This window comes from Oncorhynchus kisutch, linkage group LG17, assembly GCF_002021735.2.
Source record: "Oncorhynchus kisutch isolate 150728-3 linkage group LG17, Okis_V2, whole genome shotgun sequence".
In the NCBI taxonomy this organism is placed as follows: domain Eukaryota; kingdom Metazoa; phylum Chordata; class Actinopteri; order Salmoniformes; family Salmonidae; genus Oncorhynchus; species Oncorhynchus kisutch.
The window spans coordinates 54,664,222-54,808,400 of record NC_034190.2 but is presented as its reverse complement, the minus strand read 5'-3'; the positions used below and the strand labels follow the sequence as shown (position 1 = coordinate 54,808,400).

Sequence of the window (144,179 nt, the reverse complement as noted above, 5' to 3'; positions counted from 1 at the left end):
CTCCTGCTTGCACTCTTCATTTGCTTCCTGTTTCTCTGCTTTCCTCTTTTCTCATACGTTTCTCCAGTTCTTTCCTGAGCTCTTCTAGTTCCTCTTCTTCACTCTCACTCTCCTGTGTTCCTCTCTGCTCATTCGCTTTGGTAATTGTTTTTGCCATTGGCATACAGCTTGATCACCTTCAGCCCCTCCAACAGCACCTAATCCCATGGCTCCTCCACCTGGCACAGGGCTAAACCCCTATTCAGTTAATTAGTCATCACTCTCATCCACACACTGTAAAGTACAAGGAGAACAATAGCACCTCCTCCCAGCTGCCCAATGCACTGAGGGTAGGTAACCCGGTCACCACCGATGAATCCATGATAATCAAAAATTTCAATAAGCATTTCTCAACGGCTGGCCATGCCTTCCTCCTGGCTACTCCAACCCCGGCCAACAGCCCCGCCCCCGCAGCAACTCGCCCAAGCCCCCCCAGCTTCTCCTTCACCCAAATCCAGATAGCAGATGTTCTGAAAGAGCTGCAAAACCTGGACCCGTACAAATCAGCTGGGCTAGACAATCTGGACCCTCTCTTTCTAAAACTATGTTGCAACCCCTATTACCAACCTGTTCAATCTCTCTTTCGTATCGTCCGAGATCCCTAAAGATTGGAAAGTTGCCGCGGTCACCCCCCTGTTCAAAGTGGGTGACACCATAGACCCAAACTGTTACAGACCTATATCCATCCTGCCCTGCCTATCTAAAGTCTTCGAATGCCAAGTTAATAAACAGATCACTGACCATTTCGAATCCCACCGTACCTTCTCTGCTGTGCAATCCGGTTTCCGAGCCGGTCACGGGTGCACCTCAGCCACGCCCAAGGTACTGAACGATATCATAACCTTCATCGATAAAAGACAGTACTGTGCAGCCGTCTTCATCGACCTGGCCAAGGCTTTCAACTCTGTCAATCACCGTATTCTTATCGGCAGACTCAATAGCCTTGGTTTTTCTAATGACTGCCTCGCCTGGTTCACCAACTACTTTGCAGACAGAGTTCAGTGTGTCAAATCGGAGGGCATGTTGTCCGGACCTCTGGCAGTCTCTATGGGGGTACCACAGGTTTCAATTCTCGGGCCGGCTCTTTTCTCTGTATATATCAATGATGTTGCTCTTGCTGCGGGCGATTCCCTGATCCACCTCTACGCAGACGACACCATTCTGTATACTTCTGGCCCTTCCTTGGACACTGTGCTAACTAACCTCCAAACGAGCTTCAATGCCATACAACACTCCTTCCGTGGCCTCTAACTGCTCTTAAACGCTAGTAAAACCAGATGCATGCTTTTCAACCATTTGCTGCCCGCACCCGCCCGCCTTACTAGCATCACCACCCTGGACGGTTCCGACCTAGAATATGTGGACAACTATAAATACCTAGGTGTCTGGTTAGACTGTAAACTCTCCTTCCAGACTCATATTAGACATCTCCAATCCAAAATCAAATCTAGAATCGGCACTCTATTTCGCAACAAAGCCTCCTTCACTCACGTTGCCAAACTTACCCTCGTAAAACTGACTATCCTACCAATCCTCGACTTCGGCAATGTCATCTACAAAATAGCTTCCAATACTCTATTCAGCAAATTGGATGCAGTCTATCACAGTGCCATCCGTTTTGTTACCAAATCACCTTATACCACCCACCACTGCGACCTGTATGCTCTAGTTGGCTGGCCCTCGCTACATATTTGTCGCCAGACCCACTGGCTCCAGGCCATCTATAAGTCTATGCTAGGTAAAGCTCCGCCTTATCTCAGTTCACTGGTCATGATAACAACACCCACCCGTAGCGCACGTTCCAGCAGGAATATCTCACAGATCATCCATACAGCCAACACCTCATTGGCCGCCTTTCTTTCCAGTTCTCTGCTGCCAGTGACTGGAACGAATTGCAAAAATCACTGAATTTGGAGACTTTTATTTCCCTCACCAACTTTAAACATCAGCAATCTGAGCAGTTAACCGATCGCTGCAGCTGTACATAGTCCATCTGTAAATAGCCCACCCAATCGACCTACCTCATCCCCATACTGTTTTTATTTACTTTTCTGCTCTTTTGCACACCAGTATCTCTACTTGCACATCATCATCTGCTCATTTATCACTCCAGTGTTAATCTGCTAAATTGTAATTATTCGCTCCTATGGTATATTTATTACCTAACTCCTCATGCCTTTGCACACACTGTATATAGACTTTCTTTTTTTCTACTCTGTTATTGACTTGTTTATTGTGTTATTGCATGTTTATTGTTTATTCCATGTGTAACTCTGTGTTGTTGTCTGTGTCACACTGCTTTGCTTTATCTTGGCCAGGTCACAGTTGTAAATGAGAACTTGATCTCAACTAGCCTACCTGGTTAAATAAAGGTGAAATAATAAATAAATAAATAAACTTAGTACTATTCCCAAACACACTCAGTAATCTCCCGTATCACTCATTGTTACCTCCTAATCATGCATATGTATCTTCTGCGGTTCCTCTATAGTCTCCATAGTTGTCATACTCTCTACAATGGTCCCTAGCATCAATAGTCCCTGAACATCTATGGTCCCAATAAAATCCATAGTCCCTATAGATATAGCATCTATGGTCCCTACAGCATCTATAGTCCCTCAGCATCTGAAGTCAGAAAGTGGGATACCTAGTCAGTTGTACAACTGAATGCCTTCAACATGTAGTCATAAATGCTATGGTCTCTATAGACTCTATAGTTTTGCCGCTTCCCCATACATATAGAATAGCACCTTGTGCACCTTATGCTATTCTCAGTGGTTCCCCCGACCACATAGACACTTCTCATAAATGCCTAAAATAATACTTTGTGCTATTACCAGTGGTTCAGCTCCTGCTTGGCTCTGCCCACCTCATTGTTTGGCCTGCCCACCGTGACTCATTTGTTCCCATTGGAGACAACAGGCTGTGATCTACCTTGGTTTAGTTGTAAAAAATCTTTGCTTGTACTCTTACTTATGTCATTTCTGAAGGAAGTAACTTACTTTATACTCTGTTGCATTCTATAATAATTTCACTTACATAGATTTATATTATTATATTGTCGCTGTCAGATGAAAACCTAGTAACTCTAAAGATGGTGATTTTATTTTTTTTACATGAAGCAATCTCTATGTCTGTATGAACATTTCATGACCCCTTGACCAATGAAATGTATTCATAATAACTTGTCATCAAAACTCTTTAGTCCATTAGCTCTCAAATGTGTCCATCAAACCTCATATCACCACCACAGCTCTTGAGGTGAATCCCAAGTCTTCACTCCTGAGGATATTTTTGTTTGTAGGTTCTTAGTCAGACACAATCTGAGGTAAATTGCACTTTAATTACCTCCTGCCTTTGTAATATTATGTATTTCTGGAGTAAGATAAGAATTTCTCAGAAATTATTCTGTACTGGAAATTGTGTGTGCAAATCAAATGGCTAGGTAGCTATCATTCTGTTTTTATGACAAGGCCTATAGGCACATCTGTCATATAGTCAGTGTATCATCTCGGTAAGCTTTTTGTGCCATATACTAGAAATCAAGTTTTTCTGTGTGTATCTTTATTTACAACTTGTAGATGCACTTCCGAGGGGAAGGAGAATAGGCCAACCAAGAAAAGAAAATACCCTTCAAAGTGGAAAGGAGAGGTTTGGAAGAGGAGGATGGAGGGTAAATTCATTTTTTTCTAGAAGGGATGCAGCTTTTGGCAGAGCCCCACCTGTTTTAAGCCCTACTTGTTTAGCTAAAAAAAAACACCCTTCTGTCTGGCCTTGGTGGTGCTTGTCACGCCTATGTAACAGTATAGCTTCCGTCCCTCTCCTCGAACCAGGGACCCTCTGCACACATCAACAACTGCCTCCCACGAAGCATCGTTAACCATCGCTCCACAAAAGCCGCGGCCCTTGCAAAGCAAGGGGAACAACTACTTCAAGGTCTCAGAGCGAGTGACGTCACCGATTGAAACGCTATTAGCGCGCATCCCACTAACTAGCTAGCCATTTCACATTGGTTACACCTACTCCCTCCCTCCGGCTCTCGATGTCGCCCTTCTACTAACCACCTGTCTCTGGCCCACACTAGAGTGTGGGCCAGAGACAGGTAGAAACTAAATCCTACCTGCCAGCCCCGTTGCTCTTAAAAAAAAGCTAACAAAATATTTCAGACTATATCTACTGACGTTCTACTCAATATACTCTTTAAACTAATTTCCTGTAACCCCTTCTCCCGCATATTAGATCTCAGCCTCTCTCTTTCCCTCTCATACTGCCCACACTGTAGCAATACATGCTCCATGGTCTCTGTTTCCTGTCAATAATCACACTTTCCTGTTGGATGCTTTTCTATCACATGTAATGTCTTATTCAACCGGCTGTGTCCCACCCTTAATCTTGTAAAAATAGCCTCCTCTCTTCTGTCCCTTCCTGTCGTCCTCCCCTCCCCGACTTTCCTCTGTACTCTTTCCCCTCCACCCCCACATGGGCTGGGACCCAAGGAAATCTTATCTGTATACCCATCTGTCTAATCCTGCCATGGGTTTGTAGCACATCATACATTAGGTCTCGTCTGGTACATAATCTAAAGGACCGGAAACTCATCAACACTGCACATAAATCAGAGCAAATAACTACTCTGTCTTGCTTGACTTCACACACTGCAAGGGCAACAGTATGGCCATAAGCTCCGCTGTATATACAGCCAGATGATCTGTAATACGTTTACCGACTGCCACCCCACATTCCTGCACTACAATGCTGACCCAGTACGTCCTGTCCTTGGATTTTTTAAATAATCTGTGTAAACCTTTATTTAACTAGGCAAGTCAGTTAGGAACAAATTCTTATTTACAATGACTACCCCGGTCAAACCCGGACGACGCTGGGTCAATTCTGCGCCTCTCTATGGGGCTCCCAATCACAATCAGATGTGATACAGCCTGATACACAGATCGGATCAATGCAACGTACATGGTCCTCAATGAGGAACGCCCAGCCCCCACTCCTGCCCTGTCAGACAGCGCATCACATTTAGCACCTTCTTGCATTTTCTGACCACTCTCTCATTGTGTTCTGCCCAGGTCAGTCTAGTGTCAAAGTATACCCCAAGGAACCTGAAAATCTTATCTGTCGGAAAGATATCAGTTTGTCTCTGTGGATGGTTTGTCCTCTGAAAAATCAACTGTAAATTTCAGTGTTCCTCAAGGCTCCGTTTAAGGACCACTATTATTTTCACTATATATTTTACCTCTTGGTGATGTCATTCGGAAACATAATGTTAACTTTCACTGCTATGCGGATGACACACAGCTGTACATTTTGCTCAAACGTGGTGAAGCCCCAAAATTTCTCTCCCTGGAAGCCTGTGTTTCAGACATAAGAAAGTGGATGGATGCAAATGTTCTAATTTTAAACTCGGACAAAACAGAGATGCTTGTTCTAGGTCCCAAGAAACAAAGAGATCTTCTGTTGAATCTGACAATGAATCTTGATAGTTGTACAGTCGTCTCAAATATAACTGTGAAGGACCTCGGTATTACTCTGGACCCTGATCTGTCTTTTGACGAACATATCAAGACTGTTTCAAGGACAGCTTTTTTCCATCTACGTAACATTGCAAAAATCAGAAACTTTCTGTCCAAAAATTATGCCGAAAAAAATAATCCATGCTTTTGTCACTTCTAGGTTAGACTACTGCAATGCTTTACTTTCCGGCTACCCGGATAAAGCACTAAATAAACTTCAGTTAGTGCTAAACACGGCTGCTCGAAATTTGACTAGAACCAAACAATTTGATCATATTACTCCAGTGCTAGCCTCTCTACACTATCTTCCTGTTAAGGCAAGGGCTGATTTTCAAGGTTTCACTGCTAACCTACAAAGCATTACATGGGCTTTCTCCTACCTATCTTTCAGATTTAGTCCTGCCGTTCATACCTACACATACGCTACGGTCACAAGACGCAGGCCTCCTTACGGTCCATAGAATTTCGAAGCAAACAGCTGGAGGCAGGGCTTTCTCCTATAGAGCTCCATTTTTATGTAATGGTCTGCCTACCCATGTGAGAGACGCAGACTCGGTCTCAATCTTTAAGTCTTTATTGAACTTATCTCTTCAGTAGGTCCTATGATTGAGTGTAGTCTGGCCCAGGAGTGTGAAGGTGAACGTAAAGGCACTGGAGCAACGAACCGCCCTTGCTGTTTCTGCTTGGCTGGTTCCTCTCTCTCCACTGGGATTCTCTGCCTCTAACCCTATTGCAGGGGCTGGCTTACTGGTGCTCTTCCATGCTGTCCCTATAGGAGGGGTGAGTCACTTGAGTGGGTTGAGTCACTGACGTGATTTTCCTGTCCGGGTTGGCGCCCCCCACCCCCCCCCCCCCTGGTTTGTGCCGTGGGGGCTATACTCGGCCTTGTCTCAGGATGGTAAGTTGGTGGTTGAAAATATCCCTCTAATGGTGTGGGGGCTGTGCTTTGACAAAGTGGGTGGGGTTATATCCTGCCTGTTTGGCCCTGTCCGAGGGTATCGTTGGGACTGGGCCACAATGTCTCCCGACCCCTCCTGTCTAAACCTCCAGTATTTATGCTACAGTAGTTTATGTGTCGGGGGGCTAGGGTCGGTCTGTTATATCTGGAGTATTTCTCCTGTCTTATCCGGTGTCCAGTGTGAATTTAAGTATGCTCTCTCTAATTCTCTCTCTCTCGGAGGAGGACCTGAGCCCCTGGACCATACCCCAGTACCACCTGGCCTAATGACTCCTTGCTGTCCCCAGTCCACCTGGCTGTGCTGCTGCTCCAGTTTCAACTGTTCTGGCTGCGGCTATGGAACCCTGATCTGTTCACCGGACGTGCTACCTGTCCCAGACCTGCTGTTTTCAACTCTCTAGAGACAGCAGGAGCAGTAGAGATACTCTGAATGATCGGCTATGAAAAGCCAACTGACATTTACTCCTGGGGTGCTGACCTGTTGCACCCTCGACAACCACTGTGATTATTATTATTTGACCATGATGGTCATCTATGAACATGTGAACATCTTGGCCGTGTTCTGTTATAATCTCCACCAGGCATAGCCAGAAGAGAACTGGCCATCCCTCATAGCCTGGTTCCTCTCTCGGTTTCTTCCTAGATTCCGGCCTTTCTAGGGAGTTTTTTTATAGCCACCGTGCTACACCTGCATTGCTTGCTGTTTGGGGTTTTTGCTGGTTTTCTGTACATACCTTTGTGACATGAGGATCAGTGTGGCGGATGTGATGTTACCTACCCTTACCAGCTGGGGGCGGCCCGTCAGGAAGTCCAGGATCCAGGTGCAGAGGGAGGTCTTTAGTCCCAGAGTCCTTAGCTTATTGCTGAGCTTTGAGGGCACTATGGTTTTGAACACTAAGCTGTAGACAATAAATAGCATTCACACATAGGTGTTCCTTTTGTCCAGGTGGGAAAGGGCAGTGTCGAGTGCAATAGAGATTGCATCATCTGTGGATCTGTTGGGGCGGTATGCAAATTGGAGTGGGTCTAGGGTTTCTGGGATAATGGTGATGATGTGAGCCATGACCAGCCTTTCAAACCACTTCATGGCTACAGACGTGAGTGCTACTGGTCGGTAGTAATTTAGGCAGGTTACCTTAGTGTTCTTGGGCACAAGGACTATGGTGGTCTGCTTTGTATTACAGACTCGGACAGGAAGAGGTTGAAAATGTCAGTGAAGACACTTGCCAGTTGGTCAGCGCATACTCGTAGTACATGTCCTGGTAAGACTGGTAAATGTTGACCTGTCTAAAGGTCTTACTCACATCGGCTGCGGAGAGCATGATCACACAGTCATCCGGAACAGCTGATGCACTCATGCATGTTTCAGTGTTACTTGCCTAAAAACGAGCATAGAAGTTATTTAGCTCGTCTGGTAGGCTTGTGTCACTGGGCAGCTCTCGGCTTTGCTTCCCTTTGTAGTCTGTAATAGTTTGCAATCCCTGCCACATCAGACGAGAGTCGGAGCCGGTGTAGTACGATGTGATCTTAGTCCTGTATTGACACTTTGCCTGTTTGATGGTTCGTTGGACGGCATACCGGGATTTCTTATAAGCTTCCGGGTTTGAGTCCCGCTCCTTGAAAGCGGCAGCTCTACCCTTTAGCTCAGTGCAAATGTTGCCTGTAATCCACGGCTTCTGATTGGGGTATGTACGTACAGTCACTGTGGGGACGACGTCCTCAATGCACTTATTGATAATAGGCCAGTGACTGATGTCATTGCCAACAAAGGGTATATAACAAGATATTGAGATAAACTTTTGTTATTGACCAAATACTTATTTTCCACCATAATTTGCAAATAAATTCATAAAAAATCCTACAATGTGATTTTCCGGATTTTTTTTCTAATTTTGTCTGTCAGAGTTGAAGTGTACCTATGATGAAAATTACAGGCCTCTCTCATCTTTTTAAGTGGGAGAACTTGCACAATTGGTGGCTGACTAAATACTTTTTTGCCCCACTGTACATGTTATGTTAAAGCTATTGGCCGATAGCTTGTTGGCCTCGCCGGGTCCTTCCCTGGCTTCCGGATTGGTACCACTACGGCCTCCTTCCAGCCGCCTGGTAGTTTACCATCCTCCCACACTCTGTTGTACAACACCAATACCTTATCCAGTGCCTCATCACTAAGATGGGCCATAGCACACCTCATCTTTCCAAGGTGAAGTAACCCAGCCTTGCCTATTGCCCTTTTCATCTCTGCCATGGTAAATGGTGCATTCAACGCATAATTTACATCCTCCCTCTTATCCAGCACTCCAGGACGCTCCTCTGTCATTTTCTCTCTCCCCCTCTGACCCTCCTCTGTCGTTCTCTCTCTCCCCCTCTGCCCCTCCTCTGACAAATTTGCAGAGCTATGCACTTGGACAAACACTTTGGCCATCGTCTCTGCCTTCTCCTCATCTGTTACTGCCACATCCTTATCACTTGTCAACACTGGATAGTCCCACTCCCTTCTGACCTCACTTATCCTCTTAATAATCCCCCATATTTCTCCCACAGGTGTCGCCCTTCCAATGGGGTCACAGCACTGACGCCAACATAACCTCTTTGCCTGACGGATAGTTCTCCTCACCTTTGCCTGCTTATGCTGAATCAGATGTTGGAAGTTGTGTGTTCTTTTCAGTACTCTAAATGCCTTGTTCCTACTTCTCACCATTGCCCCACACTCCTCCGTCCACCATTGGACTGCTTTTCTCACCCAGTTATTCATACTATCCACATCCCTTCTCATATCCACCCGAGCTATCACCTGCTCACTCAGCTCCTGAAACTGATCCCATTTTGCCCTTCCAATCAGCCACCTGCCTACTCCATTCACTGACACCTCCTCCTTCTGGCCTACTGTGCATACTATGGGGTAATGATCACTCCCTACTGTCAACTCCTCCCATACCTCCCACTCACAGATTCCTGCCATCGTACTACAGTAGTTACTAGTGAGGTCCAAGGCAGACTCTTTCCCTGTGGCTACATCAATCCTGGTCCCTCGGCCATCATTCAGGCCAACCATCTTTAATTTCCATCAGATTTTCCATCACTTGGCCATTTCCATCCATTAGTTTCCCCCTCCCCCCCAAGAGCGTGTTGTGGGCTTTAAAATCTCCACACCACATTACCTTATTTCTATCCTGGCCCTCCATCCTCTTTAGCACTTCCAGGTCCAATATCTGACACGGATTATAGTAGTTCACTACAACTAGTACCACTCCCTTCAACCACACCTCCACTACCACATATTCCTGTTCAATATCTTTTCCTAGCATCCTGTAAGGAAGTCATTGCTTTATGAAGGTGGCACAACCCCTGCACCCCCTCCCCCTCCCCCTACATGTTGGTCCCTAAGAACCACTACATATCCCTGTATGATAAACTCTACAGACGGTTTGAGCCATGTTTCCTACACAAAAATCACAGGCTTAGCTGGCATATCCACAATGAACTGCTTGAACTCCTGCCCATTAGCCAACAGGCTTCGAGCATTCCACTGTAGTGCTACCACCATAAATAAGATCCAGTAATATGTGACTCCACACTCAGCTGATTGAGGGGCGGCAGGGTAGCCTAGTGGTTAGAGCATTGGACTAGTACCAAAAGGTTCCAAGTTCAAATCCCTTAGCTGACAAGGTAAACATCTGTTGTTCTGCCCCTGAATACTGTTCATAGGCTGCCATTGAAAATAAGAATTTGTTCCTAACTGATTTACCTTTTAAATAAATTGAGGTTATCTCAAACCTCTTCCCATGTGAACACTCACATACACAGATGTCTCACTATTAGCAGATTCCTCTCTGTTTTAGACTCTACTTTAGCAGTGTTATTGATAGTTCCTGCTATGAACATCACCAGCTTTCTCTTATCTATGTATAACATATCGCTGCCCACCTGCCCCATGTTCCCCGGTTTAGATGCGCCTACCCATACCTCCCCTGGACCACCCTCACTGCCTCATATGCATATGACACTCCTCTCTCCACTCGCACATGTTGCACCTCCACTGCCTGCTTCATCGCCTCACACTCACTATATACCACACTATAAGCACCCCCACAGCTGCAGCACTTTGGTTGTACATCATTGTCTGCTTATATGCCCCCTTTTATTTATCCTATGGTTCTGACTTGGTGTACAGGGAGAATACTGTAAGAACGACCCATGTTCGGAATTCTGTCGCTGTACATTTCAAAAGTGCTAAACAAATAGTTATATTGATTGCGTCCGTCCTAGCTCGCTCATGAATGTCTTCATGGAAATTACAGATTGCCTCTTTTCGGTTCATCATTCCCTATCATTCTTATCTGATAACCTTCCTTGATGTTTAATTCCAAGCTTAAATGTTTCTGATTTGTACATGATTGATAGTGATACTTCTATATTTATTGTTGTTTGACTGTAACACTTACCTAATCTTCCTTGATATTTCATTCTGAGTGAACATCACACTTGGTGTAAATCTTAATACGCATTCAACATGGCATGTACTTGAAATTACATTGTGAAATACATTTTCATTAATGCTATTGAAAATGTAAGATTATTCCAATGTCTCGATTACCATTTACCTTTTTATGAAATTGAGCACCTTGATAGATATTAAGTCAACTTTGAATAAGAGCGTAATTTAAACTGTACAGCCTGTCAGTCTTCATTGGAGACTACCTGTGCTGGAGGACATCTGCATTTTCTATGGGATTGAGGTCAGGGCTTTGTGATGGCAACTCCAATACCTTGACTTTGTTGTCCTTAAGCCATTTTGCCACAACTTTCGAAGTATGCTTGGGGTCATTGTCCATTTGGAAGACCCATTTGCAACCAAGCTTTAACTTCCTGACGGATGTCTTGAGATGTTGCTTCCATATATCCACATAATTTTCCTGTCTCATGATGCCATCTATTTTGTGAAGTGCACCAGTCCCTCCTGCAGCAAAGCACCCCTACAACATGATGCTGCCGCCCCTGTGCTTCATGGTCGGGATGGTGTTCTTCGGCTTGCAAGCATCCCCCTTTATCCTCCAAACATAATGATGATCATTATGGCCAAACAATTCTATTTTTGTTTCATCAGACCAGAGGGCATTTCTCCAAAAAGTACGATCTTTGTCCCCATGTGCAGCTGCAAACCGTGTCTGGCTTTTTCATGGCGGTTTTGGAGCAGTGGCTTCTTCCTTGCTGAGCGGCCTTTCAAGTTATGTCAATATAGGACTCATTTTACTGTGGATACAGATACTATTGTACCTGTTTGATCCAGCATCTTCACACGGTCCTTTGCTGTTGTTCTGGGATTGGTTTGCACTTTTCGCACCAAAGTACATTTATCTCCTTCCTGAGTGGTATGGCAGCTGCGTGGTTCCATGGTGTTTATACTTGCGTACTATTGTTTGTACAGATGAACGTGGTACCTTCAGGCGTTTGGAAATTGCTCCCAAGGATGAGCCAGACTTGTGGAGGTTTACAATTTGTTTTCAAAGGTCTTGGCTGATTTCTTTTGATTTTCTGATGATGTCAAGAAAACAGGCACTGAGTTTGAAGGTAGGCCTTGAAATACATCCACAGGTACACTTCCAATTGACTCAAATGATGGCAATAAGCCTATCAGAAGCTTCTAAAGCCATGACATAATTTTCTAGATTTTTCCAAGCTGTTTAAAGGCACAGTCAACTTAGTGTTGGTAAACTTCTGACTCACTGGAATTGTGATACAGTGAATTATAAGTGAAATAATCTGTCTGTAAACAATTGTTGGAAAAATTACTTGTCATGCACAAAGTAGATGTCCTAACCGACTTGCCAAAACTATAGTTTGTTAACAAGAAATGTGTGGAGTGGTTGAAAAGCAATCTTTAATGACTCCAACCTAAGTTTATATATACTTTTTACTTCAACTGTATGAGTGAGGTCCCTCAGTCGAGCAGTGAATTTCAAACACAGATTCAACCACAAGACCAGGGAGGTTTTCCAATGCCTTGTAAAGAAGGGAACATGTAGGTAGATGGGTAAAAGAAGATAGTAAATATCCCTTTGAGCATTGTGAAGTTGTTAATTACACGTTGATGGTGTATCAATACTCCCAGTGGCCGGAGAGGAAGGAAACCGCTCAGCGATTCCACCATGAGGCCAATGGGGACTTTAAAACAGTTACAGAGTTTAATTGCTGTGATAGGAAAAAACTGAGGATGGATCAACACTATTGTAGTTACTCCACAATACTAACCTAATTGACAAAGTGAAAAGAAGGAAGCCTGTACAGAATACAAATATTCCGGAACATGCATCCTGTTTGCAACACGGCACTAAAGTAATACTGTGGAAAGAAATCCTGAATACAAAGTGATGTGTTTGGATCAAATCCATTACAACACATTACTATGTATCACTCTCCATATTTTCAAGCATAGTTGTTGTGGCTGCATCATGTTATGGTTATGCTTGTAGTCTTTAAGGACGTGGGAGTTTTTCAGGATAATAAAAATATACGTAATGGAGTTAAGCACAATGAATTCTGGTTCAGTCTGCTTTCCACAAGACACTGGGAGATTAATTCACCTTTCAGCAGGACAATAACCTAAAACACAAGGCAAAATCTACACTGGAGTTGCTTACCAATAAGATAGTGAATGTTCAAGCATAGTTGTTGTGGCTGCATCATGTTATGGTTATGCTTGTAGTAGTGGTAAAGTTACAGTTTTGACTTAAATCTACTTAAACATCTGTGGCAGTATCTGAAAATAGTTGTCTACCTATGATCAACAACCAATTTGACAGAGCTTTTTTAAAAGAATAATGGGCAAAAAATATATATATTTTACCTTTATTTAACTAGGCAAGTCAGTTAAGAACAAATTCTTATTTTCAATGACGGCCTAGGAACGGTGGGTTAACTGCCTGTTCAGGGGCAGAACGACAGATTTGTACCTTATCAGCTCAGGGATTTGAACTTGCAACCTTCCGGTTGTTAGTCCACCGCTCTAACCACTAGGCTACCCTGCCTCCCCAAATGTTTCACAATCCAGGTGTGGAAAGCTATTAGAGATTTAACCAGAAAGACTCACAGCTGTAATCACTGCCAGAGGTGCTTCTACAAAGTATTGACTAAAGGGCATTTCTGTATTTCATCTATCAATACATGTGAAGTCATTTCTAAAAACATGTTTTCACCTGTTCATTATGGGGTATTGTGTGTAGATGGGAGAGAAAAAATATATATTTAATCAATTATTAATTCAGGCTGTAACAAAACCAAATGTGGAATAAATCAGGGGTATGAATACTTTCTGAAGGCACTGTATATACAGAGAAATTATTATATTGATAACACAGGATTTTGTAATAATAAAAAGATGTAAAGTAAAAATCTACATGAAGAGGTGGGCCTACACCCCCAACTCACCATTCCCCCCAGCCCAAAATGTCTCCAAATAAAGTATTTAAAAAAAAAATAGGTACACTATATAGAGTGCATTTAAAATGTTCAGATCCCTTGAATTTTTCCACGTTTTGTTACCTTACAGCCTTATTATAAAATGTATTAAATAGTTTCCCCCCTCCTCAATCTACACACAATACTCCATAATGACAAAGCAAAATTGTAGCACATTTATAAAAATGAAAAACATCTAGCCACTCTACCATAAGGCCTGATTGGTGGAGTGCTGCAGAGATGGTTGTCCTTCTGGAAGGCTCTCCCATCTCCACAGAGTAACTCTGGAGCTCAGTCAGAGTGCCCATCGGGTTCTTGGTCACCTCGATGACCCTTCTCACCCGATTGCTCAGTTTGGCCGGGCGGCCAGCTCAAGAAAGTGTCTGGGTAGACCAAACTTCTTCCATTAAAGAATGATGGAGGCCACTATGTTCTTGGGGACCTTCAACGCTGCAGAACTGTTTTGGTACTCTTCCCCAGATCTATGCCTCGACACAATCCTGTCTCAGAGCTCTACAGTCAATTCATTCGAACTCATGGCTTGGTTTTTGCTCTGACATACACATTCAACTTATATCAAATCAAATGTTATTTGTCACGTGCTGAATACAACAGGTGTAGTAGAACTTATTGTGAAATACTTACTTACAAGCCCTTAACCAAGAATGCAGTGTTAAGTTAAAAAAAAGTGTTAAGTAAGTAAAAATAAGTGTTAAGTAAAAAATAGATCATTTTGTTAAGTATAAGTAACAAGTAATTAAAGAGCAGCAGTAAAATAATAATAGCTGGCTATATACAGGGGGTACCGGTACAGAGTCAATGTGCAGGGGCACCGGTTAGTCGAGGTAATATGTACATGTAGGTAGAGTTCAAGTGACTATGCAATAGATAATAAACAGAGAGTAGCAGCAGCTTAAAAGAGGGGGGGCAATGCAAATAGTATGGGTAGCCATTTGATTAGCTTGATTCCGGAGTCTTATGGCTTAGGGGTAGAAGCTGGACTATAATAGTTTGTTGGTGATGTGGACACCAAGGAACTTGAAGACAGGTGTGTGCCTTTCCAAATCATGTCCAATCAATTGAATTTACCACAGGTGGACCCCAATCAAGTTATAGAGACATCAATGATGGTCAATGGAAACAGGATGCACCTGAGCTCAATTTCAAGCCTCATAGCAAAGGGTCTGAATACTTATGTAAATAAAGTATTTCACTTTTTTACTTTTAATAAATTTGCACAAAAAAAAACGTTTTCACTCTGTCTTTACGCGGTATGGTGTGTAGATTGATGAGGAAAACAATTGATTTAATCCATTTTAAAATAAGGTTGTAACGTAACAAAATGTGTGAAATGTCAAGGGGTCGGAATACTTTCCGAATGCGCTGTATATATATGTACACAGTATTATACTCTAACCACTTGACAAGTCTACAGGGGTGCCAAATTCAACCTGCGAGTGTCTGTCATTACTTTTGTCATGTTTTTACATTTGCTAAATCGACTACCTATACATTATCACTCTCAACACCCAGTCATAACCAAGATTAGGCATACCTGCCACATTGGTGTAGTCTTACAGTTGCCTAGGCTACATGTATTTCATTATGTAATTTCACCCTTTTATACTCTGTAAAAGCAGAGTGACCACATTATTACTGTAGGCTTACTTTGTATTGCTGGCAATCGTGGATTATATTCAACACAAAAATATATTTTTTTGAACCAAGGGGTATGAGAATATGTTAATTGTGTAAATAATCATCTCAGAAAACCAGAGCTAAATACAACATAAAAAACTATCTAACTCTATGCATTTTTGTCAAGCAGGACCATACAGTACTGAATCGGAGCAAATTTGAATTGGAAAGTTGTGTATTGAACAGCTACCAAAAAGTGAAGTTTAAATTCATCATAAATACCATATTCATAGTTTACACTTCTGACTATTGTATCTGTGTTTACAGGCCTACATTTCCAAAATGCATGAAGATATCCTAATGCTGTTTGCGTATGTAGGGCAGAAAACTGACTACTTCTTTTCCAAAGTTTTGCCATATCAAAGCTTGCAATTTTAGGTTACATGAGCATAGGTGTGGGAAGGTTGTATGGGAAAGTCTAAGAAACATGGTTCTCAGAATGTTATGTGATAGCTGGGCTACCAATGACTTATTATACACACTTATTATACCATTTCTATGTCCCTGGATCTTTCCTGATGTCTTTCTTTCAGTAGAAATTGATTTGAAAGAATAGAATAATAAATAATCCAACAGATACTTTATTAATCTATTTAGTTTCAACAGATATTCATTTTTTTGCCTTTTTCTCAACTCCCCCAGACAGACGTTGAGAGACACAGGGTCAGCCGCGTTCCAGTGCCTTTGGATTGTGTACAATTTGGGGTTGATTGCCTTGCTCAAGGCCACATTGGTAGTGGTTTGTACCTTGGATCAGAGACCAGCTTGCTGAGCTGAGCTGCCAGCTCAGTTCCCACATGTTCCAGCATACATAGTGCTGTTACCCTAGGTCTTGGATTTTCGAGACTAGCTCTCTAACCTCCAAGCTACCTGCCACCCCTGCATCAACAGGTTAAGGTTAATCTGCAGAGCCCTCACACCCCTCTCAATGTAAAGAACTGAAAATCAAAGTGATTTCAATTACCTGTGAATTGGTTTGTGGCACCACCGGAAGGGAACATAACTTCACTGGCTGATGGTGAGGGTGGTTGGTGGTCGATACTCTAAGAACAGATCAGCGTGGAGTACAATCCCTCCAAGGGGACACAAGTTGGGAGCGGGGGCACATACTACCCATCGAGCATACCTTGGTTGAATCAACGTTGATTCAATGTCACTTGTCAACCTATTGTGATGTGGAATCTATGTGGAAAACACATTCGGATTTGCAAAAAGTCATCCATCAGTATTGTTTTCATCTCATTTTAAACAGCATTGTAAACATTTAAATGAGGGTAAAACGTAAAATTAAATACAATGACTTAACTTGACTAACAGGTTGTTACATCAACATAATCATCAGAACTATGTATACATTGAAATTGCGTTAATTTGGAGTCACGTGGGACCGCCGAAAAAGATGCCAGAGCTCTTAACACCCACATGTTAAACACTGAAATTCAACGACATACACTTTTGTTTTTGTCTTAATATATTGACTTGAAGCACAGTTTCATATAAAGATCATTTACATTTTGAAACATCTCGCTAAAGTGGCGTTATTGGAATGTCGACACACGCTAGAAACTTATTCAAGCCTAACACGCGGTACAGAAGGTCACAGCTAGCAAACAAACAGCAAGTCCTCCCTAATCCTCCCCACCAAGACAAACAAACATGTAAACCCAAAGAAATCTGAAAATCTGAAGGATCTATTTGAGCAAATGGGAAAGATGAACACGATTTTGCTGATGTTGCATCCGATATAGCCACGATAAAAACAACAACTACCGAGCTAAAGGAAAAAGTTGATGCCATACAAGAGAGGATGGATGACAGCGATAATGATAAGAACAGATCCAGAAAGTAGGGGTGTACATGGAGGAGGAAAAGAACAAATGCTGCTTATGTATACAGGCAATATTCTACTGCTGGTCTCTGATCCTCTTCAGTCTGTACCACGATTACTTAGATGTATTGAATCATATTCTAGTATGTCAGGCTACAAAATGAATTGGAATAAGTCGTAAGCATTACCAATTAATGCCATATGTTACTCTGGAACCACTACCTCATTTAATTTCAAATGGGTTTCTACTGGGATGAAATATTTGGGTATTAAGTTGAGCTCAAATTTGGAGGAAGTGATGGGACTAAAATTTGAGCCACTACTAGTCAAGATTTAGACCAATATAGAAAAATGGGAAAAGATCAAATGTTCTTTATGGGGAAAGATCAACGTGAAATAAAATGGTTGTGGTCCCACAATTTAATTATATCTCTGCAATGTTACCTATGAATATTCCAGACCAGTATTTTAAACAATATGACAAATTAACTAAATACTTTTTGTGGGATATGAAAAAAACCCAGGATTAATTTGAAGAAATGTGCTCACCAAGGATGTAGGAGGCTTGGCTTTACCAGATGTTAAGTTGTACAATTTATCATTTGAAATGGCTAAATTGGTGACGCATTGGGGAAAAAGGGATGCTGGCTTGGATTGGATAAAAATAGAACTGGAACTAAGTTATCATTTCACTCCTGTTAATACTCTGTCACATAGTCTTAGAGGGGAGAGGTCTGTTAATACTCTGTCACATAGTCTTAGAGGGGAGAGGTCTGTTGAAACTCCCAAACCAATTGTGTTACACTCAAAAGAGGTGTGGAGAACAGTACACAAGATATGTGGAATTTCACATCTTAAACAAGGATACTCATCATTGTGGCACAATCCTAGATTACGGATAAGAAAGAAGTCTGTGTACTGGAAACAGTGGCTGACTAAATTAATTCATACTATAGGTGATCTGTACAACGAATATGTTTTAATTTCATACCCAGATTTGGTACAAAAAGATGATGTGGGAGACAGGGGACATTTCTGGAAATATTTACAATTGAGAGAATTTTTGTTAACCGGCTATCAACGAAATCCAGGAAAGAACCCAATAGCTGAGTATTTGGAATGACCTAAACATAAAGTATACAGTTTTTCCTCAACATTTACTAATCTATAGAGTAAAGACTGTAAAAACCTCAGACCAATATGACAAATTGACCTAAAGTGTGAAATTTAACCTGGTTGAAGATCTTGTCCAGCTCAGGGAAGAACATAAGGGAAGCCAGGGGGAAACTTACTCCGTATAAGATACTACATAGGTTTTATTGGACCCCAACAAGGCTTCATAAGATGAGGCTGATCAACCATTCTCTGTTGGAAATTCCAAAAAGACACTGGGACATTGTAACACGCAATATGGGAACCTTTCTGGAAGGATGTTTCGAAATATCTGGAGGAATGGTTGGGGTTAACAATTCCAGTGTCACCAAGAATATGCCTCTTGGGCAATAGAACAGAGTTACCTAATGTAACAATTGAGGAATTTTCACTGATCACTGTTGGTATTATTAGAGCAGCTAGAGTAATCCTTAGAATTTGGAAGGGTCATGCCACTCCTACTCTGAAACGGTGGATAGAATCAATGTCGGAGGTAGCATCTTATGAACAAATGTTTGCTAGGATCACTGGTAGAAACGGCAATTCTAGAAGCTGGACAAGATTTATTTGTCATGTTTCTAAGACTGAGTGGTGATGACTTATGCTTGTGAACCCATTTAGTTCTGTATTGTGACTATTGTGAGATATTATTTGACTGTGTACATGTGAAACGATGTACACTGAGAGTCGTGAAGCAAGTTCAGGGGGGTGAATACGTTCAAAAAATAAATGAGCAAAAAGAAACATGAGCAACAAGAAACACAAACAGCGCACCGACATGAAACAGCCACAATGACAACTGGGGAAGAAACCAAAGGGAGTGACATATAAAGGGCAGGTAATCAAGGAGGTGATGGAGTCCATGCGTGTCATTATGCGCGTGACGCTGGTGACAGGTGTGCGCCCTATCGAGCAGCCTGGTGATCTAGAGGCTGGAGAGGGAGCACACGTGACAGTACCCCCTCCCGGATGCGCGGCTTCAGCCGCACGCTGATCAGGAGCAGACCGGTCACCTCTGCTAAGGCGTGGGAACCTGTCGATCTGGCTGAGCCGGGAGCATGACGACCTAGAGCGCCAGAGAGAGAGCATATGTGACAGTACTCCCCCTCCCTGGTGCGTTCGGCTCCAGCCACAGGACGCAAACCACAGGGACGATCCCAGGGATCCGGAGCGGGCCGGTCACCTCCGCTGAGGTACCTGACTAACTGGCTGAGGAGTGAGAGCCTGATGAGCCGGCTGAGACCTCCCCGGTTGCCTCGGTTGAGGCCCGGGAACCTGTTCACCCAGCTTAGGCATGGAAGCCTACAAACCGGCTGAGGCCTCCCAGGTAGCTCTGGCTCCAACTCCCAAAAAAACACTCCCTGATGCTTCCCTTTGTCGAGTCATCATTCTGCGCGTAACCCTGGTGACAGGTGTGCACCCTAACAAGCTGCCTGGTGACCTAGAGGCCAGAGAGGGAGCACATGACAATATGTGATATGTTGGAGGATATGTCTTGATGTCTTGTTCTTGATGTCATGCTCAATGTTTTTATGCTGTATAATGTTATTTTATATACAACTTTAACAACATAATTAAACGTTAACAATCTTTGTCATCCTATATTCAATATACACTGAGTATACCAAACATTAGGAACACCTTTCTAATATTGAGTTGCTCTAACTCCTCTAACTTATTTTACACAAGCTGTGGTTGAAAGTCATTTTGGAGTGACGTTGGGTTGATATATGGTATATTGACATCTGATTTGCACAACCAAATATCAACATTTGAAGGAGATGTATCTTCTTCTTGGATATTGTAGACAAGTGCATTCTGAAAGTATTCAGAGCCCTTGACTTTTTCCAAATGTTCTTATGTTACAGCCTTATTCTAAAATTGATTATTAAAAATAGTTTTTTCCCTCATCAATCTACACACAATACCCCATAATGACAAAGAAAAAACAAGTTTTTAGACATTTTTGCTAATAAAAAAAAACATTTTTAAATGATCACATTTACATAAGAATTCAGACCCTTTACTTTGCTGAAGCACCTTTGGCAGTGATTACAGCCTTGAGTCTTCTTGGGTATGATGCTACAAGCTTGGCTCACCTATATTTGTGGAGTTTCACCCATTCTTCTCTGCATATCCTCTCAAGCTCTGTCAGGTTGGATGGGGTGCGTCGTTGCACAGCGATTTTCAAGTCTCCCCAGAGATGTTCGATTAGGTTCAAGTCTGGGCTCTGGCTGGGCTACTCAAGGACATTCAGAGATTTGTCTGGAAACCACTCCTGCGTTGTCTTGGCTGTCTGCTTAGGGTCGTTGTCCTGTTGAAAGATGAACCTTCACCCCAGACTGAGGTCCTGAGCACTCTGGAGCAGGTTTTCATCAAGGATCTCTCTGTACTTTGCTCCGCTCATCTTTGCCTCGATCCTGTCTAGTCTCCCAGTCCCTGTCGCTGAAAAACATCACCACCTCATGTTACTGCCACCACCTCCAGACGTGACGTTTGGCATTCAGGCCAAAGAGTTCAATCTTGGTTTCATCAGACCAGATAATCTTTAGCTTTTTAGCAAACTCCAAGCTGCCTGTCATGTGCCTTTTACTGAGGATTGGGTTCCATCTGGCCACTCTACCATAAAGGTCTGATTGGTGGCGTGCTACAGAGATGGTTGTCCTTCTGGGAGGTTATCCCATCTCCACAAAGGAACTCTGGAGCTCTGGCAGAGTGACCATCAGGTTCTTGGTCATCTCCCACAGCGCTAGTTATGCCACTCTCAAGGATAATTAATGGAAACAGGATGCACCTGAGCTCAATTTAGAGTCTCATAGCAAGGGTATGAATACATGTTTAATTCATTTTTAATATATACATAGTTCTGATGACTATGTTGAAGTTAGATTTAAGTAACAACCTGTTAGTCAGGTTAAGTCATTGTTGAAGTGTTACCCTAATTTCAACGTTTACAACCGGTTGAAATTAGATGAAAACAGTACTGGTCGATGACTTTTTGCAAATCCAAATGTGTTTTCCACATAGATTGCACGTCACAACAGGTTGACAGATCACGTTGAAACAATGTTGGTTCAAGCAGTGTGTGCCCAGTGGGTTTGTGCCTCCCACTCCCACTCCAAGCCTTGCGCTTTGTGCCTCCTTGAGCCTCCTTTGCTTTGGGACTGGATCACTCTGATGGTGAAGCGGCTAGTTTCAATAGACTTGGGCTTTTATTCTGGCCTGTTCTGCTCCTGGCTAAATATCTTTCACAAGTTTCAGGGGCACTTACTAGTCTCTGACTCACAAGAAAATCGCAGAACTCGCCGTCTTTGTCTCTCTCCCCCTCTTTCTGTCTCTCTTGTTGTACAAAACATGATGTCATTTGCGTTTCCATGACAACCGAAGGACATCATCCTTTTAAAGAAAGTGAAAGGAAATACCATAGATAACAAGCTTTTAATAAATGCTTTTGTGTTACACTGAGTGAGTTCATTACAAGGTGGTATGTATGTGCTAGTCAGATATTTGATAGGAACACATTAGACACCTTGAAATAGGATCCACAATGATACATTGTCACATAAAAATGCAAAGACCGATGCATGAATACGAAAAGGGAGTGTGTTTATTATGTAAATTGCTGTGTCAGTTAAATCTGTAAATTAAATTCATTTTCAATAGAATGTTAACATGTTACATTAGTTATTCTGACTCACAGTGTATTTTATGTTATGGTAATTGATGCATCAGGAGTATGTGTGCTGATAAAGGCTCAGTTTGGGTTTTTAAATCATAATAAGATTATATGGACAGGGGGAGATGATTCAAGATTAGCACTCCCACTCTGAGACAGTTTGTGAACACAAGCCCAGGGATATAAAATGATAGCCTGGTCCCAGATCTGTTGGTGCTGTAAGTTGAGTGAGCTTTTGTATGTTTTGCTACTGTCTATGCTTCTGTGTATGGTGTTTTTATCTAAACTTGTATGTGATGTGTATGTTTTTATTGTTTCTATGGAACCCAGGACTTTGTGGAAAACAGTGGAGTTGTTATTGCTCTCCTGCCAGCTCCTATGGACATTGTTTGTCTGGCGTGACAAAGTGATGGCATTATTCACGAAAGCATGCAATATATTTGTTGCACCTTTATTTAACTAGGCAAGTCAGTTAAGAACAAAATCTTTACAATGACGGCCTACCCCAGCCAAACCCTAACGACGCTGGGCCAATTGTGCACCACCCTATGGGACTCCCAATCACGGCCGGTTGTGATACAGTCTGGAATTCAACCAGGGTCTGTAGCAACAGCTCTAGCACAGAGATGCAGTGCCTTAGACCGCTGCGCCACTCGGGAGGCCAAAAATATACGCATTTTCACATGTAGAAATATGTCCCTGAAAAATATAATCACTATTTTCGAAGTGGTCTTTTCAGGCATTCTAACACTGTAGCCTATTGTCCCCAGCTCTGCAGAGGCGAATCTGTCAACAACAAGCGCCCCCTGCTGTTTCCCTGAGTGAACATCAATCTAAAATTGAATAACATATGATGTTGAAGTGTGGGCAATGATAGTTTCTTAAGAATTTCCATATGCAGAGACCAGGAGCCGTATCAAGGGTATTAGATTAAGAGTGCAGTCTCATAGTAGTGCTGATGTAGGATACAAGTTCTGACTTTTAGATCAAATTTTACATTTAGTTCAGACGCTCTTATCCAGCATCCAGAGTCCCTTACAGTCACTTTAAAATCAAGTACAACAGTAAGATCATATACAGTATATATAAATATATAATAAAATAACAAAGTGAGTGGGGGTAACAAAAGAGTTTGACTATAAATTGAATTTAGATTATTAACCATATCAGTCATTGAATTCACTATTGCCAAAGCTCTATCTCACACGGATCCAGGAACTGCTCTCTCTGCTTTATTTTTGGAGTCTAAGAGACTAACCCAGAGACAGTACTTACAACTCTTGGGCTTGGATCAAGCATCTCGGAGTAGGAGTGCTGATGTAGGATCAGGTCCACCATGTCCACACAATGTTATTCATTATGATTGATTGATTGATTGATTAATTCATTCATTATGATGAGTATTTCACAGGTGTCTCATAATACTGAATACATGGAGAATTTAAAAAAAAACTATGCTGGGCCAAAAAAGGCATTTCGTGAGATCGTTAAAGAAAATGGTTAATGAGCTCACTAAGCTCTCAACTAGCCTACCTGGTTAAATAAAGGTGAAATAAAATAAAATAAAAATAAAATGCCTTTTTTAGCCCGCCATATTTTTTAGAAATGTTTTAAGCGACTTCATAAAAACAGTTTAAATGCATACAATGCTGAACATGCATCATAGGCAAGTCTACTGTATTCCAAAGTAGATCCTGTTGGAATTTGAATCACACAAAGGATTTTGTTCCGTTGTATGAAGTATATATTTTAGCTCATTCATTCAAAATGAAGTATATTTCACAAACTCAATAAAATACTCTGGCAATTCACATCAATCTTTTCCTTTCAGTCATAATTTCTGGGTGTTTTAACCCTGAATGTAGGACAGTGAAATGTTTTGATAATTAGTTTTACTGTCCTTGGTTATGCAGTTATAAAGCAAACATATTTAATAATTTGGGGAAAATTGGTCCTTGGTCCGGGCCATGTATGTTTTTACCTGAACATGAAGATCTACTTTAAGATGCTGACGTCAATGACGAGAACAACAATGATTGTTCAGCTATTGTAAAGTGGCCGTTATGTTAGTCAGCCTGCGACCTTGGTCACGAAGGGTCAACAACACATCTATATTTGCCAGCCCAATTATAATACAATAGATTTAGGTACAGGTAAAATATCCTGCTGCTTTGCTTCCTGTGCCAAATCTAATTTTGATCCCGTTCCAACTCTGGGACAGAAAAAGAGCCCGTGTCGAGGGTTATAAAACGACAAAATGCTTTTAAGCAGCTCCCAGGAAGTCCAAACACCACGCTGGGTTTGGAGCCACAAAGAGGAAACGTGGGAAGTCAAGCAGGTGACTCCATGATGCATCATTTATCATTAGTCTCCCGAACAACGGCGTCCGCTGTTATCTTCTTCAAATATACATATAGCAGGCCAAGCCCGAGGACTGGATGCCAAACAGAAGGGGGGTTTAGAGTGGATCCAAGCGAGCACTTCCCCATGGTTTGAAAAACAACGTCATTAATATTACCACCGGTGCCTTCAGAAAGTATTCATACCCCTTGATTTATTCCAAAATTTATTTTAAAAAAAAATCCTCACCCATCTACACGCAATACCACATAATGACAAAGTGAAAACATGTTTTTAGAAATGTTAGCAAATTTCTTGAAAATTAAATACAGAAATATCTCATTTACATATGTATTCAGACCCCTGAGTCAATACTTTGTAGAAGCACCTTTGGCAGCAATTACAGCTGTGAGCCTCTCTGGTTAATTCTCTAAGAGCTTTCTATTCCTTGATTGTGCAATATTTGCCCATTATTATTTTCAAAAGTATTCAAGCTGTCAAATTGGATGTTGATCATTGCTAGACAACCATTTTCAGGTCTTACCATAGATTTTTAAGTAGATTTAAGTCAAAACTGCAACTTGGCCACTCTGGAACATTCACTGTCTTCATGATAAGCAACTCCAGTGTAGATTTGGCCTTGTGTTTAGGTTATTGTCCTGCTGAAAGGAGAATTATTCTCCCAGTGACTGGTGGAAAGCAGACTAAACCCGATTTAATGATTACAAGCATACACATAACATGATGCAGACACCGCTATGCTTAAAAGTATGGAGAGTGGTCCTTAGTAATGTGTTGTATCGGATTTGCCTCAAACATAACACTTTGTAATCAGGATAATACTTTAGTGCTTTGTTGCACTATGATGTTTGTTTTGGAATAGTGCTTTGTTGCACTATGATGTTTGTTTTGGAATAGTGCTTTGTTGCAAAAGATGAATGTTTTGGAATATTTTAATTATAGACAGGCTTCCTTCTTTTCACTCTGTTAATTAGGTTAGTAATTTCTTTTTGATACTGTCGCAAAGCTAACTAAAAAGCAGCATTCCCCAAGAGAGGATGGCTAAATTTAGGAACTTCTTTGAGGAAAAGATCATGATCATTAGAAAGCAAATTATGGACTCCTCTTTAAATCTGCGTATTCCTCCAAAGCTCAGTTGTCCTGAGTCTGCACAACTCTGTCAGGACCTAGGATCAAGGGAGACACTCAGGTTTTTAAGTACTGTGTCTCTTGACACAATTATAAAAATAATCATGGCCTCTAAACCTTCAAGCTGCATACCGGACCCTATTCTAACTAAACTACTGAAAGAGCTGCTTTCAGTGCTTGGCCCTCCTATGTTGAACATAATAAACGACTCTCTGTGCCCTGGATGTGTACCAAACTCACTAAAAGTGTCAGTAACAAAGCCTCTCTTGAAAAAGCCAGTCCTTGACCGAGAAAATATAAAAACATTATCAGCCTATATCGAATCTCCCATTCATCTCAAATTGTTTTGAAAAAGCTGTTGCACAGCAACTCACTGCCTTCCTGAAGACAAACAATGTATACGAAATGCTTCAGTCTAGTTTTAGACCCCATCATAGCACTGAGACTGCACTTGTGAAGGTGGTAAATTACCTTTTAATGGCGTCAGACCGAGGCTCTGCATCTGTGCTCGTGCTCCTAGACCTTAGTGCTGCTTTTGATACCATCGATCACCACATTCGTTTGGAGAGATTGGAAACCCAAATTGGTCTACACGGACAAGTTCCGGCCTGGTTTAGATCTTATCTGTCGGAAATATATCAATTTGTCTCTGTGAATGGTTTGTCCTCTGACAAATCAACTGTAAATTTCGGTGTTCATCAAGGTTCCGTTTTAGGACCACTATTGTTTTCACTATATATTTTAACTCTCGGGGATGTCATTCGAAAACATAATGTTAACTTTCACTGCTATGCGGATGACACACAGCTGTACATTTCAATGAAACATGGGGAAGCCTCCAAATTGTACTCACTAGAAGCCTGTGTTTCAGACATAAGGAAGTGGATGGATGCCAACCTTCTAGTTTTAAACTCGGACAAAACAGAGATGCTTATTCTAGGTCCCAAGAAACAAAGAGATATTCTGTTGAATCTGACAATTAATCTTGATGGTTGTACAGTCATCTCAAATATAACTGTGAAGGACCTCGGCGTTACTCTGGACCCTGATCTCTCTTTTGACGAACATATCAAGACTGTTTCAAGGACAGCTTTTTACCATCTACATAACATTGCAAAATTCAAAAACTTTCTGTCCAAAAATTATGCAGAAAAATTAATCCATGCTTTTGTTACTTCTAGGTTAGACTACTGCAATGCTCTACTTTCTGGCTATCCAGATAAAGCATGAAATAAACGTCAGTTAGTGCTAAATACGGCTGCTAGAATCCTGACTAGAACCAGTAAATGTGATAATATTACTCCAGTGCTAGCCTACACTGGCTTCCTGTTACGGCAAGGGCTGATTTCAAGGTTTCACTGCTAACCTACAAAGCATTACATTGGCTTGCTCCTACCTATCTTTCCGATTTGGTCCTGCCGTACATGCCTACACGTACGCTATGGTCACAAGACGCAGGCCTCCTAATTGTCCATAGAATTTCTAAGCAAACAGCTGGAGGTCCCTTGGGTTGTGCCCAAGGATGGTAAGTTGGTGGTTGAAGATATCCCTCTAGTGGTGTGGGGGCTGTGCTTTGGAAAAGTGGGTGGGGTTATATCCTGCCTTTTTGGCCCTGTCTGGGGGTATTATCGGATGGGGCCACAGTGTCTCCTGACCCCTCCTGTCTCAGCCTCCAGTAGTTTATGTGTTGGGGGCTAGGGTCAGTCTGTTATATCTTATCCGGTGTCCTGTGTGAACTTAAGTATGCTCTCTCTAATTCTCTCTTTCTCTCTTTCTTTCTTTCTCTTTCTTGGAGGACCTGAGCCCTAGGGTCATGCCTCAGGACTACATGGCATGATGACACCTTGCTGTCCCCAGTCAACCTGGCCGTGCTGCTGCTCCAGTTTCAACTGTTCTGCCTGCAGCTATGGAACCCTGACCTGTTCACCGGGCGTGCTACCTGTCCCAGACCTGCTGTTTTCAACTCTCTAGAGACAGCAGGAGCGGTAGAGATACTCTCAATGATCGGCTATGAAAAGCCAACTGACATTTACTTCTTGGGTGCTGACTTGCTGCACCCTCGACAACTACTGTGATTATTATTATTTGACCATGCTGATCATTTATGAACATTTGAACATCTCGGCCATGTTCTGTTATAATCTCCACCCGGCACAGCCAGAAGAGGACTGGCCACCCCTCATAGCCTGGTTCCTTTCTAGGTTTCTTCCTAGGTTTTGGCTTTTCTAGGGAGGTTTTCCCAGCCACCATGCTTCTACACCTGCATTGCTTGCTGTTTGGGGTTTTAGGTTGGGTTTCTGTACAGCACTTTGATACATCAGCTGATGTAAGAAGGGCTATATAAATACATTTGATTTGATTTGATTCGTATTCTGGAGTAACTACAACATTGTTGTTGATCCATTCTCAGTTTTCTCATGTCACAGCCATACAACTCTGTAGCTGTTTTAAAGTCACCATTGGTGAGTTAGGAAGGATGTTTGTATCTTTGTAGTGACTGTGTATTGATATACCATCCAAAGTATAATTACCATGCTCAAAGGAATATACCTATCTACCAATAGGTGCCCTTTTTTGCGAGGCATTGGAAGACCTCCCTGGTCATTGTGGTTGAATCTGTGTTTGAAATGCACTGCTTGACTGAGAGACCATACAGATAATTGTGCTGTATGCGTGGGTACAGAGATGAGGTAGAAATTCCAAAATCATGTTAAACACTATTTTTGCAACTTATGTGACTCATTAAGCACATTTATAAACTGCGTGGTTCAAGCCCTGAATGCTGATTGGCTGACAGCCGTGGTATATCAGACCACATACCACAGGTATGACAAAACATGTATTTTTACTGCTATAATTACATTGGTAACCAGTTTTTGATAGCAATTTTTTTATTTTATTTTACCTTTATTTAACCAGGCAAGTCAGTTAAGAACAAATTCTTATTTTCAATGACGGCCTAGGAACAGTGGGTTAACTGCCTGTTCAGGGGCAGAACGACAGATTTAGTCGTCGTAATGTCTCAGTAGAATTATGTATTTAAACATTTTGACAAATGAATGAAAAGTGGAAAGGTCTTGAGTCTCTCTCTATTCAACCCCTTTGTTATGGCAAGCCTAAACTAGTTCACGGGTATAATTAAGCAATAAGGCACCTCAGGGGTTTGTGATATATGGCCAATATATGACGGCTAAGGGGTGTGTCCATGCACTTTCGTTGTGCATAAGAACTGCCATAGCCGTGGTATATATGCCATATACCACACCCCCTCGTGCCTTATTGCTTAATTATACCCGTGAACTAGTTTAGGCTTGCCATAACAAAGGGGTTGAATAGAGAGAGACTCAAGACCTTTCCACTTTTCATTCATTTGTCAAAATGTTTAAATACATAATTCTACTGAGACATTATGGGGTATTGTGTGTAGGCAAGTGACATAAAACTCTCAACGTAATCTATTTAAATTTTAACACAACAAAATGTGGAAAACGTTAAGGGGTGTGATAACTTTCTGAAGGCACTGTGTACAGTATATACTGCTTACAGTTGAAGTTGGAAGTTTACATACACTTATGTTGGAGTCATTAAAACTCTTTTTCAACCACTACACAAATTTCTTGTTAACAAACTATAGTTTTGGCAAGTCGGTTAGGACATCTACTTTGTGCATGACACAAGTCATTTTTCCAACAACTGTTTACAGACAGATTATTTTACTTATAATTCACTGTATCACAATTCCAGTGGGTCAGAAGTTAACATACACTAAGTTGACTGTGCCTTTAAACTGCTTGGAAAATAAGTTGGGTAAATTTTGTCCCATTCCTCCTGACAGAGCTGGTGTAACTGACTTAGGTTTGTAGGCCTCCTTTCTCGTACATGCTTTTTCAGTTCTGCCGACAAATATTCTATAGGATTGAGGTCAGGGCTTTGTGATGGCCATTTCAATACCTTGACTTTGTTGTCCTTAAGCCATTTTGCCAGAACGTATACCTCCAGTACTGGTGCACGGAATGAACAACCGTACCGGGGGGATCCGTTACAGTAACCAAAAAAGTGTTGAACAAAACAAAATATATTTTATATTTGAGATTCTTTAAAGTAGTCACCATTTGTCTTGATGTCAGCTTTGCACCTGCTTGGCATTCTCTCAACCAGCTTCGTGAGGTAGTCACCTGGAATGCATTTCAATTAACAGGTGTGCCTTGTTAAAAGTTAATTTGTGGAATTTCTTTCATTCTTAATGTGTTTGAGCAAATCAGTTGTGTTGTGACAAGGTGGGTGGGGGTGTATAGAGAAGATAGCTCTATTTGGTAAAAGACCAAGTCCATATTATGGCAAGAACAGCTCAAATAGGCAAAGAGAAACGACAGTCCATCATTACTTTAAGACCTGAAGGTCAGTCAATCTGGAAAATTTCAAGAACTTTGAAAGTTTCTTCAACTGCAGTCACAAAAACCATCAAGCGCTATGATGAGAGTACCTCAGGACCACCGCAGGAAAGGAAGACGCAGAGTTACCTCTGCTGCAGAGGATAAGTTCATTAGAGTTAACTGCGCCTCAGTAACTGCAGCCCAAATAAATGCTTCACAGAGTTCAAGTAACAGACACATCTCAACATCAACTGTGAATCAGGCCTTCATGGTCAAATTGCTGCAAAGAAACCACTACTAAAGGACACCAATAATAAGAAGAGACTTGCTTGAGCCAAGAAACACGAGCAATGGACATTAGACCGGTGGAAATCTGCCCTCTGTCCTCTGATGAGTCCAAATATGAGATTTTTGGTTCCAACCGTTGTGTCTTTGTGAGAAGCAGAGTAGGTGAACGGATGATCTCCGCATGTGTGGTTCCCACCGTGAAGCATGGAGGAGGTGTGATGGTGTGGGGGTGCTTTGCTGGTGACACTGTCAGTGATTTATTTAGAATTCAAGGCACACTTAACCAGCATGGCTACCACAGCATTCTGCAGTGATACGCCTTCCCATCTGGTTTGCGCTTAGTAGGATCATCATTTGTTTTTCAACAGGACAATGACTCAACACACCTCCAGACTGTGTAAGGGCTATTTGACCAAGGAGAGTGATGGAGTGCTGCATCAGATGACCTGGCCTCCACAATCACCCAACCTCAACCCAATTGAGATGGTTTCAGGGATGAGTTGGACTGCAGAGTGAAGGAAAAGCAGCCAACAAGTGCTCAGCATATGTGGGACCTCCTTCAAGACTGTTGGAAAAGCATTTCAGGTGAAGCTGGTTGATAGAATGCCAAGATTGTGCAAAGCTTTCATCAAGGCAAAAGGTGGCTACTTTGAAGAATCTGAAATATACAATATATTTAGATTTTTTGGTTACTACATGACACTTTTTTGGTTACTACATGATTCTGTATGTGTTATTTCATAGTTATGATGTCTTCACTCTCTACAATGTAGAAAATAGTAAAAATAAAGAAAATCCCTTGAATGAATAGGTGTGTCCAAACTTTTGATATGCAATTTTTTTTATTAATTTACTAATTTGCATGTTCTGCTCTAGAATGCTCTGTTGTCTAGGGACAGAATTGGGCAGATATACAACCACATGACAATATAATATAAGGCATGATCTTATCTTCATAGGCATACAATAAAAATTCACTCCACGTTTTTGTATTAAATTACTGTGTACTAGGATCTCTTCTCCTACTCCTACTTCTCCTACTCTTGGTTCTATGATTCCATGACTGAAAAAAACAGTCTGTCTTATTTCGTTCCTTTCCCAGAGCTCTGATAACGTATCCATTATTCATTTCAAATGGTACAAAGGTTCAATGGCACAGTTGAGTCACTCTGCGCTTGTCCTTGATGGCTCCATACATCATAGTCAATTCACAGCTGTCAGTGAAGGACCTGTGGGGAGATGAAACAGTCCTGTCTTATCGCTCTCTGTGGACCAGGACGCCCGCAATCCTTTGACTATCTAGTCAATTATCTAGTCAGGATCCAGTTGTTGAATACGTCAAAATGTCTTATTTTCTATATCTGTCACAAACTACTTGATTCTTTAAAAAAAGAACATGTAAAACCGACTTACAGGTGGTGTAAACATCTACCCTTTTCACACCATTTTCAACTTCTCTTTATTCATCTATTCACCCCTCTAACCCCTCTTCATCATCCATAAACTAGTTCACTTTCATTCATTCATCCCTACATCCATGTATCTATCCATCCATCCATCTATACCTTCCCTTTATCCTCCCAACAATCATACACTGAACAAAAATATAAACGCAACATGCAACAATTTAAAAGATTTTTACTGACTGGCAGTTCATATAAGGAAATCAGTCAATTGAAATAAATTCATGAGGCCCTCATCAATGGATTTCCCATGAGTGGGACTACAGATATGCATCTGTTGGTCACAGATACCTCCAGCTTCCAGGAATTGTGTACAGGTACTTGCGACATGGGGTTGTGCATTATCATGCTGAAACATGAGGTGACATGGTTATATGTGGTCTGTGGTTGTGAGGCTGTTTGGACATACTGGCAAATTTTCTAAAATGACGGAGGCGGCTTTTAGTAGAGAAATTAACATGAAATACTTTGGAAACAGCTCTGGTGGACATTCCTGCAGTCAGCATGCCAATTCCACACTCCCTCAAAACTTGTGACATGTGGCATTGTGTTGTGTGACAAAACTGCAAATTTTAGAGTGGCCTTTTATTGTCCCCAGCAAAAGGTGCACCTGTGTAATGATCATGCTGTTTAATCAGCTTCTTGATATGCCACACCTGTCAGGTGGATGGATTATCTTGGCAAATGAGAAATGCTCACTAACAGGGATGTAAACAAATATGCATAACATTTTAGAGAAAAAAGCTTTTTGTGTGCATGGACATTTTTGTGATCTTTAATTTCAGCTCATGAAACATGGGACCAACAATTTACATGTTGCTTTTATATTTTTCTTCAGTGTACAATACATCCATCAGGATACAGGTGAAGTCCGAAGTTTACATGCACCTTAGCCAAATACATTTAAACTCAGTTTTTCACAAACCCTGACATTCAATCCTAGTAAAGATTTGCTGTCTTAGGATCACCACTTTATTTTAAGAATGTGAAATGTAAGAATAATCGTTTTTTTAAATGAATTTAAATGGCCTCTAAATTGTTTCTCTTGGGTCAAACGTTTCGGGTAGCCTTCCACAAGCTTCCCATAATAAGTTGGGTAAATTTTGGCCCATTCCTCCTGACAGAGCTGGTGTAACTGAGTCAGGTTTTAGGCCTCCTTGCTCGCACATGCTTTTTCAGTTCTGCCCAAAACATTTCTACAGGATTGAGGTCAGGGCTTTGTGATGGCCACTCCAATACCTTGACTGTGTTGTCCTTAAGCCATTTTGCCACAACTTTGGAAGTATGCTTGGGGTCATTGTTCATTTGGAAGACCCATTTGTGACAAATTTTTAACTTCCTGACTGATGTCTTGAGATGTTGCTTCAATATATCCACATCATTTTCCTTCCTCATGATGCCATCTATTTTGTGAAGTGCACCAGTCCCTCCTCTAGCAAAGCACCCCCACAACATTATGCTGCCACCCCCGTGCTTCATGGTTGGGATGGTGTTCTTTGGCTTGCAAGCCTCCCCCTTTTTCCTCCAAACATAACGATGGTCATTATAGCCAAACAGTTCTATTTTTGTTTCATCAGACCAGAGAACATTTCTCCAAAAAGTACGATCTTTGTCCCCATGTGCAGTTGCAAACCATAGTCTGGCTTTTTTTATGGTGGTTTTGGAGCAGTGGCTTCTTCCTTGCTGATCTGCTTTTCAAGTTATGTCGATATAGGACTAATTTTACTGTGGATATAGATACTCTTGTACCGGTTTCCTCCAGCATCTTGGGATTGATTTGTACTTTTCATACCAAAGTACGTTCATCTCTAGAAGACAGAACGTGTCTCCTTCCTGAGTGTTATGATGGCTGCGTGGTCCAGTGGTGTTTATACTTGCATATTATTGTTTCTACAGATGGACGTGGTACCTTCAGGCGTTTGGAAATTGCTCCCAAGGATGAACCAGACTTGTGGAGGTCTACAAGATGTCTTGGCTGATTTCTTTTGATTATCCCATGATGTCAAGCAAAGAGGCACTGAGTTTGCAGGGAGGCCTTGAAATACATCCACAGGTACACCTCCAATTGACTCAAATGATGTCAATTAGCCTATCAGAAGCTTCAGCCATGACAACATTTTCTGGAATTTTCCAAGCTGTTTAAAGGCACCGTCAATTTAGTGTTGGTAAACTTCTGACCCACTGGAATTGTGATACAGTGAATTATAAGTGAAATAATCTGTCTGTAAACAATTGTTGGAAAAATGACTTGTGTCATGCAGAAAGTAGATGTCCTAACCGACTTGCCAAAACTATAGTTTGTTAACAAGAAATTTGTGGAGTGGTTGAACAAAGAGTTTTAATGACTCCAACCTAAGTGTATGTAAACTTCCGACTTCAACTGCATATTAATCCGACTGTTGAGCTTGAACTCTACAGTACCGTACATCAGCCTCTAACTATTTACACTACCATAAACAATCGGGAACTTTATATTTTCTTGTAGTCACTTCTTTTTTTTTTTTTTTATGGCTAACCTGGCATCCAAACAATTCAAGAAAATACATATTGCTAGATCGATTTGAAAACAACTTGGCTTACATGATGAATAGTTCAAGGTCTGGCATGCGCTTGTCTCTATGAATGTTAAATTGTTTCGTTAAATTGTTTTGTGAGCGTGTACATGTTTGCGAATGTGTACATAGGGTGCACCATCAATCGGTGTGTCTCTTGCGTCTGTAATGTCATCCATGAGCACACGTGTTTGAAGTTTTCAAAAAATATGTATTTGTTTATTTATATTTTGTTTAACCAGAGAAGTCAAATTGAGATGTATATATTTTTCAATTGAGCCCTAGCAAAGAAAGCAGCACGCATATAGTATCACATGCGTGATGAGTCACAATGGCTGTTTGCCTGTATTGTGTGTGTGTGTAGAGGTGTATACAGACCGCATCTGTGTGTTTGTGTGTGTGCGTGTTTGTGCGTGCGTGAACAAGGGAAATGTACACAGCAGTAAAATGACCTTGGTCTCCAAAGATGTGGGAAAAGAAATATGACCGCGCTTGGTAACCAAGGATATGTGTGCTCCACTCATCTTTAGAACAGTGATATCAGAATGTGCTTGAGCTGTGTTCTGTCCTATTCTCTCGTCTTTCGTGGCCGTCATGAAATCCTATCAAATAATTCACTCAAAAGGGATGGTTTCGTTACCCATTACAGCAAAAATGTTGACAGACAACATATTTCTGTTTGCTGCAGATGAAGCAACTTCTCAACTGCCTTACGTCAATAATATTAAATGATGTTGATATGGAAGGTTGCATATAAAAGGCAAAAGTGGGTGTGTTCGTTTTCAAGAGTCAACACCATACGCTTGTCTTTCCAATTTCCAGTATTCCCGCATGCTCGTCTTCCCGCATGCTCGTCTTCCCACTTGTCCAAACAATTTCCGGGAATGCCCATCAGTGGGATAGAAATAAAATAAAAAATGGGGAGGGGTTTCAACTTACTGTTGAGAGTTAGAATAGTAGAATACACAAGGTGGAATGTCAACTTGGTTGTGCATCAGCAGTTTTCTTCTTCTTATATGTCACTCACTAGCTAGGTTTCCATGAACTTGTCCAGTGATTTTTTTTGTAAACATTTTGAAAGTTCCAATAGAAAATAGATGTGGCATATGGTTTTGATATGGTTCGTTTCCATTTAACATTCTTGAGTCGATAAAAACAGCTGGACGCAATGACGTCACACCTATAAAAAAATGTTCTCGCAAAAACCTAAAGTGTTGAATAAAAATGTGGTGGTTGAAGTTTTTCCATTACCCATTTAGGCAAATTGCGCATTAATAAATTGGTGACAGCCGTATGCCCTCCCCAGGCAGGTCACCCGTGATACAAGTGCGTATTTGACGTCACCCTTCCACCTATCTGTTTTATGTCTCAGGTAGCCCACAAAAGCCAGCATGAACAGAATGCAATAATTGACTCACAGTATTTGCCATATTCTAATAATTCTCATGTGCCAACGTATCGCCAACGTTCATGCCATGGTGAAAATTGCACTCCTGTAGAGCTGAAATAATTGGATGGTGAATCGTGCCAGCCAACCAGTAAAGCAAAGCGAAGCAATTCAGGCATTCTTCAAAGTCAGGACAATCTTTGTCCTGCAAAAAAAACATAATTTTTGTAGTTTAACTTTTTTGTTGTTGCAAGCAGTAGGCATTTAGCATTAAATGTGGAGCTTTATAGTTATGTGGTGACATAACGGATAAAAATGTTGTGGATTTTTAGAAAATGTATCCTTTGTCTTTAGTTTCCATTACACGTCACAACGATTTTTTTGCGACATTTGCATTTGACGAATAAACCTTGGTCAACAGAAACATGCCTACTGACACGTGTGACACGTGCCCAGGGGCCCTGACCTCCAGGTGGCCTCAATTGATTTTGTTAATCACTCTCCCTCAGATATCATATCAGTGTGACATAAGTAATGGCAAAATGTGTAGAATTGCAAGAAATTTGCTTTCAAACAACAAACATTTCTTCCCACTCCATGGCAAAATGTGTATAATTGGAGGAAATTAGCTATAAAACTGCAAAAAAGATCTGCTAACATATCCCTCTGTATGTATTAAAATATCGTTTTTAATCCCGGTGCTGAGGTAAATGTGAGTTAGTGTGTAGCGCCTAATTGTATATCTAATAGGCTATACGTTTTTTGATCGACTGAAGTGAATGAAACTACAGCAATCAATGTGTGATAATGGCTGGGGCAATTTTTGCTAGTTTTTGCTCTTCTCAATAACAGCATTTTAAAGTTTTTAAATTGCATGGAAATGCCTTGGTAACGCACTGGCTCTGCAAACCATAGCCAAAGTGTTACGGGTGTGTACTGGAGGCGAAGTCAGGTGCAGGAGAGCAGAGTGTAGTTAACAGGTGCCCTTTTTATTCCGGTCCAAATGAAAGCACATAAGTACATAAATGTGCCCAAAACACGGAACATAAACAAAAGTCTGCCACATGACAAAACTCACATAACATAAAACAATTTCACACAAAGACATGGAGGGGAACAGAGGACTAAATACATGCAGTGTGATTAGGGAATGAAAACTAGGTGTGTATGGAACAAGACAAAACAAATGGAAATATGAAAAATGGAGCGGCGATGGCTAGAAAGCCGGTGACGTCGAACACCAAACGCAGCCCGAACAAGGAGAGGAGGCGACTTCGGTGGAAGTCGTGACACAAAGAACTGCAATGAAAAGGCTTTGTAAAAAAACTAACAAAAAATGTATATTTGATCACTGCTTCTCTGTTTGAGACATAGGCTATTCATTCTCAACAGTATTGTTTTGAATCTATATGGCAATCCCAAGGAAGCCTCCAAAGTGCCATATTGTATGTTTACACCCAACCCAATGTCAGTAGCACACGCCTGAGGAAGACACATGATGATTGCAATCATAACACATTTAACTGAGAATTCCCCCATGACAACCTAACAGCAGACTAAAAACAAGTCACCCTCTCCCCCCAGTTGAAAAAGGACAGAGGAAAAAGAAGAACATCCCCCTCAATATTATTTATGGTAATGGTGGAAGTTCATTCTTAACTGCTGCTATGGTTACCTTCACACATGAATAAAGTTGTTGCTAATGCTTTGCTCTACTTTAAAACGCACAAGTTTCTCCCAACAGACTTAGTTCATTGCTGGAGGTGCTAAATGAGGAGGAGTCAATGAGGGGGCGGGAGAAAGAATGACGTCAAAGAAATCACCATGTAACATAGCATGTCTTGGATGACGCAGTAGTGCTGTGCTGTAACTATTTACTCACGTCAATATCATGGTGTGTTAAAATCTAATGTATGCTACCTTGTTGTTTGCCTTTTCATTACTTCTACAGTAGGATATACTGTGGACCGTGGTCACCCACGCCTCTTTAGAAATACTTTTATACTTAATATTTAGTGAAAAATGCACTTATCAAACTAGCAATTCAGTACATCAACAATATACAGGTAACTGCAAATATAAAGGAAACACTTGAGTAAATGAGGGATATAAAGCATATTGACCAAATTGGATGCATGTGTTCAGACAGCAGTCATTTACTGACATGGCTATGCTAGTTGCCATAGTAACAACAGGTGTGTGCACTGTGGTGTTAGCTGATTGGTGGTGGTGCTCTTGCTTCCTATCACTCCTTGCCTGCCAATGATGTTTCCCAGTTGCTTTGGATGTTCAAAATCATAGTGTAAGAACACTTTCAAAGCCTCAACTTTTTGGCTAGCCACAGCAGTGGTGTGGTCACTTAGCGAGCTAGTGACCACACCACACTGTTTAGCTTTCGGGCACATTCACTAATTTGTTTGTAAATGTAACAGTATAACTTTAGACCGTCCCCTCGCCCATACCCGGGCGCGAACCAGGGACCCTCTGCACACATCAACAACAGTCACCCACGAAGCAGAGCAAGGGGAACTACTACTTCAACCGATTGAAACGCTATTTAGCGCGCACCGCTAACTAAGCTAGCCGTTTCACATCCGTTACATAAACAATTAACAAGCTAGTTAGCTACCACATGTGCTTGTCAAACTGTAAACAGAGTAGCTAGCAAGCAGCAAGATATGCCAAATAACAGTCTAAAAACCACTTGAGGGAAAATACATCAGATTTGGCCATTCAGACAAGTTGCATGGCCAGGAATCAGATTTGTATCTGACTTCAAACCACCTACAAAGGTGGTTTAAAATGTGGCTTGAAATATCTGAATCCATGTGCTTTTTGGCAGTTCAGACTTGGAGTTGTCAGTTCATTGTTCGCCGATAGGGGATCCTGCGTGTTCTGGGCGTTACCGACACTTATGGGAGATTCTGGAGCGCCACCTGAGACAGCGTTTTCCAGTACCATCAACAAAACACCAAATTATGGAATTTCTCTTGAAAGAATGGTGTCACATCCCTCCAATAGAGAGTTCCAGACACTTGTAGAATCTTGCAAAAAAAAATATCTGTAGGAAACAGTACGCGTGTAATGGCAGAGATATGTCTAGCTTGTGGGAAGAGCGGAGTTTCATTTCAAATGCAAGTGTTTCCAAGATACTGGAGAATGTAAATGTAGATCTCAGCCAAAGACACAACCATTCACACACACAGAGCGAGAGAGAGAGAGAGAGAGAGAGAGAGAGAGAGAGAGAGAGAGAGAGAGAGAGAGAGAGAGAGAGAGAGAGAGAGAGAGAGAGTGAGTATATGAGGCAGTATAATAACGTGAGCCAGAGGCACATATATCATCCAGTATCTTGTTTGGAAAGGCCTGAGGAGTGGATTAATAATTTATTTAAAAAGCAGCGTTGACAAACAGAGCCAACCCTACTGGAGAAATAAAATGGTTGTTTGGATACCTAAGCCGGAAGCTAATGTTTCCAGCGGCATGCGTCAAGAATGTTAGTCTATGTGGCAGGGGCACAACTTTGGTTTAAGAAGTGGGGGGGGGGGGGGGGGGGGGGAATAACATTTTATATTATTTCCAAACTGCCTACCCGACCGCTCGGAGGCGTCCACATGTTCCTAAAGCCCACCGTTGCCTTGTTTTGTATCACATTCCAATGATAAAACTGGGGGGGACCAAAATACAATTTCTGAATGTGGGGGGACATGAAAGTTGTGCCACTGCTATGTGGTGTCCATGACTTTAGAGAACCCCACTCTTGTCAATATTTTTGTGGGATCCACTCAACCATCACTCATTGCGTAAGAGGTTTTCACCCCCCAAGTGGAATATGGTAATTATTACATGACATGAGCCTATGAATTTGAAAAACGTGTTGTTTCATGAAGAGTACTTTGAAAGAGATGGGATTAATTGAGGAGTCTGGCGTCGGACAAAAGTGAAGCGGTGCGCACACACTTATCAGTCGCCTCTCGCTCAGACTCTCCCCTGATAACGTCAGTTTGGGAAGTAGAGGCGCGCCGAGGCTTAGGGAAAGAAATGGTACAAATCAAACAGCAGATCAAGACATCAGAGAAAACACGAGAATGCCCACTCAAGGTTGCCTAGGGAACGCTTTGCCAATTTGATTGGAGCTAATTAAAAATGGGACGACGCATCACATTATCTTCATCCAACATTATTGCTCCAATTTATGTTACGGTCATTCTGTAGAAGGGTATCATTTGATGTGTCATAAGCAAAAACACTCAAATGATGTTTGGGTTAAAGCTGCTTAGAGTTCATTCTCATACGTCATACACGAAAAATCAAAGAAGATACAAAGGTTCTGTCTACTAAAAAGCCAATATGGAACAGCGTTAATCGGTGCAAAAGAACATTTCTCACAAATCATTTCTCAGGAATAACTGGGGATTCCATTCACTCACACCTGCCAGATACTCATTCCCACTTTGCATCCTTCTCTGGCAGTCCTTTCTGACAAGACAGAATGTTTCACTCATTTCAAGTATATGTTACTTCTCTGCTTATGACCTACTTTGATCATCAGATATCGAAGTTATCACATTAACTTCTTGCTTGGATTTACACTATTAATTTCGAATTAAATGTAATTAAATGATTATTATTGTTGTTCAATACATGTGTTTTGGATTCATGTATTTAAGCATTTTTATTAGGGCCAAGATGCGTAGGCCAATGTAAGACCAAGCATGTTCGTTAACTTTTTACAAAATATATATTCGGGCATTTTATTTTATCATGTAAATATTTCAACAACAAAAAACTATTTTAAATGTGTTATTGAAATCCTACTACTGAATTTGTCATATTTATTCTGGTATTGGTATATTGGTACAAAAAATATATATAATGAAAAGATAGGCCTATATCAAAACATGACAGTCCAATTCAGTTGATGGTCTTCAGGAGTGGTCAGCTGTGCTCCTGAATGTTTGTTACAACTCCAAGGTTTCTCCCCGATTCAAATAAATAATGTGAGGGGAGACCATTCTGCATCCTTGCTCTTTCAATGAGCTCCAATTACCAGGATGTAATCTTGAAATAAAGCTCATTGTGATTTCTCTATATTGAAGACTTCCTGTTTACACTACTTGACACAAAGAAAACATATGCGGTTATGACCATTCAAGAACCCTATTGAAAGTGCAACTCCTCGCAATTACCTATTGTAACCCAATAACCTCTATGAATGTGCTAGAACGTGTGTGATTATTGAGTTGCCAAGTTTCTGAAGCGAATGTTGAGTGGGCGTCAGAAAATAGAGAGGGGGAGGGAGAGAGGCGGTGACGGGCACGAGTGGGCTTATTTGCGCAATATTTATCTCCCATTGGTCACTTAATAGAAGCTATTCTGATGTTCTTCAGTGACACGACGAAGATTCCGTCAATAAAAAGAAAGACGACAAGCCAGTCAAAAGAAAAATAACTGTTGGGGAAGAACATACACTGACTTGCATCATATGCGCTCCTGTTCCACCTGCACCTCTCCACGCCTGGGTTGAAACAATTATCCAACATTACTGCGGTATTTATATTTGATTTATTATTCTATTTTTGTCAGTCTGGTTATTACCGTGTTGTACTGGCGTTATAATATTTACAAATAATAACATTTGTTAGTCGTGGGATTGCAGCTGTTACTCGCAATTACTGTATTTTACAATCAGTAATGGACTTGCAAATGTCCTGTTTATTAATCGAAATGCTCCCGTGAAGAATTATACTAGCCTATTACAATTTGGTAAACTGTTGGCAGTTAACATCGTAGACTAATTGAATAGCGTGGTGGCCACACCATTACGCATGGTGCTTGATCAATCAAAAGAGAGAAAAGTTGTGCCACTAACATGGAATTGAAACAAAGACTAATCAAAGTTAAAAACAAATACATGCTTATTGTCGAGGGATATTTAAAAACAAATCTGTGATAAGTCTAAATCTCATAGGCAAGTGTTACATTTTCCCTGGCAAGTGAACATGACATTTTCTTCGCGTTTTCTCCTTCATTTCAGGGATTTGGCAAAATGGAGTGGTATGTCCTGGTGTTGATACTTAGCTTGCCATCTTCGACCCAAGCAGACTGCTCTTCCCATTGTCTGCAATGCGCGCAGCAAATCCTCAATACAGACATCCCAGTCAACAGTCTGGTAAGATTTGCTTTACATCATGACAAGATAACTTTGCTTTTATCCAATGGAAACAAACAGAAAGTGTTGTTTTACGTTGATGTGTGTTTATGTATCTATGATGGTCTAATTTTTGTTAATCAAAAATCGTAGAGCGTTGAGCTTGTTGTGGCGGTGCGCAAAGGCTCGTGGCCCATTTCAGCACCATGGAGAGCACCCGTGGATTGTGGAAGCGAGTGAGAATTGTCTTCAGACAAACTTGCCATTTTTCCCAAATGTGTTCTACAGAAGCCTGTGGGCACAAATTAATGACAAACTCAGATTAAATGTTTTCTGTAGTAAACAAACAAAGACATAGAACTGAGTGTAGGTAAATATATTATTCTCGTTCTGCCTACTCTTTTTCTTTTCCAGCCTTCTCATAATGTGGTTAGTAAATTGACCGATTTTTACTCACTGCTCTTTGCATTTTCCTTTCAGACTTGTACCTTGGAATGTGAGGGAACTCTACTGACCACGGCCGAGTTAGACAAATGCGGGAAGACTCAACAATCGCACGCTTTGGGCTCGGAGTTCAGCGATGAAGATGCGGGTCCGCGGTCCACGCCAGAGAGGGAGGACGACCAAGACGCTTCAATTGCAAACGTGGTCAAGCGTTACGGTGGATTCATTAAACGAATTGACAAAAACAAAAACAAATTGTTAACCTCTCCGTGGCGCGAAAATGGCGTTTATAAAGGAGCATACGCGTTCCCTAAGAAATACCAGGACTTGCTTAGAAAATTTGGAGAGAGAGACCTCTCGGAGTTTTCGGAGGACTATCAGGGCGGAGATGTTGATTCTGAAAACGAGATGGGAATGTTCAATGATGATGAAGCTGCAGCAATAAACAAAGTCAAACGTTACGGAGGGTTCTTACGCAAATTTGGTCCAAAGACAAAGTCAAAGAGAAGTGACTCCAGGGAGCAAGGTAGTCGAGAGGAGTTACAAAAGCGATATGGAGGTTTCATGCGAAGGATTCGGCCAAAGTTGAACAACTTGAACACCTTGAAGTGGGACAATCAGAAGAGGTACGGTGGCTTTCTACGTCGCCACTACAAATTGTCCGTTCGTTCAGATGAGGAGCCTAGTTCATATGATGACTTTGGTCTATAGAAAAAACGAACTTCTTTCGCTAATTCACTTGAATTCTCACAATTATCCGTATGTGTGCTACCTATAGCCTACTGCTTACCTGGTTGCACATTGTTGCGGCAGATTTCATATCTGTAAAGCAAAGGCCAATAGGCCTACCTGCTTGTGTCAGTCATGTTTAAACGCCTTCTGTGTTACGGACTTACCCGTGACGAACCAATTAATTTCTGTGTTATTAGTAAAATATTATTTATTACAATATATGATGCTTGTTTAATAAATCATTGAATAAATACTTTATTTGTCAAAGTCGTAAGTAAAACTTGTTTGTGTCGCTTGAATGAAAAAAAAATGTCTAGGCGAATTGATTATCAAACTCCAAAATGACTCATTGAACGCTAGCACACAACCATCCAGCCACCCACACGCACGCCTGATTTATGTACGTAGGCTACCATACAACCTACAAAATTGAAATCGACATCTTGCCATTCACCTTGTAGCGCCAAAGGTGACCTAACGCGTAAAGACGCAGACACATCCTTGGCCACCACCTGTTACCATTCGGAGAGAAAACAAATAGATATACTAATGAGATAACTGTAATATTTCAACAAACATAAAGAATAACAACAGCAAAAACTAGGCCTACAGCATAGCGTACATAGAGGATGATATGGACCTTACATCAGTGGTCTCATTTTTAACATGAAAATACATTTCTTAATTAAAATCAATCACCCTAAATTGAGTCGTGAGGATGAATGGAAGTGTACTAGCACCATCTTGTGGACGAGTAGCCCAAAAGTAGGCCTTCGTTGCCAAGAGGACAGCGCGGAACGTTGAGCATTGGGAGCGCCAATGCTGCAATGGAGTCCGCTCGAATGATTTACATTGAATAAAACATTGAATAAAATGTTGTAGCCTTTGAAGTTCACTGATTGCAATGGCTATTCTAAGAATCCATCAAACATTTTAAGTTGAAGCATAATATTCCCATCAACTTAAATCAATGACATGGATACAAGGACATATCAAACTCGCTGTTGAGCGGTCAGCATTGAGTCCAGCAACTGTTATCCAGGTTTGATGTCATCTGACATCATATGCCGTAGTTCACCTGCCGGCAGTCGCTGGCCAAACATGAATATACGGAGAAACAAAGTTAAGACTTTAGTGCCCCCTATCGGTAAATTCTGATATCAAGGTAAGGGGCTAGTGGAATAGCGACACGTCTGAAAACTTGTTTAGAAAACGTATAGGCAGGCTATTGTAACATACCGGTGAAATAATATAACAGACTTCCAAGCAGGGGCCTGTTGCACAAAACTAGGATAAGGGATTAAGCCAGGATATCTTGGTGATCCTGGCTCAATTGATCCGTAATCCGGTTGCACTAAAGATGGATAGGGGGCAGGAGGATATGTTATGGTATAAATTACCATGGAGATTTATTCTGTGGAGCTAGCCTGCTCCAGACCAGGCTAAATTCCAGGATCTATTTAATCTCATCCCTAATGTCAGTCAGCAGTTACCACAAATGGAAACCAATAGTTATTTCACTGCTCACTATACATTGTTATCACATATAACTAGACCCACTGTTATTATTTAAACGTTTGTGATCATTATTTCAATGATTTTGGATAAAAAATGATTTTTAGATGTTGCTATCATTAGATAATTTACAGTTTCCCATAGACTATAAGGCTATATATAAAATGATAGAATATTAGGGCCACAGAGGGGAAAAAAACACAAGTCATAATATTGTAACCAGTTGTTTTAAAGGAGTTGTTAAAATGACAGATGTGGGGCATTTCGTGAAATTGTACTTCAGTATGGTTTCATAAACAAAGACATGCTGAGGTGCCAGAATATTAAGTATCACATTGTCATAAGTATCAAAACTGTAAAAACAATATGTAGCTTTTCTGCAGAAAGAACCAGCCTCATAAATTTATGACTTTATCCTTTTTCTTCAGTGTGGCCCTAGTACTCTGTCATATAAACAAATACACATTCCATATGAATATAAAAACACAATGTGTAACATTATGTTCCTTTATTGAATAAGGACAAAACAAAGCAGGTAAACCATTAGCTCCTTTCGAAACTGAAGTCACAGTGACTCTACAAGATGGAAAGCACAGAATCCAAGCATATTATACAAAATGATACATACACATTCAAAGGTCTGTATATAACACACCCTGCATGTCTGCACACTAAAATAAATGCAGGACAAATCCATACACATCAACTGAACAGACAAATGAATGGATGCAGTAGCCTCCCTGCAGCCTTGTATTACACACAGTATACCGCACAAACATCATAAGAGGCCAAATTCGTCAAAAAACGAACCCAAAAAAACCCAAATTCCTCTGCCACCGCAGGACATATTTAACCAAAATTGAAAGCACACATACTAACTAAAATAATTCAACACATATTGGTCCCTCAGCAGCCGACCACTGTCGTCATCAGGGAAGATTGCCGGATTGACCCAGTCCATGGCTGGTGGCACTCTGGGGGCCCTCTCCTTCCTCAGGCAGGCCACATTGTGGAGGACAGCACAAGCCACAGTAATATCACATGCCCTAACAGGGCTGACCCTTAATTTGTGAAGGCAGTGAAAGCGTGCCTTCAGGAGGCCAAAGGTCATTTCAACTCTGGCCCTGGTCCTGGCATGGGCATGGTTGTAGGCCTGCTGTGCTTCCTGGGGGTCTGTGAAAGGTGTCAGGAGAAAAGGCTGGCAGCCATACCCCCTGTCTCCCAGCAACACACCAGAGAATTCACCTGTCAACACAAAATCTCATCATTACTACCTCATAAACACAGTGATATTCTTGACACAGCCATGATGGTTATAAATAGGGGTTGTGTGGCTTACCTTGTGATAGGCACTGATAGATTTCAGAGGCCCGAAAGATTCTGGAGTCATGGACTGAGCCAGGCCATTTTGCCACAACATTGCTGATCACACAGTCAGCATTGCAGACCATCTGAAATCATAAGATGAGGAATATTACACCAATCAATGCACATCACTGGCAATTCAGAGTGTTCGTCAATGGACAATATCAAAAAGTTATGTTCACCTGAACATTAATGCTGTGAAAGGATTTCCTATTCACAAAATCGGCCTCATGGGCACCTGAGGGGGCTTTTATCCTTATGTGTGTGCAGTCCACTGCACCAATGACATTGGGGAAACCTGTCACACAAAGTAATGAGTATCCTACTATGTGTTAACAGTTGTCCTGTAATTTGTAGATCCTCTTACCTGCAATCCTATAGAACTCCTCTTTGATGTCACAGAGTCTTCTGTGGCCAGGGAAGGAGATGAAGACATCTGCTAATGCTTTGATAGCCAGACACACACTCCTTATTGTGCGGCAAATTGTGGCCTTGTTCAGCTGTTCTGCATCCCCCACTGAGTACAGGAAGGCTCCACTAGCAAAAAAGCGCAAGGCCACACAAACCATTTGCTCCACACTCAGTGCATGGCTCCGTGCAGTGCGGTGCTTAATCCTGGGACCCAGTAGTCTGCATAGATACCTGATGCCATCTGCAGAAAACCTGTATCTTTCATATAGATGGTCATCAGGGAAGGCCAGTGGGTCCAACCGGTCCCTGAAGACCCTTTCTCGCCTGAAGGCTCTCCTCAGCACAAGTGCTTCTTCATCCACCACATCTCGCACGAATGGGCATGCCATTGTCAGAGCAGAAAGGAACACACAATTTTGGGCCTTCATATAGGCTAGTGGCCACACCTGGTGCTGGGGGGGTGGGCAAAAGAGGGCGATGCCTTATAACGATGACTTGGTTGTACTGATTGCTGGGAAAATAAAAAAAACCTTAGAAAGATGCCACCGTCCTGTGTGCTCACAATAAGAGCTCATATGTCATGGCTCACTTGACTTTACAAGAATATACCAAATTTTTATTTTGAGCTGTGTCATCTTCTTGGAGCTGGGGGAGGAAAGAAAAATAATGATTAATACATTTGTGTTACAGTTAGCATACAGTGTACATTGAAGGCATATCTCACCTCCCTCTCAAGGTTTTTTATTTCAAGGTCCAGTTTCCTAATTGTCCTCTTTTTTATTTCGAACTCCAGTGCAAGATTTTCCATCTTTTTCTTCTTGTACTGAATGTCTATGTCTGCCAGTTCTATTTGGCGCCGGAGGTGGTTGCCATACAACTTTCTGATAGCTTGTGAGCTCTGTGAACACAATACAATTAGCGCAGCTGGAATTTGGCAGGATGTGGTGTCCTTTTATTAATACGCACTATGTTGCCAGGCTGGTTTTCCCACTGTATAGCATCTGGGTCCTGTAAAAGAAATTAGATTTTTTGATTTTGATGGCTCCTCACCATTGTAGAGTAAATAGTACTTTCACAGTCTTAACATGATACCTCATGCCTTCTGGAATCCAGAGAGATGGTCTCCTCCTCATCATCGTCTCCATCATGTGCTGTTGCTGCTGCACTGGGGCCTTCACCCTATCACATTTAATCGGATTCATATTGAAGCTAGTAGACAAGACATGCCAGGCCTACAGTATGCCTTTGATGGAGTACTCACTGGATCTGGTCTGGTGCTTATGCTGGTGGCTCTAACAGGAACACAGTGCTGCCAGACACTGCAAGGCAATAGGTAAACCAAAGTCAGACAGTCCAAATTGATTCAATATGAATGTGGTTGTATCCCATGTAGAGATGGAAGGACATACCTTGAATGAAGCGGGTGGCATCTTGGGAGGAACCTATGCTCGTCTCTTTCCCCCCAGGGATCCCCTCTAAGACGGGCCTGCCTTTATTTAGCTCCAAGGCCATGTCCTCTGCTGGGGTAAGGTCAGCCTTTGGTGACCCACCACCCGTGCCTTGTCTGTGGGTATTCTTTTTCACTGCTAAAACAGTACAGACAATGTGTGAGCAGGCACCTTCTGGGTACAATATATGCTTGTGCTTTGTTAAATATTAGTCAGGGACCATACCATTCTGCAGAATGTTCTTGTATTTGATTTTGACCTGCTGCCATGTCCGTTTTGGCCCGTTCATGTTTAATCTACACACACACACACACACACACACACACACACACACACACTTACTTAATGGAGTCACACTGCAAAAAATTACTTGGTATTTTTGTCTTGTTTTCAGTAAAAATATCAATATCAATATCACACTTTATACAGTGTGATGGAGTTACTTTACACAATTTCACTCATATCTGCAGTGCATTTCAATAAAAAATGTAACCGTTTCATAATTACAGTACAACTGCATTTTTGGAGATGTGAATTAAATATTTGAATTGTAATTGTGATGTTTCAGCGGAGCGGTGAGTGTGTAATTGTGCACTACTTACGCATTCAGGCGGTCTGCAATACTTTGCCACGCTTTTTCTCTTTGCTTTATCACTGTGGCGGTGTTGCCTTTCTTCTTAATTATATCTTTTACCTCCTCGTATGCCTCCATGAGGATTTGTGCTTCCGACGGGGAAAAGTACGCGGCTCTAGTTGCCATGGTAAATCAGTTAATCTGTGATCTGTGGCGGGGTCTATTTGAGTGAGCCGTGAGCGCGCACCTATCCAGGATTGGTTTCACCTGGCTTAATGAATCCGTGTCTGCTCATCCTGGCTTGGTCTTTGTGCAACCAATTAAGCCTGGACGCACATGTTTTGGCTTCATTGAGCTCAGCTGAGTCATTTATCCCGGATGTCTTAATTCTACTTTTGTGCAACAGGCCCCAGGTAACGAAGTTAAAAAATAAATAATATTGACTGTGCTAAAACACGCCATATTTCAACATCAAAACGTCAAGCTTACCTATTTCATTGCAGCACGACTAGCCGGTGACATTTACGAGTCAAGTATACTAGCTTGCTTGAATGCTTGCCAATCAAGCTGGGGCATGATCATTTGGTGAATTAGAGAAGACAAGTGATGAATTCTCGCACAAAACAGCTCTAAACCCTGTTTCTGGTCAGAAGAAAAATACAGTACCAGTCAAAAGTTTGAAAACGCCTACTCATTCAAGGGTTTTTCTTTATTTGAACTATTTTCTACATTGTAGAATAGTGGTGAAGACATTAAAACTATGAAATAACACATGGAATCATGTAGTAACAAAAAAAAGGGTTAAACAAATAGATTCTTCAAAGTAGCCACCCTTTGCCTTGATGACAACTGTGTACTCTTCAAGCACATCATGGCACTGGAAACAATGGATACACTCTACAAAGAGAGCCAAGGAAATGGTTAGGTATGTGAAGGGTCATCAAGTTATAGCAGCAATCTACCACACCAAGCAAAGTGAGAAGAATAAGAGCACCACATTGAAGCTGCCCAGCAACACTCGTTGGGGTGGTGTTGTCATCATGTTTGACCGTCTCCTGGAGGTGAAGGAGTCTCTCCAAGAAATGGCCATATCACAGTCTGCTGATATGGACAGTCCCATCAAGATTATCCTCCTGGATTATGTATTTTGGGAGAGAGTGGTAAGCAGCCTGAAATTCCTGAAACCTATAGCAGTAGCCATTGCACAGATGTAGGAGACAATGCCATCCTGTCTGATGTTTAGACTCTGCTTGCAGATGTAAGAGAAGAAATCCATACTGCCCTGCCCACTTCACTGTTGCTCCAAGCAGGGGAAACTGCAGTTCTGAAATACATCAAAAAGCGTGAAGACTTCTGCCCGAAGCTCATACACGCCCCACCGTACATGTTGGACCCCAAGTATGCTGGCAAGAGCATCCTGTCTGGTGCAGAGATCAACAAGGCCTATGGTGTCATCACTACCGTGTCTCGCCATCTTGGCCTGGATGAGGGCAAGGTTCTTGGGAGTCTGGTGAAGTACACTTCCAAGCAAGTCCTTTGGGATGGAGTTGCAATATGGCAGTCGTGCCAACATATCTCATCAGCCACCTGGTGGAAGGGACTTTGTGGATCTGAGGCTCTTTCCCCTGTTGCCTCCATCATCCTCCAAATCCCACCAACATCAGCCGCCTCAGAGTGCAACTGGTCCTTGTTTGTGAACACACACACACCAAAGCGCGCAACAGGCTGAGCAATAAAAGGGTGGAAAAATTGGTGGCCATCGGGGCAAATTTGAGGCTTTTTGAGCCTGACAATAAACCATCCTCAACAAGGTTGGAAAGTGACAGTGAAGATGAGGACTCTGAGTCTGATGTTCAAAAGGTGGACATTGAGGAGGTCCAGGGAGAAGACATGGAAGCCTGAGAGGAAGACAACCAAAGGTTTGTTTTCTAGACTATCATTATACATACAAATCATTAAAATCCAGAAGGAAAATATTTACACAAGAAGCAACCTAATATCACACAGTCAAACTCTGTAATTTAGTAAATTCACCATTCTGCGATTCTCACTGTTAAACATCGTGTTCAACACAATGCTCTTTATATCACCATTTGATCTGATCAGTCAATGCCAATTTTTTCTAAAGTAATCTGGTATCATTTCATTTCAACCCAATAAGCAAAAAATAAAACTGCACCAATCTTCATGTTAAACTACATTTACAAATAAAAAGCAGGAAGAAAAAACACAATATTTACATGAAACTCCCATATGACTTTGTCGAGAAATCTTCTGAATCGCCACAACAGAATGAATGAACTGTTTATGTTGAATGTTTATGTATGTTGAAAACGTTTTTGGGAGATGCGATGGATCATTGAGGATCATTCAATATTCCCTTTCTTTTGTTGTTCAATGAAATCATCCCATGTGAAGAGTCAACTCATTTAATTAAAGTTCAATTTGTAAATAAATCGTTTTTTTTTCTATTGGAAGGATTTAATCATGTGCAATTATGTCTACTTATGATAAGGTAAAAGGTTTCTGTTTGTTCCATATGATATGGTTAACATATCCAATGCAAAAAACATCTACAGTGGGGCAAAATACTATTTAGTCAGCCACCAATTGTGCAAGTTCTCCCACTTAAAAAGATGAGAGAGGCCTGTAATTTTCATCATAGGTACACTTCAACTATGACAGACAAAATGAGAAAAAAAATCCAGAAAATCACATTGTAGGATTTTTTATGAATTTATTTGCAAATTATGGTGGAAAATAAGTATTTGGTCACCTACAAACAAGCAAGATTTCTGGCTCTCACAGACCTGTAACTTCTTCTTTAAGAGGCTCCTCTGTCCTCCACTCGTTACCTGTATTAATGGCACCTGTTTGAACTTGTTATCAGTATAAAAGACACCTGTCCACAACCTCAAACAGTCACACTCCAAACTCCACTATGGCCAAGACCAAAGAGCTGTCAAAGGACACCAGAAACAAAATTGTAGACCTGCACCAGGCTGGGAAGACTGAATCTGCAATAGGTAAGCAGCTTGGTTTGAATAAATCAACTGTGGGAGCAATTATTAGGAAATGGAAGACATTCAAGACCACTGATAATCTCCCTCGATCTGGGGCTCCACGCAAGACCCCGTGGGGTCAAAATGATCACAAGAACGGTGAGCAAAAATCCCAGAACCACACGGGGGGACCTAAGTAACAAAGCCTACCATCAGTAACACACTACGCCGCCAGGGACTCAAATCCTGCAGTGCCAGACGTGTCCCCCTGCTTAAGCCAGTACATGTCCAGGCCCGTCTGAAGTTTGCTAGAGAGCATTTGGATGATCCAGAAGAAGATTGGGAGAATATCATATGGTCAGATGAAACCAAAATATAATTTTTGGGTAAAAACTCAACTCGTTGTGTTTGGAGGACAAAGAATGCTGAGTTGCATCCAAAGAACACCATACCTACTGTGAAGCATGGTTGTGGAAACATCATGCTTTGGAGCTGTTTTTCTGCAAAGGGACCAGGACGACTGATCCGTGTAAAGTAAAGAATGAATGGGGCCATGTATTGTGAGATTTTGAGTGAAAACCTCCTTCCATCAGCAAGAGCATTGAAGATGAAACGTGGCTGGGTCTTTCAGCATGACAATGGTCCCAAACACACCGCTCAGGCAACGAAGGGGTGGCTTCGTAAGAAGCATTTCAAGGTCCTGGAGTGGCCTAACCAGTCTCCAGATCTCAACCCCATAGAAAATCTTTGGAGGGAGTTGAAAGTCCGTGTTGCCCAGCAACAGCCCCAAAACATCACTGCTCTAGAGGAGATCTGCATGGAGGAATGGGCCAAAATACTAGCAACAGTGTGTGAAAATCTTGTGAAGACTTACAGAAAACGTTTGACCTCTGTCATTGCCAACAACGGGTATATAACAAAGTATTGAGATAAACTTTTATTGACGAAATACTTATTTTCCACCATAATTTACAAATAAATTCATAAAAAAATCATACAATGTGATTTTCTGGATTTCTTTTCTCATTTTGTCTGTCATAGTTGAAGTGTACCTATGATGAAAATTACAGGCCTCTCTCATCTTTTTAAGTGGGAGAACTTGCACAATTGGTGGCTGACTAAATAGTTTTTTGCCCCACTGTACATTTAAATGGTATTAATTTGCATGTTAATTCCCACGGAAAGTTTCCACCTCTGAATATTCATATTCCCCGAAATGTGCAACCCTAGCCCTGAGTGAACCCGATCAAACATCTCTGGAGAGACCTGAAAATAGCTGTGCAGCAGACACTCCCCATCCAACCTGACAGAGCTTGAGAGGATCTGCAGAGGAATGAGAGAAACTCCCCAAATACAGGTGACTCGAGGATGTAATTACTGCCAAAGTTGCTTCAACAAAGTAAAGGGTCTGAATACTTATTCTGATGTTGAGTTCAGTTTTTTTATTTGGAATAAATTAGCAAATATTACTAAACCTGTTATTCTTTGTCATTATTGGGTATTGTGTGTAGATTGAGTAAAAAAAAAACGATTGAATCCATTTTGTAATAAGGCTGTAACGTAACAAAATGTTCTGAATACTTTCCGAATGCACTGTAGACTTCAGTCATTTCAGAGCACACTACAGTGGAAACACGACTAACATTGAACTGTTCTAATCGACAAAAACTCATAGGCCTAACAAATTACAAAGATTGAAGAATTTAGCAAATTTATTTACAAAGTGTACACTCTTACAAGTCCAACAAAACAACCAGTTTGTTCACTTTCAATTTGTTCAAAGCTTTAAAAAGTAGACTCAGCGATATGACATAGATGCATTAAGTAAACAGCATTGTGGGTCAATTTCCGCAACCACTAAGAGCGTTGAAGCACGAGGCTCAACTTCTCCTCTGTTTTGGTTCCCTGGCTGCTACGCTCTAACAGCCTGAGGCGAACCTGCGCACATGCGCTGATACTGTGTGTGAGCAAAGTCTTGCATCTCATTTTCAGAACCCAACATAATTAATATTGTAATATTCAACAAAAAGATATATACAGTTAATTCATCGCTGAAATGAAAAATAATTCTGACATTGAAAGATGAGCATTTGTAGAATCTACATTTTTAGCATAATGTAAAGAAATAATGTGAACATGGCACGTACACCCCTGTGAAAATTGACACCTGAGAAGAGCTAAGATCATGACTTTTGAGCAGGGATGGCATCTACTTGCATGTTGGGGAAAAACATACACACACGTCCTGGTTCTTATGACTAAAACGGGCAGTGCATGTATAGGTTGTTATACATTTTTTATGTCATCTTTATAAAGTTTTACTGAGATGGGTGCTTCATAGTTCAACACCACTAGACCTACACTGGTTCCAGCACTTAAACCAGTGAGGACAAACAGGGCCTCAGTTCCTGCTGTGTGTGTGTAATAATATAGGAGTAGTACATCTCTCTAACTCTCCACCTCCACCGTCTCCTTGGCTTCCTGCACCTGAACGTCCACCTGTGTATCCAATGCCGTTACTGCTGCCATACCCTGCAGCGCGTTGTTACCCATGGGCATTGCCACCATGGTGGGGGTGCCCTGGAGCGTGCCCCCTGCAAAGCCCTGTAGCTGGGTTCCCAGCGCGGCAGGCAGCGTGATTAGCTGGTAGCCCGGGCTGACCATCTTGATGAAGGCCGTGGTGGCGGCGGCGCCCTCCTGAACGGCGGCGGCTGAAGAGAGTACCGTCAGATTGGAGGCATCTGGGCCCAACTCGCCCACGGGGGATGTCAGCACCGTGTAGGTCTGCTGGCCGGCACCAACCGCGCCACCCATCGAGAGAACTTTGCACCCAGCAGGCAGGCCCGTGAGCTGGGTGAGGGGCAGGGTGATCTGGGTGGGGGCGCTGGACATAACGGCGGGGCCTGAGACGGCGCGGGTGAGGCGGGGGCGTTTCGGCGTGGGTGGCGTGGCCACGGGGGTCAGGGTCATGAGGACATTGTTGAGGTGTTGGGATTTGCTTTTCAGCTCCTTGGCACGTTTCCTGTGCTCGTCACACTGCTGCTCCAGAGCTACGGCAAGAGAAAGCGGTCAAACTTAATACACACCTAGGCCAAACAGTAACATTTCCCATTATTTGCTCAAGGAGCTGCTTCTAAGCCAGTTGCAACAAAAATAATGTCTACAAAAAATAATGTAAAGACTGTCTAGAAAACACCATAAAAAACACAAAACAAGGACTCAAAGACACAATAATGAAGAATGTTATTGTGAGCATTTAACTCACCGACAAGACTGCGTGAATACTGCTCCCTATATCGGTCCATCTGGCTCTTGTGACTGGCCAGCACCTTCTTAACCAGGTCAAGCATGCCAAAGTTCTGCACTATGTTGTTCAGCAGCACAGCGTCTGAGAAGTCAAGGTCCAACACAGAGAGTAGGGAGATGAAAAGACAGGATTGAAGTTAGAATGGCATTAGGATCAGCTCCCACTCCCATTAGCATCAGCTCCCCCATGACTATGTTCAATAAATGGGGGAAACATACAAGCTAGTATAGCAATATTACAGAGTGAAATACCGTAATTAATACATGTTATAAAAATATTTGAGTGAAATATCCCTTATGATCATCCAACAATATGAAACTGACCATTAACTTGCAGGGGAGGCTCGGTGATGCGCTCCTGCATGCCCTTTAGCACCTCCTGGATCTCCTTCTGGAAGTCCTCCACCACCTCCTCCAGCAGCCCTGCCTCCTTCAGACCCCTCCAGAACGTCACAGAGTCCTCTGGAAAAATGCAAACACACACCATGAGGTTGCTTCTATACAATCAACTATATAGTCTCAAATAGATATTCAAAGAGTTGGATAAAGCACTGTTTAAACCAGATTGCTAGACTTGTGAATTGCCAGTACAATTATAACAGTCAATGGATCTAAGTGCTTTAGCACCGTCTCAGGTGATTAGACAAATAGTTGGTGCATTACCTGATTGCTTGTCTGATTATTGAACTTTGAGCAGTCACCTAGCCTCATTTCTAAGCATAGTGGTAAGTTGGAAGAAGAAGGCAGGCTAAAAACTTTTGACATTTAAAATGATAACTCAGAGTTCAAACTCACCTCCTATGGCCGTGACCCATTCTGTGGTCTCGTCTGATGATACTTCTGTTGGAAACGTGGCCTGTGATCCGTTCACTAGAACAACAAAATCGTAAGCTTTGAATAACTTACAATTTTACACAAAAAATGCCACACATAAGAGGATTTGAGGGAATCGAGGCGTGTGTGTGTGCTTACTGTTGGCTGAGGAGGGGGTGACAGGGACGTAGTCGGTGGATTGCTGGCTTCTGAGTGACACTCTGGTCCCCACTAGGTCAATCTTGGTACTGCGGCATGTGTTGGAGCACACTTTGGAGTGCTGGTAGAAATCCAGCTCGCCAGAGTCCATTATTTTCCTATGGGGTATTGTATTATACACCATTATTTAGCTGCAAGACAGCATCAGAGAAAGTATTTTTTCTCCAACAAAGTGCAGTGTCATGTTCATTAGGGAAGGGTTTTCCAAAGTCGGTCATGAGGCACCTCTCGGGTACACGTTTAGTTTTTTGCCCCAACACTACAACGCTGATAAAAAATAAAATAAAACTTGATGATGAGTTGGTTATTCAATCAGCTGTGAAGTGCTAGGACAAAAACCAAAACGTGCAGCCAGGGAGGGGCCCAGGACAGATTTTTGAAACCCCTGCATTAGGGCACACAATGTTAAATGTTTTAAAAGGTTTTGCAATGGAAAGTGAAAATAAGCATTTCATATTGGATAAGTCCAGGAAGCCCCTCCTCGTTTTAGTCCAATTTAAATGTATTTCTTCAGTTTGGTGCCCAATGAACACTACCCAGGCCAGCCATACTGAACTAGTGCCCTAGAAATCACCTGATATCATATGTTATGTCATAGTGCCATCTTGTGGCACATTTGAGAATTGCACAATGATTACATGCGCAAAGGATCATGTTTTGGATAACTTGGGCATGAGTACTTTGAATGCTTCAACTTTTTGATCTACATTTCCACTTTGCTTAGCAGTGGGAACTACAAGAATTCTAAATTACTTCCATGGAGGGCCATGTGATTCACATTATAAATGTATTGTGCAAACCCAAATATGCATCCTTTCAAAGCCACAGACCTGATCATTGTGCCGTTCACTCGGATGGCTCTCTTCCAGTCTTTCAGTGTAGATTTCCCAGCCATATAGACAAACTCCTTGGGACTGATGAGATGCTCATTGAACTGGAACACAGATAAACAGACAGATGTCATCAGAGTTGTTTTCATTAGTGCACATCGCAGCAAAACGGTGTGCACTAAAAAAAAAATTAAACAAGCATTTCTTATTGGATAAGTTCAGGTAGTGTCCTCCGTTTTGTCCCAAATGAACAGGAATCAGTGCCTCCACAGGTTCCTTCCTTGGTGTGCATATCAAAGGAATAAGTAACCTCGAAATCATGATCCAATAGGACTGAGTTAAGTTTTTAAAAATTGCTAGAGTTAATCAGACTTACTTGGACACATTTGATGTTGATGCCTGGACAAACAAATTTCTTCCAGACCAGAGTGGCCTTCACGTCCCCACAGGTGACCGGGTAGACCACGTCAGCCTCCACATCCATCTCACCTGACAGCTTCACTGAGAAGACAGACACATAACACTTCAGTCCTTTTATTTGATTGTTTCAAAACACAAATACAGTACGGATGTGCGGGTCAGCTGTTTGTTCACACGCACCCACCAGCAATTGCTAATAACCCGTCCACAACTGCCCAAATGTGATAAATTGAAAATCTGAGACCTGCACCTGACCCTTACCTGCGAATTTAAAAAATGCACTGTACAGTTCCCATTTTCTTCTCTCTTGAACATTTATTGAACAATGAAGTTTTACTTCAACATTTCTTCACTTCTTTTGTTGAAGATTTAGGTGTATTTAACAGTAGCCTAATGTTTTTCTGAAACATAACAATTCTAACAATGACACCATGTGCATGCTTTTGTCTTATTGAACTATACTCCGACATTGTCCTTTTTGCCTCAGTGGATCGACGTTAACTTCCCAAAGCATTTGGTGTGTATTTGGAGTGACTACAGTTAGGACTTAAAGCTTAGGCTTACGGTCTAATGCCAGATAAAGAATAATTCAAGAAAAACTCTACAAAGTCATTGAAAGCTTTCCACAGGGCTGCTGGCCCCATGTTGACTCCACTGCTTCCCACAGTTGTGTCATGTTGGGTGGTCGACCATTCTTGATACACACGGTAAACTTTTGAGCATGAAAAACCCAGCAGCATTGCAGTTCTTGACACAAACCGGTGCACCTGGTACCTACAAAAGGGATTGAGGGATTTAAGTGCTTTGAACAGGGTATGGTAGGCGCAACGGTTTGTGTCAAGAACTGCAACGATGCTGGGTTTTTCACACTCAAGAGTTTCCTGTGTATATCAAGAATGATCCATTATTTACAGTACATTCGTAAACTATTCAGACCCTTACACTTTTTCCTCATTTTGTCACGTTACAAACTTTATTCTAAAATGGATTAAATAAATGTTTTCCTCAATCTACACACAATACCCTGTAGTGACAAAGCGAAAACAGGTTTTTAGAAATGCTAGAAAATGTTTTAAAAAATTAAAAAATCCTTATTTACATAAGCATTCAGACCCTTTGCTATGAGACTCAAAATTAAGCTCAGGTGCATCCTGTTTCCATTGATTATCCTTGAAATGTGTCCACAACTTGATTGGAGTCCACCTGTGGTAAATTCAATTGATTAGACATGATTTGGAAAGGCACACACCTGTCTATATAAGGTCCCACAGTTGACAGTGCATGTCAGGGCAAAATCCAAGCCATGAGGTCGAAGGAATTGGTCTTAGAGCTCAGAGACAGGATTGTGTCAAGGCACAGATCTGGGCAGGGGTACCAAAACATTTCTGCAGCATTGAAGGTCCCCAAGAACACAGTGGTCTCTATCATTCTTAAATGGACAAAAACCACCAAGACTGGCCGCCCGGCCAAACTGAGCAATCGGGAGTGAAGGGCCTTGGTCAGAGAGGTGACCAAGAACCCGATGGTCACTCTAACAGAGCTCCAGAGTTCCTCTGTGGAAATTGGATAATCTTCCAGAAGGACAACCATCTCTGCAGCACTCAACCAATCAGGCCTTTATGGTAGAGTGGCCAGATGGAAGCCACTACTCAGTAAAAGGCAAATGACAACCAACTTGGAGTTTGCCAAAAGGCTCTTAAAGGAGAAACAAGATTCTCTGGTCTGTTGAAACCAAGATTGAACTCTTTGGCCTGAATGCCAAGCGTCACGTCTGGAGAAAACCTGGCACCATCCCTACGGTGAAGCATGGTGGTGGCAGCATCATGCTGTGGGGATGTTTTTCAGCGGCAGAGACAGGCAGACTATTCATGATCAAGGGAAAGATGAAGGGAGCAATGTACAGAGAGATCTTTGATGAAAAACTGCTCCAGAGCACTCAGGACCTCAGACTGGCGCAATGGTTAACCTTCCAACAGGCCAACGAGCCTAAGCACACAGCCAAGACAACGCGGAGTGGCTTTGGGACAAGTCTCTGAATGTCCTTGAGTGGCCCAGCCAGAGTGCGGATTTGAACCCGATCGAACATCTCTGGAGAGACCTGAAAATAGCTGTGCAGTGACACTCCCCATCCAACCAGACAGAGCTTGAGAGTATCTGTAGAGAAGAAATGGGAGAAACTCCCCAAATACATGTGTGACAAGCTTGTAGGGTCATACCCAAGAAGACTTGAGTCTGTAATTGCTTCCAAAGGTGCTTCAACAAAGTACTGAGTAAAGGGTCTGAATATTTATGTAAATTTGGTATTTCAGTTTTTTTATTATACATTTTCAAAAATGTCTAAAAACCTGTTTTTGCTTTGTCATTATGGGGTATTGTGTGTAGATTAATGAGAGAAAAAAAAAAACTATCTAATACATTTTTTTTTTTTTTACCTAAGATTGCCTCCTTTGTCAAAGTGGTAGTGGCATCGGTTTCAGACTCAATGCTTCCATCAGCAAGTTCCTCCCTGAATGGCATAGATAGAGAAACTCCAATGAGTCTACAAACCATAGACAAACTTCCGTGAGTGCTAAACCAACAACAATATGCAGCACCACAGATGAGGGTACAATCAAGCGTACCACTACCAAAGACTAGTCTATAACCGTCTTTGGTAGTGGTACACTTTATTACAAACCTACTACCACTAGTAGGGTTGACCTTTTGAATATATGTAACCTGACTAGGAAAAACTCATCACGAAATAGTGTTATGTAACATAAGGTATCACTAACTCAAATGACTGAGGTGTGGGTATGGTAAACACACAATGAACTAATTCATTGTGTATCAGGCTCTAACACTTCCCTGGCTGGGCTGGAGAAGCGGTCATGGGAATTCACTGATCCTCATACATAGCTCTAGTGTGTCCACCACTCACCCCGGTTGGGTCAGCTCTGTAGCCACCAGCACAGTCTTCACTTCGGCAGCTGAGCCCTCCCCTGCTCCATCCGGCGTTGTCACGACTACCACCTCCTCCACATGAACATTGACCTCAGATGATGCCATGAGGGAGGTTGAGGTCTCACTAAGTGATACGAAGACACAGTTGTGTGCTAATGATAACATTTGTAATTCAAGAGCACATCTCCCTTCAATGTCTTCAAGGCTGGTTTAGCTTGCATGAGATGAGGTGGGCAATTAACAGAAGCTATTGGGAACTTCATTGTGGCTACCACCAACTGGCCTTACAGGGGTGATTATGGCGGTAGGGATCATAAGCTTGGCATTAATAGGCCCGTTTCAATTGGCTACGTAGCTAAACTAGCGCAGTTAGTGATACATGTTGTGGAGAGGGCCTGGCTAACTAATCAATATCACATCAATGCTATTATTGAGCAAGTTAGTTGTTACCTAAACAGTTCTCATTGCAGCTTGTTCTGTGCTGTAGCTAGCAATAGCAATATTTATGGCGTAAGAAGTTTGCTAAGTAGCTAGCTAGCTAAGTGTTTAGCAAGCAAACTAGGCCCAAACAGGGCATGCCGATACAGATAGGGAGACGTATTCAGCTGGATATTTTACAACGTTAGATAAACCATACATTAGAAATCCCATTTCACAGGCTGTAGCTACGTTTTAGCTTAGCAGTTCACGTACAGACAGCCAACGCTACGTCGTGGTGATAAAATAACGTAATCTTTACCGAGCACGGCACGCACGTTACGACGACGGACATATTGAAGCATCCAGTGTTTACGGTCTGCTACTAGCTAGCTTGCATAGTGAGGAGCAGTGGGTTGCTTGTTAACTAGTCACAGAGGCACCTATCTGTCTGTTTTTATAGTAGCTAGCGAACGTGACACTTTTTGAATAGATTCTCGCCTTACCTTTTGTTTTCAGATTTCAGAAATGGCTGCTACTGTTGCAGTGCTCAAGAGTAAGGCTAGTTAGCTGCTTTCGCTAACGTTGACCTAACGAGATGTTTACGGGCGTCGGTTTTGCGCAGTCACGGATGGTGCTATCGCAGAGTTCCATAGTCGTGATAGAGAATTTGGCAATCGATTTGGAGTAATATAATTAATTCGATATTGACATTTCATATTTATTACATTATAATATCACAAGAAACACAATAAATTAAGCAAATATGTTTGTCTTTGCCAGTATTGAATATTAACTGGTCTGTAAAATACCATTCAAGAAAATGCCCGTATTTAAGGAATTAATTCATAACAAACACCGTGTGTTAGTTACCACTTTCATGTTTAACTACATCTTTGACAATATCAATAACTATCTGACAAAGATGGACAGATGGGTCAGTTAGGACAATAGTCAATCATGATTGTTCCTGGTTACAGATTATTGAGCTATTGGCCTAGTTGGTTTATGGGTGCTGCTGGCCTGTCGAGTAACCTAGTCCATAAAATAAATAAAATACAATGCATAATGTGTAGACACATTACTCCTCTGTATTGTTGGCTTACAGTGCATTCGGAAAGTATTCAGACCCCTTGACTTTTTCCACATTTTGTTATGTTACAGTCAGTGGTGTAAAGTGTTTCATTAAAAATACTTTAAAGTACTACTTAATTCGTTTGGGATATCTTTACTTCACTATTTATATTTGACAACTTTTACTTCACTATATTCCTAAAGAAAATAATGTACTTTTTACTCCATACATTTTCCCTGACACCCAAAATTACTGATTGTATTTTGAATTGCTAGCAGGACAGGAAATTGTTAAATTCATGCACTTATCAAGAGAACATCCCTGGTCGCCTCTAATCTGGTGGATTCACTAAACACAAATGCTTAGTTTGTAAATTATGTCCAAGATTGAACTCTTTGGCCTGAATGCCAAGCGTCACGTCTGGAGGAAACCTGGCACCATCCCTACGGTGAAGCATGGTGGTGGCAGCATCATGCTGTGGGGATGTTTTTCAGCGGCAGGGACTGGTAGACTAGTCAGGATCGAACAAAAGATGAACGGAGCAAAGCACAGAGAGATCCTTGATTAAAGCCTTCTTCAGAGCACTCAGGACCTCAGACTGGGGCAAAGATTCACCATCCAACAGGACAACAACCCTAAGCAGACAGCCAAGACAATGAAGATGTGGCTTTGGGACAAGTCTCTGAATGTCCTTGAGGGGCCCGGACTTGAACCCGATCAAACATCTCTGGAGAGACCTGAAAATAGCTGTGCAGCGACGCTCCATATCCATCCTGACAGAGTTTGATAGGATCTGCAGAGAAGAATGGGAGAAACTCCCAAAATACAGGTGATCCAAGCTTGTAGTGTCATACCCAAGAAGACTCAAGGCTGTAATCGCTGCCAGAGGTGCTTCAACAAAGTACAGAGTAAAGGGTCTGAAAACTTGTGATATTTCACTTTTATAATAAATTACCAAAAATGTTTAAAAATCTGTTTTTGCCTTGTCATTATGGGGTGTGTGTAGATTGATTAGGGGGAAAAAACTATTTAATACATTTTAGAATTAGGCTGTAAGATCAAATAATCAAGGGGTCTGACTACTTTCCGAATGCACTGCATGTGAAAGGAACATGAACAATGTATCATTATGGATAGGCTACATAGTTCTCTAAGGAAATTATGGATCCCATGAAATCATCATGGAATTGTTATTCAGTGTGTATTTATTCCTTGTGTCACTATTTCTATTTTAGGTAGGCCTATTTCTATCTTTAATTCTGCATTGTTGGAAAAGGACCCAAAAATAAGCATTTTACTGTTAGTTAATTCCGGTTGTTATTACTCTATGGGATCGGTGTCCCTAAACCGGGACAGTTGTTGCTAACGTGCGCTAATGTGACTAGAATGACGTAAGTAACAGCCAACTTTCCAGGACGTAGACATGTCTTATATGAAGATAAAGCTTAAATTTGTGTTAATCAGTGAAAAAATACCATGCTATTGTTTGAGGAGAGTGCACAGCAACAAAACACATCACGGCAACTGGTTTGATACATTCACCTCTAAAGGTAAATAATGTACTTACATTCAGTAATCTTGCTCTGATTTGTCATCCTGATGGCCCCAGAGATAAAATATAGAGTAGTTTTGTTTGATAAAATCAAATGTTATATTCAAATGTAGGAACTTGGTTCTACAGTTTGAACCCCTGCTGTCTCTGGAAAGAAAGAAAACACATGTTTTTTGGTTTGTATTATCATTTACCAGATCTAATGTGTCATATTATCCGACATTAATTTCACATTTCCACAAACTTCAAATAGTTTCCTTTCAAATGGTATCAAGAATATGCATATCCTTGCTTCAGGTCCTGAGCTACAGGCAGTTAGATTTGGTTATGTAATTGTACATGAAAATTGAAAGAAATGGTCCGATCCTTATTAAGAAGCATGTGACAAATAAAATTTGATTTGATCTGTTTTTCCTCCCACCATTATGGCATGTATTGTGGCATGCCTGACTGCATGTTTATGCCAAATTTAGCACCAAATTGAAAACAAAGACTAAATGTTGAGAATGTGACAGCAAAGATATTGATAACTAACCACAAATTATAACTATAAATAGGTTTCTCCTATTCATCTGGGGGTGACAGAAAAGTGCTCGCCATCACCAACTAGGTTTACATCCAAATGTTTTATGTGAGGAAAGTACATGTTGGATTAAACATGTCCTTACAGGCCTGATAGAAACGGAACTTTCCAAATGTTGATTAAACAAAATATGCTAGACAAAATTAGATTTTTTTTGTGCCAGTAAATGAATTCTAAGAGAAATGCTTATGCGCAAATATTGATATAATAACCATCATATAGAAGTAAAGTCACGCGAATACATTTTGTGTGATCCTCCCACTAAGACTCGTTGGGAAAGCATGCAGTTTATTAAAGTACAGATTGCATAAATCTGGGGGGGAGTACAAGGGGATGAGCTTGATTCTCCTTTCCCACAGGATGTTGAAAGTGCAAGGTGATGAGCTTGGTGCTCCTTTCCATTAAATATCTAGGGTCTTATTCTGGTGACATGATAATCAATGCTTGATTGCCGTTTGAAAAATGTCAGGGACAGATTATAATGTTTATGCATTATAATATGCATAAACATGCATACTATAATCTCATTATAGACTATAGGCTATGTGTGCTCTAGCGGTTAGCCAACAGTGCACAGATAACGCTGTTGACTAGAGCGCACTTGCCAATACCAGAGTGTGGACACTTGCTATATAACGCAATATGGAAACCTAGCTTCTATTTTTTGTGTGTGGCTATAATAGACTTTCAGCTGCATTTAAGTTATTCTACTAGCGGGTCATGTGGATAGAATAGGGTAATAGGGGGAAACTAGCTCCCTAGGTTAACTGCCCTCCCCTGTAATTCACAAAAACATACATTTAACAAAAAGTTGTAGATATATTCCAGTGAAGGTAGATCTATATATATTTTTAAATATACAAGTAGGAAAGCCTTAAGATAAATAATCCACTTTTTTAAAGAGAAACATTTAGATAACTGGTAATATGTTGGATGAGTGTGTTGGGGGAAACCTGCCCCAAGGGGCTAGTTACCCCTTTATGGTTATGAATGTTTTTCTACCTATCATTTAGACAATGACTATCTCAGTTAGCACTCGTTTATGCTACTTTACTAACTAGCAACTTCACAAGCAGTAAATGCTAGCCAGTTAGCTAGTTAGCATAAGCTGCTAGGCATACTAGCTAGCAACCTTAACGTAACTTCATTTCAGTTGTAAATGTTTCAACTAGTGACTGATAACTTTACAGTTAATTTAACTTTATAGCCTTTTAGCTATTTTACACAGCATTTTATGTCAAATAGCTAGATAGCTATCTACATTTTTAAGAGAGAGCTTTTCAATTGGCATCTCTCCCCGTTCTCAGTCACAGGTGGGGGCTGGATTAGGTGTGAGCAGTGCAGAAGGTGGGCTCCAATTTTCCTGGGGATAGCTTTATTTGTGACCTACAGGCACAAATTAGAAGCATAAGAGAGTTGCCACATCAATGTTACACTGAGTTAATTAAGGTGTTGTTATTACATTTTATATTCTAATGTTATTATTTATATTCCATTCCAATATTATATTCCAATGAATTATTGTTTTTATTAATTAAAAACAACTATCGAAACCCTTTTGCTCCTGAATGTAATTTTAAAGACTGCTGTGATTTAAAATATTGCATTATTCCAAACATATTTAGTGCAATTGTACATAATGGATTGTATGGAAAAGTAACATAGAAAATTAATGTGCAGGTGAGTTAAAAAGAGGGACTTTACATCAAATCTCCTCATAGTGCAGATATTAATGGTGACATGTGCAACACCATTTCCCTGCATATTATTTGACAACTAGACTTTCTAAAGAATTTGTAAATAAAACTGATTAAATTGATTTTAACACACTTGTGTGAAACCCCATGCCATAATCTTCTACCGGGGTAACTTCTAAAAACAACATTTCATGAAATAACAAAAAAAAGTGTAAACTGTAGCCATTTATTTCCCTTTATAGTTTATTTGCCTAAGCATGTCCTTCGTCCACATAACAATTTCTTTCCAAACGTAGCTTTTTTTGTGTCAGCAATAAGACATTGTTCTTAGGGGAGAGGGCTAGTTACCTTTCAGTACCTTATGTCTTACACCCAAAAGAACATTGACAACATCCAGTACACTCACATTTTATTAGTCTAATACACAATTAGATCAAGACAGACTCCCCTTCAACAATCCATGCCATTTATGTAAAAAGCGATGCATGTCAGTGTTTGAGTTTATATGTGTGTGAATTGTATGTATGTTTGTGTCTGTGCATGTGTGTGTGGGCGTGCGCAGCACATTTGAAATTCCAGCCATTAGAATGTATTCCAACCATTTAGAAATGTTAATATCTACTGTTTGAAATGCTGGTGGTGTTGATGTTTTAGTGAGAAAAAAATGTCATACTGTAGGGATGTGTAGAGAGATGAAGAGCTATGATAGTTGTGATATCTTGCAGGTAAACTTGTTCCCTATTGAATGACAGATGAGATTGCAGGATGTAGAGCAGAATTATGATTTTTGACACAAAAATTCCTCGCTAAAAACACACTTCACATAAGCTGGGAAATGGGAATTCCTTTCAGTAAAGCCTTCTTATCCAGAAAGGTCTGCTTGCAGCTCCTTGTTCCGGCGCACTTCGGCTGCATGCATCTCCTAGGAAAAACCATTAACACCACAAAGAGAAAACTGTCAAGACACAGGTGACAGGTTATGTAGTCTACAGCATAGAAATATGTCAGAGTACTTAGCTAGTTCTGTTCTGAGCATAGATCTTTATTTCTCTGACCAAGTAAAGGTGGGGCGTCAGACTTCGAAATAGAGAGAGAGGAGAGAAAACAAAACAGGCCCTCACCTTCTCACGGAGCCGCTGCTTCAGTGAGTTCAGGTATGCCTCCCGGTTCGCTTTCTTCGCCTCCATTTTGGAGTTAAGCTTCTCTTCCGCCATCTTGCTGAAGTTGTTGTTCTCTTCCATGGCCTTGTGCAGCACCTCCTTCTCATGCTCCCTCCGCTCAGCCAAATGCCTCAGCACCTGAGCCTCCTGGGACTAGGGAGCAGAGAGAAAAAGTGCACTCTTTTCATGCACAGATTTTGTTAGCAGTGTATATTTACTGAAAATGAATGTCAGTGTACGGCAGTAGTATGCTAACCCAATGCTAACTTTTAGGATTTTCCGTAACCCTAACCCTAACCTCACTTAAATTAACCTAAACCTTGTCCCTTAACATAACCTTGACCCTAACCATAACCAATTTCTATCCCTATGCTAAAGTGTTTGTTTGCTGGTAAAATATCCAGTTCCTATTATGTTGTAGGAAAGACTGATGATAAAATAATTTCCCCAATATCAGGGAATTGAATCAAAATGCTACTGAGTAGCCTGATCATTTCTTGTCAAAGCATTCAACCATATTTTGCAACTCCAATTTGGATTTCTGTTTTAACTGCTTGTCTCGCCCCCAGACTTCCACATACACATTTCCCTCCTCCCTACGGTATATTCCAGCAGCGATGACAGGCTCTCCCCATTCATTACTTTTCTTTCCCTCAGGGAACCTAGTGACAGGTCTGGCTGGGTCTGTCTGATACGCAGCGATTAAGCATTGAAGCAGTTCTCACCCAACAACGATAATTAGTCATCAGTTTTTCTATTTAAGTGGAAATGCAAGGTAGAAAAAGGCTCCCAGGAAATCCCCCTAACTGAACTAGGATAATGAAGCGATGGGTTGCTAGTTATTTATGTTTTCATGAAATGTCAGATATCTGTCTCTTTTTCAAGGTTGTGTTCATTAGGGCATGCGACAGAAAACGTTTTGAAAAGTTTAGCAATGGAAAAAGACAATAGGTATTTCTTATTGGACAAGTCCAGGTAATTTTTCTTCCATTTGTTGCCTAATGAACACAACCATGCTCATTCATGTGTGACAGCTCTGGCATTTCAGTAGAGAGCCTGGATGTCTAGAGAGAGACTGATATTTGTTTCCCCATCTCATTTATCTTTCCTTCTTCACCTCCTTCTCCCCATTGAGTGATGATCTTTTCCTCATTTCACTTAATCTCCTGTTTACGTCTCTTCTTCCGTCTCTCCTCAGCAAAGTCAATAGCCCTTTACCTCACCAGCTTCTTGTCTCTCTCCTCCTCCTTTCGTCCCTCCTTTCTCTCCCTCTGTTTTCCTTGCCTTGCCTTCCCTTCTCTTCTCTTACCTTAAAAATGTATATAGTTCTGCCTTGAGCTATTCTTGTCTATTGACCTTCTGTATTATGTTTCATATTTTGTGTGGACCACAGGAAGAGTAGCTGCTGCTTTTGCAACAGCTAATGGGGATCCTAATAAAATATCCAAAACATACCTCTCAGCAAACTAAATTAACATACTTCACATGTTTCTCTCCCCTCCTCCCTGCCTTCCTTCATACACTTGCATCTGTCAACCTCTCTTACCATCCTACTCTCCTCAACAACATCCATGAACTCTATGAACCTGAAATGCTTTTTCCCTCCTCACCCCCCCATCCTCACTTCCTTCTCTTGCACTCACCTTCCCCTCTGTTCCCATCTCTTACCTTCCGCCTGTCCTCAGCAACCTCCATGAACTTCTTACTCTCTCTCTATCCTCCCTTTTCTTACTCCCTCCCTCCTTGCCCTCCATCCTCTTGTCTTACCTTCCTCCTCTCCTCAGCGGCCTCCAGCCTCCCCTGCAGCTCATCCAGGGAGATGTCCCTCTTGGGGGGCAAGGTCAGGGCGGGGGGAGAGGCAAGGGGACTGGGCCTGTCCGGGGACAGGTCGGTGGGGGACTTCAGGATCACCTCAAAGGACTGGCCCGACAGTCGCTTGTTGATGGGCTTCACCTCCAGGTCTATTGAGAGAGACAAGACAAATAAGACACAAAATGGCTGTTGTGCATTACCCTAGATGGGTGGATGCTACACATTGGTGTTAGATAGGATGAATTACCGGCCATACAATGTAAAGTGTTTTGAGACTAAGAACGAATTTAAAGCCAAAATACATTACATTAATACAATACACATTAAAAAACAAAGCACACTTTGGGCTGACCTCCAAATTGGTAGTTGGTGGTGGGGTATGATGTCTGGGGGTATAGGCAGGAGCAGATGAGAGACATCATGGACATTTCCTTGATCTTCTCTGTGTAGGCTTTAAGGAACAAAGAAACAACGAGAGACATGGTAAGATATTCCAATGATATACAGGGTAAAAGAATCGTCCTATTTTTATATATTTATTTGCCATATTCCTTTGTGACCATGGCAACCATGGCCCCAGGTTTTTAGGAGGAAATGTTGTTAAGAAGGCTAGTATTTATTACAAGGCTGTATACAGTGCAGCTGGGATGAGATTGAAGGTGTGTCTGCTATAAAAACGTGAGAGTGCAGTAATGGCACTTTCACATCAGATTGAGTTAGAGACTATTGCATTACCTGTCAACTGGACTAGTTTTTAAATTTCAGCACTTTGGCAGAGTCATGTGGGTGGGTGTGTGTGTGCGAGAGAGTGAGAGAGAGAGAGAGAATGAGTGTGCCTGGTGCTACCCATACTGTAATTACAATGCTAGAGATACTTCTAATCTACTTTTACCACTATGCATGGTTATGCAAATCCAATAACCAGGGTCGGATTACCAAACGGACATGCAGGGATACGTGTGTCGTCTCCAGGTAGCATATGATAGCAAAATGTGTAGAATAGCAGGACATTTGCTTTAAAAGGGCAAAATTCTGTCTCAGCCTCAATGCAAAATTGTGCATTCGGAGAGTATTCAGACCCGTTGACCTTTTCCACATTTTGTTACATTACAGGCTTTTGATAAAATGTATAAAATTGTTTGTTTTCCTCATCAATCTACACGCAATACTCCATAAGGTTTTTAGAAATGTTTTTGCAAATGTATTACAAATAAAAAACTGAAATATCACTTATACATAAGTTCAGACAATTTACTCAGTACTTTGTTGAAGCACCTTTGGCAGCGATTACAGCTTTGAGTCTTGGGTATGACGCTACAAGCTTGGCACACCAGTATATCTGGAGTTTTTGCCATACTTCTCTGCAGATCCTTTCAAGCTCTGTCAGGTTGGATGGGGCACGTTGCTGCACAGCTATTTTCAGGTCTCTCCAGAGATGTTAGATCGGGTTCAAATCAAATCCAGGCTCTGGCTGGGCCACTCAAGGACATTCAGAGACTTGTCCCGAAGCCACTCCTGCATTGTCTTGGCTGTGTGCTTAGCGTCGTTGTCCTGTTGCAAGGTGAACCTTCGCCCCAGTTGGAGGTCCTGAGTGCTCTGGAGCAGGTTTTCATCAAGGATGAAAACATCACCACAGTATGATGCTGCCACCACCATGCTTCACCGTAGGGATGGTGCCAGGTTTCCTCCAGATGTGACGCTTGGTAATAAGGATAAAGAGTTAAATTATGTTTACCAAAAGAAGGCAGTATTGACTCAATACAGGGTTTGCTTTCTGCTCTCCGTAGCCGTTTAAATGTCTGTCCACATAACCGTGCTTGGAAAAAGTCTCAGGTAGCTTACGCCAAGTGCATTCCTGTACTGTTATTCTAGGTTCAATTGAAATACTAAAACGTACTTACGTGTCCGGTGTCATGAATCAAAGAAGCATTCTAAGATACTACAGTATCCTTCCCCAGATCTGTGCCTCGACACAGTTCTGTCTTGGAGCTCTACAGACAATTCCTTCAACTTCATGGCTTGGTTTTTGCTCTAACATGCACTGTCAACTGTGGGACCTTATAGACAGGTATGTGCCTTTACAAATCATGTCCAATAAATTGAATTTACCACAGGTGGACTCCAAACAAGTTGTAGAAACATCTCAAGGTGATCAATGGAAACAGGATGCTCCTGAGCTCAATTTCAAGTATCATAGCAAAGGGTCTGAATACTTAGGTAAATAAGGTATTTCATTTTTAGTAAACATTTCTACAAACCTGTTTTCACTTTGTCATTATGGGATACTGTTTGTAGATAGATGAGGGGAAAGTGTATCCACTTTAGAATAAGGCTGTAACATAACAAAATATAGAAAAGGTCAAGGGGTCTGAATACGTTCCGAATGCACTGTATAGAATAGCAGGAAATTAGCTTTAAACTGAAACATTTTCTCTCAGCCTCATGACAAAATGTGAACAATAGCATGAGATGAGCTATAAAACAGCAAATGTTTCTCTCTGACCCATGGCAAAAAGTATAGAATTGCAGAAAATTGGCTTTTAAACTGCAACCTTTTCTCTTTGCCTCAAGACAAAATGTGTACAAGAGCATTATAAAACTGCAACATTTTTTTGCGGTGCTGAAGGTCAGTTCCCCAGGACCCCAAATGCGGTAGTCCGGCCCTGTCAATAACTCTGGTAAGACCAAGCCCAAAGTTAACCCACCAAAGCTTAAGATGGCTAGCTCTGATAATAGACAGTATTTGTGTTCATGAGGCACCAAACAGAGAAAAAAAAACAGACTGAAACAGCGAGGGACTTTTATTCTAGATTACTGAATGTTTTACAGTCTTTTCCCTTGCATTCCCTTATGAACCCCCCCCCCCAAAAAAAATAGCTGTGACACAAAGCAACTGTTTAGCATTCTGTCCCTCTGGGTAATGAAGCTCTGTCTAAGGTTCACACCCAGATCAGTCAGCAGAGGCGAGGGAGAAGACGCAGCCTACAGATCACAGTTACACTTAATCAATACAGGTCTAATTACTATTGTGTTTCTTAAAGGTCAGTGTTCTCATTATCTATGGTCTAAGATATGATCAGTAATGTGGGGGACATGTAGCTTTTAGGCTTGTTTGTCAGGGGAATTTAATTTACGATTTCTAGGCTGAATGCAGGGTTTGTCTGGAGGTCGCTGATAGGACACATGAAGGGATTAGCCAAGTGCCAGGATGTACTGTAGTCAGGGTTTGGGGAGTGAACTGGGGCTGAATGGTTTTAATACCATTGAGGTAGAAGGTTTGGTAACACTTTACTTAATGTAGCTTCTTATGAAGTGTTATTTTGCCATATGGACATTCACAACACCTTATAGATGCAGTCAAGATTATGAAACTGTGTAACAAAGCAAACAGGTATGAGAGGCCGTGATATGTTGTGAATATATCACAGCTAAGAGGCCTCTCCTGTAGTTTTATTATCCTGTTCATCTTTAAGGTGTTATATGAATGTTTATAAGGCAATGTATAGTAACACCTCATCAGAAGCCACTTCAAGGAAAGAATGACAGTTTTTCCTTTCACATATTAAAAGGAAAAGATCACCTGCACTCTCAGTAGCACACCAAACACAGGGAAAGACCCACTAATATGGGAGTGCAACCTATGGTATGGAAATATCCACTAACTATCAATCAAATCAACTAATAGAAGACTGGTGACCTTTCACCATTTGAATTGCCTTATTGTGTGACTACGCCACCTTCTCTTCTGATGATGAAGATACTGTACTTTACAGCTGAGTATGTTCCCCTTCCTGTCACTGCTCCACAGCAGCACAGAGACTTAACATGTAATATTCATCTCATCCAAAGCAGCCCCCTCAACCCCTACGTTTTCACATGGTTCCTCCCTAGCCCCTGTAGGAACCATGCCATTGAATGCAACCACTGAACAAGTACGGGTTACGTAAGTAGCGTGTGCTCCGTAGTCTGTGTTCAGTGGTGTGCATTCTGCAGTGTGACTTGTTTTATGCTTGACAGGGTGTGTGAGCCATTGGAGTGAATTCACCAGCACCTGTCTCAAAGTACTGCTCAGTTGTGGTGCTTTAAGAAACTCATGCCAACCTACATATTGTATATGAAAGACACCATCTGCTGTAGTATGTCACACCAGTGGTTCAAAACCTGGGGTACGTTTACCCCTAAGAGCAAGGAGAGATAATTGGGACGCGCCCCATGACTGCCTGTGTGTTGGTCCTGTCTGAAGTCAGTCTTCCTTTAATGCTAATGAGGCAGGAGCCTGAGCATGTCTAGACGATTAGCCCCCAGAAATACTACTTCCTCTTAAAGATCAATGCCTTTTAAGGTGGCTTGCTGCTGCTGAATAGATAAGCAGGCTGTGGCCCTCTCATGGGTACATGAGGAAAGTGGGCACAGCACGCACCCTGGAGTTAAAAAAAAAAGGATCCTTTATTTAAACATTTTTCAAAGTGCCGTTAATGTTTCAGCTATGTTAGCCTTGCAAACCCATGTAAGGCCCCTGTCCATCGCAGTCGTGTAACACAGTGTCGCAGATGACCATAAAGCGCCATAGATCATAAAGCGTATGATCATAAAGTGGATCATAGATCCATAAATCATACTGATGGGCTTCCTGCCATGTTAAACACTGCTTCCACATTTGCAGAGATCTGCTACGAATCTGATTTGTCTCAGATCTCTACTAATTACAAATGGGTGTGATGGATTTCAATGCAAGAGATAATTAAGCATGTTTCTCTAATGTATGTGTGTAGGTGGACAGCACCGTGATGCTGAAAGGGCTTAAGCCCGAATATAGAATATGTGCAGGATAGAAATATTATCCAAATGTGAGAGTCAGCAACTGCGCAACTTTTTCCAATGCTCATTAAATTGTGTAACATTTACAGTGTAAATGGCAAAGCAAGAGGGGTCAGAGCATTGTCAAATCTGAAAAGGGAAAGATTCTGTGTTATACCTTTGCTGTCATCCCTGCTCTCATTGCATAAATTGCTATGTTCTGTGAATATTTTGTAAACATTCTTCCAATGTCATCTCAAAGACAGTGTGCAGTACCTTAGAGCAACTGTACATTTGATGTATTTTGTATCTATTGTATTGTGTTTACCCCCATTGTGAAACTGACTGTATAAATACAAAAAATGGAGAGAGAGAATGAGAGAAGGAAAAGGGTCTGCAGGTGCAAGTGCCCCCAGACATATTTTACTTGGCAGTTCTATTCAGGAAGAAAACTGCGTCCTGCATTGAGCAGCAGACATCTTATTCTCAGCAGGAAGCCTCAATCCTCCCTTTAAAGTTTAAAGTTGCACTGTAAAAGTATAGGATCAGTTTGCCCTCCCCAAATGCTAGCCTTGTGCATTAGTAGAGGAAATGCAAAAAGAACCCCAGACCAGTGTCTAGGGGAAACTTCATCCTACTCCTTATAGAACGCAGGGGCTGAGCTGCTTCTTGAATCATGCCAGGAAACAGCAGAGGATTGTGGCTGCTACTCACACCTTTACGATGCACTCTTAAAGGGGCAGAGCACTCAAAAATGTGATTTTTCCGTGTTTTAAATATATTTCTACACTATAAAGTTCGAATGATACTGTGAAATTGTGAAAATTATGATAATGCACTTTTAGTGTAAGTGCTGTTTGAAAAGACCACATGACATTTTTGCTTGTTTGGCTGGGTGGGATTTTTAGAATGCCTGGTTAATAGACCAATAAGAAAGATAGTTTGCCCTCCTGTCTCCCAATAACAGCTCGTTTTCAGGTTACATATACCTCCCATTAGGCTTCTCCAATTAGGCCCTTCTCTCAGACAACTCCCGGACAGACAGTTCCAGCAAAATTCTTGCTTGAGAAATTGCATCTTGCTAAGAATATTTTTTTATATATATTTTTTACCATTTTAATTTTAAACAATCACAGTAAGGTACTTAATTGTTACCTAAAAATGATTTGATATTGAGAAGAAAATGACTGCATTGGACCTTTAAAGAGAAGGCACATTTTCGACAACGAGGCTGGGTCGCTAGGGTAATCTCAGTGGCTGTTTTTTGCCTGGTCATGTGCTGAATTATTGAGGAGTGATGTCAACTTCCATCCTCCTCTTCCTCCATCCATTTGCGTGTGCGCGCACATCACACAGATATACACACACACAGCTAAAGCCTCACACAGATACATGCACACCGCACAGACACACAAAGCTAAAACTACATATACACACACATCAGTATACGCACACCTAACACACACCTTTAACGCACGCACATATAGTATGCACACACACACACACGCAAGCCTCCCTCCTGCTGTGCACACACACGGTCTTCCATGCTGGTGGGCGTGCATTGTAAATTATTCAAATGCCCTTTTTTTAGAAAGGTATCCTTGCTTGGTTTTCTTCTGAATAATAATCCCTGTGGACCCCCCAAAAACCATCAGTCTACTCCTGCAGTGGAGAGCCAATAAACCCGTAGACCCCCATAACATGGCTGACGTTGCAGAGGCTGAGAGGTCATCTCTACAGCAGTGCCAGAGCCCTAAGTGCCTCAGTAGGAAAGGTAGGTTCATCAGAGAAAGTAAGGAACTGCTGATATTTACCAAGGTGCTGAATATGTCTATGGAGTGTGGCGCTTATTCCAACAGCTCCATGAAGGGGTTCAATGGAAGCAAAAAAGTCAATGCTCTATGATCTACTACATGAGCTCCCCCAATCACACACACACACACACACACACACGCGCGCGCACACACACACGATCACACAAAATAAGTCTATGATGCATAAACGATTGGATTAATCAACCATTTTCACTGTAACCTAGGAGAAAACTAAATCAGACTTTTAGTGGCACAATTTCAGGAAATCCTATTAAATCCTATTTATTTCACCATATGCCCAATCCACAAAAAAAGGAACTACAAAATATTCCCAATCCACAAAATACTGTGCCAAAAGCCCCCCTTCTACAGTAATAGAATAGTATCTCCTCCAATAACACTGCCTGACTAACTCGGTGTCGCTTGGGAAATTAAGTAGTTTGAGGACCTCACATATTTTATGTGCATGCTTCCAGTTGAAACCTTAATATGATTTCTCCTTTGGCTCAGCAGCAGCAGCACCTCTCTCTCTCTCTCTCTCTCTCTCTCTCAAGCTCTTGTTACCCTGGCAGCCTCTGCAGATTTGTTTATCACTCTATTTCCAGATCTCTCCATCCTACTATCTTTTCTCTCTCTTCTTTGTAAACACTTGCCTTTCTTGTCTTGATCTATTCACGGCTACAAAATATTTCTTTTCAGTCTCTCTTTTCAGTCTCTCCTCACAGGAGACTAGGTACAACTTCAAAAGAACAGACTTTGATCAAAAAGAGCTAGCATGTAACGACGTACCACTGGTGGGAACCCAGCAGACACAGAACACCCAGAAGCAAAGAACACCATAGGGGGTTCACCTACTTTCGAGACCACTTAAGAAACAGATACAGATACACAAGCTGTGACACCTCCCCCAAACATTCCAAGGGAAGGTTCCAATAAAATACCTTGTTCCCTTCCCATCAACATTATGTATCCCTTTGTTATAGATCTCAAACTTTCTGGATAGGCAGATTATGTTGGGTGTAAGCAAACATATGATTATAGCTCCACATAGGCCAGCTAGTTGGCTATATTGCTTAATCCTATTTGATACTTTTAGATCCCCGAAGGAGAATCAACCAGGACAGAAGGGAAGGGGGTGAATAATCAGAATGGAATTGGGCCATTGATTGGAACAGAGCGCAACGGTCAAAGCAGTTCAATTTTGACAGGAACTGCGAGCTTGTTCTTTAACCTCCCTCTTTTGATTCGCTCAATTCTCTTCCAGCCGGACAGAGACAATGGCAGAGACAACAAAATAGGACTGACTCTAGCTAGTCTTGGGTTAGGATTTAATGTGCATTATCTCTATCTGTCCACCAAAAGTGCAACAGTAAAACCATTGTACAAATGTATATACATTAAGTACTACATTTGAGAGTATCATCTTTATAGTAGGCTTTCAGTGAAAAATGGGCATAAAGCATATGTTTAGCTGAGGAGTTAGCTAATTCTTTATTATTATAAGATAATACACTGTACAGAACAAATAACCTGTATTCCTGTAATACAACTGAACACATGGACTGCTGTTGTATACCCCCCTGATTCTCTGTCGCTAAGGGTGTGGCCGCTACTGCTCAGCACTGAGCTATTGATCCACACCAAGACACACACACAAACACACACACATGATATAGGCCAGCTCTACCAGGAAGAGGGGTGACAAAGTGTTTAAGCTGCAGAATTTAGATATCACACTGGTGTCCAGGTGTCTTTCCTTGAGGTTTTTTACATTAGCTCCAGTTCTCTTTCTCTCTCCCCACTGACTAGGGTGGAGGCCTTAGAGGCTTCTCGCTCTCCAATCTTTCTCTCTCTCTGTGTACCAGCTGAGCTCTAGTGAGCAGGGTGCTACTGCTGGCCCTAGTGGCTAATGTCTGGTGTCGGTCTGCAGTCAATACACATGTGACATTGGCTAATTAGGACTAGGCCAGGCACAATACACCTGACAACCTTTTACATGACATAGACATAAACCATCCAGATTTCAAACCATTTAAGAATGTAAGAAAGGTTTTCTTTGTTTATCTAGTGTGTGTGTGTGTGTGGTTAACCAATATTACTGCTGAAGACTAAAGATGTAGTGGTTTGGTTCCTGTTTTGTTCTATGAAAACCCTGCGACTACTCCTGTGTGTCCTTTAGAGGACAGTTTGTTTGGGTTACTACAATAACGTTGGTATATGTATAATAGCAATACCAGCTAATCTACAAATTTGATGAATCACTTGTCATTTGTTGCATAGCTGTCTCCTAGTGACTTATCCTTCTAAAGAAGATAATCATTTATATAATTAAATCTCTCTCTCTCTCTCTCACACACACACACACACACACAATACAATCATAATAAGACATGTTCAAACTTTGGATGAACATTTACACTCATTTTTGAGTAAGTTGCAAGCAAGAAAACCGATGACCAAAATGTTACCTCCCCACATCAGTAGCCTATTCAGCAATTGTATTGCCACAATTGGCCAAATCTATATCATTGCACGTTTTTATTATCTATGACTCTATGACATTTCAGTTCTGAGCTTTGATTGGTGCCCATTGGATGCATCCATCATAGTCTATTCATTTCCTCATATTAATATTGATCAGAAATTGCTTACTGTATGTCATATTGGGGATCTTACATTATTTGAAATGACGCAAGTTGTGCTGTAAAACATAACTCGCGCTAAGCGACATTGTGACAAAAGGAGTGGTCTCATCTGCATCAGGACCAGTAACCTTTCGTCAATATCACAAAGACTGTCGTTTATACAACGTTTGAAATATTCCATCAAAGGCTTTACTGTTTGAGTGTATATTTAGCGTAATCTAGCCTAATGTTTAGTTGATAGGTAGGCTAGGTGACTCTATATGGTAGCCTCGTCTGTAACATGAAGTGAGTGCATCCACACGGGTTGCTACTAGTCACCCAGACAGGTCGCACCTCGAGACATCACCAAATCTACAGTAACGCAGCCGACTTTGCATGAAATAACAAAGCTTTTCCCCGACTCTTACCTGATACTGTGCTCGCCATGGTAACTGACGGGAAAGGAGATGAGGGAGAAGAAATGGTTGTGTATCCGTGTGAGGGTGGAAGCTGTCCGCTGCTGCGTTAATGGACAATGAACAACGCACTCTAGTCAGATCTAACGGGTTGCGGTCTGTCAAGAGGAGGGGTTGAGGAAAAGAGGCGGAGGAGTGAGCGCTTGAAGACACACACGCATGCACGCACACAGGATATGGGTGGCTTTTAGGATGGACAGAGGCAGATGGATGGGTGTATAGGATTATTATCTAAGACTAACAGAAAATGGTAGCCTTCACTTTTGGCACCTTAAGAGGCATGGGCATAGGTATGGATTAAGGACACCCCTTTCAGCACCACTGGCAGTGCCAACGACCACCAACCAATTTGTAGTCTATTTTCGTGTATTCAAATGGCGAGTTGTTTGCAACTGCTTGTACATCTATAGCCAATAGTAAAGTCAGTAACATGTCTTTGTCTCTAAATTCACACTCCTAAAAGCTGTCTTTCTCTTCCCACAAACCAAGTTGCATAACCCAAACAATCTATGCCATACTGTATCTATCTACTCTATATGGGCAAAAGAATGTGGACACCTGCTCGTCGAATGTCTCATTCCAAATTCATGGGCTTTAATATGGAGTTGGCCAACCCTTTGCTACTATAACAGCCTCCGCTCTTCTGGGAAGGCTTTCCACTAGATGTTGGAACATTGCTGCAGGGACTTGCTTCCATTCAGCCACAAGAGCATTAATGAGGTCTGGCACTGATGTTGAGCGATCAGGCCCGCAGTCGGCATTCTAATTCATCCCAAACTTTTGGGTTGAGGTCAGGGCTCTGTGCAGGCCAGTCAAGATGTTCTACACCGATCTTGACAAACTGTTTCTGTATGGACCTCACTTTGTGCACGGGGGCATTATCAGGCTGAAACAGGAAAGGGCTTTCCCCAAACTGTTGCCACAAAGTTGGAAGAACAGAATCATCTAGAATGTCATTGTATGCTGTAGCGTTAAGATTTCCCTTCACTGGAACTAAGGGGCCTAGCTCGAACCATGAAAAACAGCAACAGACCATTATTCCTTCTCCACCAAACTTTACAGTCGGCACTATGCATTCGGGCAGGTACCTTTCGCCTGGCATTTGCCAAACCCAGATTTGTCCGTTGGAATGCCAGATGGTGAAGCGTGATTCATCACTCCAGAGAAAATGTTTCCACTGATCCAGAGTCCAATGGTGGCAAGCATAACACCAGTCCAGCTAACGCTTGGCATTGCGTATGGTAATCTTAGGCTTGTGTTCGGTTACTCGGCCATGAAAACCCATTTCATGAATCTCATGACAAACTTTTTGTGTGCTGACATTGCTTCCAGAGGCTGTTTGGAACTCGGTAGTGAGTGTTGCAACCGGGGACCAACCATTTTTAAGCACTACATGCTACAGCACTCGGATGTCCCGTACTGTGAGCTTGTCTGGCCTACCACTTCGTGGCTGAGCCGTTGTTGCTCCTAGACTTTTTCACTTCACAATAACAACACTTACAGTTGACAGGAGCAGCTCCAACTGAAAGGTGGCATCCTATGATGGTGCCACGTTGCCACGTGCCACTGACCTCTTCAATACGGCCCATTCTACTACCAATGTTCATCTTCGGAGATTGCATGGCTTTGTGCTCGATTTTATACACCTGTCAGCAACGGGTGTGGCTGAAATAGAAGAATGCACTAATTTGAAGGGGTGACCACATACTTTTGTAGTGTATCCATCTTTCTATCTACAGTTGAAGTCGGAGGTTTACATACACCTTAGCGAACTTGGGTGAACTTCGGGTAGCCTTCAACAAGCTTCCCACAATAAGTTGGGTGAATTTTGGCCCATTCCTCCTGACAGAGCTGGTGTAACTGAGTCAGGTTTGTAGGCCTCCTTGCTCGCACACGCTTTTTCAGTTCTGCCCACACATTTTCTATAGGATTGAGGTCAGGGCTTTGTGATGGCCACTCCAATACCTTGACTTTGTTGTCCTTATGCCATTTTTCCACAACTTTGGAAGTATGCTTGGGGTCATTGTCCATTTGGAAGACCCATTTGCGACCAAGCTATAACTTCTTGACTGATGTCTTGAGATGTTACTTAAATATATCCACATAATTGTCCTTCCTCATGATGCCATCTATTTTGTGAAGTGCACCAGTCCCTCTTGCAGCTAAGCACCCCCACAACATGATGCTGCCTCCCCATTTTCTGGAATTTTCCAAGCTGTTTAAAGGCACAGTCAACTTAGTGTATGTTAACTTCTGACCCACTGGAGTTGTGATACAGTGAATTATTGTGAAATAATCTGTCTCTAAACAATTGTTGGACAAATTACCTGTGTCATGCGCAAAGTAGATGTCCTAACCGACTTGCCAAAATATAGTTTGTTAACAAGAAATTTGTGGAGTGGTTGAAACATGAGTTTTAATGACCCCAACCTAAGTGTATGTAAACTTCTGATTTCAACTGTATCTACAGTGAATTTGAAAAGTATTCAGACCCCTTGACATTTTATTACGTTACAGCCTTATTCTAAAATGTATTCATAGTTTTTTCTCTTCAATCTACACACAATACCCCATATTGACAAAGCAAAAACTGTTTTTTTGAACTTTTTGTAAACTTATTACGAATAAAAAACTGAGATATCACAAGTATTCAGACCTTTTACGCATTACATTGTTGAAGCACCTTTGGCAGCGATTACAGCATTGAGTCTTCTTGGGTATGTCCCTACAAGCTTGGCACACCTTTATTTGGGGAGTTTCTCCCATTCTTCTCTGAAGATCCTCAACATGCTGCTTGGTATCCAATCTTTGCACACTCTTGGCATTCTCTCAAGCAGCTTCATGAGGTAGTCACCTGGAATGCAATTCAATTCACAAGAATTTCTTTCCTTCTTAACACGTTTCAGCCAATCAGTTGTGTTGTGACAAGGTAGGGGTGGTATACAGTAGATAGCCCTATTTGGTAAAATACCAAGTCGATATTATGGCAAGAACAGCTCAAATAAGTAAAGAGAAACGGCAGTCCCATCATTACATCATTACATCATTGACATTCAATCCGGAAAATGTCAAGAACTTTGAAAGTTTCTTCAAGTGCAGTCGCAAAAACCATCGACTGCTATGATAAAACTGGCTCTCATGAGGACCGGCACAAGAAAGGCAGACCCAGAGGGTAAGTTCATTAGTTAACTGCATCTCAGAAATTGTAGTCCAAATAAATGCTTCACAGAGCTCAAGTAACAGACATCTCAACATCAACTGTTCAGAGGAGACTGAGTGAATCAGGCCTTCATGGTCGAATTGTTGCAAAGAAACCACTACTAAAGGAATCCAATAATATGACGAGACTTGCTTGGGCCAAGAAACACGAGCAAGGGACATTAGACCGGTGGAAATCTGTCCTTTGGTCTGATGAGTCCAAATGTGAGAATTTTCGTTCCAACCGCCGTGTCTTTGTGAGACGCAGCGTATGTGAACGGTGATCTCCAAATGTGTGCTCCCCACCGTGAAGCATGGAGGAGGAGGTGTGATGGTGTTTTGCTGGTTACACTGTCAGTGATTTATTTAGAATTCAAGGCACACTTAACCAGCATGGCTACCACAGCATTCTGCAGCTAAACGCCATCCCATCTGGTATGCGTTTAGTGGGACTATCTGTTTTTCAACAGGACAATGACCCAACACATTACAGGTGAAGCTGGTTTAGAGAATGCCAAGAGTGTGCAAAACTGTCATCAAGGCAAAGGGTGGCTACTTTAAAGAATTAAAAATATAAAATATATACAGTGAGGGAAAAAAGTATTGGATCCCCTGTTGATTTTGTAGGTTTGCCCACTGACAAAGAAATGATCAATCTATCATTTTAATGGTAGGTTTATTTGAACAGTGAGAGACAGAATAACAATTATTATCTACTTCTGTCTGGCTTCTGTCTGGATCAACTTCTACAACGAATACATTATGTCTAATTAAGCAATAAGGACCAAGGACTTGTGGTACTGTCTATGGCCAATATACCATTGCGTACACATGACACAATGCAGAGTAAGTACCTGGATGCAGCCATTAGCCTTGGTATGTTGGCCATATACCACAAACCCCGGAGGTGCCTTATTGCTATTATAAACTGTTTACCAAAGTAATTAGAACAATAAAAGTATTGTTTTGTCATACCCGTGCTATAACACTGTTTCAGACAATCAGCATTCAGGGCTCGAACCACCCGGTTTATAAGGCGCTTTTGATCATTTCTGAGTGCTCTGCTAATTTACCAGAGAGAGAAAGAGAGCATACCTCCTAGCATGTTTGTCTGTCTATGAGTGTGGTTGTGTAGTCTGCACGTGTGTGTGTGTGTGTGTGTGTGTGTGTGTGTGTGTGTGCGCGCGCAAAATGTCTTTGATTTCATATCAATGACACTGCCGGGACAATATCACAGACATTATGTTGTGAATAAAGACTATAGGCATTTGCCACTATACACATTCAATTCAAGCAAACACATCAACAGTCAGAGCACATAATAATCTAATGTCCATCGAGTTAGTAGATGAGCCTATCAAGAGGCAGCAAAGAGCCATGCCTTTGCTTGTAATCTTTGCGCATGTGTGAAAGCAGTGAGTTCGCGCCAAGCATGAAAGTTGAACCGCACTGACTGTCTTTAATTCCGGTGATTTGAATTCAGGGAGATACATCTTCCATACAGCTTTAGTTATGTTTCAGGTGCTGACCAGTTCTGTCTGTGGCTTGACAGCCGGTACTTGTTAGGTTGCTTTAGCTAAAGAGCTCGTTTACTAATCTGCTAATGTAGCCAGATAGCAAGCTGCGCGAGCCTGCTGATAAACGATGCCTCCCGTGACTTTGAAAGGGATAAATGTGGATTTCCCTTTCACCCCATACGAATGTCAGAAGGATTATATGAGCAAGGTGATTGAGTGTCTACAAAACGTAAGTGTGCTTTATGGACCCTCAAACATGCCCATCTTGCTATCAAAGTTAGCAAGCTATCCAGGAAGTGCATTTTTTGTGAAATGTCATTGGCCGTCGGGACAGATTGAGGTGGGTCAACATGTTCAGATAAATAAATTAGGTAGCTATCAACCTGAAATAATAAATGCAGGAATTAATACAAATTAATACTTTTAAAAAGTCTAATGTAAACAACCTAGCGACAGTGGAAATGTAAACTCTTAATCCCCATGTATGGACAGTGGCCGCTACACAAACCAACAGATTCTCAGCAGTGCAAGGGGAACGCTATTGAAACTTTTTGGTTGAAACACATTTTAATAAGTGTATTTCAGAAGGTAAATGGGGTTCTGGAGAGTCCGACAGGCACGGGCAAAACCCTATGCCTTCTGTGTGCCACCCTTGCCTGGAAGGACTACTTCAAAGACACCATTTCTGCCAGGAAGATAGCAGAAAAAATGGGAGGAGCAGAGCTTTTCCCCAACACACCATTGGCATCGTGGGGGACCGCTGCAACAGATGGAGACACAACAAGTATGGGCACCACACACATAGCATCTGTTCTGCATGAAAAACGGCTAATCTATCATATAACTGCCATCCCGATGTTGCTGATTGCAAAACTAGGCTAATTCAGCAAAATATGCAGTCCAGTTCACATAGTTTGTATCAGTATTGATCAGATTATGTCGTTTCTCTTAACACGGTTTATACATACTACATTTCGTTTTCTTTAGTAGATCACCATGCTTTTATATTTACACCTGTATGTTAATACATTTTTTAATCCCTTTTATGATGTCTTTGTCCCTTGTAGCTTATTATACTGATATTCCAAAGATCATTTATGCATCCAGGACACATTCTCAGCTGACCCAGGTCATTAATGAGTTAAAGAACACTTCCTACAGGTAAGGGCCTTCTTGTTAATCCTAGAAGACTCACACCCTTGTGTACGTTGCAATTATCGTCAGTGTTAAAATGGTGTTGTTTTCTGACTTTCAGGCCCAAAGTGTGCGTGTTAGGATCCAGGGAGCAGCTTTGTATTAACCCGGAGGTGATGCGTCAGGAGAGCAACCACCTTAAGGTACAGAAAGGATAGGAATAAAGTTGGAGTGGTCAACACAGCTTGTGATGAATCAACCATATTAGGGTGGACAGTAGAGGTGCAGTGAGCTTCTGTCAATGTGCAATTAGTAGATGTCAAGTCAGAATGTGTGAGGCATCAAATTAGTTTGTGTTCTGTCTTTACCAAATCAGTCTATACCCTGTTCTAATCACTTTACCAAATCCATATGTTTTGCTTCTACAATACATTATTTACAGTTTTCAATCTTTATGGTATAAATAACACATTCTGTCCTTTACAACTTATTTTTATCCATAAATATACATGTTAGACATTATTTTGGGATTTCAGAGCCTCAGTTGATATATCCTGAATCTGACTGACATGGTATCCTCTTCCCAGGTTCACATGTGTAGGCAAAAGATATCCACCAGGTCTTGTGCCTTCTACAACAATGTTGAAGGTATGTGTGTAAAGAGATTGAGAGAGGATGGCTCACACCACATAATTAAATAGAACACTACTATAATATATTAAACTAGTAATATGTGTATCTTTATGCCTGGTACTGCCTTTAAGCACTGACTTTTATTATCCTCTTTGATTGAGGGCATCGACAAAATCTAGTAAAAACAGAAGTTCATAAGCTGTTGTGTACAGCTGTCCCCCCCCCCCCCCCCCCCCCCAAACATAGTAATTGTCATTGACCAATAGTTTAATTAATAAAAATCCCTGCAATTAATTGTGAAATCGGATCTTTGATTTTCTCCCATCTCCAGAGAAGAGCATGGATAAAGACCTGGTGAACTCCATTTTGGATGTTGAAGATCTGGTGAAAGCTGGCAACAAGCAAAGGTATGAAATCTCCCATTCCACCTCTTCTTGTACTATTCCACCCCTTCTTCCAAACCCCTAGCCTCACCAGCTTGGCTACAAACCGGTATCATTAGTCTTGTTTGTGGAGGGCATATTGGAATATTAATGTCTCTGGAGCATTTAAGCTGCGAAGGCTGTTTCAGGGGTTGCCGGTTGCCAGATATGAAGGCTTTCAGTTATAGCTGGAGCCATCAGTTAGAGTATGGCAGCCTACTGGATTCCCTCTGATGTGCCACCCCCACTGGCAACTAATAGAAACCTGGGAAACAGGAGGATGTATTTTGAGGCATTATGTTTTGTAATTAATTTGTCTTGCAATTCAGATAGGCAGGGGGTGTAAGGACTAGAGGCAAACTTTTGGATGTAGCTATTTGGGATTTGTAATTATTCACTCAACTGCCGTTTTGCCAGGGAGGTTTAGTTTGAAACTTGTGTTTTTACAAGGTCAATTCTTTTCATACTTATTAATGAAGATTCATTGAATTCAGTCTTTAACCTGTGCCTATCATCTTCATTCCAAATCACACCGAACTCATCTCTTTTTTTTCTTTCTCTGCCATACTCTTTCTTCATGCAATCATTGACTTATTTCTGGAGAGGACTTTTTAATATCCCTATTTTGGAAATGTATTAGTTTCCTGGAGCATCCCTTTTTCTTTGTCTCACAGTTGCCTTGTTTCCATAGGGTCTGCCCATACTACCTCTCACGTTCCTTGAAACAGCAGGCAGAAATCATATTCATGCCGTACAACTATCTCCTGGACCCAAAGGTGAGCCAAGTGTTCCTCTGTGATTCTGAGAATGCGAGGCCATATGGGTCGTAGTTATTAGTGCACACTGTAGCAAGTTTTGCACAAAAACAAAGGTTTCTTATTGGATAACTTAAGGCAGTCCCTCTCTTTCCAAGTCTGTTGTCTTCTGTTTGGTGCCAAGTGAATACGACCCTGATGTATGAGGAGGCACAATAATTTCTCCCTGAAAAATGGTCTTGACCGTTCTTTAGCTTTATAGTACTAGCAGGTCATTTACTTAATCAAACAAGAATTCACAGAGGATCATACAGTATATCCAATGCTACCAAGTAAGATTTGTTGACCTGTCGGTTGACTGGCTTTGTTGAATCAAATGTAACTGCTCGTTATGATGTATTATTGTTGAATCACACTAAAGAAATGTGTGGTCTCTTTTCGCTCTCTGCAAAGTTATAAGGCAATATTTTAGATTTCAGTTTCAGTTAGTTGCTTAATAGTAGTACAAATGTAGGCTTTGTTAGAAACTGCTGTGTCATGCCTGCCTTGAAAGGGTCTGTAAGTGCTGCTTTTAGGTACTTGGTCAATCTTACTTACAGCACAGGTTTCTCATGTGCTAGCCATTAAACCCCTGTCAGGCTTATTTTAGACTGCTATATTAGCATGTTTTAGTCATGACATGGATGCATACAGACTACATATTGGCTTTTAAAATCTTGTAAAGTACATTTTCACAAAATTGTGCCCTTTTCACAATTCATTTTACATTTCTTCCTCATTGCTTGACAGAGTCGCAGGGCGCACAACATCGAGTTGAAAGGGGCAGTGGTCATTTTCGACGAAGCGCATAACGTGGTAAGTTGGACTGCAGGTCTCCTTGGTTTATTCATGAGCAATGGAGGTCATTGATAATTGATGATCCCCTTCTTCACCCAACACCATTTTGAAACATCCAAGTTCCATGAAGATATAAAGCATTCTGCCTCTCTTAAAGGAAAATGTTAATACAATTTTAAGGTAGTCGATTATCCAAAGCACTTTTTTTGGCTAAATGCCTTCATCGGGGCACAATAGGAAGATACATTTTTTATAAGAGGATGTTGATGGGGCACATTGCCACTTGTGCACACAGTTCTGCAAAAAATATATGTAAAACTGCAAGTTGCAAAAAATACCACCAACACATTTCATCAATATACACTCCCCTATGTATTTATTTGGAAAGTAAAGCTAAATCTTTTAATTTGTCTCTACTTCAGCATATTGGATTTGAGATCAAGTGCTTCGTGAGTCAACTGTACAGAATGTCACCTTTTTTATTTGAGGGTATTTTAATACTTCTCTGTTTTATCCCAGTTATTTTCTATCCTCTACCTTCAGGGTTGTGTTCACTAAAGCACACTGTAAAACATGAAAATCAAAAAAGTATTACTGGACAAATTCAGGTAATACCTTGCCTTTTTACAACCTTTTCTTCCTACTGAACAACACTATCCTGGTGTGTCCTATTAAACCGCCTCCAGCCAGAGCCAGTGTGGCAGCCTTCCGTGAGAGAGCCTGAGAACAACCTGCTCTCCTCTGGGTGTTATGCAATCTGGCCACTGCCTGATCACACACACCGCACTGCAGTCAGTGTACAGCCTCCCTGCCTGCCTTTTTAGACCACAACCAGATCGGAGTGTGGTACGGAATAGAACATAGGGAGGCGATGTGCAAGTCACGCAAGGCTGTTGTTGCCCAGCCTCCCAGCACTAATAGGAGCCTCTGACTTTGCAATAATAACCCGGCTGTCATATGCTCCAAAACCAACTCCTCATGGCTACCAAGAACAAACGTCGCACAGCACTATAACATTGTGGAACATGGTCATGAATAGAGTCAGAGAGGCATATTTGTTATAAATAGTACATTTCTATCCACAATGTTTGCCTACTGAACGTGGCCCTGATTGGCTTCTCCCCCTGTGAGAAAAATGTCCATTATCATCATTATAGCCCTCGTCACACAGTTGGCTTTCCTTTACAACTATTGTTTTTCACTGTGTGGATAGAGAGTTGAGCTATATTTATTTCAGTAAGGCATCAGCAGCAGTAGCTGTAGTCTGCTTTTGTGAAACTAAAGAGCAGCCATAAAATGACTGCCAGACAAACAGAAACTGCAGAGCACGAGCATGACTAAGCCAAATAATCGAGTTCTGCATCCATAGTGTGTCGACACTGCCACCCCTAGTCCCCCCAAGCCCCAACTTCAATCCATTTTATAGGTTGGAAGAAAAAACGAGAACCAGCCACGTTGATTTATTTATTATGTCTCCATTTTAATTTCAGGCAAAACTGGTTTGCTTTCAGTGGCAGCCTCCTGTCTCTCTGTGTCTTCCTCCAACCCCCCGCCCCATCCAGGAGTTTGGAGTTATTACAACTTTGAGAACAATCTGGAAGGCGGCCAAGTGGCTGGCTGTTGTCTCTACAGTCTCCCAACTCTGTTTACAGTCTCCCAATACAGTGCATTTGGAAAGTATTCAGACCCCTTCACTTTTTCCACATTTTGTTACGTTACAGCCTTATTCTAAAATGGATTAAATAAAACATTTTCCTCACCAATCAACACACACAAACCCATAATGATTAAGCGAAAACATATGCATATGCATATGTATTCAGACCCTTTTGCTATGAGACTTTCATTGATCATCAATGAGATGTTTGTACAACTTGATTGGAGTCCACCTATGGTAAATTCAAGTTGACAGTGCATGTCCGAGCAATAACCAAGCCATGAGGTCAAAAGAATTGTCTGTAGAGCTCCGAGACAAGATTGTGTATAAAAACATGTCTGCATATTGAGGGTCCCCAGTAACATGGTGGCCTCTATCATTCTTAAATGGAAGAAGTTTGGAACCACCAAGACTCTTCCTAGAGCTGGCAATCGGGGGAGAAGGGCCTTGGTCAGGGAGGTGACCAAGAACCCGATGGTCAACCTGACAGAGCTCCAGAGTTCCTCTGTGAAGATGGGAGAACCTTCCAGAAGGACAACCATCTCCGCAGCTCTCCACCAATAAGGCCTTTATTGTGGAGTGGCCAGACGGAAGCCACTCCTCAGTCAAAGACACATGACGGCCTGCTTGGAGTTTGCCAAAAGGCACCTAAAGGACTCTTAGACCATGAGAAGAGGCAGTCACTGGGAGACTAGTCAGGATTGAGAGAAAGATGAAGGGAGCAAAGTACAGAGAGAACCTTGATGAAAACCTGTTCCAGAGCGCTCAGGACCTCAGACTGGGACGAAGGTTCGCCTTCCAACAGGACAACAACCATTGGCACACAGCCAAGACGTGGCTTCGAAAATAGCTGTAAAGCGATGCTCCCCATCCAACCTGACAGAGCTTGAGAGTATCTGCAGAAATTATTCACCAACATCCTAATATATTCCTCCATTAGAAAGGTTTAAGCATGGTGGATTACGGTTCAACCATTACCAGGTATTACGAGACCATTTTTCAGGTATTTAGCACTTTGTGCAAAACTCATGAACAGGAAAATATCCATTAGGCACTAAATGGAAGAAAACTGACAAACAGGGATGGACTACCTGGATGTCTTGAAAACAAAGTACTCCTTTTCATTTGCAAAACAAAGGAAAATGTTTCTGTTGTTTACCCTTATGAACATGAACCACTGTAAATTTTTCCTCTGACTGCTCTGACCACTTAAAATGCCCACAGGAAAAGATGTGTGAGGAGTCCACATCCTTTGACCTCACGCCCTACGACCTGGCATCAGCTATCGATGCTGTGGACAAGCTGCTAGCGGAGCAGGCCAAAGAGGCCGGGCGAGGAGACGTCTCAGAGGACTTCAATATGGAATCCATAAATGGGGGTCAGAATAATTATAGTCCACACAATTTGCAAACTCATTGTAAGGACAAGCATTCATGATTTCTTCCCCCCCCCCCCCCCCCCCCATATATTCATATGCAGAGATCAATGAAGTAATGTCCTCCTGGTTCCATTGATTGAGTAACGTGTGAATTGTATTATGACAATAATTTTACTACATTGTTCAATTTGAAACGGAAAAAGGTTTTTTTATTTGAAAGTGCCACCTTTAATAATTCTTTCATTCCAGGTTTGAAATTGGACATAACCACCATTGCTAAAATAAAACGTAAGTTCTTTTATCCTGTTTGTCATGCAACCATCATACACTCCTCTCTTAAAAGGAACATTCAGCAGTTGCTACATCCATTTTTGGACTTATAAATTAATTATATGTACCCAATGATTCATGAAGAATTTAACTTAAATGCCTTATGAGCTTAGTCGTACCCCATCAGAACCCAAAATATAAGCTTGTTTTATGCCAATGGTTGTAAACAAATAACATTTTAAACAAAAACGATATATATTTTTTAACGTTAACCTTTATTTATCTAGGCAAGTCAGTTAAGAACAAATTCAAATTTACAATGACGTCCTACCAGGGAATCATGCCTTTGTTCAGGGGGCAGAATGACAGATTTTTCCCTTGTCGGCATGGGGATGCGATCCAGCAACCTTTCGGTTACTGGCCCAACTCTCTAACCACTAGGCTACCTGCCGCCCCCTATATAGCTTCAACACATGGTTAAAACAATCATTTTGATATGGATGGTCAGTTCTTGCATCTCTAGCCCTATGCATTTGAGAGTGGTTACATTTCTCCAGCCCCATCCCTCAGCTTTTTACCAAACCAGGGCAAGGGAGACTGCTTTGTTATTGTTTCTACTGCTGATTGCTGCTTTAAGAAAAATGGGATTTTACCAATGAATGTGTCTAATGGTTTAAATGTGTAGTATCGTAGAGATTGCACTGCACAACTCCCTTCTTACATAAATGGTTTTTGCAGAGATACTTCTGGATCTGGAGGCGGCCATTGATTCTTACGACGTGCCGGACAAGGGGATCACCAAACCTGGAAGGTGTGTGCTTCTGGGTTTTGCAGAGGGTATACGTGATATTAATATTGAGATGTTTTTGATTATGGCTGTCATCACCGCCCAAAAGAGAATTAAGGATAAAGTCGGTGCATTTATTTTGGAACTCACCTCATAGCACCATTGCAAAAGCACTTGACAGGCTATGCATTTGGTTACTGCTGTCATCTCCAAAGATAATGAAGGGTAAAGCACATTTTACACTTCATGCACATTAGTGTATTTTTTTTGTAATGCCCTTCAAAGCATCATGCTTGCATTTTACAGTGCCTTCAGAAAATATTCACACCCCTTCACTTTTTCCATATTTTGTTGTATTAGAGGCTGAATTTAAAATGGATTAAATTGAGAGATTCTGTAACTGGCCTACACACCATAATATCAGTGGAATTATGTTAAAAATGAAAAGGTGAAATGTCTTGAGTCAATAAGTATTCAACCCTTTATTTTTTTCTGTAGCAAGCCTAAATACAGTGCATTGGGAAAGTATTCCAACCCCTTGACTTTTTCCACATTTTGATACGTTAGTCTTATTCTAAAACTGATGAGAGAATGTTTTTATTTCATCCATGTACACACACTACCCCATAATGGCAAAACGAAAACAAGTTTTTAGAAATGTTTGCGAATATAATAAAAAAAACTGAAATAACTTACATAACTATTCAAACACTGCCAAGTCTGTGCAGAGCTGTCATCAAGGCAAAGGGTGGCTACATTGAAGAATCTCAAATATAGAATATATTTTGATTTAACACTTTTGGTTACTACATGATTCCATATGTGTTATTTCATAGTTTTAATGTCTTCAATATTATTCTACAATGTAGAAAATAGTTTAAAAAAAGAACGAAAACCCTTGCATGAGTAGGTGTGTCAACTTTTGACTGGCACTGTATACACAGTGCCTTTGGAAAGTATTCAGACCCACTGACTTTTTTTCACATTTTTGTTAAATTTCAGGCTTATTCTATAATGGATTAAACAAATATAAATTTTTGCAAATATATTAACATTAAAAAACGAATGCCTTATTTACATATGTATTCAGACCCTTTGCTATGAGACTCGAAATTGCATCTTGTTTTCATTGATCATCCTTGAGATGTTTCTACAACTTGATTGCAGTTCACCTGTGGTAAATTAAATTGATTGGACATGATTTGGAAAGGCACACACCTTTTTAGAATAAGGCTGTAACAATGTGGAAAACTTTCCGAATGCACTGAACAATTATCTGTGAGTTCCCTCAGTCGAGCAGTGAATGTCAAACACAGATTCAACCACAAATGCCTTGCAAAGAAGGGGACCTATTGGTGGGGGGTAGGGGGGCAGACAATGAATATCCCTTTGAGCATGGCGAGGTTATTAACCACACTGGATGGTGTATCAATACACCGTCACTACAAATATACAGGCGTCCTTCATAACTCATTTGCCGGAATGAAGGAAACTACCCAGTGATTTCACCATGAGCCAATGGTGACTTTAAAACAATTAGAGTTTAATGGCTGTGATAGAAAACTGAGGATGGATCAACATTGTAGTTACTCCACAAGCTAGCTAAATAACAGAGTGAAAATAACTACAGAATATGAACAGAATATTCTAAAACATGCATCCTGTTTGCAATAAGGCACTAAAGTAAAACTTCAAAAAATGTGGCAAAGAAATTAACATTATGTCTTGAATACTAAGCTCAGGCAAAATCCTAGAGGAAAACCTGGTTCAGTGTGCTTTCCAATAGACTCTGGGAGACAAAATCAGCTTTCAGCAGGACAAAAACCTAAAACACAAAGCCAAATATACACTGGAGTTGCTTACCAAGATGACATTGAATGTTCCTGAGTGGCCTAGTTACAGTTTTGACTTGAAAATGGGTGTCTAGTAATTGCCAACAACCAACTTGGCAGAGCTTGATGAATGTGCAAATGTTGTACATTCCAGTTGTGCAAAGCTCTTAGAGACTTACCCAGAAAGACTCACAGCTGAAATCTCTGCCAAATGGGATTCTATCATCTATTGACTCAGGGGTGTGAATACTTAATGTAAATGAGATATTTCTCTTTCTTTTTCAATACATTTGCAAACATTTCAAAAAGCATGTTTTCACTTTGTCATGATGGGTTATTGGGTGTAGATTGGTGAGGATTAATTAATTAATCTGTTTCGAATTCAGGGTGTAACACAACAAAATGTTGAATAAGTCAAGGGGTATGAATCGTAGAAAGCGCTCATCCACATTCTGTACACTTTAAACCATCCCTCTCAGCTTCATCTACGAGTTGTTCCAGACGGCTCACCTCACATTTGACACAAGGACGCCCATCTTTGAAGCCCTGGAGCAGATCACTGGATATCTGGCTGGAAGTGAGTCTCTGTTCATATGGCTTCCCCTTTATTCAGCCATTCTGATGTGATATCAAGTTCAAATCTAAAATAACATTTTGAAAGCTAATTCAATCAATTCTAAAGCGTTATTATTGAGCTATTGTATGTCCACTTGTCTGAAGTCCTGAGTCATTGTAGTTTTAGGATTTAAGTTACGCCTTCCATTATTTGCTTTCACTTTTCACTGCCTTTTCTAGTGCTGTACCTTACATTGTCATTTGAATGCGGAGTGTCTGAACATAGTTAGTGATGGAGGTGATACTATAAGTGTATTTCTTTTAACATTTTAACAGAACCAGGCATATTCATGAACACAACTGGATTACAGAAATTGGCGGACATAATTCAGGTTTGGTGCACTTTTAAAGCGTTGTTTTTTTTCTTTCATGTATTTATTTTTTATAAAAAATGTACACTAAATATGCAGATGTAAAAACTGCATTGGAATTGAAAGATGTTGAGCACTTCTCAGACCTAATGATTTTCAGAGCGTTTCCTGTCCTACAGATAGGACAGAGGGAAGTAAAGAAACTGGATCAGGGATAGAAAGAAGAGGGGGATGATATAGTGATATAGAGGGATTAGAGAAGGGAGATGTGGTTGAAATAAAGCAAAATACAAAGCATTGGAACAGGAACAATGTCCTTGTTTTAAGTCTATCAATGTATGTCCAATGTGAATACTGTATCATGTTCTTTCTCTTCTTTTATCTCACTAGCTGGTGTTCTGCGTTGATACACAAGAGGGCAACAAAGGTGCAAACATGCCGCTCAACATGCAATCCAGCACCACTAAATTTAAGGTGTGTAATAGTCACTGTAGTCACTATTTCATCTGTATCTGGAAATACAAATGCCAATCAGAATTGTAAATTTTAACCACTGTTTTAATACTGTTTTGGCACATATCCTCTGTCACAGGTCCATATCCATAAAGACACCAGCCATCATCAGAAAAAACAAAATACTGATGTGTGGTCTTCATCTTCCTCCAAAAAACAAGGTAACAGTCTGTGTCAGTATTTGTTGAACAAATACATTTCTTCAAAAATGGAGAAGAGAGATTTCGTTTTTCACTTTCGCTTACTTTGGCGAATGCAGCTAGTTTAGCCTACACAAACACCTGGCTCAGAGAGAGATGCTATGTTCGCTACCTGGCTATGGCTATCCAAAACTGAAACTCTTCTAAGTCAAGCTGAGCTTTTGGTTTTCTTAAATTATTGCCACAGGCCCGCCGGTGTAAATGCTAAACTGTTTGCCGACTGTACACTCTACTGCATGATTGTATGGGTTTACTAATGCGTCAGTTCTAATAACTATGCTAACTATGACGTTAGCTAGCTAATATGTTGACAACGATGTAGGCTGTGTAGCAGTTATGATATGAATGTTCGACTTGGAACGTTTTTTTTGTTGTTGCCTGGTCACAGACCACTAATGTGTTGTGCACTGAAGTCCACAAGCGAAGGGAAAATGTGAGAGAGGAGGATAGCGCATAGATGTGAGAAGGAATTGCAATGAGCAAAGTGATCATGCTGTTTGTATGTGGCTGCAATGAAAGTGAACTGTTTGCATGTGATCAGGGGTGTATTCATTCCGACCGATTCTGTGGAAGAAAACTGAACGAAACAGCCATAAACATACCAGAATTTGTCCAAATGAAACTCCAATGATTAGACTAATGATTACAACTTAGATCAGCAAGAGTGTGCAAGGCAATATAATGTGTCGCTGTCTGTCACCTTGATTACTAAAATGTTTATCTCAACCTGTGCACCTACATTGTAAACTTTCATTCATAGGCTAGGTTGTAGCAACCTCATGATGGCTATAGGGAATATTTGAGTCTCATGTAGTAGCCCAAACATATCGATGTTACATTGAGCTGGGTGAATGGAATATGAATGATATGCTGTACTAGAAATAAGGTCATGCTCATTAAAAAAAATATGAATAATTGTCATCTTAAACGGTACCGACCACCACAAGTAGATATTTCCTTCATTATAACAAAATATAAGGTAAGTATTTTTATATACATATCCTTTTTTTATTTTTCAAAATAATTAACAGGCCTTTTCATAAACTGCTCTAACAGTAACACTATGAACACTGATCTCAAGTTGCCTAGACAAATGGGTTAATACTCCGTAGAACTACAGTATATAGCACTACGCAGTGGTGAATTAGAAATACATCAATGTGAGGTGGCCTCTTGAGGACTCCATTGTAACTTTTGATTGGTAGCCTCCAATCATGATTTACAGTGCATTCAGAAAGTATTCATACCCCTTGACTTATTCCACATTTTGTTGTTACAGCCTGAATTCAAAATGGCTAAAGTATAAAAACCCATCTAAACATAATGACGCAGTGAAAACATGTTAATTAGCTAATTTATTGAAAATGAAATGGAGAAATACTACATAGGTATTCACACCTCTTTGCAAATTGAGCTCAAGTGCATCCAATTTCCTTTGATCATCCTTGATGTCACTATAACTTGGGAGTCCATCTGTGGCAAATTCAATTATTTGGACATGATTTTGAAAGAAACACACATGTCTTTATAAGGTCCCACAGTTGACAGTGTGTGTCAGAGCACAAACTATACCATACCAAGGAACTGTTCATAGGTCTCCGATAGATAATTGTTCTGAGTCATATATCTGGGGAAGGGAATAAATCATTTCTAGTGTTGAAAGTTTCCAAGCGTACCGTTCCATTGGGAAATGGAAAAAATATGGATCTACCCAGACTCTGCCTAGAGCTGGCCGTCTGACCAACCGGGCAAGAAGGACCTTGGTCAGGGAGGTGACCAAGAACCCAATGACAGAACTACAAAAGTTCTTTGGCTGAGATGGGAGAACCTGCCAAAAGGACGGTCTCTGATTAGAGAAATGTTACACTTTGGCCAGAATACAAAGCACTTTGTCTGGAGAGAACCAGGCACAGCTCCATGCTATGGATGCTTTTTAGAGGCAGGGACTGGGAGACTGAAAAGGATAGAGGAAACAATGAATGTAATCAAATACAGGCAAATCCTTGATGAGAACCTGCTTCAGAGTGCAAACAACCTTAGACTGGAGCGAAGATTCAGAACAAGAATTTGAATGTCCTTGAGTGGCCGAGCCAAAGCCCAGGCTTGAGTCCTATTGAAAATCTGTGGGAAGACTTGAAGATTGCTGTTCACCACCACTCCCTATCTAATTTAACCAAGCTTGAGAAAATCTGCTAGGAAGATTGGGAGAAAGTTCCCCAATCCAGTTGTGCAAAGCTGATACAGACGTACACATACAAGATGACTCAAAGCTGTAATCGCCGCCAAAGGTGCTTCTACAAAGTATTTCATTTAAAATAAATGTTTCTAACATTTCTAAAAACATGTTTTCCCTTTGTCATTATGGGGTATTGTGTGTAGATGGGTGAGAATGTAATCAGGCTGTAATAATAGAACAAAATGTGGAATAAGTCAACGGGTATGAATACTTTTTGAAAAGTTAAACTTCTAAACAGAGATTTATATTATTGTGGAAGTGTTTATTCATATCCCTGAATTGCGCAACAGGTGTTATGTAAGTTCTCACAGCAGCACTTTTAATAACCGGGAACCAAAAAATGGATGTCGCCTATAAAAAGAGTAACCCACATTTGGATAGGCTACAAATTAAGCTAATTAGCTCTCCCAAGAAGGCTGCCCAGTGATTGTCTTCTATGGTGAACATGTGCTCTCAGTTGAAATCGTCCGAAATCACCATTTGAAAGGGTCTCGTGTCACATCGTAGGCCTACAACGTTGGGTTCCAAATCACCATTCAAAGTTATCGGTACCACATATCACAATATGATTTGGTTTATATTTATTCATTTGCACACAAGAAATACAATATTGGTAAGCTGATTTCCACATTGTAGTCTAATGATTAGACTTTCATCGGTGGTTTGTGCATGACACAGGCTTCATTACTGATCATTTCCAGCATTGCTAGGCAACGCAACGATGTGCCCCAGGTAAAAAATAAATAGATGATACAATCGCATATCAGTGATGTCTGGACAGGTTGATGGGACAATGTGTCATGCCAGACAGCGCCCAACCCTAGGAGGCACTGTATCTAATGGAAACAGGATGTTTCATGTATGTATTTTGAACACTGAGATCTCAGTCTGTATTCACAAAGCGTGTCAGTGTAGGAGTGCTGATTTTAGGATCAGTTTGGCCTTTTCGATCATAATGAATAAGATTTATATTGACGGGGGACCTGGGGCTTTATGTACCAAGCGTCTCAGTGATCAGCACTCCTACTCTGAGGCGATTTGAGAATAAAGGCCCTTGTACTACAGGTTGACATTGAGATCCCTGTACATTATAGAAGAGAAGTCCACTGCTCTCCTCGAAGAAAATCTGAATCAACCGGTCACTTTAGATCTAGCTACAGGCAGTGTTGCTTGGCCATTCTCCATCCAAATTCTGTCTGCAGTTAACTGAGCTAGACAGAGTGTATTATGGACATCTGCGCTCATGTTTGGACCGAGTTCCCCGGTTGAATGATGTACCATGGTGTTTTACGATTTTAAGAAACCAGTGGGGATGTGGTTTATTCCAGGAAATGTTCTGAGTTACTGGTGCTTCTCGCCTGGGTTCAGCATGCAGGAGCTGGTGAGGCAGGGCGTGCGCAGCATCATCCTCACCAGCGGGACCCTCTCCCCTCTGTCCTCGTTCACCTCCGAAATGCAAATGTGAGTGTGTCATTTGTCAACCACACACACACACACACACACACACACACATGGGAAAAAAGCTATAGCAGGATATTAGCCATCAACTTTGTTACTTACCCACTTGTCTTGTCATTCACATGTTGGTCATTTAGCAGATGCTCTTGTCCATAACATAAGAGACAGTTCTGTTTTTTCTACTGACCTTGGGTTTCCTTTTTTGGGTTTCACTTCTCTTGACCCCTTGCGCCCCCCCCCCCCACAGTCCCTTTCCAGTATGCCTGGAGAACCCCCATGTGATTCAGCATGATCAGATCTTTGTCAGCATAATTGACCGCGGTCCAGACGGCGTGCAGCTCAGCTCAGCATTTGACCGCAGGTGGGCACCTCCACCGCTGTGACTACCCTCTCTGGGGGGATATACAGTGCCTTTGGAAAGTATTCATACGCCCTTGACCTTTTCCACATTTTGTTACATTACATCCTTTTTCTAAAATGTATACAGAAAAATCACTCATCAATCTACACACAATACCCGATAATGACAAAGCAAAAACAGGTTTTTAGAAATGTAAGAATTTATCAAAAATAAAAACGTAAATTTCACATACGTATTCAGACCCTTTACTCAGTACTTTGTTGAAGCACTTTTGGTGGCGATTACAGCATCAAGTCTTCTTGGGTATGACGCTACAAGCTTGGCACACCTGTATTTGGGGAGTTTCTCCCATTCTTCTCTGCAGATCCTCTCAAGCTCTGTCAGGTTGGATGGGGAGCATTGTTGCACTGCTATTTTCAGGTCTCTCCAGAGATGTTCGATCAGGTTCAAGTCCGGGCTCTGGCTGGGCCACTCAAGGACATTCAGAGACTTGTCCTGAAGTCACTCCTGCGCTGTCTTGGCTGTGTGCTTAGGGTCGTTGTCCTGTTAGAAGGTGAACTTTCGCCCCAGTCTGAGGTCCTAACCTGCTCCACAGTGCTTTTCATCAAGGATCTCTGTACTTTGCTCCGCTCATCTTTGCCTCAATCCTGACTTGTCTCCCAGTCCCCACCGCTGGAAAACATCCCCACAGCATGATGCTGCCACCACAATGCTTCACCGTAGGGATGGTGCCAGGTTTTCTCCAGACGTAACGCTCGGCATTCAGGCCAAAGAGTTCAAACTTAGTTTCATCAGAGTCTTTAGATGCCTTTTGGCAAACCCCAAGCGGGCTGTCATGTGCCTTTTACTGAGGAGTGACTTCCATCTGGCCTGATTCAGTGCTGCAGAGATGTTTGTCCTTCTGGAAGGTTCTCCCATCTCCACAGAGGAACTCTGGAGCTCTGTCAGTGAGCATCGGGTTCTTGGTCACCTCCCTGACCAAGGCCTGTTCTACCGATTTCTCAGTTTGGCCAGACGGCCAGCTCTGGGAAGAGTCGTGGTGGTTCCAAACTTTTCCATTTAAGAATGATCTAGATCACTGTGTTCTTGGGGACCTTCAATGCTACAGAAATATTTTGATACCCTTCCCCAGACAATTCCTTCGAACTCATGGTTTTTGATCGAAAATGCACTTTCAACTCTGGGACCTTCTATTGACCGGTATGTGCCTTTCCAAATCATGTCCAATCAATTGAATTTACTGCAGGTGGACTCCAAGTTATAGAAACATCTCAAGGATGATCAATGGAAACAGTATGCACCTGAGCTCAATTTCAAGTCTCATAGCAAAGGGTCTGAATACTTAAGTAAATAAGGTCCCCATTTGAGTCTGGGTTTTAAAAAAATAATTTAGTAACAATTTCTAAAAACCTGTTTTTGCTTTGTCATTATGGATTATTGTTTTTTTTTATTTTATCCACTTTAGAATAAGGCTTTAACGTAACAAAATGTGAAAGTCAAGGGGTCTGAATACTTTCCAAAGGCACTGTATACATAATATCATTCTAGTTTAATTAACACACACTCACTATTTGTTTCAAAGGTTTGTCCCTGAAAACATGGCATCTTTAGGGAACACTGTTGGTAAGATGAATATATCCTACAAATTCATATCTGTGCGTTCTTGATTTGCGGTGGCATTTGTGTATCTTGCCTTTGCAACCATGAGAGAAACTATGTTACACATCATAGATGTTTTTGAATATATTGCAATGTTTATCAATGTTAAAAACATAATGCTAGTCCTTTTTATACTGCAAAACGTTATTTGTGCATTGTTTAAAGTACTTGGGGTAATCAAAATGACTTGTCCCAGTAGTGATGTGTAGAGTTGTAGTGAGATGTTTTGGGGATTTAGAGGGATCTTTCTATTTTTTTCAATGATCCAAAGTGAACAAAAGTATTTAATGTATTGATTAATAACAACAAAGGCTATTCAAATATATTTTTTTTACTAGTGTAATGTGTATCCTTAAATTTTATTTCATTGGTGTAAACACCTTGAAAATCACTCATTACAGAGATATACAAGGACCTTGAGAATGACCTCCAGTGGCAAATTGTTATCGGGGGAGGGGTATATTATAGGGATACTACGGAATTTTAGCAATGATACCCGTTATCTACTTCCCCTGAGTCAGATGAACTCGTGGATACCATTTGTATCTCTGTGTCCAGTATGAAGGCAGTTAAAGGTAGTTTCACTAGACTTCCATCCGTTGCTCTAATGCTAGAGAGCATTGGCTCAAGAAACATACTGGAGACAACCCATTCTACTAAATTACCTAAATTCTCATTATTTTTCCTTTTTCTTTCTGCAGTGAATCTGGGCCGCGTTGTCCCTCACGGTTTGCTAGTGTTCTTCCCCTCTTACCCTGTGATGGACAAGACTCTGGAGTTCTGGAGGGTGAGTGCAGCTCAGGGATCCCTCAGAAAAAAGGTTGTCACCATTTGAGCACCACCAATTCAGCAACTTTTTTGAAATTCCACCCATACGTTGATAACTTTTTCTATGAAAGTACTTTTCAGGTTAGGATTTGAATATCAATCCATTTCCTGCAGCGAATGAGTTTGTGTTGAATTGCCCCATGCCTGATGTAGAGGTAGCCTTGTATGTGTACAGTATGTGCTAATGCCGACTCTACACTTCTATGGTTACCTACACATGGCAACAGTCGTTGCCATGTGTTGGTAACTGCGTGGATGCAAGGTCTGGACAATGACGTCACCGTAATGCAGAAATTCAACGCTGGAGCAGGCATAGGACCAGATCCAAAGCAGTGTATGTTGCCTAGACGGCTGAGGACAAGCGGTGTTATAAATCATAAATTAAATACCTTATCCAGTGCCTTCTGAAAGTATTCAGACCCCTTCACTTATTCCACATTTTGTTACATTATAGCCTTATTCTAAAATGGATGAAATAAAAAAAATCCTCAGCAATATACACACAATAGCCCATAATGACACATTTTTTGCTCATTTATAAAAAAATCAAATGGGGACCTTATTTACATAAGTATTCAGACCCTTTGCCATGAGACTTGAAATTGAGAATTGCTCTTCTATGCCTGCTTTTTCCCCAGGCAAACGGGCATGCCGACCGCATTGAAAACATAAAGCCCATGTTTGTGGAGCCCAGGGGAAAGGGGACGTTCACGGAGGTCAGTGCTGCAGACATTCCCATTTAAAACGCTGCATGTACTCTGTCACTACCTGCAGTTTCGTGACCGTAACTGTAAATGACCGTTATCATAGTGCAGGAGAAACATTCCCATCTTTAGTACAGCAAAGCTAACTTAACCCATACCATTTCCTTTTTGTCTAGATAATTGATGGTTATTATGACAAAGTCAATGACTCTAAATCTAAAGGGGGCAGCTTCTTTGCGGTCTGTCGGGGAAAGGTAAGACCTGTTTGTTTGTTATGGTCAGTCTGTCTTCCCCATATCCTTGCCTGAAGTACTTCCTCTGCTCTGATGGCTTTATAGCACTTACTGGTTCAGATAGTCACCCACACACATACTGTAAATCACTTCTACCAAAAGGTCACTGTTTACCCTCCATGACCTAACATCGTCATGTTAGGGAAACATAGCATGCTACCTCATTTTGAATGTCAACACAGCAGTTCCTGGTTTGGCAAAGCAGAATGTCACCAGGCCTCATTGGAAAAACAGCACACTATTATACAAGACCAAATTAACACATTCTACAGAACAACGACAGAGTCATTTTCTGGGAATGCTTTAAAGTCCAAAAGTTGTGGGCAGAGTTAGAAGTTGGCTGTCAGAAGTATTACAATCTAAATTTACTTTCAATATTTCTGTCTGCATATTTCAAGACATTCCATATAAGGGTGCAGCAATGGCGTGCATTCATGGATGTCAAGGGAAGCCAGGCTTCCTGAAAAAATTCAAAGAAAAAAAGAAACACATTATTTCATGTCTTTCGTCTGTGTTTCATAATTTACCCTTTAATTCGCAAGAGGCTAAATGTATCTCGGCAGGAGAAAGCATCCAAGCAAGCGAAACAGCGCCTCTCTGTCTCTTTATGTGTAGCTCATCTATCTGTTTCTGTCTGGTCAAAAAGAGTAAAATTGTTGCTGCAATGGAAGCCAGCGAGCATTTGGCCTCCCTTGATAATAAAATGAAATGAGAGCCAATCAGCGTCGAACTAAACGAGCTCAACTGTGAATGGTCCTGGCACACCCCAAAAATAGTTTAGGGAAGCCAGTTTCGATTTGTCATTGCCACACCAATCACAACAAAAACCAAATGTCATTGACAGAATTTTTTTTGAATTTTCACTTCTGAGCTCTGGTGGCTGGCTACCTAGCTAAAATTGGCCCTTTCCTAAATTAGGCCTGAATGGAGATGGGGACTTGTGGTTTTAGTTAATTCTCCGTGCTGGCCAATCGATGATTATTACGCAGATTCTGAACTAACCATACATTCATACATAGTGCCCCTTGCTGGAAGTTCAATATGTAGCTAAATGTAGTAGGCTATTGTGGCCTCAAAGGAAGTTAGGCTAGGTAGCAAGAATTTAAGCCAGGTAGCCTAGGACAACAAAAACTAAGAGTGTAGGTTACTGTATGACTGATTCATATACCATTTTGGAAACCTGAAAGAAGAGGATGGTGTTGGTGGTTATCTACAGGTAGGGTGAGTCAATATGTTTCTTTCTACTTGCTAGCACCCAGACACACACAAATATTAACGCAACATGTAAAGTGTTGGCCCCATGTTTCATGAGCTGAAATAAAATACCCCAAACATTTTCCATATGCACAAAAACCTTCTTTCTCTAAAATGTGTCTTATATTCCTGTTTATGAGCATTTCTCCTTTGCCAAGATAATCCAAACACCTTACAGGTGTTGCATTGCAATTGGCATGATGACTGCAGGAATGTCCACCAGAGCTCTTGTCATAAGCCACCACCAACATCGTTCAACCATCCTCACAGCCGCAGACCACGTTTAATCATGCCAGCCCAGGATCTCCACATCCGGCTTCTTCACCAGTGGGATCGTCTGAGACCAGCCACCAGGACAGCTGATGAAACTGGGTTTGCACAACCAAAGAATTTCTGCACAAACTGTTATAAACCATCTCAGGGAAGCTCATGTGCGTGCTTGTCGTCCTGACCAGGGTCTTGACCATACTGCAGTTTGGTATAGTAACGGACTTCAGTGAGCAAATGCTCACCTTCAATGGGCACTGGCACGCTGGAGAAGTGTGCTCTTCATGGAAAGGCATAAGCTACGGTCAATGAACACAATGGCATTTTATCGATGACAATTTGAATACACAGAGATACCGTGATGAGATCCTGAGGCCTATTGTTGTGCCATTCATCCGCCGCCATCACCACATGTTTCGGCATGATAATGCACAGCCCCACGTCGGAAAGATCTATAAACAATTCCTGGAAGCTGAAATGTCACAGTTCTTCCATGGCCTACATACTCACCAGACATGTCACCCATTGAGCATGTTTGGGATGCTCTGGGTTGACGTGTATGGCAGCGTGTTCCAGTTACCGCAAATATCCAGCAACTTCACATAGCCATTGAAGAGTGGGACAACATTCCATAGGTCACAATCAACAGCCTGATGAACTCTATGCTAAGGAGATGTCGCACTGCATGAGGCAAATGGTGGTCACAGAAGATACTGACTGGTTTTCTCTTCCACGCCCCTACCTTATTTTGAAAGTGTCTCTGACCAACACATGCATATCTGTATTCCCAGTCATGTAAAATCCATAGATTATTATTAATTTATTTAAATTGACTGATTCCTTTATAGGAACTGTAACTCTGTAAAATATTTAGAAATTGGTTGCATGTTGTGTTTTTTTTCTCAATGTATTTAGCTTATGTTGATTGTACTGGATTGTTTTTGGTATCTTTTAGTTGTCACTGTATTAGACTAAGCAGAGGTGATTTTGATTCTATTGACATGTTAAAGCTGGAACAGTATAGGCAGCTCGTGTTTTCTTAGTGACTTGTGGTAGCCTAACTCTGCATGGTTCTAAATCAATAGTAGTTTAGTAGTCCAAAAATGTCTTAAACAGTAACTTGTTTGTTACATGCAATATGCTTTGTGGACTTAACGGGACAGATGCTGCTCTCCGGTTTTGTGATGAAACACGTGTGGTTGAATTTATTCTGCCACTCTGTCTTCTTATTGTCTCTGCCTTGGGGCTATATATATATATATATATATATATATATATATATATATATATATATATATATATATATATATATATATATATATATATATATCCATATATCCATATCACGGTGGCAAGGCATATGAACTAACAGGTTATAGAGCAAACAACGCAATTATCACAACACATAAGTTATAATATGGCTATTTTTCTTCCTAGGCTTAGCTTTCCAAGGGATTTTAAAAATAAATGTAAATCTTCCCAAACTCCGCTACTGGGGTGTAGTAAGATATCTGATGGGCTGGATGATACTGTTCTCGTCAATTATCTATAAAAAAAAAAAAAAGTATACTTAAACTGGGAATCAACCAATCCTCCATCGTTAAGACAATGGAAAAATCATATACTTCATTATGTCAATATTGAAAGAGCGCGTGCGATGGAGAGGAACAAAGTAATGCAATTTGAGAACGTAGCAGAGACTGGTGAGAAAATGTGTCTGGGCGGGTATGATGTCGTTGATGTTTGTACCTCAGTATGTTGTCTGATTGTGTAAAAAAAAAGAAGAAAAAAAGAGTGGAAACCTGCACACATGCCTTCCGAGTCCTAGGCATTGCTCATACCTGAAAAATACTACATTGTTTGAGAACCATTTCCCAGTAGAGAGATATATTTGAAATGGTGTCAATACAACCAGAAACTGGTTGATACAGTATGACCTCATTATGACTTAATTTCAACCAGTTTTACCCATTGCATCCTCTCAAGCACTGGCTGCTGTTCTGTTATTATGATGTTTAATTAAACAAATAATGTACTTGCATTTGTTTCTGGAGTGTGTCCCGTCGTAATCATTTCGAGTTTCACAATGTTGGAAGATGTTGTCCCCTTTTTGTTCAGTCTCAGTGGAGGGAGGGAGCTGCTCTCTACCTCCCTCCGCTGAGACTGACCATTAGATTCAAGCACCTGTCAGACCAGTGGAGAATTGTTTTGGGCTGATAATATATTTTCAATCGTCTATTTTATGCTCACTCAGCTGTGCTTCAACAACTGCTCTATTACTGGTGTGATCATACCTCAAGTTTTGAAATATTATTTTGAAATGGTCTGAGAAGGACAACATTGGCAGGGCAATTCAAGCATATCCAATATGCAGTAATGTATTGGGCTAAACCTACTGCACAAACCTTGGTTGTTCTAGAACTGTAAAAGGTTAATGTTGCATAGGCTTCATGTTTTTAAAATACAAAACAAATCTGAGCGGTAGATCTCGGCTTGCATTTTGACTCTAAGTGAAGTTGACCACTACCTCAGCTGTCGCGGCAAGATATCAAAACCTCTTATAACGAGGTCGCTAAATGTTAGGTTATGGTCTCTACAATTTTGACAACGCATGGAGACATCACTCTGAATTGATCTTAAGCCCATACATGGTATTTTCTGTGTGCCTTGATTGGTTTATTTGTACCTCTGCCAGGCCAGCGAGGGCCTGGATTTTGCTGACACGTATGGCCGAGGGGTCATAATCACTGGCCTCCCGTTCCCGCCCCGCATGGACCCCCGGGTCATTCTGAAGATGCAGTACCTGGACGAGATGTGCAGGAAGAAGACCCCCGGGGTGCAGGTATGGAGGAAGCCCCTTCGCTGGTCCTCTGACTGATGATATATTACAGGATTTATTAGGACTTCACTAATAGCTACCCTTATAGAAGTGAAGTTCATGTAAATTGTCAATTCACAACTTTTTTCACTAAAAGCAAAACAAAACATACTTTAAAACATGTTTTTGGCAAAGATGTTCATGCACTAAGGACATCTAGTTAATATTTGTGTTTCTCTGCCTTTCTGTGTGTGTCGGTAGTACCTGTCGGGGCAGAACTGGTATAGACAGCAGGCGTCCAGGGCAGTGAACCAAGCTATTGGAAGAGTCATTCGCCACCGTGATGACTACGGGGCTATCTTCTTGTGCGACCACAGGTCAGTATTGTATGCTGGTCATTTCAGGTGATCATCAGGGGTGCATGCTGGTCATTTCAGGTGATCATCGGGTACAGTTGAAGTCGGAAGTTTACATACACTTAGGTTGGAGTCATTTAAAACTTGTTTTTCAACCACTCAATAAACCACTCAATACATTTTGCACACACTTTTTCAGTTCTGCCCCCAAATTTTCTATAGGATTGAGGTCAGGGCTTTGTGATGGCCACTCCAATAACTTGACTTTGTTGTTCGTAAGCCATTTTGCCACATCTTTGGAAGTATGCTTGGGATCATTGTCCATTTGGAAGACCCATTTGCGACCAAGCTTCAACTTCCTGACTGATGTCTTGAGATGTTGCTTCCATATATCCACATAATTTTCCTTCCTCATGATGCCATCCATTTTTTGAAGCTGCCACCCCCGTGCTTCACGGTTGGGATGGTGTTCCTCGGCTTGCAAGCCTCCCCCTTTTTCCTCCAAACATAACGATGGTCATTATAGCCAAACAGTTCTATTTTTGTTTCATCAGACCAGAGAACATTTCTCCAAAAAGTACGATTGTTGTCCCCATGTGCAGTTTCAAACCGTAGTCTGGATTTTTTTATGCCGGTTTTGGAGCAGTGGCTTCTTCCTTGCTTGGGAAGTGCTTGGGTTGCATTTCAGGTTATGTCGATATAGAACTAATTTTGCTGTGGATATAGATACTTTTGTACCCGTTCCCTCCAGCATCTTCAAATTGTAGACCTCCACAAGTCTGGTGGTCCTTTGCTGCTGTTCTCGGATTGATTTGAACTTTTCGCACCAAAGTATGTTAATCTCTAGGAGACGGAACACGTCTCCTTCCTGAGCGGTATGACTGCTGCATGGTCCCATGGTGTTTATACTTGCATACTATTGTTTGTACAGATCAATGTGGTACCGTCAGGCATTTGGAAATCGCTCCCAAGGATGAACCAGACTTGTGAAGGTCTCCAATTTGTTTTCTGAGGTCTTGGTTGATTTCTTTTGATTTTCCAATGATGTCAAGCAAAGAGCCACTGAGTTTGAAGGTAGGCCTTGAAATACATCCACAATACATCCACATCCACACCTCCAATTGACTCAAATTATGTCATTTAGCCTATCAGAAGCTTGTAAAGCCATGAAATAATTTTCTGAAATTTTCCAAGCTGTTTAAAGACACAGTAAACTTGTATGTAAACTTCAGACCCACTGGAATTGTGATACAGTGAAATAATCGTTCTGTAAACAAGTGTTGGAAAAATGACTTGTGTCATGCACAAAGTAGATGTCCTAAACCGACTTGCCAAAACTATAGTTTGTTAGCAACAAATTTATGGAGTGGTTGAAAAACAAGTGTTAATGACTCCAACCCAAGTGTATGTTAACTTTTGACATCAACTGTATATTCAAGTAGGAGCAGATCAGCCTATATTCTTCAGGCAGTGTTGGTGACGGAACATGACGTGCCTCTAGAAATAGCGGTTGACATTGTAAACATCACATGACCGGGACATCAACTAGATTGTCCTATAGGATTCTAGTCATCATCCTTTGCCTGATAACTCCTACCAGTACCAGTCAAACGTTTGGACACACCAACTCATTCCAAGGTTTTCCCTTTTTTCTGTTTTCAAAATTTTAGAATAATAGTGAAGATATAAAAACTATGAAATAACACATGGAATCATGTAGTAACCAAAAAAGTGTTATAAAATGTATTTGTTTATTTGAGATTCTTTGAAGTAGCACCCTTTTCATTGATGACAGCTTTGCACAACTGGAATGCATTTCAATTAACAGGTGTGCCTTGCTAAAAGTTAATTTGTGGAATTTCTTTCCTTCTTAATGCGTTTGAGTCAATCAGTTGTGTTGTGACAAGGTAGGGTTGGTATACAGAAGATGGCCCTATTTGGTAAAAGTTTAAGTCCATATTATGGCAAGAACAGCTCATATACTCAAAGAGAAACAACAGTCCATCATTACTTTAAGACATGGTCAGTCAATCTTTGTGAGACGAAGCTTAGGTGAACGGATGATCTCCGCATTTGTGGTTCAAACCGTGAAGCATGGAGGAGGTGGTGTAATGGTGCTTTGCTGTTGACACTGTCAGTGATTTATTTTGAATTCAAGGCACGCTTAACCAGCATTGCTACCACAGCATCCTGCAGCGATTCGCCATCCTATCTGGTTTAGGCTTAGTGGGACTATCATTTGTTTTTCAACAGAACAATGACCCAACACACCACCAGGCTGTGTAAGGGCTATGTGACCAACAAGTAGAGTGATGGAGTGCTCCATCAGATGGCCTGGCCTCCACAATCACCTGACCTCAACCCAATTGAGATGAAGAGTGAAGGAAAAGCAGCCAACAAGTGCTCAGCATCTGTGGCAACTCCTTCAAGACCGTTGCAAAAGCATTCCAGGTGAAGCTGGTTGAGAGAATGCCAGGAGTGTGCAAAGCTGTCAAGGCAAAGGGTGCTACTTCAAAGAATCTCAAATATAACATATTTTGATTTGTTTAAAACTTTTTCAGTTACTACATGATTCCATATGTTATTTCATAGTTTTGATGTCTTCCCAATTATTCTACAATGTAGAAAATAGTAATAACTAAATTAAACCCTTGAATGAGTAGGTGTGTCCAAACTTTTGACTGGTACTGTACAGTATGTGCATCTCATCACTTTACACCATCAATATAAAATATTAATGCTTTCGTGATTTTAGGAATCACCAGCTATTATGTGGAAGTTGAAAACATCATGTATGGGTAAGGTAGTGTTAGGTTCCAATTTTGAGTAAGTAACTCACGGACACTAGCGAAGCTTAACCAAGTTTAATTCTTCCCAAAGGGTCAGTATCGTTAGACCGACTCTTGAACAGTTTTGGTGCACTTTCTAATAACAGTCAGTAATAAACCAATTATAAGGCATTTAAAGTTTGCTCACCATTTCTCCCATTTGTAAATGTTAGTTTACAAGCTAGTTATTCACAACTTTTATTCATAAATAATTAATAAGAAGTTTAATATAGGTCCTTTTAAACTGTTTACTAATCATTAGTTAAGTGTTTTTGTGGTTCCTAATATAAAGTGAGGGCTATCTAGGCTATACTTTATAAATGTTTTGAGTGACCCGTGTAATTTCTCACAAAAAGATGGACATTGGTAGACATTCCAGCAGTGCCTGATGATCTTTTAAGGTGTCAAAAGTGGCTTAAATCATATCAATGATAAAGAATAAGCAGTAGCTTACCAACCTTTTCCAATGTGGTAGTAATGAGTTATAAATGGTGAACAAACTGTTTGTAAATGCCTTAAATTATTTATTACTGAATGTTAGTGTTACCAGAGTTTTTCCTATCATGCAACTCTATAGTGTCCGTTGGCTATTTCCTCCAGGTTCAAAAGCACAGACGCACGTGCCCAGCTACCCTCATGGATAAGGCCCTACGTGCGCACTTACGACAACTTTGGAAATGTGGTCCGTGACGTGGCGCAGTTCTTCAGAGTTGCACAGAAACATGTAAGTGGGTCAAGCAGAAGAGTACATCTTGAGTGACTTTCTGACTGCTTGAGAGAGAAGCATTAAATTATACATTTGGAATGTACTGTAATAATAACCCTTAAAGGAAAGGTTCACCCATTTTGAATGGTTTTGTTTTTGTGCATCTGAGTAATGTTATATCAATGCCCTGGGTCATTTAAAAAACAACATGTATTTCACCTTTTATTTAATCAGGTAGGCTAGTTGAGAACAAGTTCTCATTTACAACGGCGACCTGGCCAAGATAAAGCAAAGCAGTGTGACACAAACAACAACACAGAGTTACACATAGAATAAACAAACACAGTCAATAATACAATAGAGAAAGTCTATATACAGTGTGTGCAAATGAGGTAGGATAAGGGGGGTGAGGCAATAAATAGGCCATAGTGGCGAAATTATTACAGTATGGCAAATTAAACACTGGGGTGATGGATGTGCAAAAGATGTGTGTGCAAGTGGTGGTACTGGGGTGCAAAGGAGCAAAATAAATAGCAATATGGTGATGAGGTAGTTGGATGGGATATTTAGTCGTTTTTGATCTCAGCCCCTATCGAATACACAGTGGGATATGGGTTATTATGCACTTCCTAAGGCTTCCACTAGATGTCAACCGTCTTTAGAACGTTGTTTCAGGCTTCTACAGTGAAGGGGGGCCGGATGAGAGCTGTTTGACTAAGGGGTCTGGCAGCAGCCTCGTTCTCAGTCACGCGCATTTCACATGAGGTAGCTCTCGTTCCATTGCTTTTCTACAGACAATGAAATTGTCCGGTTGGAACATTATTCAACATTTATGATAAAAACATCCTAAAGATTGATTCTATACTTAGTTTGACAAGTTTCTTCGACCTGTAATATAACTTTTTGAACTTTTCGTCAGACTGGACCAAACGCCCTAACAAAAGAAGCTATTTGGACATAAATGATGGGCAAAACAAACATTTATTGTGGAACTGCGATTCCTGGGAGTGCATTCTGATGAAGATCATCAAAGGTAAGTGAATATTTACAATGCTATTTTTGACTAATGTTGACTGCGCAACATGGCGGATATTTCTTTTGGCTGGTTTGAGCTCTGAGCGCGGTACTCAGATTATGCTTTTTCTGTAAAGTTTTTTTGAAATCTGACACAGCGGTTTCATTAACATTAAGGAGAAGTGTATCTAAACTTCTATGCATAACACTTGAATTTTCATCAACATTTATAATGAATATTTCTGTGAATTCATGTGGCTCTCTGCACTATCACCGCATGTTTTAGAACTACTGAACTTAACTCGCCAATGTAAAATTAGATTTTTTGAAATAAATATTCACTTTATCGAACAAAACATACATGTATTGTGTAACATTACGTCCTATGAGTGTCATCTGATGAAGATCATCAAAGATTAGTGATTAATTTGATCTCTTTGTGCTTTTTGTGACTCCTCTCTTTGGCTGGAAAAGGGCTGGGTTTTTCTGTGGCTTAACATAATTGTTTGGAGCTTTCGCTGTAAAGCATTTTTCAAATCAGACACTGGCTGGATTAACGAGAATTTTATCATTAAGATGATGTAAAATACTTGTCTGTTTGAGAAATTAGATTTATGACATTTCTGTTGATTTGTATTTGGCGCCCTGCAATTTCATTGGCTGTTGGCGAGGGGTTCCCAGTCCTAGACAGGTTAGTGTGAGTCTGGAAGGAGAGTTTACAGTCTAACCAGACACCTAGGTATTTTTAGTTGTCCACATATTCTAAGTCCCAACCGTCCAGAGTAGTGATGCTGGACGGGTGGGTAGGTGTGGGCAGCGGTCGGTTGAAGAGCATGCATTTAGCTTTGCTTGCATTTAAGAGCAGTTGGAGGCCACGGAAGGGGAGTTGTATGGCATTGAAGCTCGTCTGGAGTTTAGTTAAGTGTCCAAAGAAGGGCCAGAAGTATACAGAATGGTGTCGTCTGCGTAGAGGTGGATCAGAGAATCACCAGCAGCGAGAGCAACATTATTGATGTATACAGAGAAGGAGTCGACCTGAGGATTGAACCCTGTTGGCACCCCAATAGAGACTGCCAGAGGTCCAGACAACAGGATTTGACACACTGAACTCTGTCAGAGAAGTAGTTGATGAACCAGGCTAGGCATTAATTTGAGAAACCAAGGCTGTTGAGTCTGCCGATAAAAATATGGTGATTGACCGAGTCGAAAGCCTTGGCCAGGTCGATGAATACAGCTGCACAGTATTGTCTCTATTCGATGGCGGTTATGATATCGTTTAGGACCTTGAGCATGGCTGAGGGGTGCACCCGTGACCAGCTTGGAAACCAGATTGCATAGTGGAGAAGGTACGGTGGGATTCTAAATGGTCGGAGATCTGTTTCGCTTGGCTTTCGAAGACCTTTAGGTCTGTAGCAGTTTGGGTCTAGAGTGTCTCCCCCTTTTGAAGAGGGGGATGACCACGCCAGCTTTCCAATCTTTGGGGATCTGACGATACGAAAGAGAGGTTGAACAAGCTAGTAATGGGGGTTGCAACAATTTCTGCGCATAGGTTTAGGAAGAGAGGGTCCAGATTGTCTAGCCCTGCTGATTTGTAGGGGTCCAGATTTTGCAGCTCTTTCAGAACATCAGCTATCTGGATTTGGGTGAAGGAGAAATGGGAGAGGCTTGGGCAAGTTGCAGTGAGGGGTGCAGGGCTGTTGACCGGGGTCGGGGTAGCCAGCTAGAAGGCACGGCCAGCCATAGAAAAATGCTTATTGAAATGCTCAATTATCGCAGATTTATCGGTGGTGACAGTGTTTCCTAGTTTAAAGCCATGGACTTTACTGTGTCCCAGAACTTTTTGGAGTTAGTGTTACAGGATGCAAATATCTGCTTTGAAAAAGCTAGCTTTGCTTTCCTGACTGCCTGTGTATATTGGTCCTAACTTCCCTGAAAATGTGCATATCGCGGGGGCTATTCGATGCTAATGCAGAACGCCACAGGATGTTTTTGTGTTGGTTAAGGGCAGTCAGGTCTGGAGTGATCCAAGGGCTATATCTGTTCCTGGTTCTACATTTTTTGAATGGGGCATGCTTATTTAAGATGGTGAGGAAAGCACTTTTAAAGAACAACCAGGCGTCCTCTACTGACGGAATGAGGTCAATGTCCTTCCAGGATACCCGGGCCAGGTCGATTAGAAAGGCCTGCTCGCTGAAGGGTTTTAGGGAGTGTTTGACAGTGATGAGGGGTGGTCGCTTGAAGGCAGACCCAGGCAATGAGGCAGTGATCGCTGAGATCCTGATTGAAGACAGCAGAGGTGTATTTAGAGGGCAGGTTGGTTAGGATGATATCTATGACGGTGCCTGTGTTTACGGATTTGGGGTTGTACCTGGTGAGTTCATTTGTAATTTGTGAGAGATTGAGAGCATCAAGTTTAGATTGTAGGCTGGCCGGGGTGTTAAGCATGTCCCAGTTTTGGTCACCTAGCAGCACGAGCTCTGAAGATAGATGAAGGGCAATCAATTCGCATATGGTGTCCAGGGCACATCTGGGGGCAGATGATGTTCTATAGCAAGCGGCAATGGTAAGAGACTTGTTTCTGGAGAGGTGGATTTTTAAAAGTAGAAGCTCAAATTGTTTGGGCACAGACCTGGATAGTAAGACAGAACTCTGCAGGTTATCCCTGCAGTAGATTGCAACTCCGCCCCTTTTGGCAGTTCTATCTTGTTTGAAAATGTTATAGTTAGGGATGGAAATTTCAGAGTTTTTGGTGGTCTTCCTAAGCCAGGATTCAGACATGGCTAGAACATCCGGGTTGGCAGAGTGTTCTAGGGCAGTGAATAAAACAAACATTAGAGGAGGCCACTAATGTTAACATGCATGAAACCAAGGCTTTTACAGTTGCAGAACTCAACAAATGAGAGTGCCTGGGGAATGGGAGTGGAACTAGGCACTGCAGGGCCTAGTTAGAGGAGGAGGAGTAGGATCAGGGTACGGCTAAACACTAAAAGAAGTGAACCTCTAGTACGTTCAGAACAGAGTAAAAGGAGTAGGAGATTTCTGGGCACAGTGGAACGGATTCAAGGCATAATATACAGTCAAGACTATGGTAGGATGTGAATACAGTGGGGCTAAACCTGTGCATAGAGTGATGATGAGAGTCTCTAGGAATATAATTTAAACCAGGTGATGTCACTGCAAGTGTGGGAGGTGGAACTAAAGTGTTAACTAAGGCGTATTGAGCCGAGCTAGAGGCTCTACAGTGAAATAAGGAAATATTTAGTAACCAAAACAGCAAAGGACAAGGCATATTGACGTTAAGGAGAGGCATGCGTAGCAGAGTGATCATAGGAGTCCAGTGAGTGGCTTCAGGCAGCTAGCGGGCCGGGGCTAGCAAGCTAGCAGAAGGGCCTTTTAGGGACGTCGCGACAGAAGAAAGTCTGACGGATCAGCAGGGCTCCTTGTGGCAGACCAGGTCCAATGGGCCTCTTAAGCTAACAGTCCAATGTGCTCTAGACAGCTAGCAGGCTTACGGATAGGCGGGACGTCGCAACGGAGGAGCCAGTTGAGAGACCCACCTTGGGCGAATCACGTCAGTAGTCCAGTCGTGATGGGTCGGTGGGGGTCCAGGCCAGTCGGCAAAATAGGTATTGAAGCCCAAGGAGTGGCTGATGGGCCTAGCAGATGAGCATAGCAAGGCTAGCTCCAAGCCAATTGATTATTGCTTCTGGACAGAGACGTTAGCCAGGACTGGCCACTCGGATAGCAGCTTCCTAGCTGCGACGATCCAGCTGGGGGGGGGGGATTGATTGGAACCATTTCATGTTTTCATGTGTATCTGAGTTATTGGCGTTCAAGCAGCAGCACTGTGATAGTTGCTCTCATTACACTGGAAATGAATAGGAATAAGACTTATAGATCGCGAAAACCTCTATCATACATGTTAGATTTCAGTACTGGCCGACATTGCAACTCGGGAGGATGTCTTCTCTCTTTTTGCGATATGTGTAATTTAACGGAGGGTCTAGCACATTTTTCCTATTTGTCTGCCTTTTTAGTCCAGGGTGCGTTGCATGGTGCCGTTGCCAGATATATTATAGAAAGGAGATATGAATCCAATGAATGGAGGAACGTACAGTGCATTTGGAAAGTATTTAGACCACTTGACTTTCTCCACATTTTGTCACTCTACAGCCTTATTCTAAAATGGATTAAATTGTTTTTCCCCCTCATTAATCTGCGCACACTATCCCATAATGGAATTTAGCACATTTATTAAAAATAAAAACCTGAAATATCACATTTACATAAGTATTCACTCTTTACTCAGTGCTTTGTTGAAGTACCTTTGGCAAAGATTATAGCCTCGAGCCTTGGCATGATTGATGGAGTGCTGCGGAGATGGTTGTCCTTCTGAAAGGTTCTCCCGTTCTCCACAGAGGAGGTCTGTCAGAGTGGTCATTGGGTTCTTGGTCTCCTCCCTGACCAAGGCCCTTCTCCCCCGATTGCTCCAGGTGGCCAGCTCTAGGAAGAGTCTTGGTGCTTCCAAACTTCTTCCATTTAAGAATGATGGAGGCCACTGTGTTCTTGGACTTTCAATGCTGCAGAAATGTGTTGTACCCTTCCCCAGAAATAAACAATTTAATTCATTTTAGGATAAGGCTGTAACAAAATTTGGAATAAGTCAAGGGGTCTGAATACTTTCCGAATGCACTGCATAACGTCCCACCCAGCAGACTGTCGAACAATTGCGCTCACGTTGTCATACTGCGTCATGTGGTTGCTAAGCTAATCGTCACACAATCCCTTTAAGTCTGTGTATATTTCGAGAAACATGCCTATTTCCCTTTTAAGTACGTATTGTCATGATTCCAAAGCTATAACATTAACATATTACAAGTTCATTTGTTTTAAAGATTTGTAATATTGTACTTCTTGTTGATGAAATTCGTGCTAATGTTAAGTTTGAGCTAGTGCCCAATAGACTCTTTGAAGGAGAGTGCTCCTTATCCCAGAATCATCCAGAATGCGCTGCGCAACCCATTGACATAGCATGGGCAACATTAAACTGCAGATACTTGTATGCAAATAAAAATTGCACTGTAAAGTAGGAGTTGTGTTCTGATATTATGGGGGGGTTCCTGATTTAATTTGCCATCTCAACAGGGGTCCCAGACACAGACCGGTTTGGGAACCCCTGGCTGAATGTTTTGGCACTTATTTCTTCAAAAAAAATAGTTGAAATTGAAACATTTATTTTGGTCTCCACACACAATTTGAACCATTTTAGTTTTTGGTCAAAATTCTGAAAAGAAAAACGAATGGCATGGACAAAATGTTTAGCACAGAAGAGCTTATACTTGGTTTGCACTGTCTTTGGCCAAGATACCTGACATGCTTTTCGTAGCCATCAGCTTGCTGTGGTTTTGCCCACTCTTCAGCTGCAAACTGCTCCAATTCTGCTATTTTTGAGGGGTGCATTTGACAAACTTCTGTTTTCAGAGCTCACCATGGGATTCAGATCTGGAATAAACGCTGGCCACTCCAGAACAGTCCAGCTACTATCTTGTCTCATCGCTACAACTCCTGTACGGGCTCAGGAGGGACGAAGGTTGAAAGTCATTCCTGTGTGCTTTTTGATGTTTGCGGTCGTTGTCCTGCTGCAAGACCCACCACCTTCAAGGGATGCCCCGTTTTTGGAGACTGGGTTGAATAGTGGACTCAAACACCTTGATAATCTGCTGATTTCATGATGCCTTGCACATGTTAAAGGCCTCCGGTGCTGGCGGCAAAGCAACCCCACAGCATTATCAAACCTCCCCCATGTTTCTTGAATCTTGTTTTCTAAATTAAAATTGTAAACTTAGTTTCAAAAACTAAAATGTTTCTGCAATGTTGAGAATCCACATAACAGTGTGTGTGTGTGTGTGTTATTTAAAAAAAATGTGCAAGGGTGCCAATACATTTGGCCGGAAATGTTCATCTTTCCTCAGAACTATAACCAAGATCTTTCGTCAGAACTGAAGCCTACATGTAGCCTTTCCTCAGAACAGGGAGTCAATCTCCCTCGATTACACTGTGGGTAGTGTCAATGGGTGATTCAGAGTTGCACAACTGGGAATGAAACTGTTATTTTCCTCCATTTAGTTTTGTTGTTTCACTGCAGATGTGAGAATTCTGACCTTAATCTTGACCTCTGAACTCTTTGACTGTTCCAATGTCCCAGAGGCCTCCTCCAGAGAAGAAGCCTGCAAAGGGGAGTTGTGGTGGGGCGGTACACTCTGCAGATGCCCAGTGTGTCAGCGCCGGACCCTGCCACTCCTCCGAGAGCTCCACCAAGGGAGGTTTCGCCCAGAAGGCCAAAGTACTGGACTCCCACGTGCCCAGTCTGAAGAGGCGACGGCTGAGTGAGTATCTACACCGCACATGCAGTGGCACCAAGCATGGTTTAAGTGAACGTTTTAGTTGCTTAACAATATGTCTCCTTAGGCTTTTGCTTCTCATCAGTTCTCTGTCTTGTGCAGATCTGCGTTAAATACCTATTAAGTACTATTTGAGGTGTACTTAATGCTTCCTGCGGCTGGGGTACAGGTTAGTCGTGGTAATTTGTCCATGTAGTCACTTTAGCCCTACCTACATGTACAAATTACCACAACTAACCTGTACCCCTGCACGTTGACTTGGTACTGGTACCCCCTTCATATAGCCTCGTTATTATTTTGTGTTTTAATTTTTTTCTTTCGTTTAATTTGTAAATATTTTCTTAACTATTTCTTGAACTGCATTGTTGGTTAATAGCTTGTAAGTAAGCATTTCACGGTAAGGTCTATATATAACATCCGGCGCCGACAGAGATGGCCGCCTCGCTTCGCGTTCTCAGGAAACTATGCAGTATTTTGTTTTTTTATGTATTATTTCTTACATTGTTACCTCAGGAAATCTAAAGTTTTATTACATACAGCCGGGAGGAACTATTGGATATAAGAGCAACGTCAACTTACCAACATTACGACTAGGAATACGACTTTCCCGAAGCAGATCCTCTGTTTGGGCCACCACCCAGGAAAATGGATCGGATCCCAGCCGGCAACCCAAAATTACGGTGCCGCAGGAGGGGCAGAAGAAGCGGTTTTCTGGTCAGGCTCCGTAGACGGACACAACGCACACTGCTTCCGAGTTTACTACTCGCCAACGTCCAGTCTCTTGACAACAAGGTAGAAGAAATCCGAGCAAGGGTTGCCTTCCAGAGAGACATCAGAGATTGTAACGTTCTTTGTTTCACGAAATGTGGCTCACTTGAGACACGCTATTGGAGTCGGTACAGCCACCTGGTTTCTTCACGCATTGCGCCAACAGAAACAAACATCTCTCTGGTAAGAAGAAGGCCGGGGGTATGCCTTATGATTAACGAGACGTGTTGTGATCATAACAACATACAGGAACTCAAGTCCTTTTGCTCACCTGCCCTAGAATTCCTTACAATCAAATGTCGACCGCATTATCTTCCAAGAGAATTCTCTTCGATTATAATAAAATCTGTATATATCCCCCCCCCCCCCCAAGCAGACGCATCAATGGCCCTGAATGAACTTCATTGGACTCTATGTAAACTGGAAACCACATATCCTGAGGCTGCATTCATTGTAGCTGGGGATAGGCTAATCTGAAAACAAGACTCTAAATTTGATCAGTATATCGAATGCGCTACCTGGGCGGAAAAAATCCTGGACCGTTGTTACTCAAACTCCCGCGATGCATACAAAGCCCTGCTCCGCCCTCCTTTCGGAAATTCTGACCACTACTCAATTTTGTTGCTCCTAGCCTATAGACAGAAACTAAAACAGGAAATGCCCGTGCTCAGGTCTGTTCAATGCTGGGCCGACCAATCTGATTCCACCCTTCAAGATTGCTTCGATCACGTGGACTTGATGAATTGATTGATGGATCAGAATACTCTGATTCGGTGAGCGAGTTTATTAGCAAGTGTATCGGTGATGTACACACAGCAACTATTAAAACCTTCCCCAACCAGAAACCGTGGATTGATGGCAGCATTCGTGCAAAACTGAAAGCGCGAACCACTGCTTTTAATCAAGGCAAGTCGACCGGAAACCTGACCAAATACAAACAGTGTAGCTATTCCCTCCGCAAGGCAATCAAACAAGCTAAGCGTCTAGAGTATAGAGACAAAGTAGAGTTGAAATTCAACGGCTCAGACACGAGATCTATGTGGCAGGGTCTACAGTCAACCACGGACTACAAACAGCCCCGTCACGGACCACGATGTCCTGCTCCCAGACAGACTAAACAACTTCTTTGCTTGCTTTGAGGACAATACAGTGCCAACGACACGGCCCGCTACCAGAAACCTGCCGACTCTCCTTCACCGCAGCCAACTTAGAAAGCTAAGGTAACTGAGCTAAATGACTATCGCCCCATAGCACTCACATCCATCTTCATGAAGTGCTTTGAGAGACTAGTCAAGGATCATATCACCTCCACCCTACCTGATACCCTAGACCCACTCCAATTTACTTACCGCCCCAATAGGTCCACTGATGACGCAATCACACCGCACACTGCCCTAACCCATCTGGACAAGAGGAATAGCATTGTAAGAATGCTGTTCATTGACTACAGCTCAGCATTTAACACCATAGTACCCTCCAAACTTGTCATTAAGCTTGAGACCCTGGTTCTCGACCCCGCCCTGTGCAACTGGGTCCTGGACTTCCTGACGGGGCCGCCCCCAGGTGGTGAGGGTAGGAAACATCTCCACCCCTCTGATCCTGAACACTGGGGCCCCACAAGGCTGCATTCTCAGCCCTCTCCTGTACTCCCTGTTCACCCATGACTGCGTGGCCATGCACACCTCCAACTCAATTATCAAGTTTGCAGATGACACTACAGTGGTCGGCTTGATTACCAACAATGACGAGACAGCCTACAGGGAGGAGGTGAGGGCCCTCGGAGTGTGGTGTCAGGAAAATAACCTCACACTCAACGTCAACAAAACAAAGGAGATGATCGTGGACTTCAGAAAACAGCAGAGGGAGCGCCCCCCTATCCACATCGATGGAACAGTAGTGGAGAAGGTGGAAAGTTGTAAGTTCCTCAGCGCACACAGACAGTGTGGTGAAGAACCAACCTCAGAAGGCTGAAGAAATTTGGCTTGTCACCAAAAACACTCAAACTTTTACAGATGCACAATTGAGAGCATCCTGTCGGGCTGTATCACCACTTGGTGCGGCAACTGCTCCGCCCACAACCGTAAGGCTCTCCAGAGGGTAGTGAGGTCTGCACAACACATCACCCACCGGGGGAAAACTACCTGCTCTCCAGGACACCTACACCACCCGATGTCACAGGAAGGCCGAAAAGATCATCAAGGACAACAACCACCTGAGCCACTGCCTGTTCCACCCGCTATCATCCAGAAGGCGAGGTCAGTACAGGTGCATCAAAGCTGGGACCGAGAGACTGAAAAACAGCTTCTATCTCAAGGCCATCAGACTGTTAAATAGCCATCACTAACATTGAGTGGCTGCTGCCAACATACTGACTCAATCTCTAGCCACTTTAATAATAAAAAATTGGATGTAATAAATATATCACTAGTCACTTTAAACTATGCCACTTTATATAATATTTACATACCCTACACTACTCATCTCATATGTATATACTGTACTCTGTACCATCTACTGCATCTTGGCTATGCCATTTGGCCATCGCTCATCCATATATATTTTTATGTACATATTCTTATTCATTCCTTTACACTTGTGTGTGTATAAGGTAGTTGTTGTGAAGTTGTTAGATATTTTCTGCATGGTCGGAACTAGAAGCACAAGCATTTCGCTACACTCGCATTAACATCTGCTAACCATGTGTTCCATTGTACTGGGTGGGCAAACTAAATCAAGCGCATCTGTAATATATGAAAGTCTTTATTTAACCAGGTTAGTCTTGTTGATGATACAAAATCTCTTTTTCAGGAGAGACCTGAACCATTTGCCACAGGTCTGGTCATGTTTGTGGTTCTGGAAGTGACTCGTCTCATCACCTCTTATCACATGTCTCATGACCTGTCTCCTGTTTTTGTTCTCAGATGAGCATGGCGGCAGTGAGGGGAACGGCATGGCTAGGCTGTGCATCGAATACGAAACGGAGATGGAGGCGAGCCGGAGGAGGCCGGCCGGCCTGCTAGACGCCCTGGAGCACAGCGACAGCCGCTATGGAGATGAAGACGAGGCCCTAGGGGGCGAGGAGAGGGTACACTTGGCTTTACTACAGAAACCTCTGTCTGAACAGATGAGTTGGAGGATGGTGGTCCTTCGAAATAATATCAAGGAATGTTTTACTGAACATGTCTGGTTAAACTGATGCAGAAGGAGAAATGCATGTTGCACTGCTTTGATGCAACTGCCAATATCGTTTTACCAGATCAAGCTGAGTCCTTGACTCACTTAGGGAAACCGTCCTTAAGGGATGAAATAAGGAAACTGATTGGTAAACGCTAGGAACCCACAGCATTGAGCAAAAAACGTGTTTTAGTTGACTAAATATGAGCTAGCATACAGTTGAAGTCAGAAGTTTACATACACTTAGGTTGGAGTCATTAAACCTTGTTTTTCAACCACTCCACAATTTGTTTGTTAACAAACTATAGTCTTGGCAAGTCAGTTAGGACCTCTAATGACCTCTCTAAGTCATTTTTTGAACATATGTTTACAGACAGATTATTTCACTTAATTCACTGTATCACAATTCCAGTGGGTCAGAAGTGTTTATACACTAAGTTGACTGCCTTTTAAACAGCTTGGAAAATTCAATTTATAAGCTTCTGATAGGCTAATTGACATCATTTGAGTCAATTGGAGGTGTACCTGTGGATGTATTTCAAGGCCTACCTTCAAACTCAGTGCCTCTTTGCTTGACATCATGGGAAAATCAAAAGAAATTAGCCAAAACCTCAGAAAAAAAGACCTCCACAAGTCTGGTTCATCCTTGGGAGCAATTTCCAAACGCCTGAAGGTACCACGTTCAACTGTACAAACAATAGTAGGCAAGTTTAAACAGCATGGGACCACGAGGCCGTCATACCGCACAGGAAGGAGACTCATTCTGTCTCCTAGAGATGAATGTTCTCCGGTGCGAAAAGTGCAAATCAATCCCACATCTACAGCAAAGGACCTTGTGAAGATGCTGGAGGAAATGGTTACAAAAGTATCTATATCCACAGTAAAACGAGTCCTATATCGACATAACCTGAAAGGCCGCTCAGCAAGGAAGAAGCCACTGCTCCAAAAAAGCCAGACTACGTTGTGCAACTGCACATGGGGACAAAGATCGTACTTTTTGGAGAAATATCCTCTGGTCTGATGAAACAAAAATATAGAACTGTTTGGCCATAATGACCATTGTTATGTTTGGAGGAAAAAGGGGGAGGCTTGCAAGCCGAAGAACAGCATCCCAACCGTGAAGCATGGGGGAGGCAGCATCATGTTGTGGGGGTGCTTTGCTGCAGGAGGGACTGGTGCACTTCACAAAATAGCATCATGAGGAAGGGAAATTATCTATGTGGATATATTGAAGCAACATCTCAAGACATCAGTCAGGAAGTTAAAGATTGGTCGCAAATGGGTCTTCCAAATGGACAATGACCCCAAGCATACTTCCACAGTTGTGGCAAAATGGCTTAAGGACAACAAAGTCAAGGTATTGGAGTGGCCATCACAAAGCCCTGACCTCAATCCTATAGAACATTTGTTGTCAGAACTGAAAAAGTGTGTGCGAACAAGGAGGCCTACAAACCTGACTCAGTTACACCAGCTCTGTCAGGAGGAATGGGACAAAATTCACCCAACTTATTGTGGGAAGGTGGTGGAAGGCTACCCAAAATGTTTGACCCAAGTTAAACCATTTTAAAGGCAATGCTACCAAATACTAATTGTGTGTATGTAAACTTATGACCTACTGGGAATGTGATGAAAGAAATAATTCTCTCTACTATCATTCCGACATTTCACATTCTTAAAATTAAGTGGTGATCCTAACTGACCTAAGACAGGTAACTTTTACTAGGATTAAATGTCAGGAATTGTGAATACTTTATTAGATAATATTTCAATGGTAATATAAGCTTTATCTATTTCTGTTACTCCCCTCATCCAATTGTCTACAAAATACTTATACTGTTTTTCTTTGATTTGATTATTTCAATTTAACATTATTAAATCAAACGGATTAAATCAAATATAATTTTATACTTGTAATCAATGAAAATGAAACATAATGCTATTGTTTCCCTTATCGCTAGCAAGTATGTGGCGCTTGCTAAGCACTACATACAGTTTCCAGTAACCGCTCACTAAGATTTTGTAAAGCCATACAGTCATTTTGTATCAGCACAACAACAAAGGTCACACATTTAAGTACAGGGTTATATTACCCTTCGGATGACAGATTCACAGTGGTTCAGCACCTTTTTATAATGACCAATTGTTTACTCTTTTTTTTTTCTTTTCCTAAATGCCATTTCCCACTTAACGCTGAGCGAACGAACAAAGGATGTGTGTTTATGGTTTGAACAAAACGCTCTCCGGTTCCAGTTTCCAAAAGCCATGTGGAGGCGGTGGTTGTCTCAATAAACATGTTCAGTAAGTTAGGAAATAAATAATAGATACCTGCAAGCTTAGGCTAGTTATTGGATGTGGTAACACTACTTTTGAAGTTAGTCAGTCATGCACTATAGACTTTGTTCCTTCAAATATCTTAGCATGCGACTTAGAATGAGCCAAAGTATTTGGCATGTATTCAAAGTGGTGTAGTATGGAGATTGTAACGTAACCATATATCTTTGAGTTGAGGGGGGGGGAACATATCTCGTCTTTTCTTTCACTCAGTTTCAGTTTCCTGAAATATCAATGTCCTAAAGTATTTTATTTATTTTAAAATAAATTTTCCTTGATCACGATGGATCAATCAATAGACCATGATGAGAAAATAAATATAATAAGCTCATGTAAGGTTCTGTTTTTATTATCCAGGGACGCTATGAGCTGAGGTAGTGTAAGGTAACGGCTGTTTACAGCAGATTTAGGAGGACCATACAGTAGGTGATCATAGCAAAAGTGTATGTTTTAGTATAAATGTAGTACTGAATAAAACTGCTGATGATGCTAACGGTTCCATTCTGTTTAGGCTAATCGCATATCCACGCTGTCTCTTCAGTACGACAAGCGCGTGGATGACGAATTGCGTGGTGGAAAACGAAAAATCAAAGTGGTCCAAGAACGGGTATGTGAAATACTGCATGTCTAAGACAACTGCTGTTAAAAGCTCTATAGCGCACTAAGTTTAAGGCCTGTGTGTAACTCATCCTCACGCTTCCCCCAACTCATAGCGGCTTGGTCACAGAGGAATGACGGCACTAACAATTATTTCAGAAATACCCTATAAGGCTAACGCTACGACTAGCCCCCAGTTCCAACACACTGTCTTCATACCACAGTCACAAGAGCCTCTCACTCCATTGTTTATGTGTCACCCGCATTGTTGATCCCTATCATCATTGGCACAAGGATGCGTTGGCTGGGGTTTGTGGAACAAAATACATTGAGCGGGAGTTCCATTATTTACTCTGGCACAGAGATTTCTGTGTGTGATACTGACTCACGGAAAATCGTGCTGTGCTTACCTGTTGTTGAGTCTTGTCTGTTTGGCCAACCGTGAACATCCTCATGCTTTGTATTAATATTACCTAGGTATAATGAAATGGCACTGTCATGTTGTGGAAATTAACTTGTGACACAATATAAGTTTTGAATCTGTGAAGAAAACTCATTGAGACACATTCAAATTGATCAAATTGGCTAAATAGTAGGTTTTCAAGAGAATTTCAGGTCACAGAATGGACTATGAAAAATGTGTAGTTTAATTTTGTCCAGATAGTTTTATCAAATATACTACTGTAAAACTTAAATTAATAGCCTGGGCATTTATTTGCTTCAGTCACTGAACACAATCGCCGCTTATTAGCGTCAGGCTTCTATATGAGCCAGGCGTCTCTGACTGAGAACTCAATACACTTAAGGATTTTGTCAAGCCAGCCTGCACTAGCAGTGAAATCAGAGGCCCCACTGTCACTCAGTCTCGTAGATCTCCTTTGTGGTCATGACCAGAGCGGTGTCTAATTGTAACCTTGTAAACAATTCATTTAGACCCAACAGTTATTTGAAACATACATTTATTTGCTGAAATGTGTGCCAATACCCAACTTAAAAGTCTAAGTGTTCATTTTTTAAACGTTTTACGGTAAGTTGTAGGTTTATTTCACACTATGGTGAATCAATCCTGTGGTATGGTGGTTCTTTGAATTGCGGTGGCATTGATTTGGGCAAAGCATTTAGGAAATAATTTACTTAATTTTGAGGGGATTTTTTAATTTAATTTGTTTCGATCTTACAATTCTAAATCATCTAAATATTTTAAATAACTTGTACCATTGTGATAACATTGTGACACCACTAGGAGTAGTAACACCACTGACACATTTTAGGTCATTGAGGATTTTCTTAAATGGAGGCCACAGATGCATAAAATGAACGATTATTAACCTGTTTTAAAATAACATTTACTAAAGTGATATGATTAATATTTTTGTTCACAATGTAATTAGCCTTCATTTAAATTGAGTAACACCAATGACACTTTGTATTTAGACGCACTACATGAGCAATGGAATCCTCATATTTTACATACTAAAAGGTTCATTCTTTAATATAGACCCCTCCCACAGTAATAATTTGCTATTGGAGGGAATGCTCAAGGTCCTTGTATATCTTAGTAATTAATTATTTAACACCAATGACACAACTATTGACATAAAACCATTTTGTCACAAATGCGCTGACGGAGGGAAAAGTTTGTCAACACAGGCTTGATTGAACTACACTGAAAAAAATATAAACGCAACATGTAAAGTGTTGATCCCATGCTTCATGAGCTGAAATATAAGATCCCTGTTTTTGTGCGCTACTTTGTTTGACAAGATAATCCATCCACCTGACAGGTGTGGCATATCAAGAACCTGATTAAACAGTATGATCATTACACATGTGCACCTTGTGCTGGGGACAATAAAAGGCCACTCTAAAATGTGCAGTTCTGTCACACAACACAATGCTACAGATGTCTGAGGGAGCATGCAATTGGCATGCTGACTGCAGGAATGTTCACCAGAGCTGTTGCCAGAGAATTTGTTTATGTTAAATTCTCTACCATAAAACGCCTGCAACATCGTTTTAGAGAATTTGACCGTAAGTCCAAACAGCCTTAAAACCGCAAACCACGTGTATGGCTTCGTGTGGCCAAGCGGTTTGCTGATGTCAACGTGAACAGAATGCCCCACGGTGGAGGTGGGGTTATGGTATGGGCAGGCATAAGCTACGGAAAACAAACACAATCGTATTTTGTCGATGGCTATTTGAATGCACAGAGATACCGTAACGAAATCCTGAGGCCCATTGTCGTGCAAATTCATCCGCCGCCATCACATCATGTTTCAGCATAATGCACAGCCCCATTCCGCAAGGATCTGTACACTATTCCTGGAAGCTGCCAGTTCTTCCATGGCCTGCATACTCACCAGACATGTCACCCATTGCGCATGGTTGCAATGCTCTGGACCGACGTGTACGACAGCATGTTCCAGTTTCCACAAATATCCAGCAAATTAGCACAGCCGTTGAAGAGGAGTGGGACAACATTCCACAGGCCACAATCAACAGCCTGATCAACTCTATGCCAAGGAGATGAGTCACGCTGAATGAGGCACGTGGTGGTCACACCAGATACTGACTGGTTTTCGGAAACACGCCCATACTTTTGTTTTTTAAAGGTGTCAGTGACTAACAGATGCATATTTATATTCCCAGTCATGTGAAATCCATAGATGAGCGGACTTCCTTATGATCTGTAACTCAGTCAAATCTTTGAAATTGTGTCATGTTATTTTTGTTACTTTTACTGCATAAGAAAACTTAAGGTGATTGGTTAAAATTGTGTGACACCTCAGAATTTCTAAATCCTGGAGAGACTGCAAAGTATGGAGTAGATTTTACTCTCTTTTGACCCCTTGTTTTGAATGTTTTCCACAGTACACTCCATGGTGATGACCTTGTACAATTCCAAGCAATCTTCCTTCCACCTCGTTTAGGCCCCCTCAAACTGCTCTCACTCAAATGTCATGTATATGTTATGGAGTGGAACTGTATGAGTGGAGGGAGAGACAGAGGTACAGTGCCTTCAGAAAGTATTCAGACCCCTTGAATCTTTCCACATTTTGTTAGGTTACAGGATTATTCTAAAACATTTTTTATTTATTCTAATAATAAAAAAATCTACACGCAATGCCCCATAATGCAGAAACAGGTTGACATTTCTGCTAATTAATACAACAACAACAACAAAAACTATCACATTTACATAAGTATTCAGATCCTTTACTCAGTACTTTGTTGAAGCAGCAATTACAGCCTCGAGTCTCATTGGGCATGACACTACAAGCTTGGAACATCTGTATTTGGGGAGTTTCTCCCATTCTTCTCTGCAGATCCTCTCAAGCTCTGTCAGGTTGGATGGGGATTGTTGCTGCACAACTATTTTCAGGTCTCTCCAGAGATATTCAATCAGGTTCAAGCCCGGGCTCTGGCTTGGACACTCAAGGATATTCAGAGACTTGTCCCGAAGCCACTCCTGCATCTTCTTGGCTGTGTGCTTAGGTTTCCTGTCCTGTTGGAAGGTGGACCTTTGCCCCAGTGTGAGGTCCTGAGTGCTCTGGAGCAGGTTTTCATCAAGGCTCTCTCTGTACTTTGCTCCGTTCATCTTTCGCTCGATCCTGCCTAGTCTCCCAGTCCCTGCCTTTGAAAAACATCCCCACAGCATGATGCTGCCACCACCATTGTTCACTGTAGGGATGGTGCCAGGTTTCCTTAAGATGTGACGCTTGGCATTCAGGCCAAAGAGTTCAATCTTGGTTTCATCAGCCAGAGAATCTTGTTTCTCATGGTCTGAGAGTCTTTAAGTGCCTTTTGGAAAACTCCAAGTGGGCTGTCGTGCCTTTTTTCCTGAAGAGTGGCTTCCGTCTGGCCACTATACCATAAAGGCCTGATTGGTGGAGTGCTGGAGACATGGTCGTCCTTCTGGAATGTTCTCCCATCTCCACAGATTAACTCTGGGACTCTGTCTGTGATCATCGGGTTCTTGGTCACCTCCCTGACCAAGGCACTTCTCCCTCGATTGCTTAGTTTGGCTGGGCGGCCAGCTCTAGGAAGAGTCTTGGTGGTTCTAAACCTTTTCCATTTAAGAATGATGGAGGCCACTACATTCTTGGGGACCTTCAATGCTGCATTAATTCTTTGGTACCCTTCCCCAGATCTGTGCCTCGACACAATCCTGTCTCGGAGCTCTACGGACAATTCCTTCGACCTCATGGCTTGGTTTTTGCTCTGAAATGCACTGTCAACTGTGGACCTTTATATAGGCAGGTGTGCCTTTCCAAATCATGTCCAATCAAGTTGTAAAAACATCTCAAGGATGATCAATGGAAACAGGATGCATCTGAGCTCAATTTGGAGTGTCATAACAAAAGTTCTGAATACTTATGTAAATAAGGCATTTCTGTTTTATTTTTAATACATTTGTAAACATAAAAAAAAAAAAAAAACTGTTTTCGCCTTGTCATTATGGTGTATTTTGTGTCAACTTTTAAAAATATTTTTAGAATAAGGCAGTAACGTAACAAAGTGGAAAAGTCAAGGGGTCTGAACTTTCCGAAGGTACTGTATAGGGACTTCTATAGTTTTGGGGGGCATACAGTTATCACACGCTAACTCATCATTTCTTGTGACAGTTTTATATGTGCTTCAGCATAAATGCCTTACAGGCACATCTCCCCACAGCGTTGTTCAAATAACTTCGAATAATAGGTATCATTCCATTCGCCAACCAAATGAACACAGTGAAATACCCTTGCATCTGTCATGGCTAGACACACTAAGATATATGACACACTAACAAACCATTATCTCTCCCACCTCCCATAGAAAATCCCTCTGTCTCCTAATGTGTCAGAGGGCAAAGCGGGGAAAGCCAAGTCGTTCCTGGCAGAAATGAAAAGGTCGCTGAGTCAGGTGAATTTCCAGCGAATAATGGCTGCCCTGCAGACGTACAAACAGATGGATGACCTTGACAAACTGCTGGCCGAGGCAGCCGACCTCTTCACCGGGGACACCAACACCTACAACCTACTCCGAGGTGTGTGTGTGTGTGTGTGTGTGTGTGTGTGTGTGTGTGTGTGTGTGTGTGTGTGCACAGCCTGTCCAGGAGTGGGGGAGGGCATGATTGAAGCATAGGGAAAAAATAACTAGCAATCAGAAGTCTCATCGCTTGAAGTCGCACCCCTCTTGCATACATTGACCCCGGATGACAACGATGGCTGTCATTTAGGCTTGTCCAACCTAGAGTTCTCATCTGGCTTGAAAATGAGGCTGATTGATTGATTGATTGATTTAAACTGGTGTTAAGAACAAAGTGGCGGAGTTGGGAGGGAGTGGAGTGAGGAGATGAGGAAACTGCCCTTGTCTTAGAAAAGAGAAGAGCTGAAAACTCACCTTTTTGTTATGATAAACTGGATGGCAAATATTGGATAAAGTCAGCAAATGCAATTGAAGTGTGTTATTTCTCTCTTGACTCGCATATAGGCTATAGTAGCCTTATATAATCTATCGAGCTGTTAGTGCGTCCTGTTTTCTGTCTTAAGTAATTTAGCCTACTTAAATATACAGTATCTCAATCAAACATTCATTCATTTCATTACACAGCATACAAGTAATTTATGCCTTTTTTAAAGCTGAAATTCTTAATGGTGAAACTGCCACGTCCGTTTGCAATATTATAACAACATAGAAGTTACTGCAAATGACAGACACAGTCTCTTTCCCTTGGACATCATTGCACTCGCAATTTGGAATATAAAAAATCTATTTCAATTAAACTAGGTAAGTCCGTTAAGAACAAATTCTTATTTACAATGACGGCCTACTCCGGCAAAACCTGGACGACACTGGGCCAATTGTGCGCCGCCCTATGGGGAAAACGGCCGGATGTGATACAGCCTGGATTCGAACCAGGGACTGTAGTGATGCCTCTTGCACTGAGATGCAGTGCCTTAGACCGCAGTGCCACTCGGGAGCCCAATATGTACTGCAATTTCACTTCCACCCTGTCAACAACAACAAAACAAAAATATTATGGCCTTGATGCTGTTTGCCCCTACTGTGTATTTAATCTTTAAATACAACAAGCATTTTATTTTTTAAATAAAATTCTTAGTCAAATTCTTAAGAGCCTTTAAATATTTTCTGCCATACATTAATTTGAATAATCGCTCAAAATCCCTGTTTTGAATGCATAGTTTATTCCGAAATAACTGCATTAAGCCTATGCCTGATTAGGAAAACATTTTGATAAATTATGGGTCTACTTTAAATAGTTTTCAAGGTATTCTGTTTTAATGTGTCGCGTTAACAGATGCCATTGGAATAATGTGGCTGCTGAGACACCGCAGTAGTAAAAGCTGCTAAGACGCGTATACTTTTTCGTCTTCTCAAACACAGCGTGGCAAGGCCGCAACCCGCCTGACCTGAATCATCAATTCTTGGAATTTGAGGTCGACCTGGTATAAGACCATCGGGTTCGGGCTGAGAATGAGAACTGAAGTCCAAACATGAGCCACTCCTGTGTGACAGTCAAAAGATTTTCCTGGTTCTGTAATGACCAAAAACAGTAGACATTACTGTCAGTTTTCAAATAACTTCAAGAGAATTACATGAATCAACATTTTGACTGTAACAGGACTTTGAAATCATTGTCACCAGAGAATCCATTAGAAGCGGGATGTTAAGTGGTCATGGACAGTCATAGCCAGCACATGAGTAATGCAGTTGATGGTATAATGTAAGTTATGCAGGAAAAGGAAGTTAGTTACACAAGTTCTCTTTTGTGGTGAGTCATGAATTAAGTCACATGTACACAAACGTTACACACACTTTAGTGTAGTGTAGATATTCTCTCTGATACAAGATTCCAAGGAAATTGTGTAAACTATGAACTGGCAAACTGCAGTATTGTATTCCTGTTTTTAGGAAATGTATCAATTTTCAAGATATACATGGCAAATATCACAGGTTTGTTCATACAGATATGCACTGGGGTTTGACCTCAAACCTTACTGTATTTCAGGATTCTACCAGTTCATACGACCCCACCACAAGAAGAGATTTGATGAGAAGTGTGTGGAGCTGACTGGCCAGGGCTGTGGCTACAAACCCGATCACTCGCTCTCCAAGGAGGAGAAAGAAACGCTGATGCAGAACGGGGGTGTGCAGTCAATTCTTAGTTTCTGACACTGACCACTAGGATGCATTTAGTAACACTGTATTTTCCAGACATGTCAAGAGACTGGATAGAGTGTGATTGTACATGTGATGCATGAGTCATTTCACATTTAAGCAAGGATACTTTGTGCAGCAAGATGACACCCACCCAGTGTCTTGGCTTAATCATACCAGTTCGTGACTCCTGAGTCATTACATTCTGACTAGCCCAATCAGGGCCAGCCCTAGCCTTTTGGGGGCCCTAAGCGAGATTTGGTTGGGAGGCCCCACACCTCATGGACAAAACATTTTAGTGGCCCCCTCTTCACGACGGCAAGATAATTTTAAAAAAAAAGTGAATTTCCTGCAATTCTACACATTTTGCCATGAGGAGTAGAGAAAATGTTCAGGTTTTAAAGCAAGCTTTCTGCAATTCTAGACATTTTGCCATGGTGTGGGGGTAGAAGTTTAGCAATTATATTTAAAAAAAAATGTCATGTAATTCTACACCTTTTACCAAGACTTATGACATGTTAATGATAGCCTTATCTAAATGAGTGACTAACAAAATCAATGGGGGCCCCCTGGAGATCAGGGCCCCTGGGCATATGCCCGGTCGGTATTCGGCTATGATTTATATATCGTGCTAGACGTTACCAATCTAAAAATTGTTAGCTGACATAGCTAATTGAGTGACTGTCAGTGACTGACATAACAAGAGACTCACAGCCAAATGTAGAAATTGCACCTTGTTTTTTCTACTATGCTAATAACTCTCCCAGGGGCCCTAAGTGACCGATTATGTCGCATATGCCTGGAGCCGGCCCTGAGCCTAATTGTCAGACAATTATGACCATCTTTGCAGCAAGGCTTCAAAAATGCAACTTAGTGTTTTTGTATTTCACCCCCTGAACAACCCAGTAACCTTGATTTGCTTTTGTTTTAAAGCCAAGCCGGGAAAGCTGACGAGTGTTGCTGTTGCTTCTGATTCAAGCTCCTCCTGCAGTCAGCTCAACGCCAGTCTGCTGCTTAATAAAGGTGGCCATCACCTTGGAATCCACAGATTGACTACAGAGGAGCATTTGCCAAAGAATAAAGTGCTTACAGGTACTGCTAGATACCTGGAGAGTATTCCGTGAGATGGAATGTTCATAACGTTTCAGATAGAAATGTTACAAATTAAGCTGACACAATTCCCTACGTTTCATCTGCACGACATCTGTTTACATAATATATTTATATCTGAATGTTCCATAAAGTTGTGCCTTCCTGAACAGGCCTAGTTGAAAATTATTATTATTATTTTTTTTTGGGGGGGGGGGAGTCTTTAATTGAATCTTGTTTTTGAACCAAGGATTCCCCTCTACATTCAGTTACAAACATGCAGTTACAGAGTAATTTGTATGAGCTTCAGCATAGATACCTTACAGGCAAATCTCCCCACACGGTTGTTCAAACTTTCGCCATGACAGATGTGGTGTTATTGTTCCAATCTTTCTCCAACCAAGTTACGCCATGAAATACCACCACATCTTTCATGGCTATGTATGAGCATGACACAAAGATATGGGAAGCCACATTCACGCATATACTGTATAAAAGTTTACATGCTTTTTTTTTTTTACTGGTTTGGCCAAATCCTGACAGGATTGGATGTGTTTGTCTTGTTCTGTGCTCACCAGTTGATGATCCTAAATGCGAAGGCCAAGCACCAGTCCAGTCTGCTCAGAAGAGTCAAATCTACGCCAGTTTCATAGCGGATGTGAAAAAATCCATTGGACTTGAGAAGTCCAACCAACTGTTCTCAGCTATTCAGAGCTATAAGAAGACCGACAACTATGATAGCCTGGTGGGCACAGTAGTGAGTTTGTTAACTGAGAAAAACGAAGACTTTAACCTCCTTAGCAGTAAGTTCTTGCCTATTAGAGTTGAGCGTCTTGGCAAGCACAGTTCTTTGCATTCTCACTTAAATCTGAAATTCAATTAAATCAAATCGTAACATTTGAACAAACATCGATGAACCATGAAAGGCTATGGCATAGATGCATATTAATTTTGTCATCCTTTGTGTCCCTAGCATTTGCCCTGTTCATTCGGCCTCACCATAAGAAACAGTACAAAGAGATGCTGGATGCCTTGATAGGTGACTCCACAGGCTCAAGTGCTTCCTCTGAGATTTCAGGCCAACTAATAAAAGGTGAATGTACAATTCGCAAGTGCCTTCAAGAGAGAATAACTTGTAGCAATTCAAGAGAAATCCTTGTATTGTCAGCACTATTGTAACTACAGTGAGCATAAAGTCTATATAAGTAATTATTGAAGCCATTATTTTTGTTTAACAGGTATTGTTAATTAACACTTTGGTAGTGTTAAACAGCTGGTTTGCAATAATGACCATTTTAATTTAATAATGTAGTAATGTGATTAAATGTAATTTAACAACGTTAGATTTGAAAAAGACAAGCATATAAAAGATGTGAACACATTAACAGAATTTTACAGTGTCAACCATTTTTCAATGCACTTTTGGGTCTCTTTCAGTTTCAACGCCTGGGAAAGCACAAAGGAAGATCTCCTCTTTCTTTCCCAGCAGCCAAAGGAAATGAAAGCTGTTGGAAATGGAGCCTCTAAGAAGAATCCACCTACTCTGATGCTGCTAGCTTTTTATTGTATGGAAATTGTGGTAAAAGGTGAGGGTTTTGTGGTGTTGTAATAAATGTATGCAGATTATGGTAATATTTTCCCAACATATTTTATTATTTTTTTATTAAACAAATGTTGATGTGATTGTTTCTTTTGTTATTATATCATGTAAGATATTGAACCAAATATTAGGTTATTTACCACACACAGTTGTTTTCTTATCAGAAAGGCTTTGATGGGTGCTAAGAGCTGCTTTGTCAACCTCCTTTACACATAATCAACTGAAATATGACAGTATTGAAACTGTTAAGAGAGAAGTAGTGAACTGTTAAATTAACTGTTAGACATAACACTCTAATTGCTCCTGAAGTATACACGACTTGTTCACACGTGAGCACATCAGGATGGGATAAATTATTGGTATGCAAACAACCTATGGTCTTGAACATATGTTGCATTTCGTATGGTATATATTAATTTGTGGATGTCCATTAAGTATGATATGTTACGAATTTGCAAAACGTACAATGTTACGAAATCGCGAAAATATTGCCCGATTTCCAATTTATTGTGACTGAGGTTCGCTAGCTGGGGGGAGGGTTCGCATAAACTGTTAAGGGAAGGATTAGCTAACATGCTATGGAGTTGAAAAGTAGTAAATAGTTGCAACGGCTGTCACTGAGATTCGAACACAACTTTTGGGTTGCTAGACTTTCGCTTTATACACCCGACCAAATACCCGCCTTTTGTTTTTGCCTTAAGTAACCTGACTTATTTAACCATACCAAACGTAACATATATTAATTTGAGTGTCCCGGATTTATGTTTAATATGTGTAACACCAAAGACAAAACTGATGTTGCGGAAGCGGTAATTTTGCTCTTGTCATTGGAAAGGGCTTCCCCGAGTATTAGTCATCAGCGATGTAGGCCCTATAAATTCAAAGGCGAACATGTTAACATCAGTTGCTAGCTGACTAGAGAGAAAAATGCATCCGGTGAGTATTATTTCTCTGCTCAAACATAGCGAGCTCTTCAGTGCCTATGGGAAATAAATTGATATTATTAGGCTATGGTGTAGGCAAGGCTATTTAACTCTTGAAGCTGAACGCCTCAAATTAAATAGTAATTTGATGGATTTGGACAGTCATATTGAGAGACGTAGACCACACAAAAGTTATGATTGATTCTAAATGATAACATTACTCTTTCTTCCAATAGCTGACAAATTGTTTTCTGCCTCTCCTGGTATTTGCGCTCTGTGGTGGCAGCGTGCCAGTGTCAGGCGCTCACACACCGATTTATATCTGGAGAGATGACGCGACAGGGGATTCCCTTACGTGCGACCTATGCGCTCCTGGAACATACTTACTGAAGCATTGCACAAAGGACCGCAAGAGCGTATGCGGACCTTGTCCAAAGTCCCACTACACAGAGATCTGGAACTACATCGAGCGGTGTCAATACTGCAATCGTTTTTGCACGGCTGATGAGATTGAAAGCGTACCGTGCACCCAACTGCACAACCGACAGTGCGAGTGCAAGGACGGGTTCTACATGACACATGGGTCATGTTCAAGGCACAGAAGCTGTCCACCCGGGGAAGGGGTCATCTCTAATGGTAGGTTAAGTGATATGTGTGGCTACCTTTCATAATGAATACACCTTTTCCACTGCTATGTTTCCAGTTGGCTCTGCAAACCACTGCAATCTGTTTACAGATTAAATACACTTTGTATGATCAATATACTTATTTTCCAGGAACCGCACACACTGATGTGAAGTGTGAACCTTGCCCAGTGGGCTTCTTCTCTGCAGTGTCCTCCAGTAGGAAAACCTGTCAGAAGTTTTCTGTGTGTGCCCCAGGTCGCACCACTATACCTGGCAATGACATGAATGATGTTTACTGCTCAGCATGTACGAATGGTTCAGGAACACATGAAGGTGAGAATATTTTGTCGGTTCTGTTTAGTCTTTTGTAGGCATAGGGAAAAACATTTATTCATGATAATTGTTTTATGTTTTCTTATCTACCAGAACTGAAAATGAAAAGCCTTAATTGTGTGTCACAAAAGGTGGAATTATTTATTGTAATGCAGTCAATTAATGTGGTCTTGGTTTCTCTCCTTTTCTCTTTCTCTCTCACTCTCTCAACCACTCAGGTGAAGCTATCTGTGATGGGGCGTTGATGGAATTCCTGGCACTGCAGATCCTCACACCAAGAAAGGACAAAAGACTGGTGGCTGTGCTCAGGAGGAGTGCTGGTAAAGCCACAACCAATAATGCAACTGTACTAGACCTCCTCAAAACTATTAAAAACAAAGCTGGCAAACATTTTGCTTTTCAAATCCGTGATATCCTGAACACAGACAGGCTGCTCCATTTAAGAACTAAAGTCAACAAATGGTTTCCTCATATGAATTTATAGGGCTAATAGAAATCACCACATATTGTAAACAGTTTATTTTCTTCATGTTTTTGTTTTGTATCCATTATCTTATTTTATTCTTATTTATTGTTGTTTATGCACCTTGTGGGTGGGGGCAATGTTATTTTTTTTTTTAAATAGGAGAAGACTAGTGTTTTGTCGTTGAATTCCTCATTGTGCAATATATCAGAATATATCACTATGTTGCCAAAAAAGGTCAAGACTTATTTTCCTTTCAATAAAATGCATTCAAAACGACTAACTATTTCTGCTACTTTCTTAGGCTAAACAAATGTATGTTTACACCTATGCAGTACCTTTAGCAATAATAATAATAAACCTCTACTTTAGTGAAGAAAACAATTATGACAGGTGTGTTGTAATTAAAACGAGCGGTGTCCACTGATTAAATGCAGTCTTTATGCATTATAAAGAGGGAAAACCCAGATATTCACAATGTTTGTGATGTTTCTTCATGCAAAATAGATTTGTGGTTTAAAATTAGATTAAGCTGCTTTATTTTAGGGGTTTAGTGAAGGCGTGTCATGTTTTAACCTTAGGACAAGGGCAGTATACAGAATGTCAAGACAACACAAGGGTTAATGTTTCAGAAACACAACCAGTCATGTTTTCATCTGATTGTCAAACAAAGGCGCTCCTGTAAACTACCCTCGCACATTTGTTCATTCACAAAATCATTTCAGCATCCAGACTGTGCACCAGCAATTTGATGAATGGAGAAACATCCCTTACAAAACACCTACGTGTATTTTCATTAGGCCTACACTTGTAGCCTGAATTGATTCATCCACTGTTGTCCACGCGCTCCTCGGTCTCGGCCACTCATCTCTGCCTTGTCCTCATGCGTCTCGACCACTCATCTCCGTCTTGACAAAATGTAAGTGTTCTTCTCATATCACAATTTGGAGCGAAAACCACCCGGTTTCTAGTCAATTAGCTAATTTGTCATGCGGCTGACATGCAGTAATGTTAATTAATGGTGTAAAAGCTTATAGTTTTTTGGGCATGTTGTATTAATTGTGATAGGCTCACATTTTACCGGTATGGCTTACCACCACCATTTAGTTTGCTTGGACCCCATACTGGCCTGTACCGCCTTAGTTTCAAGTTTTTAATGTGACATGCACAATTACAGTGAAATTACTTTTTTGCAAACTCAAAACCCAACAATGCAATAATCAATAACAATGTATTACTAGACAAAAACATGAGAAATAACAATAGGAAATTTGAAATACACAATTAAATATGTACAGTGGGGCAAAAAGGTATTTAGTCAGCCACCAATTGTACAAGTTCTCCCACTTAAAAAGATGGGAGGCCTGTAATTTTTATCATAGATACACTTCATCTTTGACAGACAAAATGAGGGAAGAAAATCCAGAAAATCACATTGTAGGATTTTTAATGAATTTATTTGCAAATTATTGTGGAAAATAAGTTTTAGTTCAACAAGGTCACTACACATCAATCACCAGGACAGCTTTATTGCAAACACATGCTTTACCCAAAACAGCTGCACTATCAGGATACATAAGCACTCACTCGATAGTGAGAGAACATCCGGTCAGGATGTACATAAATGGCATAACCACGTGACACATAAAATAGGTCATCAATCACTTTCGGACACATGCCGTCTACTATAATTCTTCTGTGGCGGACCTTCATCCTTTTCATAAATGATGATGAGTAAATGCAGAATATGCTCATTGGCAAGCAGCCTTGACTTTGCAATTCCTATGACTTCCACTAGATGTCAAGTCTTTGTTCAAGGTAACAGGCTTGTTTCAACAACTGAGACATAAACTGAACAAGTTCTACAGACATGTGACTAACATAAATGGAATAATGTGTCCCTGAAGAAAGGGGGGTGGGGGGTCAAAATCAAAAGTAACAGTCAGTATCTGGTGTGGCCACCAGCTGCAATAAGTACTGCAGTGCATCTCCTCCTCATGGACTGCACCAGATTTGCCAGTTCTTGCTGTGAGATGTTACCCAACTCTTCCACCAAGGTACCTGCAAGTTCCCAGACATTTCTGGGGGGAATGGCCCTAGCCCTCACCCTCTGATCCAACAGGTCCAAGACGTGCTCAATGGGATTGAGATTCGGGCTCTTCGCTGGCCATGGCAGAACACTGACATTCCTGTCTTGCAGGAAATCACGCACAGAACGAGCGGTGGCATTGTCATGCTGGAGGGTCATGTCAGGATGAGCCTTCAGGAAGGGTACCACATGAGGGAGGAGGATGTCTTCCCTGTAACGCACAGCATTGAGATTGCCTGCAAAACCGCCCCAGACCATGACGGACCCTCTACCTCCAAATCAATCCCGCTCCAGAATACAGGCCTTCGATGACTAAAACTTCTTCGGGATAGGGGGATAGGCAGCATTTTCACTTTTTTGATAAATAGCGTGCCCAATTTCAACTTCCTGCTACTCATCCCCAGAATATAAGATATTAGATTATTAGATTTGGATAGAAAACACTCTGAAGTTTCTAAAATTGTTTGATGTCTGTGAGTATAACAGAACTTATGTAGCAGGCAAAACCCAGAGGACAAATCATTCAGATTTGTTTTGTGAGGTCATTGTGTATTCAATGACTTTTCATTGGGAAACTAGATTTCTCAGGGACTTGTTTGCAGTTCCTACCGCTTCCACTGGATGTCCATGTTTTGGCAAAGTTTACAGGTAACTTTTGAGATATGTTGTAGTGACGTTGCGCAAGTTGGAAGCTGTATTTTTCTGGATCAAACGCGCCAAATAAATGGACATTTTGGATATATATCGACGGAATTAGTCGAACAACAGGACCATTTGTGATGTTTATGGGACATATTGGAGTGCCAACAAAAGAAGCTTGTCAAAGGTAAGGCATGATTTATATTTTATTTCTGCGCTTTGTGTAGCGCCTGCAAGGTTGAAATATGCTTTCTCTCTTTGTTTACTGTTGTGCTATCATCAGATAATAGCATCCTATGCTTTCGCTGAAAAGCCTTTTTGAAATCTGACATGTTGGCTGGATTCACAACGAGTGTAGCTTTAATTTGGTATCTTACATGTGTGATTTAATGAAAGTTTGATTTGTATAGTATTTTATTTGAATTTGGCACTCTACATTTTCCCTGGCTATTGGCCAAGTGGGACGCAAGCGTCCCCCCTATCCCAGAGAGGTTTTTAACATGAATCCGACCATCACCCCTGGTGAGACAAAACTGCGACTTGTCAGTGAAGAGCACATTTTGCCAGTCCGTTCTGGTCCAGCGACGGTGGGTTTGTGCCCATAGGACACGTTGTTGCCGGTGATGTCTGATGAGGACCTGCCTAACAACAGGCCCACAAGCCCTCAGTCCAGCCTCTCTCAGCCTATTGCGGACAGTGTGAGCACTGACGGAGGGATTGTGCATTCCTGGTGTAACTCTGGCAGTTGTTGTTGCCATCCTGTACCTGTCCCGCAGGTGTGAGGTTCGCATGTAACGATCCTGTGTAGGTGTTGTTACACGTGGTCTGCCACTGCGAGGACGATCAGCTGTCTGACCTGTCTCTCTGTAACGCTGTCTTAGGCGTCTCACAGTACGGACATTGTCATTTATTGCCCTGGCCACATCTGCAGTCCTCATGCCTCCTTGCAGCATGCCTAAGGCATGTTTACGCAGATGAGCAGGGATGCAGGGCATCTTTCTTTTGGTGTTTTTCAGAGTCTGTAGAAAGGCCTCTTTAGTGTCCTAAGTTTTCATAACTGTGACCTTAATTGCCTACCGCCTGTAAGCTGTTAGTGTCTTAACGACCGTTCCACAGGTGCATGTTCATTAATTGTTTATGGTTCTTTGATCAAGCACGGAAAACAGTGTTTAAACTCTTTACAATAAAGATCTGAAGTTTTTTTGATTTTTATGAATTATCTTTGAAAGACAGGGTCCTGAAAAAGGGACGTTCTTTTTTTGCTGAGGTTATGTTGATTTGTTTCACTGTTAGTCACAGTTTTGGTTCTCAAAGAGCAAAGTTATGAAAACAAATGCTTGTGCTCTCTTTACATAAGGACTTCAGCAGCTAATAGGGATCCTTAATAAATACAAATACTGTACAAATTACGCCTTTTTAATGGCCTATAAGAAGGCTTATTGTACTACTATTGAATGGAATTGGACCCTTTTTCTCCCCAATTCTGTGGTATCCAATTGGTAGTTACCGTCTTGTCCAATTGCTGAGACTCCCTTACAGAGCTTTCCACAAATCTCCCTTACAGAGCTTTCCACAAATTTTCCATAATAAGTTGGGTGAATTTTGGCCGATTCCAAAATCTCCTTCCTGAGCAATATGACGGCTGTGTGGTCCCATGGTGTTTATACTTGCGTACTATTGTTTGTACAGATGAACGTGGTACCTTCAGGATGAACCAGACTTGTGGAGGTCTACACATTTTTTTCTGAGGTCTTGGCTAATTTCTTTTGATTTTCCCATGATTTCAAACAAAGAGGCACTGAGTTTGAAGGTAGGCTTTGAAATACATCAACAGGTACACATCCAATTGACTCAAATGATGTCATTTAGCCTATCAGAAGCTTCTAAAGCCATGACATAATTTTCAGGAATTTTCCAAGCGGTTTAAAGGCACAGTCAACTTAGTGTATGTAAACTTCTGACCTACTGTAATTGTGAATTATAAGTGAAATAATCTGTCTGTAAACAATTGTTGGAAAAATGACTTGTGTCATGCAGAAAGTAGAAAGTCCTAACCAACTTGCCAAAACTATAGTTTGTTAACAAGGAATTTGTGTGTGGTTGAAAAACGAGTTTTAATGACTCCAACCTAAGTGTATGTAAACTTCCGAGTTCAACTGTAGTTGCGCATGCGTCAGTGTTGTTGCTAAACAACCAACCCGTATATAATCTTTATACAGTTATCTATGCTGATTAATACAACGGGCGGGTCTAGTCCTGAATGCTGATGGGTTAAAACCACATTCCATTCGGTGTCTATTCCATAAGTTACCACTGGCTAAAGCTTTGATGTTGAAATGCCTATTTACTCTGTTCCATCTAACTGTCTAATCAGCCCAGCCAGGCAATTTATGAACTTGATCTCGACTATACAAATCAATTAGACATTATCTCACATTTCTTTTAGACTAGCATTTAGTTTTCAACTGTGGAGATTTGTATAAACCTTGCCTGTCTGTCTCTCTGACATTTGCAACATTGTTTCAATATACAAATTCGTGTTGTGTTCTTAAATGTTCACTTACAACTGAATCTACTCCTTCCACAACTGAATCTACTCCTTACTCAATATCTCTTACCCTCTCAGGCAACCCTAGCTCAATCACTGGCTGAGAAAGAAACCAAGGTGGGATAGTAGGAATAACCACAGATGAGCTAAACTCCCTCCCAAACAACCCCATCTCTCTCGCAATGCCATTGCCTATCGTAGGGATAGGGAATGTCAAGTCATTCTAGGGATAGGGAATGTCAACTTCCAAACTTCTTTATCATGTATTTTATTGTGGACAGACATTGACAAATGTCCCTTCTAATTCCATAGGCAAAAATGTCCTGCACGGGGGAAAAACCATGAGACTATTCATTAATGACAGCTAAGTAGTAGGTTACCTTTGGCGAATACTCCTTTCCTAATGTTTTCATAAAGGCCAAAACTGAAATTATTTTTATTTGACATGATAAAGAATGTCATTTCTTTCTGTGTAATGGGACAACATAGTCTTGACACTAGAGGGCAGACACAGACAGGGAGCTAGAGATATCTATGCAGCCATTCTACAGACATTCCCTTTAACAATGGTGCATTTTCTTGTTTTCATACAAGAAAACGTATATTAAATATAGATATGATAAATAACATTAATGTCCAATATGTGTGACTATATTAAGCATTTAGACCTGAGTTGAAGTTGGTGAAATATACCTCCCCCTCAGGTGAGCGACAGTTGGAAAGCCAATCTCTGACTGAACTATTATTTAATCAGACAAATCATAGAAACTCTACTCCATGTCTCCATCTAGGGAGACAAACAAAGCATCACACAGTCTGATGCACTACTTTTGAGTCCTTTTTCTTACAGTAAACCATTTTCTCATGGTTGATGATCACACACATTAGTTAAACTTTTCCATTATGTTGGAAGAGGTCAAGACTGTTTAATATACAGCCTTCCTCTTCATGAAAATGGATGTAAGAAATTAATGTATTCTTAGTGCTTTGGACCCCGGCACACATGTACAGCCTAGGCTACCGGAGTCGGCATGGGTTTGAATCAGACCCATGCCATTCTGACTCGCAAACTCTCCTCCCCTTCCGTTCTCCTCTTCACTGCCCCACCTCAATAAAATAAAATAAATTAAAAAATATATAAAAAGAATACATGTATAACTGTCCAGTAAGCAAGCATTCCATAACTGAAGGTGGCAGTATTGCCATCCTTTACTTTATACCTGTTCAAACAACACACTCTAGATGGCAGTATGTATCCTTTCAGTTTGTTTGCTAACTCATAGAACTTGTAGAAGAAGATAATTGACTACTTCAAAATGTACATGGTCTCAATGGCACTGCCCGTGCGTTCACATATATACAGTAAAGATTATAGCTTTATTCTCTCTGTTTACCACACACGACTGGGAAAAAATCTATTTGAACGGCCCTCCAACTGGTAATTACTCGTGGGAAACTTTACCCGTTGTGAAGTCGCAAATTTGAACTCATTGAGAAACGCCCAATTGGCTAATGGTCAAAAATGGCTATCAAGCTTGTAAACTAATTATAGTGTTGAAAAAAACCCATTAACAGATTACTTTAAAAAAATAATGTTTTGTAGTTGCATTTAACTGCCGAAAATGTGGTTATCGAGGTAATTTCCTTAATTAGGTGACAACAGAGGTCAGCATATGGGAGCCCTCATGAAAAAGTATTACTGAATTGCAAAGGGATTGTATAGTGCAGTGGTTCCCAAACTTTTTATAGTCACGTACCCCTTCAAACATTCAACCTCCAGCTGCATACCCCCTCTAGCACCAGGGTCAGTGCACTCTCAAATGTTGTTTTTTGCCATCATTGTAAGTCTGCCACACACTATACAATATATTTATTAAACATAAGAATGAGTGTGAGTTTTTGTCACAACCTAGCTCGTGGAAAGTGACAAAGAGCTCTTATAGGACCAGGGCACAGATAATAATACAATAATAATCAATCATTTTGCTCTTTATTTAACCATCTTACATATAAAACCTTATTTATTAATTGAAAATTGTGAGTAACTCACCACAGGTTAATGAGAAGGGTGTGCTTGAAAGGATGCACATAACTTTGCAGTGTTGGGTTCTATTGGAGAGAGTCTCAGTCTTAAATCCTTTTCCACACTCAGTCTGTGCCTGTATTTAGTTTTCAAGCTAGTGATGGCCGAGAATCCACTCTCAAATAGGTACATGGTTGCAAAAGGCATCAGTGTCTTAACAGCACGATTTGCCAAGGCAGAATACTCTGAGCGCAGCTCAATCCAGAAATCTGGCAGTGGCTTCTGATTAAATTACATTTTCACAGAACCGCTTGTTGCAATTTCGATAAGGCTCTTGTTCAGATATCGGTAAGTGGACTGGAGGCAGGGCATGAAAGGGATAACGAATCCAGCTGTTTGTGTCATCCGTTTCGGGAAAGTACCTGTGTTATTGTGCACCCAACTCACTCAGGTGCTTTGCTATATCCCAATTGACATTGTCCTTAAACTTGAGTTCATTTGCACACCAAA

General features: G+C 41.3%; 4 protein-coding genes across 5 annotated transcripts; 2 read left to right on the top strand and 2 right to left on the bottom strand.

Annotated features, from left to right (window-relative positions):
- Positions 1-41,239: 41,239 nt before the first annotated feature.
- Positions 41,240-43,482, top strand: pdyn (prodynorphin). The gene is made up of 3 exons (XM_020507258.2): positions 41,240-41,430; positions 41,918-42,052; positions 42,512-43,482. The coding sequence occupies exons 2-3, from the start codon at positions 41,930-41,932 to the stop codon at positions 43,184-43,186; spliced, it is 798 nt and encodes a 265-aa protein (XP_020362847.1). The 5' UTR covers positions 41,240-41,430; positions 41,918-41,929; the 3' UTR covers positions 43,187-43,482.
- Positions 43,483-53,110: 9,628 nt separating this feature from the next.
- LOC109907921 (glucocorticoid modulatory element-binding protein 2) lies at positions 53,111-61,294 on the bottom strand. 2 transcript variants are annotated; one of them, XM_020506222.2, is made up of 10 exons: positions 60,977-61,294; positions 60,031-60,177; positions 59,543-59,616; positions 57,067-57,191; positions 56,691-56,794; positions 55,801-55,958; positions 55,624-55,698; positions 55,153-55,290; positions 54,788-54,910; positions 53,111-54,572 (listed from the first exon to the last, which is right to left on the bottom strand). In XM_020506222.2, the coding sequence occupies exons 2-10, from the start codon at positions 60,156-60,158 to the stop codon at positions 53,971-53,973; spliced, it is 1,527 nt and encodes a 508-aa protein (XP_020361811.1). In that variant the 5' UTR covers positions 60,159-60,177; positions 60,977-61,294; the 3' UTR covers positions 53,111-53,970. The 2 variants fall into 2 exon arrangements, with proteins under 2 accessions (XP_020361811.1, XP_020361810.1); XM_020506221.2 differs by having other exon boundaries at positions 60,031-61,107.
- Positions 61,295-65,598: 4,304 nt separating this feature from the next.
- On the bottom strand, positions 65,599-78,231 carry LOC109908527 (stathmin-3-like). The gene is made up of 5 exons (XM_020507181.2): positions 78,013-78,231; positions 68,702-68,800; positions 68,305-68,498; positions 66,499-66,690; positions 65,599-66,299 (listed from the first exon to the last, which is right to left on the bottom strand). The coding sequence occupies exons 1-5, from the start codon at positions 78,029-78,031 to the stop codon at positions 66,240-66,242; spliced, it is 564 nt and encodes a 187-aa protein (XP_020362770.1). The 5' UTR covers positions 78,032-78,231; the 3' UTR covers positions 65,599-66,239.
- Positions 78,232-82,669: 4,438 nt separating this feature from the next.
- On the top strand, positions 82,670-136,649 carry rtel1 (regulator of telomere elongation helicase 1). The gene is made up of 35 exons (XM_020506217.2): positions 82,670-83,004; positions 83,361-83,559; positions 83,843-83,936; positions 84,031-84,112; positions 84,497-84,557; positions 84,874-84,949; positions 85,656-85,740; positions 86,509-86,574; positions 89,438-89,591; positions 89,841-89,879; positions 90,600-90,672; positions 92,960-93,057; positions 93,372-93,427; positions 93,797-93,880; positions 93,999-94,080; positions 97,684-97,816; positions 98,061-98,174; positions 99,757-99,797; positions 100,535-100,620; positions 101,300-101,377; positions 101,542-101,619; positions 105,875-106,021; positions 106,259-106,374; positions 109,782-109,905; positions 117,107-117,287; positions 120,992-121,155; positions 124,087-124,182; positions 128,991-129,201; positions 131,188-131,325; positions 132,270-132,428; positions 133,004-133,228; positions 133,399-133,518; positions 133,863-135,584; positions 135,725-135,907; positions 136,126-136,649. The coding sequence occupies exons 1-33, from the start codon at positions 82,903-82,905 to the stop codon at positions 133,925-133,927; spliced, it is 3,627 nt and encodes a 1,208-aa protein (XP_020361806.1). The 5' UTR covers positions 82,670-82,902; the 3' UTR covers positions 133,928-135,584; positions 135,725-135,907; positions 136,126-136,649.
- The last annotated feature ends 7,530 nt before the right edge of the window (positions 136,650-144,179 follow it).

What these genes read in the sequence shown, in the direction of transcription:
- pdyn (XM_020507258.2), top strand. Translation starts at nt 41,930, where the DNA reads ATGGAGTGGTATGTCCTGGTGTTGATACTTAGCTTGCCATCTTCGACC. An exon ending in ACATCCCAGTCAACAGTCTG is followed by an intron (nt 42,053 to 42,511) that starts GTAAGATTTGCT and finishes TTTTCCTTTCAG; the next exon opens with ACTTGTACCTTGGAATGTGA.
- LOC109907921 (XM_020506221.2), bottom strand. Translation starts at nt 60,218, where the DNA reads ATGTTATCATTAGCACACAACTGTGTCTTCGTATCACTTAGTGAGACC. An exon ending in ACAGAGCTGACCCAACCGGG is followed by an intron (nt 59,617 to 60,030) that starts GTGAGTGGTGGA and finishes TATGCCATTCAG; the next exon opens with GGAGGAACTTGCTGATGGAA. An exon ending in GCCTCCCCTGCAAGTTAATG is followed by an intron (nt 54,911 to 55,152) that starts GTCAGTTTCATA and finishes TTGACTTCTCAG; the next exon opens with ACGCTGTGCTGCTGAACAAC.
- LOC109908527 (XM_020507181.2), bottom strand. An exon ending in CACCAACTACCAATTTGGAG is followed by an intron (nt 68,499 to 68,701) that starts GTCAGCCCAAAG and finishes CTCTCTCAATAG; the next exon opens with ACCTGGAGGTGAAGCCCATC. An exon ending in CCGCTGAGGAGAGGAGGAAG is followed by an intron (nt 66,691 to 68,304) that starts GTAAGACAAGAG and finishes TCTGCTCCCTAG; the next exon opens with TCCCAGGAGGCTCAGGTGCT.
- rtel1 (XM_020506217.2), top strand. Translation starts at nt 82,903, where the DNA reads ATGCCTCCCGTGACTTTGAAAGGGATAAATGTGGATTTCCCTTTCACC. An exon ending in CTTCTACAACAATGTTGAAG is followed by an intron (nt 84,558 to 84,873) that starts GTATGTGTGTAA and finishes TCCCATCTCCAG; the next exon opens with AGAAGAGCATGGATAAAGAC. An exon ending in ATCTTTAGGGAACACTGTTG is followed by an intron (nt 99,798 to 100,534) that starts GTAAGATGAATA and finishes TTCTTTCTGCAG; the next exon opens with TGAATCTGGGCCGCGTTGTC.